The sequence below is a fragment of the Danio rerio genome, chromosome 3 (genome assembly GCF_049306965.1).
Source record: "Danio rerio strain Tuebingen ecotype United States chromosome 3, GRCz12tu, whole genome shotgun sequence".
NCBI classification, from domain to species: domain Eukaryota; kingdom Metazoa; phylum Chordata; class Actinopteri; order Cypriniformes; family Danionidae; genus Danio; species Danio rerio.
The window spans coordinates 26,316,307-26,438,202 of NC_133178.1; the positions used below are offsets into that span (position 1 = coordinate 26,316,307).

General features: G+C 34.3%; 5 protein-coding genes across 19 annotated transcripts; 3 read left to right on the forward strand and 2 right to left on the reverse strand.

The window, feature by feature from the left end:
- Positions 1-20,243: 20,243 nt before the first annotated feature.
- hapstr1a (HUWE1 associated protein modifying stress responses a) lies at positions 20,244-27,011 on the reverse strand. The gene is made up of 4 exons (NM_001328166.1): positions 26,525-27,011; positions 25,208-25,288; positions 24,837-25,112; positions 20,244-21,824 (listed from the first exon to the last, which is right to left on the reverse strand). The coding sequence occupies exons 1-4, from the start codon at positions 26,718-26,720 to the stop codon at positions 21,580-21,582; spliced, it is 798 nt and encodes a 265-aa protein (NP_001315095.1). The 5' UTR covers positions 26,721-27,011; the 3' UTR covers positions 20,244-21,579.
- Positions 27,012-31,916: 4,905 nt separating this feature from the next.
- On the forward strand, positions 31,917-66,036 carry usp7 (ubiquitin specific peptidase 7 (herpes virus-associated)). 8 transcript variants are annotated; one of them, XM_005163957.4, is made up of 31 exons: positions 31,917-32,812; positions 36,045-36,149; positions 36,240-36,438; positions 36,639-36,777; positions 36,864-36,952; positions 37,040-37,148; positions 39,337-39,467; positions 41,240-41,294; positions 41,412-41,492; positions 41,577-41,667; positions 41,903-41,985; positions 45,349-45,458; positions 45,882-46,059; positions 50,358-50,502; positions 50,693-50,823; positions 51,386-51,520; positions 53,811-53,912; positions 54,015-54,120; positions 54,255-54,347; positions 54,430-54,497; positions 56,070-56,170; positions 56,250-56,403; positions 57,542-57,609; positions 57,705-57,813; positions 57,923-58,000; positions 58,126-58,226; positions 61,345-61,444; positions 61,601-61,720; positions 61,855-61,926; positions 64,370-64,460; positions 64,547-66,036. In XM_005163957.4, the coding sequence occupies exons 1-31, from the start codon at positions 32,731-32,733 to the stop codon at positions 64,651-64,653; spliced, it is 3,333 nt and encodes a 1,110-aa protein (XP_005164014.1). In that variant the 5' UTR covers positions 31,917-32,730; the 3' UTR covers positions 64,654-66,036. The 8 variants fall into 8 exon arrangements, with proteins under 8 accessions (XP_005164014.1, XP_691215.4, XP_021329546.1 ...); XM_686123.10 differs by having other exon boundaries at positions 45,882-46,038; XM_021473871.3 differs by lacking the exon at positions 31,917-32,812 and adding an exon at positions 32,933-33,376.
- Positions 66,037-67,285: 1,249 nt separating this feature from the next.
- On the forward strand, positions 67,286-88,368 carry ptx4 (pentraxin 4, long). 4 transcript variants are annotated; one of them, XM_068218996.1, is made up of 6 exons: positions 67,286-67,341; positions 70,648-70,816; positions 78,804-78,929; positions 82,811-82,989; positions 83,999-84,728; positions 87,530-88,368. In XM_068218996.1, the coding sequence occupies exons 4-6, from the start codon at positions 82,852-82,854 to the stop codon at positions 88,168-88,170; spliced, it is 1,509 nt and encodes a 502-aa protein (XP_068075097.1). In that variant the 5' UTR covers positions 67,286-67,341; positions 70,648-70,816; positions 78,804-78,929; positions 82,811-82,851; the 3' UTR covers positions 88,171-88,368. The 4 variants fall into 4 exon arrangements, with proteins under 4 accessions (XP_068075097.1, XP_068075096.1, XP_068075099.1 ...); XM_068218995.1 differs by having other exon boundaries at positions 82,825-82,989; XM_068218998.1 differs by having other exon boundaries at positions 82,838-82,989.
- Positions 67,594-73,058, reverse strand: si:ch211-157c3.4. Of its 4 annotated transcripts, none has more exons than NM_001164368.1 (5): positions 73,012-73,058; positions 70,949-71,017; positions 70,682-70,792; positions 69,351-69,525; positions 67,594-68,972 (listed from the first exon to the last, which is right to left on the reverse strand). In NM_001164368.1, the coding sequence occupies exons 2-5, from the start codon at positions 70,992-70,994 to the stop codon at positions 68,855-68,857; spliced, it is 450 nt and encodes a 149-aa protein (NP_001157840.1). In that variant the 5' UTR covers positions 70,995-71,017; positions 73,012-73,058; the 3' UTR covers positions 67,594-68,854. The 4 variants fall into 4 exon arrangements, with proteins under 4 accessions (NP_001157840.1, XP_005164005.1, XP_073798344.1 ...); XM_005163948.5 differs by having other exon boundaries at positions 67,599-68,972; positions 70,949-71,020; positions 73,012-73,051; XM_073942243.1 differs by lacking the exon at positions 73,012-73,058 and adding an exon at positions 71,258-71,305 and having other exon boundaries at positions 67,599-68,972.
- Positions 88,369-90,378: 2,010 nt separating the features above from the next.
- clcn7 (chloride channel 7) lies at positions 90,379-121,412 on the forward strand. Of its 2 annotated transcripts, NM_001077537.1 has the most exon segments (25): positions 90,379-90,570; positions 92,464-92,538; positions 93,034-93,099; positions 93,303-93,368; positions 95,418-95,550; positions 96,286-96,395; positions 97,672-97,752; positions 98,537-98,599; positions 98,678-98,761; positions 98,845-98,938; positions 102,724-102,788; positions 102,884-103,000; positions 103,191-103,245; positions 103,335-103,395; positions 105,057-105,198; positions 107,507-107,600; positions 111,544-111,716; positions 111,826-111,877; positions 112,053-112,180; positions 112,335-112,420; positions 114,871-115,003; positions 115,091-115,150; positions 115,242-115,418; positions 117,622-117,702; positions 119,836-121,412. In NM_001077537.1, coding segments are annotated over 25 exon segments (2,388 nt in total). In that variant the 5' UTR covers positions 90,379-90,465; the 3' UTR covers positions 119,923-121,412.
- The last annotated feature ends 484 nt before the right edge of the window (positions 121,413-121,896 follow it).

Here is a 121,896-nt window from a genome sequence, read left to right on the forward strand (position 1 = left end):
ACTCACTGAGAAATTAATACAAATATTCATTCTCAAAATGCGGTGTACTCGATTATGCTGAGCACTGTATATTATTATTGTTGTTGACATTTAATACACTCATATTTGTGTGTTAAATATGATCGCCATGAAAGCTTTTTAAATAAAAAATTGTAAATTAAATTAAATGTAATTTAAATAAATTAAACGTAATACAAACATGTCACCACCTGTTGGCTCATTTAGAAGCAAAACACAAAATATATTATATTCATATCATATTATAACATATTTTCATTAAATTAAATAAAAAATTAAAATAAAGACTTTGATTTGATTTTGACAGCAGAGCTCCAGCACCACTCCACTTGCTATCATTTAGTTATGGCTCCATTAAATACCAGAAAAACATTTATTACAATTTAATCATTACATATTCTAATTACTTATAAAAAACTATATTTTTTTGTTTTTTTGTTAACTGTTTGAGCTGTTTCACTGCCAGTCATTTTGCTTGGCTAATTTTAAGAAACAGTATGTCAGTTAAAGCCTTGACCATATGTATACAAGTAAAATAACTATATATATAGTTATATAAAATAACTATAAAATAACTTTATAAAGATATAAAACCTCTCAATGCACAGAGAATCGACCTGGTCACCATCAAAGGATCAACCGGGGACAGTGTCAAAAAGTTAGCTTATTACCCAAATTCATTTTCTCAAATGGCTTATTCTCTTTTTAATAACATTTTCCCCAATAAATGTCCATCGTGTCGTTACAAACAAGCCATTGGTGTTTATCTGACCTCCAAAAAAAAAAAAAAAACTAGCCTCATCTTTGACAGTAGCAGCTCTCTGTTAACAATAATCAGCTTCTTGGGGGACAATTTCTGTGCTTTCATTTTACACAGACGGACCCTCTAGTATTGTAATCACACATAATGATACGAGAAACGCTGAGACAGGGGAAGTGCAGTGTATGAAAATTTCTACTAGCACCCTATGAGAACAAATATATTTACGCTTTCCTGCTCTCAGGGGAAATAAGAGGGCTTTAATGTATCCTATAATGTGTGATGTGGGATGGATGCGTGCTGCTAATAAAGCCTTAATCCTTAGGAAGTGCTAAGCCTTTTCTTATAAACTTGTAGAGCGATGTGTTTTATCGTGTTATCTGTTGCGATGCTCTTGTAAGGAATCACTGATGTTGATGAAACGTTGGGTTTATCAATGACTACTAAATATGAGCTCAACAAGGCTCAACAAAGGCTTGACAAAAATTGGCACTAATTAATAAATAATCTTTTAGGAGTACACACTTACAGTAGCTGATGATTGGTAATAAGCTTGTTTGGTATGCTGAGCTCATAAGATCCTCGAGCCCTGGGCTCCCTGCCATTAGCAGTGCGAGAGGGGAGGTTGAGCTCAGGTAGATCTCGATGAACTCCCTCAGCTTATTTCTGACTAATGACAGATGGCTAAGGAGAGATATGTGGCTAGCTAAGAGCTTAACTATGATGTCAATTTTGTATGTTCAACTTTTTGGACTGTGGGAGGAAACCGGAGAACCTGGGGAAAACCGACACAAGCACGGGGAGAACGAGCAAACTCTGCACAGAAATGTCGACTGGTTTACTAGGGATTTTAACCAGAGACATTCTTGATGTGAGGCAACAATGAAAATCACAAGGCCGCTGTGTTGCCCATCTAAAAGGAAGGAGAGTAGAGGTGGGTGGGGTGGTCTTCAAGACGAAGATACTGAGATAACTCTGGTTATTTATAGTGAGTTAGGAATCATTTGATTGTTGAATCAGTTGTTGGCTAATGCAGGACCAGACCAAGTGTGCCACATGCCTGCTTTTGAGTGACGCTACTGGCCGTTAGAGCATAAACCCCACCTGCTCGGTGTTAATGAATGAGAATTGAGCCTGAATAAAAACATAATAATAATAAATTACACTTGCAATAAATGTTTTGGTCAATAGAGGCACTACTGATATAGATTCAGATCTTTGTTCTTGTAAACAGTATGTTTTTAGCCAGTAATTTAATGCTATAAAAACAGGGCGTGTCATCGAGATTGACAGTTGTGATTGACAGCTTCAGCAGCCAGTCAGAGCTTCGGGTGGAGATTGAAGTATCAATGTTCATTTTCAGTTTGATCAGCAGTAAACTACTTTCTGACCTACGGGATCTGACGGATCTTTGTTTATTCAGTAAAGTGAGGGCTTTATTGGGCTTTATCTTAGTTTGCTGATACACACCTAGCCATGACGGGGAAAATACATGCGATTGTTATGTAGCAGTAATTCTCTTTATGGGTCTGAAATAATAATCAGGAAGACAAAACTCTACATCCATCTCCTGGAACGTTATTTAAACTTGATTTACAGGACGTCTCTGACATTTTGAGTTTGGCATGTCGAGTTAATCTACTGAATTTGCAGTTCTAAAATATTAATGTTCCAGACAAAGAATCTTATATAACAAATAGACCTGTATTACTTATTACATGTTTTTAAATGTAAGTGCTTATATTTCTAATAGCGAGCCTTTGTTATAGTGCAGTTACGGCTGGTCAAATGAGATGTTCAGAGGGCGTGGTTGATTTGATGTACAAGCGTTTGGTTGAAAGCTTGATTTCGCTGCTCCGCCTCTGGCTCCATCAGGTAGTCATTCTGCGCAAGCCCAGGTTCCAATTTTAGCAGTTTTTTTTTTTTTTTTCGCGCCAGTTTGTGCCCGTCATGAAGCATTTTGCATTCAAAATGTTCAATGGGAAAAGGAGCTGTCACCTTGACCATATTTTTACAGTCATTGGACCAGACGTGTACAATCATAAGCATGTGATCCTCTCGAAATTAGTTTATAAATAAACTTCACAGTTTTGCTGGTTTGCATAGTAATAAAGCAACACAAATGTTTGGTTTTGACATTATAGTTTCCACTTACAGCAAAAACAGAGTGGCTTGATGGTTAGAAGATTGTAAAGGATCGGATGAAATGTTTTGTTTACTGGACAGCCATTTTAGCATCGTAGATGCATGTCACCCACAGTTCTCTCCATTAGTCTTTGGAATGTGGCTGGTGCTCCTGTGATTATTTGCTCAAATTGATAGATCCCAAGAGGGCAGATTAAAGCAGTCTTTTCTTTATCTCCCTCGGTCATTGCAATCTTATAGTCTCCACTTCTAAAGTCCAACACTGAAAACCACTTGCTTCCACAAGGACAGTACAAGGCATCATCAGTTCTTGGTGTATAGTGCATTGGTCAGGAATGGTTTGCTGGTTCAGTGTCACAAACCATCAGGACAAAAAAAAGTGCAATTGGCTAATTACTAAAGTAGAGGAGGAGCCAGATGGCATGTCACACCCACACATCCTGTTTTAGTAAAAATAATGTCATGCATTGAATAAAACTGCATTCCAAGGCAATCCAGTGGAACATTACATTTAAATATTTTATTATATTTCATCAAATATTTCAACTTTGCACATATTTACTGTATTTCATTCTAGATGGTGCATGTACTTCATACAGTGTTCAGCATAATTAAGTACATCCCATTTTGAAAATGAATATTTGTATCCATTTATCAGTGAATATAGGCAATGTCTTTTGGTGCATTTAAACAAAACAGATTTATTAAACAGATATATTTATTAAAATAATATTTTAGTCACCAAATTTTTAAATAGAAAGATAAAACAATTAAATTAAAGCCAAATATTGCAAAAAAAAAAAAAAAAATTAGAACCTACAAAATTTCCACTAAATTTTTTACATTTTTTTGCTTCTCTTGATTTTTCCTTTTTTTAATTTGTATTTAAAAAAGTTTTTAACATATAACATATACATTTGGGTGTACTAGTTTTTTGACCATTATTATAAGTTATTTTGTTAGATAAGCTCCATATTTGGCTTCAGTACTGACTAATCTAATGTATAAACACACATAAAATATTGTCTAGCTTATATATGCTGAGCACTGTATTTTCGAACAGTCTAAACTACTTCTACTCCATAGTCACTTTCTTATCTATATTTCATATTTGTGTTTTTTTGTTTTTGTTTTTGTTTTTTGTGTGCGGTTTGTTTACACCAGACTCCAAGATGTATTTCTAGTACTGTGAACGTGTTTTTTCCAATTTTTGCTGCACCTTGAATTTGATTTAGTATTTTCTTTTATTCTGACAAGTGACCGTGTTTAGTGTATTTTTGTTCCGAATAGGACTGCACAATATTGGAAAAAACTGACATTGCGATATTTTGTTTTTCTGCAATATACAGTTGAAATCAGAATTATTAAACCCCCTTTGACCCCTTTTTTTTCCTTTTGTAAATATGTCTTAAATGATGTTTAACAGAGCAAGGAAATAATCAAATTATTATGTTTAGAAATGTGTTAAGAAAATCTTCTCTCTTTTAAACAAGTTAAAGAAAAAAATTAACAGAGGGGATATTAATTCAGAGAGGTTAATTATTCTGAGTTCAACTGTATATTGCATTATGAATGCAATTTCACAATATGACTTTTAACTCTATTTGAAAAGATTTCATAAGTTTAAATTGATGGTTTTGATTTTGTAGGTTTTTAAATCTGCATAACATATTTTAAACTTATTACAAGCTTAAATGAATAAAATAGAACAAATATATAAGTTAAATAAACAGTTTGGACGATTCAAAAGGCCCATTGATTTAGGGGGTGCCCCAGAGACATTATCAAAGTCCCCCACTCCCAATAACTAAATAAATATATACAAATAATACCTGACACCTAAATGTACACTGTTAGAAAGCAAGCAATTAAACAGTGTTTCTGAGGCAGAAACCAAATGCCTATGCCTGTGCCCGTCCTTGGTGATGAGCCGCATTTGACCTCAGGGGAGCAGGTATTGAATACAAACTCAAGGTCAAAACTTTGCGCTTTTATATTTTGCATCAAAGTATGGCTCAAGAAGAATTATAGCTTCTTTGACCCACTTTGCTTTTGTTTAAAACACATTTCATTAATACTGGAATCACCGAGGGAAAACATTGCCCCACTCTGAAAGTGCACTCAAGACACGATTCTTGCATCTTAATAACCCCCTCCTTTAATCTGGGACCTTGTTATCCAACCCAAAATACAGTTGTGAATATAAAAATGACTCAGCGTGGCGATGTCTCTCTCGCTGTGCAGTTATCAGAGCACTCTTTTGAGTCTTTATGCTCTGCTGGCCTAGCTGCGAGTGATGGCCTCTAGTCCATTAATTACCTCCCCAAATAATTGGTGTTTCCAACACTCTTGCTGGCATGCAAAAATGTTGTCTCGCTTGGGTAATTTCTGCTGACTAATGGATACATGCATTATTAAGTATTCACTCGGACTGACCGATGCAGTGCTCTCTGCTTGGCCCATGAGATGGACTCACTTTAGATATCATTCATTTTAAATGAACGCAACTCTGCCCAATTAAGAAGATGTGTCGTTAAGTTTAAGCCACCCAATGGAATCAAGGGGTCTGACGCTATAATGGCATGAAAACTTCAGCAAGATTTCCAAGCAGCACAATGGTCATCCTTTTGAAAAGTAAACAAAGTTTCAACTTGCTGAAATAAAGGAATATTTTTTTAAAAAGTTGTCATATGTTATTTTTTTAATATGTTTTTGTATATGCAGGGGCGTAGCACCAAATTCTGCGCCCTGTACCCTCTCAATGTCAGTGGGCCCCCTACACAATTTTTTTAATTATTTGAATATAAACATGCACAAATAGTGTTTTAATCTATAATCAAATCAGATTATAATAATGACTGGTTCTTTCATTCACCACCATTGAGTGCTGCTTCTGCTGGTGTGTCGGAACCGCTGGTTGTTTCTGAAACTGGTTAATGTTGGCAACCTGACGTTAGCTGGCCTGGCCCATAATTTACTTACAGCAACAAGCAGCCTGGTTGACAAACTAAGCTAAAGATTTAACATTAGCATACATACATTACAGGGCTCGAAATTAACTTTTTTTACTTGGTAGCACTGGTGCTCCCAACTTCAAAAAGTTAGGAGCATCCCAAAAAATTTAGGAGCACCCATTTTCTTTTTAGTTATGCGCCGATCATGATTCTTAATGGCCGATTTTGATTAGCACACGTACATCTCGGAGATGTCTATTTGACGTCTGCATTCACATCTGCAAGACATCTACAAGACGTTACCTATCAGATGTGAAATAGACTTCTATTAGACATCTTTAAGATGTTTGCGATTCAGAATGTGTGTAAAACTGACATCATACAGACGTCTGCCAGACGTTTGTATACAGCAGGTGCTTTCCAGATCAAGAGATCTTTAACAAACATGTTGCAGACGTATACAGACACAAAATATCTAATACAATGGCATTTCAACATTTATACCATTAAAAGGGATAAATCAAGTATATAATTTCTTATATTAGTATTACTTAATTGTTTAGATTTTTAAACGGCACATTAACTTCTTTCACATTTACACATGGATCGATAATTGCAATAATTTGACCATAAACAGCTAAAAAAATTATTGGAAATAAAAATTCATTCTCTGTCACAAGGGGGCGCTTTAGGAGCGCTGAAATATTATGGTTTCCCTAGTAATGACTGTACACAAATCAGCATTATACTGTATGCGACCCAAATGGTCGCAATTTCGAGCCCTGCATTAGCATTAGCTGTTTGGAGTTGACTATGTTAACTTTAATTAGATGTAGTTTCATGACAAGCAAACTCAGTTCACCTTTTGAAAAGAAAGCAGTCATCTGCTGCTTTCCCTCATTCTGCCTCCTTTCTTTTTCCTTCCTGTCTTTCTTTTTTTTGAAAGCCCGATTTGGGCTTTTTGCGCAGCATGATCAGGCTCTAGACTCACTGTGTTACTTGTTTGCCGCCGGCTGCAGTCTATGGGTGGACTAAACCATTTCGGGGGGTGGGGGTTGGGGGGGTGTTATCAATATATTTTCAAATAAATAATGACATTGACATCAATTGGAGAAGCCAATTAATTCGAAGTAGGCTACAAAAAAAAAAAAAAAAAAAAAAATTGGTGGGATTTCAAAGGGCCCTCTCTCTAGACGGGGCCCTGGGTAGTCAGGTCCACTTTTCCCCCCACTACCACGCCCTTGTGTATATGTAAAACATCTGCAAGATTAGGATGATCAAAACAAAATTTCTACCTAAAAGAAAAGGCCATGTTAAAAACATAGAAAAGGACAAAACCAAAACAATAAAATTCTCAATGTGTTGTATACCTGTCAGGCAGTTTTATCGCTTTGCCAGATTCAGGGTTTCACCAGTTCCAACAATCCGCCAGTTCCATCGTTCCGCCAGTTCCATCGTTCCGCTAATTCCATTGTTCCACCAGTTCCATTGTTTCACCAGTTATATTTTTTTTTTGCCATTTCCATTTCACCAGTTCTATTGTTTTTCCAGTTTCATTGTTTTGCCAGTACCATCGTTTAGCCAGTTTCAGCTTTTCACCAGTTCTAGCATTCTGCCATTTCCATCGTTCCACCAGTTCCATCGTTCTGCCAGTTCCATAATTTCACCAGTTTCAGCATTTCACCAGTTCCAGCGTTTCGCCAGTTCCATTGTTTTGCCAGTTCCATAGTTTCGCCAGTTTCAGCATTTCGCCAGTTACAGCGTTCTGTCAGTTCCATCGTTCTGCCAGTTACATTGTTCCACCTGTTCCATTGTTTCACCAGTTCCAGCGTTTCGGCAGTTTCAGCTTTTCACTACATCAAGCATTTTGCCAGATCCAGTGTTTCACTAGTTCCATTGTTTTGCCAATTTCAGTATTTCACCAGTTCCAGCATGTCGCCAGTACCATCGTTTCAACAGTTCTGTCGTTCTGCCAGTTCCAGCATTTGGCAAGTTCTAGGGTTTGACAAGTTCCAGCGTTCTTCCAAGTCCAGCGTTTGGCCAGTTTCATCATTCCACTAGTTCCAGCATTTTGCCAGTTCTAGCGTTTCGACACTTTCAGCGTTTCACCACTTTCCAGCGTTTTGCCACTTTCTAGCATTTTGCTGGTTCCAGCATTTATTCTGCTCCAGTGTCTCTGTGTTTTCTCTTGGTGTGTGTCGTGTGTCTACACCAGATTTCCCCATCTTTTTCGCAAACTCTCATTCAACCGTTAAGACTTTCAATACGTAGTTGTTTTCAATAAACTGCTCTGATTTCTACACTTCTCGTGTCAACTCCTCAGTGTGTTTTGACAATACTAAAATCATAACTGACTTTATTTCTTCCTTCAAACAGTATATATGTACTTTTGTATTTTTATTATATATTTATTTTATTATATATATATATATATATATATATATATATATATATATATATATTTATTTATGATGCTCAGTTGGTACAAAGGGGCTCAAAGGGAAAATCATTACACCACCATCAGCCTGAACAGTTGATACAAGTCAAGACTGGTCCATGCTTTTGTGTTGTTTACACCAAACTCTGACCATATTTTCTAAAATGTTGCAACAGAAATTTTTGTCCAGTTTTAAATGTCCAGTTTTAGTAACTGGTAACTTCACACTTTCTTAGTCTGAAAATACAGCACATCCCCAAATGTCGACTAGAAAAGAAAAAAAATTGCTATGCTATACATAATTCACATCCAGCATGTGCTTCCAGCTACAGCTAATAATAAAGCCCCCAAATACCAAAGGAAACTAATAATCCCGCAATTCCTCTTCAGTAAAAGCTTCTTAATAATAGAATTTCAATTTGATCTAAATTCCCTATGATGGGGATAATCCATTCTTTTAATTTTTAAAACCATTAGATGAGCCGCAACCCAATGAATCAATAATTTAAGCATTTGACATTGCAAGCATCCACTCTTATTAGTTGAGACAAGCCTTAACAAAGGGTTTTCCATTAGAGAGGTCAGACTCTCTAGTGCTTTGTCCTATACTGAATATAAGAAACAACAATCTCTTATATTATATTATATTATATTATATTATATTATATTATATTATATTATATTATATTATATTATATTATATTATATTATATTATATAAAAAAATACCAGGGCATGAAAACTAACCATAAAACATTTCATGGCATGAAACACCAAAACTTGTAAGGAAATAAGAATCCAAAATACAATCAATCTGTTGGACTGAACGAGGTGTCAAGAAACATAATCCATCAGAAATGTTCCATTTCAACCTGATGCAGACCTGCAACTTCACTTCAGCTTCTCTAAGAGAAGAGCAGCAGCACAGAGCCACAAAGGTAAAAAAAAAAAAAAGTTCTTGTATGTTTTCAACACTGCATCACTTTGTGCTCATAGATCAGCTCTGAGGCCAGCATCCATAATTTAAGGTCTGCAGACGAGCAAGTTCAGGATGGGAAAGTGGTGTTGCATTTTTCATTAAATTCAGAGAGACAGTTAAAGAAAATAGAAGACTTGTCAAAGCCTGGTGTCTGGAAATGGGGACTAATGCGGAAAAGTGTGTGCTCTGGGTTACTTCAGGCCTCTACCTTCTTTTGTTGAGCAAAGCCTACAATGAATGAGGCAGATCAAGGATGCCATTTTACACAGAATTAAACAGTTCAATTGGTGCTTTTATTATTAAACAATTAATCGATTACCTTAATAATGTAAGATGTGTCTATCTGCTTGAATGGAACATTGTCATTTGTGCATCCTGTTGTCAAGATGACACTCAAGGCAAACATCTTACGCCAAAGGTTATAAAAACTAATCAATCAAGTGTTACCAACACTTTTAAATGAAAAATAGCTAAGCTCTGCTCAAAAGATGCTAAAGGTGTGGACGTTTGCTTATTACTGACATCATTATGTTCTATTTGTATCTAATTGCATTATATGTGTTTAACAAAAGGGGGTATTGATATTTACACCACATAGTTTATGGTGGCTCAGTGGTTAGCACTGTTTCCTCACAGCAAGAAGGTTGTTTGGTTTGAGTCTAGGCTGGACCAGTTGTCATTTATGTGTGGAGCTTCCAAGTTCCCCCCGTGTTTGAGTGTGTGTGTGTGTGTGTGTGTGTGTGTGTGTGCGTGCGTGCGTGCGTGCGTGCGTGTGTGTGTGTGTGTTTTCCAATACTGAGTTGCAGCTGGAAGGGCATCCGCTACATAAAACATATGCCGGAGTTGGTGGTTCATCCCACTGTGGTGACCCCTGATAAATAAAAGGACTAAGCCAAAGAAAAATTAATTATTGAATGAATGAATGCATATACGTTTTGTATATCTATGTCAGTTGTTTGAATTAAGTAATGTGGAACAATGTAGATGCAGTGCAGTGTGTTCACAGTGTAGTCTCTCAGACGTAATAAACAACCTCAGACAAGTTTACAAACACGTATGTCACTAAAGCTTTGTTATTGTGAGTTCACAATATGCCTTTGGATAATGATCGTCTGATCGTGTGCTCTTCAAAAGTAATTCACAACGGTGGCGAATCTCCTCCAGAAATGACAGAGACTCTTTGTTTACAGGTTTGTGATGAGTGTTGAGTAGTTGCTGTCATGTGATGTGCATTTGACAGGACGGACTGTACCTCGCGTTTGTTTCATGCAGATTACAAAACCAAAAAAAAATTTGTTTTCAAGTGCACTCGGTTCATTTAAAAGTACAGATTTCAAGCTGTATCTAGAAATATTTCTTATGTCTGTGAAGCAAGTATTCGCTGATTTGATTGTTGACTACCAAACTGTCGTAAAAGCAGATGTCTGGTCTGAGCTTCTCTGTCAGTCTATTAATGATTGACTCCTGTACTAGTAGGCGGGACTATTATTTGCCATATTGACAGTTACACTCTCCCCCATTCAAAACTATACAAGTGACATGTCTTGTGTATTCTATGGTCTTTGGCTGCATGCAATATCTCTGAGATATGTAGTTTCAGCTTTCAAATTCAAGTCTGCATCTGGATACTATTGTTTTTTTTTTGTTTGTTTGTTTTTTTTTTTTTTTTGAGTGGACTTTGTGCACATTGTGCTTTTGATCTGTATATGACAAGTCTCATCTTCTCGTGAATGTGTACAAGAAAGACGTGTATCTGAAACGGACAACAAAACGTACCCTTCGTAACATATTTCAGATTTGCAAAATTGTAGACAGCACCCTCTAGATTATTTGTCATCTGAAACTGAGATAAAACAACCCAGCAGCACATTTTTTATTTTGCAAATAAAAATAGGCTGAAGCAGGTTTTTTCAATGAGCCTGGATTAAATAATCAAAACGTCGACTTCAATGTCTCCGCAAATACATACAAATAGCCTCTCATATATACTATTAATAATTATTGCAAATTAATAGTATCATTTATACTAATATTACATATTAATGAAAATCTGGAGAAAATGTATAATTTATTAGTCCACTTCATCAGTCTTTATCTCAATATTTTATAAGACGTCATGTGATGTTCATGTGCTAAATGATTCAGTTGAGTTAGATGAAATGATTGATGCTTTGATTTCAGATAATTAAGGATCTGATCATGCTTTTCACAATAGATGCTGCTCAACACAAAGCAAGCAACCCAAATTAGCAATTCATCTACTCCAGGCCTAATGTCAGCTCTGAGTCAGACTGTGTTTGTTTTTTCTTTTCCGTTGTTGCATTGACTTGCAGAGGCGTCACATTAAATCCTTTATAAGCCTCCTGCTTTGTTTTCATATGCCTTTATTTAGAGGTCGAGCTGCTGGAGATCTATTGCTTTTGGTAGGAGACTGTACTTATTTGATTTTTTTATTCTGCTTATTTGCTTGAGCAGCTTTAACTTGACCCCTGCATGCAGAAATAGAAATAAATTGCCATGGAGATTCTTTAGTAGTAGTAGCATTAAATAGAAACCCGCTTCAAAAAATGTCAGATAAGGATTTATTATGCATTTCAAAACATATATTATGACAGAAAATATGAAACCAACTTTTACATGAATTTTTTGTCATATTTAATGATGTCTGTTGTTTTGAGAAATATATTTATTGAGATATTTCTTTTATTTGTGGGGAAAAAAGCAGAACAAATATATTATTTTGTATTTTTATTATTTATTTATTTATTTATTTTATTGTTGTTTAGATTACTAGTAGTATCATTATTATTATTATTATTATTATTAATAATATTATTATTATGATTGATATATTAGTATTACAGTATGTATATATATATATATATATATATATATATATATATATATATATATATATATATATATATATATATATATATACTGTGTGTGTGTGTTTGTGTGTCTTTATTTACATTACAATACAATACAATACACACACACAAGCAATATAATACGAATAGCAGTGCAATACAGTTGTATATTGGCACTGGTGGAAGGCGTGAACAGGCCAAGTGCCTTAGTAAATACAGACATATTGCACTGCTACGAGAAAGAAAATCAAAAATGGAGAGTCTAAAAATCCCATTATATGAGGAACTACTTTCTTCCACCATTCATTCATATCTGCAGCTAACATCAGAACAGCAGAAGCCAATACTAATTCACCAATGTCACTTTAAAGCTAGTATTTAAATGATTCTCTAGCGTAATGTCTAAAGTGATGAAAAAACATGTGATTTTGCTCACATTATCAGATTATAAGGCTAAACAGCATGAAATGCCATCTGTCTACAGAGATTTCCCAGTATTTCTCTGTTGCAATCGGGATATCATAATAATTAACCCTGAAAAAAACAAAGCAAAGCAAACACTAGCAGATTACTGTTGTGTTGGTGATAAAGAAAAACACTAAACACATGCAAGCATTTCTTCTTTCTTTTCACTGAATTAGTCTGCATTAACGAAAACAGGAGACTCATTAGAAACAAACAGATGGCCAACCAAAAAGTAACTCAGGGTTATACAAAGAGTGCCCAACAAAAAATATATACATTCCTGATATGTGAGTCCCATCTCACTCTCAATAGACTACAATTACTGTGCTACAAATACATCACTACAACATACAAACGAGAGAGATCGACTTAGAATGCCACTCACCACTTTAATAAGGATTTGATTAGCTGTAGTTAGAAATTACGCTGGGTTTTTCTCCTCTAAGGGCTAATTTTGCTGTCTCTGTCACTATCTTGTTGACAGACAACATCAACCGTCTTTTCCCTGCTAAGTATGAGCTGATGAATGTTGACACACTGTATCTCAGAAATTATAAATATTTAAATAGACACTATCCTTATAAATAAACAGCATAGATGCAATCTAAACAACTACATTTTTGCCTTAAAAAAGCAGCAAAAGTACATTATGTTGTCCAACAGCTGCAATATTTGTCAAACTGTCCTGAGTTTATTGTTTCGCTGTCATTTTTATTATGTAACTTAATATGGTTATCTATTTTTCTTTGAAAAGTTAAACCAATTATATTAGTTTTCTCTAATTTAGCAAATAAAATTTTACAGAGAAAATTATTTTTGATATTGGTTTGCATTTGCCTTCTTGAAATGTTTTTTTATTTAGTTTTGTCATTTATTTAATTTAAATAAACTTTTAAATAATTTAAATGAAAAACTAATTTGTCAATTGACAAGTGTGATTTTAGGGCTCTGGTTTGCTAAATAGATGTAATGATTAATTTTTGAATGTACTTGAATACCTCATACACACTACATAAATACAGTGGTGATCATGGTAATAATAGTAAAAGTTGCTAAACCATTCGTTCATCCACATACACATAACATGGCAAACACACAGTATCATAAACCTCTCATAAATGTCACATGCACAGGATTTGATATATCAGTCCTCATTAAACGACTGCAGGTCATTGTCCCAGTCTGGATCAATAGCAGCTGTGGAGTGAGAAAGTTAAATGTGGTTTGTTGGCTGATATTACTTTCTTGTCAGGGTCAGTTTATGGGCTTCATAAATGGTTGATGGTCAGTTCCTGGTACATTCAGAAGTCTCTCCTATATAGAACAGGAGAAAGGTGCTGTAATTCAGAGTACACTGTGATATTTCATTGACAATCACTCAGATGGAGAGGAGAAACTGCGGGTTTGCCAAAGAGCTTCTGCTATAAAGCAAAGGTTCATCATAGTGGACAAAGCAATAAATAAAAGGTCATAAAGGCAACCAGGTGTTTTCAAGTGCAATTTAAAAGATAAAGAAGGCCTGGTAAAAAAAGATTGTATTGTATTGTATTGTATTGTATTGTATTGTATTGTATTGTATTGTAAATAAAGGAAGTTCTGAAAACAGCCTGCAGGGGTCAGATTTCTCAGGTGGTTTAGTAAAGGTACAGTTTTGCTTGTAAGTTTACATTCCCTGTCAGACTTTTAAGCAACAATTAAAATAGTAACTCATGGTGGCTCAGGGGTTAGCACTGTTGCCACACAGCAAGAAGGTCACTGGTTTGAGTCCCGGCTGGGCCAGTTGGCATTTCTGTGTGTAGTTTGCATGTTCTCCCTGTATTTTAGGTATTCATCTGGCCTCTCCGATTTTCTCCAGTCCAAAGACATGCACTATAGGTGAATAGAATGAATTAAATTGGCTGTAGTGTATGAGTGTGTGTGAATGAGTGTGTATGGGTGTTTCCGAGTACTGGGTTGCAGCTGGAGGGGCATCTGCATCGTAAAACATATGCTGGAATAGTTGGTGGTTTATTCTGCTGTAGTAAGCCCTGAAATATAGACTAAGCCGAAGGAAAATTAATAAATGAATAAGTGAATGAATTGAAATAGCCAAAATGACGTATATTTCACAAGAAAATGTATTAATCCTATTTATTCAGATTATGTCGATAAAAGTCTACATAAAATAATCCAAATAAATATCAGATGTTGCGCCTCAAGGTGGCTTATTTAATTTAATTTAATTTAATTTAATTTAATTTAATTTAATTTAATTTAATTTAATTTAATTTAATTAAACAAGCCTGGTCTGAAAAACATGTTTTAAATGGTTAAAATGCTCTTAAATTGTATACATTAAACTATTTTAAGCAATCTAAAGACACAATCCTGAATGTTTCTAAATAATTTATGCTATATATATTTGTATTAGGCCTATATATTTTGAATATTTTTAAATTTTGCAAATAATAACTGCAAAAGTAAAATATATTAAAAATTTTACAGTTAGTTATCCTAAATAAAGCTTTTATTTATTCTAATGTTTACTTCAGTCAAACAATAAATAAGATTTTGGAGGATATTTTTTTGTAAAAACTAAACCTTGTTGTTGTAAGGTTATCAAAAATTGCTATAAAAAACAAATGAGCCAATATCCAGTTGCCTAAACAAGGTTGTTTGGGGTTTAAGTCATTCAACAAAGGAATTTTGTTGTGCCCCGAGGGCGACCCTGGTAGGGGACAAAGTAACAGTCACTATTGTTCTCATGTTCAAATGTATTTAACCTCAAGTGAGGGCTGGACAGAATATAAGACAATTGATAAAAAAAAATCTGCTAAGTGTCAATTAGCATCTGCAAACTTCTGCCTTTTGTCCGCAAATTAAGCTGCTTATTGAATCTGATACACCATTGGCATGCAGTCATAATGGTGCTTAATAACTAGCGTCCTTCTAGTGTCAATATTGATGGAATTGTTTTGTTTTCAGAAGCATTTGTAATAAGTTGTATAGCCTACGTGATAAATACAATGAGATCTCTGATCCATGTGGTTTAATTTTTAGTTTCATGTCTGTCGTATATTTCGCGATATGTATTATGTTTTACTAATTATGCTTATGTTACGCTTCTATTTGTTAGTGTTACCTCAGTGACTATTTCAATATGTTTATCATGAATAGCCTACTACTAGTTATACGCCACATGCACTTCCTTTACTACTGCAAGATGTTTTTAGTTTTGGGAAAGTCTGCAGGCTGCTGAATAACATTGGACAGGCTTGAATGATCTTGATGATTATATTTCATCATTTTCCTTCCTATGCCAGTAGTCACATTGCTGTGGTAGCAGCGCCACCCAGTGCTGAGCTAGTGCAGCCATCACTTTTTATTCACATTCACATTACAATCATTAACCAAGGCACTAATCACATTTTTAAATATATTTGTAAAACAGTGTGTGTATTTGTACAACAAATCTATAAGAAATAAACAAAAAACGAGTCATACAAATAACTTAAACACTTCGTATAAAGACACGAGTTTGCTTTATGTAAACCAAAATGTTATTTAAAAAATGTTTAAATTCTACCATTAGCTCATTTATAAATATAATATTATTTATATTATATTATTATAAGCCCATTTATAAATATAATATTATTTATATAATATTATTAATATCCCATTTATAAATATATTATTATTTGTTTTATATTAATATTATTATCTTATAAATATAATATTCCATGTATTACATTATTATTATTATCCCATTTATAAATACAATATTATTTTATATTATTATTATCCCATTTATAAATATATTGTTATTTAATATTATAATGCCATGAATATAATATTCTTTATATTACATTGTTATTATCCCATTTATAAATATATTGTTTTTTATTTTAGATTATTATTATTATGCCATAAATATAATATTCCTTATATTATATTATGATTATCCCATTTGTAAATATAATTTTATTTATTTATTATTATTATTACCCCATTTATAAATATAATATTATTTTAAAGAAGTAGTTTATAGAGATAGTTTGAAAATAATAATAAAAAACTGTTGCTGACAAATGGGAAAGTCGAATTTAAAGCAATTTATATGACAGTGGCAATAAATACAGTCTTAAACAGGCATAACTGCTTTTCCTGTTTGATCCACACATTTGGGATTTCTCCATAATCGAACAAAAACTGCCATCAAATTGCATATTTGGTTTTTGATTTAACAATAATAATAATAATAATAATAATAATAATAATAATGCTATTTTTAAAATCTCAGAAATATAAATTTCATAACCTAAAATTGTATAGAACAAAATTTTCCAAGTTGATGGAAAACATTCAGCTGTTTGATTTTTTTATCTCCTTTAAACAAATGGTACAACTCTTTTTATAAAAGTGTTATTTTAATAATGAAGAATTAAAAAAAATGTTTTCTTGCTTTATTAATAAAATAATATTTTTCTGGCAATGCTATACACCATAATGTTTTAAATTACACTGAATTATATTCCTTTTATATATTTTTATAATGATATTAACTTGAAATACTTTTTTTGCATACTTTTACTGGCAAAAAAAAGTATGCTTCATCAGTCTTCTCATTCACATCAAGCATTAACTCACTGCAGTCATCAGTCTCAAATCTTATCATGGGACACACACACAGACACATACTGTATATATGACAATGAGCACTCACACATACACACATTCATACTGCTGAGGTACAGTAAGAAAAAAAGAGCTGCTCTCGGTGTCCTGTAATTCACCCCAAAGCACCTGAGGACAGTTCATTGTAAATGTATGGGGTCACTTGAAAATCAAAGGAAGAAAATGTGCTGTGCTGTGCGGTGTCATTTAATGGGCAGAATATTACAATTTTATTACATTCCAGAAATAATGACCCTTTACTTTCATGTGAATTATTAAAACATTTCAATGTTCAATGACTTCTGAGATAGAGGTCACCATGAACATTGTCAAACAATGATCCTGTAATCCTGATCCTGTCAAACAGGACCAACAATAATGGTATATTTAAGCATTTATGAAGTTGTTGCTTCCATTTGCATGACGGTTGTCACAATGTCGCTTCTCTCCAGATTATGATTATAAGTTTTTTTTTCTGTTTTACTCTTCTGGAGTCTATTTCTATTTGTTTCCCACATTATTATGTTGTCATGAACACTGTTTGAAAGATCTATGCATTTTTAGTAAATAAAAAGTCTTAATTATTACATGATTAAATTAAATCATGAAACTTGCACAATTTAACATTTAAAAATACAAATATGTACAATAACTTACAACATATGTATAAGGTTTACAATTACATTTTCAGAAACACAATGTTTTATTCTGAAACTCCCTTTTGTTCTTGTTAAAATAGTCCTTAAAAATATGTTTTCATTAATTATTGTTTTTTTTTTACAGAAATTATGTATGTGTGGGCAAGGGGGCTTCGAAAGATCCACCCCTCACTGACAAAGTTCTAGATTTTCCCCCATACATAAGCTCATTTGTCCTATTCAGACTGCTATGCCATCATAAAGTGAAAATAACCCATTGTAAAAAGCTTTAAGACCAATCTGAATTCTCCGTTGGATGTTGCTTCAGTGTGACTTCAGCTAATCAGTTTTGGCCAGTGCACAATTATTTTTCATGAGTCCAATATCCAGCTGTGCAAGAAATCATAGTCTGACATAAGAGAAGTCATCTTTCACTACTGTATTGTTTTTGAATAGAGAATACATTTTACAACTAACTTTTATTCTAAATCTCTTATTCTTTAAACAAATAATGTCAGATTAAAAAGCAGTCCATATTACAATGAAATTGAATACTAATTTGGCTTTTGTTTTTATCCATGGGGTTTCAAATGAAGAGAGGATGGGAAAATTGTGAAGCTGTTTTATTATTATTATTATTATTATTATTATGTTTAAAAACTTTTCTTCAAATACGCAAATTCTGACTAAGGAAAATTGAATGTGCTGGCCAGTTTGTTATTTGCCTAATAAATGACAATAGGTTACAGTTTTTAATTTAAAACAATTAAGCTTTCATTCATATTTAAGTAGTATAGGAAATATTTTGGTACATTAAATAGTGTGGTTATGATAACCATCCGACAAGCTAATCCAGCTAAAAATAGAACTTAAAATGCCATTACCCAAGTATTTAGTATTCAGTCTCATAATTAAATAGAAAATAGGATGAATAACTGCAAAAAGGTCCACATTTTGAGAAAAAAAAATATCACACCTTTCACCAAGCTGGCTACGGGCCTGGTGTAAATACCCTTTATTTTGTCAGCCTTCATCTGAATTAATGTATTTGTGTCTGTTTGTGTCTTTGCCTCACGATGAACTAAACAACATTTTCCACAAAAAGGGCACAGTGTAAGAAGCGAAACGCTGTGCCCTTTTTGTGGAAAATTTTGTTTTGTTCATCTTGAAGTTTTAAAAGACACAATAATATGGACTGCTATATATACTGTTTTTTTGTTCGTTTTATTTATTTTACTGTACTATTTTGAGACTTGGGTTTCTTTGCAATCTTATTTTTAAAAATATGTAATTACATTTTTATTATTATTTTTCTGCAAAATGCAAAGGTTCAGTGTCATGTTCATGTTTTAACATACTGAGTGTTGGGTAATTAACTTGTAGGAATCGTGTAGCTGTACTTAAAATTATTTAATTTTTGCTAAAAAGATGAAATTAGACTTGAAACATTTAGCTAAAAACATCAGATTTTGCCTATATATATATATATATATATATATATATATATATATATATATATATATATATATATAATGTATTTATGATTTGTGTTTATTTTCATTTTGCTTAAATATTAGATATTATTGTTTTTTTATTGGCTCGTGTTTTATATATGAATTACCACAAGAGGGCAGCTGAGAGTCACTGAAGAACTTTACAATAAAAAAAAAACTTCATGCTAGTGACTAACGCTTATCAATCAGTGTTTTAAATATGTAGCATCTATAATATAATATATATATTCTATTAAAAATATGCATACACATACTGAAAGTGTGAACTATTAGAAAGATTTTGCTATCACTCTAATAGGCATGGGACAATAAACGTTTTCAAGATATACCCAGGTTTGGAAATGTCAAGGTTTTGGAATTGTCAAAATTTTCTGTAATACCGTTCCTAACATATGTGTACGATTTTTTATTTCCATTTTTTTTGGAAAACAGTATCTCCAGCAAAAAAAGATATCCAAATGTTTTAAACTTTTCAGAAATTAGTGTTTTTGAAACAAATGAAGACAGCAGTGTTTTTTTAAACAAATGAAGATAGCAGAAGTCAATGATTCATTTAAGTTTACTGTTCCAAAATATGGAATAATGTTTCTCAAAATAAAATATGTTGTGTTCAAAGGGGAAAAAAGTGTTTGCTTTTTACCCAGGCTTTTAAAAAGAACTTATTTTGGAGCAGTAATCACAATACCATGAAACCGTGATTTTTTTCCAAGATTATCATACCTTCAGAATCTTATACTGGCCCATGCCTACACTTTAATCTACATCTGTACCTCTTGACCGGACGTGACAAATGCAAACAAAACACACGTTTAATGTGAACATACAAATGTAACTTTAATAATAACTTAGCCTATAACTTATACAAGTTTTTTCAAAAATGGCAACTGTGGTTTCATTATGATGCTCCGAATAATCTATTTTACTTTCCAGAAAAGAGGTTAGCTTTACACTTCCTAACCTTTAAATGAACAGAATGCATCACATGTCAGTTCAATCGATAATAATCACTTCCTTTTCATATCAATCAATATTAGAAGCACGTTGTGAAATTAATCTCGAAATTAATAGCCAATATTCACCTTACAGAAACAGATACATCTCTGAAACATGTGTAACTAAATAGACTTGACTGGGATTTGACAGAACGACCTCATGATTCCCCACCGCTCACCTCATAAACACTACAAATATCAATGTGAGGATCACTAATTGCAACAAATAATGACAAGGGCAAAGTGAAAACCCATGTTAGATTCAAAGTGATCCATGAGAGTATTATCTCCAAAAAAAGGACAAGTTTTTTTAATTTCCCAGGAGCTCAAATTGACATATATTTCTAGTTGGAAGCGGGTCAGAGTCCAGCTTGACTTCTATACACCATCAGTACATGTGCAGCTCTCCAAATCCTCTGGCCTGGATTTGGAAAGCACTTAAAAGGACACTTCAATTTCAAGACGACACAGTTTTGCCTTTCACTTCGGGTCCTCTCCTGAGAGAACGCCATTCTTACAGCACAAAGACTCACTAACCCCCTTAACCCAATCACAACAGCCTTGAAATGGAAAATGTCAACAATTGCACCATTGTGTTAAGCCTCAAAAAAAAAAAAAAAAACTGAATGCATTAGTGCATAATCATTATTGCAACCATCTCAAGTTCACACAAACATTAAGATCAGCAGCAGTTTCAAGTATGACCAAAATAATGTTGCACATTTCTGAAACGATCACAACAGAACTGCCATTCAGCGAGCGCCTCGGAAAACTAAAAAGTATGAACTGATGCGGACACCTTTATCTGAAAACATTGTGTTATTAGCTTGGCAATGCTAGGAAGCTCAACTAGGAGATATTGTAAACTGAAGAAAAAAAAAAATCGCATGTTGTAATCTAGTAGTTAATAATTCAAACAAAGAATTCGGCCACTTGACTGATGGGATTGATTTTATGGTTTGCGCAAAAAGAAACTAGTGGACATGCATGGAGCGGTGTGTGTGTGTGTTAGCTTCCACCATATGGCATACTGTATTCGATACACAAGTGTACTGCCATACCCGTTTCCTTCTCAGGGAACGCAAGTGTTGAGGATTAAGTGGCTTTTTTTTTATTTGAAGCAGCACAAAGCATACAGAACAACAGCTGAATTCAGAGCATTCTGTTGCGTTTATGGGTTGGCGAGTCTGTGATGACGTCTGCGCACTGGACCGAGCTCCGCTTCCTGGTGCCTGCGCTGCCAAGGTGGAGAGCCATTTCCTCGGATATGAAAGTGTTCAAGTCCACGTCGTGCAGTCCGTTGCGCCTGCGGCCTGCGTTCGAGCTGCCGCTGACGTGAGTAGGGGAGCCGGGAGTGCTTGAGCGGACGCTGATACTGGCCATTGCTCCACTTAGACCTGGAGAGACAAATAAATATATACATCTCATTATTGCATGTACTTTAAAAACAACTGTCAATATCTGGTATCTATGAATAATGCATTTTAACAAGGCTGTTCACTCAAACGGTACATCATTAACAAAACAAAAACACACTACAGGCTGAAACACTTTTACTTTTGTTTAAGCTTTGCATAAAGATGTTTGTTTGTTGCTACATCTGCAACTTATGTCTATTTCATGGCAAGATCATTATAGATTAAAACATATGACATGATAACTTCATAATTGAAAAACATTCACAAAAAAATAACATCGCTAGATAAAATTGACAGACATGATTTTTTAGTTTAATATATGACAAACATGTTTCCCAGAGATGAGTTGCAGCTGGAAGGACATCTGCTGTGTAAAACAGATGCTGGATAAGTTGGCGGTTCATTCTGCAGTGGCGACCCCAGATTAAAAAGGGACTACGCCCGAAAAGAAAATGAATGAATGAATATGACAAATAACTTAAAATTCTTCCAGGGGATACGATTGAATAAACATCCATCCAAGTGCTCAGTATAAACAACTTGTAAAATGTTATGTTTTAATAAAGTATGTTTCATGGTGAGACAGGCATAAAGATGACAGTTGACAGAAACTTTTTTTGTGAATAGAACTGAAGATGCTGCATTACGCATGCCAGGTTAATAGTTGGCAATATTACTTTATGAATAAAGCCTGGGGCACACAAAATGTCAGACGTCAAATTACTAGCAGCGGTGAAAACAGGTTGTCGCCTTGTGCTGGCTGCATCTGGAACACGCCAATAGGATGACAGCCAACTGAAATAAGAACAGAAGCGTTCTGAGCATGCATGAGTGGATGCATTTTTTCATATCTGCAGGTGGCAGTATTGTCATTCCTCAAAGGAAAACCAGAACTAGTGCTGCACACATACAAGCTGCATGCAAAGCAGCATTTAAGCTCCATCTTCACAGTAGGCATGGTACGATAACCGTTTTCAAGGTATACCACGGTTTGGAAAAGTCATAACGTTATGTGTAAGGATTTTTTTATTAACGTTTTTTTTGTTTTTAACAGTATGTCTAGCAGAAAATATATCCAAAGATGCTGTTTTAAATTGTAAAGAAATCAGTGTTTTTGAAACTAATGAAGACAGCAGAGGTTAATAGTTCATTTGAATTATTTAGCGTGACATTTACTGTTCCAAATTATTTTAAATGTTTCTCAAAATAAAATATATTGTGTTCAATGGGGGAAAATGTTTTTGTTTTTATCCAGACATTTCAAAAGTCCATATTTCAGAGCAGTAATCACAATACCATTACACCATGATATTCTTTTCCATGGTTATCATACTGTCAGATTATTATACCGTCTTATGCCTGTTTCACTGTATTTTGTCTCTCACCATAGAAGGATTTGGTCATGCAAATATGTCTAATAATCCATATTTTTTGCAGGCATATAAGAAATCAAATGAAATGAAAGAAGGCTTCTTTGTGTTCCCTCTTTATCAGCGTCATTTGCTTAATTTAGTCAATTCAGTTTTCGTGCACTAATTTGTAGCTGAACAGCCAATCAGAGCACTCTATTTCTATTAGGCATATTTGGAAGTATCAAATGCGAATTTATACCAATTTGCGTAGACCATGAAAATTCTTCAAAAATAAATGCTATTGTTGCAACTCTTGATAAAAATGATCAGCATTTGTCCAGGCTGAACGCACTCCTGCATTCCATCCTTGTTGTTGTGGTTGCCGAACACCTAATATATGTATTTGCATGAAATTATTATTTTCACAAAACAACATTATTGCAGTTTACACTGTGACTATAAGTGTCCTGGCCTGGAGACATCTAGATAGCAATATTCAACTATGCCTTGTTTCCACTGAGTGGTACAGTTCACTACAGTACAGGTCATCCTGATCAGACGTGGGTTTCCACTAGTGAATGCATGTGGTGTATGCCAAATAAATGTAATTGATGTTATTCTCGCTGGAAGACAGCAGTTCACACACCACGTCTTTTGCACACTCAAGTTCGTTATTTTAAATGTAGTCATGCGGTAAGTGCATGCAGAAGCAGCACATTTCAAGTTTAACACACTTTTAGACACACGTGAACAGCCCAGCAGACAACAATAGCATATTCTGGTCTTGCTTCTTGACATGTAGCTGTTAGTAACAAGAACAGATGATGAAAGAATTGAGCATGTTTCTTTGCTGATGCTTTGTCATTGTACTATTATGGCTGTGTATTTAAAAAAAAAAAAAAAAAAAGCTTTCTGTATTTTCGTTCCCATGTCTTGTTGTACGCACTGGTGACGATTCTCTATCAACCAACAGCGTTCAGCATTAAGTCTAGCTCCAACCTTTTATATTGTCCTTTTTGTGCTAGGTACTAGAGAATACAAAGTTCTACTGTTTGTAGATGTTTCAATCTATATAGGACTACCAATGTTTTACTTTACATCATTTCTGAATTATAAAACCTCACTTAAAACTATGGGGTTTTTTTGTGTTTTTGACCAAGTGCGACTTATTTTCTGAGAACATAAGCTATTATGCATATTAGAAATATCCACTGTATAAAAAGCTAGTAATAAACATTTATATAACACTACCATATGTAAACTACACTTAAATTATTTCTGCTGCTTCTTTAAAATGCTACTTCTTTAAAATGAGTTGAAACAATACCGTTAAGGTTTTTTTAGGGACAACTTAATGTTTTATGTTCAGTCAACTTAAGATTGTAAAAACCATAGGTTAACTTAATTGATTTGCATTGAGACAAGATGAAAGGATTGTGTGGAACCCAGCATTTTTACAGTGTATGAACCACAGCCACTAAAGGCCGAGACATTTATATATATATATATATATATATATATATATATATATATATATATATATATATATATATATATATATATATATATGTACCATGATGACACATGCAGTAATGTTTAGTCTTCTGTACCCTAACTCTGAGATTGCAGTAATATTTACCATGTAGTGCTATGGCCTCACAGAAGGGCTGTAAATCAGTCTCTACAGATGACACTGTGTCCGATGAAGGTGCCCGGATAGGAGACATGACAGTCATTTTAGGGGCAGCTCTAGAAGTCCTTGGAGGTGGTGCTTTACCACATAGGAAACTTATCAAATCTTCCCTTCGTATAGTTCTCCTTCGCTTTTTCACCCAGGCCAAAACATCTTTATTTCGACGCTGATGGCCGATCTGAATTCCTAAATCAAAGCTCCTCTTGTGTGCATCAACACTTTCTGTTGAGGAGAACAGATCATGTTCAAGATTAATTTTCTACGCAATTCATACATGATTGTGGACAGCGATACATGTAAACACAAAAGTTTAATACCTTTGTAAAGATTAGTTACTGCTGTTGCAGAATTTTGAAACGGAGACCACAGTGACGGTCCTTGCTGATGACAGACTCGATCTGCAAGATAGAAATAGAATCAGGGGTGCTTGCATGGCAAAGGCAAGTCAGATTTAAATAAATTAAGAGCCAGAAAAGCATTGAGATTGGGTCTATAAAGATCATGTAAAAATTAGAAAATAGTCAAAATATACACTTTTTAAATATTTGTTCAGTACATTAACATGCCAATATTTCATAGCATGTCAACACTTAAAGTAAAAGATGCAATTAAATTTAGACTGAGAAATGTTTTAAGAATATTCTCAACGACAGGCATTAGTTAAATATTAAAATATCTTAACATTAAAAGACTGATATTCTTTTCCATATTCACTTCAACTGTATTGACAAGTGCTCTTTTTATCAACTTAACTCTCACTATGGAAAATGCTTAAGTAATAAAGTAATTATTTCAGGTGTTCTGCTATGTCCGTTACAAATATTTATAGAAATATTCCCCTAAAGCCATACAAAATCCTATTACTGAAAATTATGAAGGTAATTAAAGAATGTTAGGGAATAACATACTGCTACTATTCACACTCATTGCATTCCTTCCATAAAATGTCAGACCCTAACCCTTCTATTCGAGTTCTAACATATCAGGTGTGGAGCAGATAGCATATAACATCATAGTATTTAACTTGAATTAACCATCCCTTTAAATAGCACTCCTTGTTTTTACCAGGCAAGTCGTAGAAAGCACATACCTGGAAGGCATATTGCAACATATGTGCGTTCAAAGTGCCTGTTACACAAAGGGAGGTTACGTTAGTGAAGTGCCCTAACGTTAGGTTTTAAAACACAGCCACAATGGGGAACAAGCTAGCTCACTAACCGGCAAGTTGTTAAAATCTGCTTTTTCTTAAAGAATACACAACGTGAGTGTGATCTGCTTAAATACATGTTGTCCTCTACATATAGTTAAACCGAAAAAAAAAAAATGTGTCAACGGGCTAACTAGCCGACATTCAGGCTAGCCGGTTAGCAAGGCCAACAACAACAACGAACAAACTGTCAAACACAGCCAGACCGGCTAAAGCTAATCATTAGCCACACGATCAGAACAACCCTAAATCTTTTTTTATCACTTTAATGGTCAAACCATATAATAGGCTTTTCACTTCGAAAAAAATGTGGGTCAGTCGAGAAACACCGGGTTTACGCAATTTGTTTCTAGAAACGCACGGTTCTTTAGCCAAGCTGCTGGAAGTCGGAGGGCCGCTAAAGGGGTCTCTTTCTCCGGTCACAGACCTTTATAAAGTTGCGCTACCGCCGTAGCGGAATTCTGAAAGAGGTGCCACATTTTCTCCTGGTCCTGGTCCACCTCCTCCTCGCTCGGTTCTTCCCTCTCGGCCTCAGCGAGGCACTGGCGCTCCCATTTGGAGAACCAGTGTTCGGGTCCGTGTTCGTGTATCTCCGCTTCGCTCTCCTCCTTCTTCTCCTCCATGATGAATACCGAGAAACTTCGTTGAACTTCTGATGGCGTTCTGAGTGATTTCTTGTTCTTTGGGTTTAGTTAGCGTTCTTGAAACCACACACCGCCTGCCCGGTGTCCGTTAATATCCTTATATCTGGATTCACAGTTCTGATTTAAAACGAAATGAACTGAAACGCTTTGTCTTTTGTGACGCCGAAATCTAATTACCCAAGGCTGTATCCGTCTACCCCGGTTAGAGGGTCGCTTTTGCCCTGCGCAGTTTCAGGCATTCCCTCATGGGGGCGGGTCCTGTTTAAAACACGCCCATGTTAACTGCGCATGCCCACATATCCGCTGTTGCTTTGATCTTAGGATAAAAAGTATCAAAAACAAAATCGTGTTCTTTTATGCTAACATTCTATTCTAACCCTTTGGCTGCAACGCTACCTAACGGTTGACCATGTTTTTACTGTTTTAAATAATGATAAATAATGGATTACACACACAGCATTGTTGGTTTAAAAATAAATAAATAAAATATAATCCTGGTGCACTACTACACTTGATTTTGATTTTATTGTGAAAAAAGAAAAAGAAAAAAAGTAGAAAGCATGTTAAATGAGAATCTGAAATATTTTATGGCATACTTTAAAAAGGTGATTTAGTAGTCACAATTTCATATATTTCATAGTTTATGAAGAGGCTGATATTTTAGAAATTATGGGATATGTTGAAAAAAATGCATAGAGTGTGTTAACTAGACATTAGAAGCTGAGAAATGTAATCCAACCACTTTTTTTCTTAGTGGGGCAGATAAAGAATTAAAGACAAAAACACGATTAATTACATTTAATTACAATTTTGCACAATTTATTTTGATCGATATAGGCTACTATAGCCCTTGTCTTGCGTATTTTAAACACAAATAAAGAAACTTTGATTTTTTAGATAAATATGAAAGATAGTAAGAGCAGAACTGTGGTGTTGATGTACACAAAAAAGAGGCAATACAGGTAGAAAAAATAACTAGGCCTATAATTTACATTTTGTTTACTGAAATAAATATTCATTGGATTTGCAATTTTTTTTCTTAAAGTTACTGGGTCCAAACTATTTATATAGGCTGAATTTAAACAAACACATTAAATTGAGCAAAGTTCAGCTCAATTTGATTTTATTTAAATTCAGTCCTAATTGTAAAAAAAAAAAAAAAAAAAAAAAAAAAAAAAAAGTTACCTTAAAAAAATTAGTAAATACAATGAATTATTTTTTTCAGTGTATCTATCTCATACACAACTCTACACTACTGGTCAAAAGTTTGGGGTCAGTGTTTGTTTTTTAAGAAAAATATTCTGTTCATCTAGGCAGCATTTATTAAATGTAAAAAAAAAAAAAAAGTTAAAATATTTATTAAAATTTTAAATAACTGCTTTCTTATTGTATGTAGTTTCAAATGAAATTATTACTCCAGTCATTATTGCTTTTATTACTGTTATTATTAATAATTGAGAATAATAATAAATATTAGAGTGATTTCTGAAGGATCATGTGACTCTGAAGACTTCAGTGATGACGCTAAAATTAATCTTTATTATTCAAATTATTAAATTAAATTATAAACTACTTTTGAACAGTTATTTTATAGTGCAATAACATTTTACAATTTTACAATTTGTACTGTATTTTTCATGAAATAAATCCAGCCTTGGTGAGCAGGAGAAGTTTTATTTTTAAACATTTTAAAATCCTACTTACACCAAACCTTTGACCTGCAGAAATTATCTGTTCTTTTTTTTATTGATGCATTAAAAGAAATTAAAAATAATTTAAATCTGACAGCATCATATTTGCATAGATATCATTGACCTACATACACATTCATAAAAATAAAAAGTTTACTGCTTGAAACACTAATAACTGGAAAATCTGTGTCGATACATTTACCAAGTGTAGCCTATGTTTTGCTTAAACATTAAAAATTATTTTTCTGAGCAAGTAATGTGGATGTTTTTGTGAGTAAACCACTTCAGATCTGTGGGCAGCATTTTTGAAGAACTTTAAGTTTGATTTACTTGTGGTAAAAAGTAGCCTACTGCAACCTGTAAGCCATGGTTTAAAAAATGTAATTGAAAATCCATTAAACATGCTACTTATTTTCAGCACTAGCCATTTTAAGGCAAACGGTTTAATTCCAATAAAACACATATAATTATAAATTTCGCCACTTGATGCGGTGCTCATTGCTTTAGATAAAAGTATGCAAACAATTTAAATAAAGTCTGTCAGAACTCTTGTTTCATTGTTTATAAAAGATTGATAGCTGATATGCATTATGGGGATGAAAATTGAAGTAAATATTACACTATAAGTCACTTATACATTCCCAGAAATGGGTTGCGGCTGAAAGTGCTTGCACTACGTAAACATGTGCTGGCTAAGTTGGCGGTACATTCCGCTGTGGCGACCCCCGGATTAATAAAGGGACTAAGCCGAAAAGAAAATGAATGAATGAATGAATGAAGTAACTCATACAGGAAATGTCATCATATTTAGCATTTAAGTTCTGAAAACATTTTGTAGAAATTTCTATTAAACAGATGCACAGCTAGAGTTTTAAAGCCAACGAAAGCTTAGTGTCGCTACTTTTAATTACACAATGTTGTTTTTACAGCATCGATGTTGTAATGTAATTACAATACGTTCAGTTAAATAGAGTTAAGCATTTAGTTGTTCAAGCGTAAAATAAGATGAAAGACTGTTGTAACCACTAGCGCCGTCAGTAGCAACAAGCTAGTGCAGAAATTCAATTGAAAATACTGGGGTGATATAAATGTCTATTTAAAAACATGGCAGGGGGAAATGGAATTTAATGCCGTGCTTCTTGTCCGTTCTGACACCCATTTCATACTGTATATCTAACAGGCATTAAAATTGTATTTTTTAAGAAATCAGATCTTAAACGTGACAATTTTGTAATGGAAAAACAGTTCACCGGAAGCTGTTAAGCTGCCTGGCTGAATATCAATATCACAATGTGCAAATATTACAATGGGATATTTTAAATTATGCAAAGTGAAGACAGCTGTCAGGTACAATTTAGTTACTTCACTTATAAACTCTTGTTTTCTCAAGGTTACAGATGTTTTAAACAGGTGAATGTGATACGCTTTATCACATTTGTAGGTGTAACATCTGTTAATTCTGTAATCATTATGCATTAATGTGGAAAGCAGATTATGTAAAGCCACTGATAACATAAGGGCTCCTGGTGTGAAACAGTTTACAAGCTTTGATTATGAAATCAACTAACTTTATTATTAATTGTTCAATATCACAGTGTGCAAATATGATGCTCTTCAGTAAGAAATTTTAAATTATGCCAAGTGACAACAACTGTCATGTACAATTAAGCTTTACTCCTCATAGATACTCTTTTGTTTGCTCAAGGTTATATGTTTTTTTTTATATAAAAATACCTATTTATATATACAGATGTCAGTAGATGTAATATCTGTTAATTCTGTAATCATTTTGCATCAATGTGGAAAGCAGAATATATATGCGAACACTGATCACATTAGAGCTCCATGGTGTGAAACAGATTACAAGCTTTGATTATGAAAATTTAATATGAAATTTTGCACCTAGGTGGCGCACAATCGCCTTACGGCAAGACAGTTGCTGGTTCCAGCCCCAGCTGGGTCAGTTGGTGTTTCTATGTGGAGTTTGCATGTTCTCCCTGTATTTGCATGGATTTCCTCCGGGTGCTCTGGTTTCCCCCACAGTCCAAAGACATGCACTATTGGGTAAGCTAAAATTGGTCGTAGCGTATGTGAGTGTGTGCAAGAGTGTGTGGAGTGTTTCCCAATGTTGGGTTGCGGCTGGAAGGGCATCCGCTACATAAAAAACTTGCTGGATAAGTGGTTGGTTCATTCCGCTGTGGCTACCCCTGACTAATAAAGTGACTAAGTCGAAAAGAAAATGAATGAATGAATGTATGAATATAGCATTTTCTATATGACCTGCACTGTGCATAAATAAGTCTAAGAATTGTGCTGAGATTGTGCACTTAATGCGGTTTTGGCTTATAATAAATTAAAGGTTCTGGCTATTTTATTGACCATATCAATGTCATAATGAACCACACTGTTTTTTAAATGAATGTTACAGTATTCAACAAAATAGCAGAGAACATTAATTCTGTTTTTAAAGCTTGAATGATAATATGTAGACAGGACCCAGCTGTTGGCCTTCCTTGCTAATATTTTTGACTGATTAGTTCCACCTCCCAAACCCCCTCACACACACCTCCCATGACTTGACATTGTTGTAGACCTGTCAGTCTCAGTGTAGCACAAAAGACATAACTGGACATACTGTCAACATAATGGTGCTAACAAATAAAATTATATTAAAAAAATAAAATATATAGGCAATTAGAGCCATAAGAATGATGAACGAATTGATGCGGTTTCCAAATTATTGTAAGCTTTATCTAATGGTGAAAAATCAATTCATCTTGTGATGGTGATGCATTTTGCATAATAATACACACACAGCTGTAAGCCATTGTGTTAAAATTATTATTTTTTACAATTATGTTACATGCAAAAAACAAAAATTGTTAATTAATTTTGGCCTTTAAAAACAGATAAAAATGTTTTCTAAATGACCTATTGGTCTTTTGATAAAAGTAGCTGTATCCTGTATCAGGTTTAAATACATGTTTTATTTTATTTTAATAAATACTTTTTTCCTTTGAAATTTAGATATTCGTTCCTTTTACGTTTAATACAGGTCCATATGTTCTATTATTTATCCTAAAACTCTGTAGAAATAAATTCAATACTAGTAATTCACATCAAGATTGAATTCAATTTATAATTATTGTTAATATATTACTCATTTGAATTAAAATTATGGGATATGCACAGTTCTTATCTCAAGGCCATTTATTAAACGATTGTTTCTAAATAATTGCAAAAATAATATATTTATAAAAACAAATTTCAACCCACGTGCTACATAATCTGTAGAGATGCTGCTAAGCTGGCAGCAAAACAAAAAAAATAACAACAACAACAATAAAAAAAAAGATTAAAACCGCTAAGTTTCAATAAAGTCTAGTGTGAGGAAGAATTTGTGTTTATGGCGCTGGCGGTGTGCGCCACTGTTTGGATCTCCATGCGGATGTGACATTTCAGAGAAGAGCGCGACCGCCATTTTGAGTTTTACCTCAAACTGAACATCATAAACCACGGGAGCGGGTGAGAGAGGCTCTGGCCGTGACCGGGCAAAATTATCTTTTCTGCGTTCAACAGCCGTTTGGGATGCAGGTTAAGGGTGCAATTAAGCGTTAGGTGTTCAGGCTAGTTTCTCTTGTGACAACGGCGAGGCGAAACGCGGGCATCTTTGTGAGTTTGAACTTCTAAATTAGTGCGATTTCACATTAGAGTCTGGTTTGAATGGATAGGCTTTTTCTCCGCTCCCCCCCAGAAGAGGGACAATCGGAGGAGCAAACGGACTGGAAATATTGCATGGGAAGTTGTATTTAATATAATCTCTCGGGGGCGCGTGAGTCGCGCTGTTTGTCGTTTCATCACTTTTGCTAGCTCCAGCTGGGCTATCAGTGTTTTCCCCGGCTGCAGGTTGTTGTGAGTTGTATTCGCCCCGCACTAGTAAGTACTGGGGAAAGCCGGGGTTTCATTCATCGGGCCTTCGCGAAGCAGAAGCCCGAGACCACCGACTACCCTTAACGTTAGCATCCCTTCACCCAGGCGCCGAGATTGGGCGAATAGCGAGCAAATACGTCCGCGTTTCTCTGCCTGCTCCCCCACCGGCCTCCCTTCCTCCATCCCCGGCGCTGACAGCAGACAAGGCCGAGGTCGTCTTAGTGCAGGCCCAGCCGCAAAGGCTCGACCTGTTTACCCCACCTCCGCGTCCTCTGACTCCCAACCAGCCTCTGCCCGCGGAACCGCCACCAGACCGGCCCGAGGGAGACAAAGAGCCCAGGCATCATCTCATCCTTTCAGCCGCCACCATGAACCACCATCACACCCAGCAGCAGCAGCAGAAAGCCGGCGAGCAGCAGCTCAGCGAGCCCGAGGACATGGAGATGGAGGGTACGTCAAGGCCTCGTGCCATAACAAAAGCTCACACGCTTGCATTTAACACCACAGCCAACATTATCACAACAAAGCCAGATTTTTACTGGAGTTAACTGTTTATTACCAAGCCTCTCTGTCGCATGTTTTGACCCCGATAGCTTGTTAGCCAGCAGCTAATCGTTGCCTCGCTGCATGAGTTTAGCCAGTCAGCAAAAAGTCCATCGTTTTCTTTATTTACATTCTCGTTTATATAATTCTAATACAGTCCTGCGTTGTCATTAAAATCCCATAGTGGGCGGGTTTCTAAAATAATATCTGCATATGTGTCTGTTACTAGAATAGGGGTTTGTTTTATTAGCGTTTGGCTAAACGCTGCATGCATTTAACGTGGCGCAGCCCCATCTTTAAGCTCTTGCCTCCCAAACTGTGTCAGGTTTTCATCTGATTATGTAAGGAGCCCCTCGGCTACACCTGTAGATCCCGTGGGCAACTTTTTGAAAAGCATCAAGGGGTAAAACGCTCACAAATGCGCTGGCTATTTATCTGGACGAAACCCCGTTTCATGCAGAATGGATAAACGTAAGTCTGCGATTATGCGTGTGCCGTAACGTCAAGTCGTGAAACGTTTGTTGTCTGACTGCAGAAGAATTAGAGCAGGTTATCATCCAGCAACTATTTCAGGATTAATCGCATTTTTTTCCAGAGCATTGTTTTATTTTAAAGATTTTCCAAACAAATGGCAGCTTCATTCAGTGGCTTTCCTCTGTAGTCAGCAAATCCTAATGTCATGCCACTCTGTTTTTTTGCTGCCGAGTTCTAGCGGAGAGAGATAAACAGCATCAGAGGATGATTGCTGGACAACAGCACCATTTTGATCTATAATACTCTCCTGAACTACATGCACGAGGGGGACGGGCTTTCTGTGCGACTTCTAATCGGTTAGGTTGCATTCAACAGTGTCTTATTAAGATGTTTATATTATTATTGGCTTTTGGATGTGATCCGCATAGGAAGTTGTGCAGCTCGATTAGGGGGAGTGGATGGCAGTTTTATTCCAAGATGGAGGACTGTATTTTGCACCGCTCAGTATCTGCGAGGCCTGCTTGCGTATGTGTTTGTTTATATCTGGCAGACGACGCGGCCCGCGGTGCATGATGGCTCACCAAAGGATCCGAGATCCAAGTAATTTATTTACTCATTAGATCGTGTCGGATGACAAGGTTTGCCAGAAATAAGAGCTCGGTTTGCGGATGGGAACGTTAGCAGCGAGGCTAAATGTGTATGGAGGGGGAGGGGGTAAACGATCGGATCAACTCAGAAACGAGTCATTAATGTAGCCTTATTCTCAGCGACACCCTTGTTGTTGATGATAATATGAGTGTTGTATTTGCACTGCAAGCTTTAAATATAGATTTGATGTGATTTCGACAGTGTAATGACTGCGCCAGGCGGGCGCGTAGGGATCCGGCGAGAGCGCGCGGGGATTTTCTGCTTCTTCATTGTATAACGAGTCATGCTGTGGTACCGCTCGCCATTTTTAATGATTACGGCTTGCGTGTCTGTTTTTTTGGCAAAGCCCACCAGCGATCTCTGTGGTAGCATTTAAAAGACAACTGAACATAGCTGTATTTTTTTTACACACTGCATTTCGGACGTTGTTTTTTTTGCCCTGCGTTTCATCAAAGTTCTGCAGTGCACGTGTGGGGGCGTTTCTGATGCCGCTGTCCTGAGACCCCCGCACTGAGCCGTTTCAATACATGCACATATCACACCATACGCCATCCAAGGCCTACAAATGCGCAAAAGAAAGACAGATTATCAGTATGGAGCATGCGGGTTGGCCTGTTTTTAGTGTCACAAGTTCAGGCTTTTTCTCTAATCAGCAAAATGTTTGGTGTACATCTCATCTTGTAGTCAAGAACCACAAGATATTTTCTTAACCTAAAATTATACAAACATTGAATGACATTTAGGGACCTTTCTGGGATCTTGAAAGGACGCCATATGGGTCATAATACACTCATACACTTTTAAAGTGAAGGGATATTTCATTAGAAAATGAACTTGCTATTTACTCACCCTATTTTTTTCTGTTAAACAAAAGAAGGTATTTTGAAATATGTTAAAAACCCGTAATGACTGACTTCAAGAGTAGGATAACAAATATTATGGGAGTCAGTGGTTACAGGTTTTCAGCTTTCTTCAGAATATCTTTTGTGTAGCTTTTAAGGAACTCGTGCTGAATTTGGTTGATAATGTATTTGCTTTTGTATTTTGGGGGTTATGTAAGATGTGTACCCTCCAGGAAAAACATTAATCTGCATCCCTCACTGGAATTTATGCTGACTTCTAATGCAATAAAATTTCTCACTTTTGAAGTTATTTTGTTTGTCACATTCAGCTACTTTATCAGTTTGGCTTTGAATCAGGGAGAACATAAAATCATTTCTTGTGCATTTTCTGAGAAATTTCTATGAAATCAAATTTGTTTTGAACTCGATGTCCGATGGAGTTTGAATATAACGAGCCTTATCTTTTCTTTGACGGCCTTATAGGCAACAGCATTCATTTAAAACAGTCATTCATTGATTCTACAATTTTGTTGTAATTTATAATATTTTTGCTGTATAAAATGCATGTCATAAAGTTTCTGATTTAGGAAGTTGAATGGACAAATTTAGATGCATTATAACTTTGCTCTGAACAAGATGGCAACAAGCTTTTTCTTTAAAGACACAACTATTTAAAAGTACTACAAATGGATGTGTGATGTTTTTATGAGGGCTCTTAACTCCGCTACTATGGTTGAAATTGAAATCTTGTTATTTTGAACATCCAGCTTAGATAACGTTTTATAAAAAGACATTTTATTCGATGAACTTTGCGATAAATGCAGACATTGTATTTGTTTTTACTTCACATTTTATGCACAGTCTTTACATATTTGTTTTTTTACTTCCTTGGATTGAAAACAATTTAAAAAATGAAAGGGGCCTCAGGCTATGCTGCGGAATCATTCATGGCTACAATGCAAATTTTGCCAGTAATTGATACTTGTGGTTTGTCATGTTTTTATAAAATTAAAATGCTGTTGCCATATGTGGAGCCATGTGTCTTACTTTCTGAATGTTATACTCTCACAATAAAATTTTCCACAATGAATTGAGGGAGTTTTCACAATCATATGTGCTAGAGCATTACAATACAAGTGACGAGGAAATTTAAATGCTTGTCTTTTTTTTTTCAGCTGGGGACCCAGATGATCCTCCAAGAATCCCACAGAATCCAGTTATCAATGGGAACGTGGCTATGGCGGACGGACACAACAACACAGAGGAGGACATGGAGGATGGTAAGGAGCATAATGAAGCACAGAGCATTGCATATTGTTAATCTTAAAATAATTATTTACAAAATGTACTATTTTTCAACTTCATAACAGACACAAGCTGGCGTTCTGAAGCCACTTTCCCCTTTGTGGTGGAGCGCTTTAGCAGGCTGAGTGAGTCTGTGCTCAGCCCACCCTGTTTCGTGAGAAATCTGCCCTGGAAGATCATGGTGATGCCCAGGTTTTATCCAGACAGACCTCACCAGAAGAGCGTCGGATTCTTCCTTCAGTGCAATGCTGAGTCAGACTCCACGTAAGCAGTTACTGCCATTACTTTATCTAAAGTAGGGATTTCACTGATGACCTTGAATGAATGGACTTATTGAATCTCCTTCAGTTTCCTTGTCCAAAGTTAAAATGCTTTTCCTGATATTTATCTTGGAATATGTCTACCATAAATGTTTTGCTTTAAGCTTTACTAGTTTATCTAATCCAATTCTTTCTTGATTGTAGGTCCTGGTCATGTCATGCTCAAGCCATGCTTAAAATAATCAACTACAAAGACGATGAGAAGTCCTTCAGTCGCCGAATAAGTCACCTATTCTTCCACAAGGAAAATGACTGGGGCTTTTCCAACTTCATGTCATGGAGTGTAAGTTAGCATGGTTTTGTTTAGCGCCTTTTCTAAGCTGGTGTTAAGATAGCTGATGTTGATATGATGTGTTTGTTGGGCTTCAGGATGTGACTGATCCGGAACGGGGCTTTGTAGAGGATGATAAGGTCACTTTTGAGGTCTATGTTCAAGCCGATGCACCTCATGGTGTGGCGTAAGTCTTTTTTTATTATTTGTATGTGATGTTTTCATTGATAACAGGCTGTTGCAACTCTTTCTGATGAGATCATTTTACTTTCAGCTGGGATTCAAAGAAACACACTGGTTATGTGGGGTTGAAGAATCAAGGAGCCACATGTTACATGAACAGCTTACTGCAGACTCTCTTCTTTACAAACCAGCTTCGGCGGGTAAGAGATCTGCTTTTCATTATCAAAATCAGAAGATTTTATTTTATTGTATTTTATTTCTACAGAAGGTACTATATGGGAGATAAGTAAATGATATTAGCTTTCATATGTGCTTGAGTAAATGATTCCAAAAAAACAGTATTCCTACTTTGCAAATTGATTTTTCCTTCACCTGCTCTGAGCGCCAATGAAAAATAGCTGAAATGAAGTGGATGCATTGTTGAGATGATGAGAAATGATTTAGTGTGCTTTCAGGTGCAGCCAAGTGTGGCAATATTTTGAGTCTTATTGGTGATATTGGTTCTTATTAGAGTCATGCATCTCACAAGATGGGCATCTACTTTACAGAGGAAAGTATTGTGAAGCAACAAAATTTCGCTTATCAGCTTGTCTCAGTGTTCTGGCAGGGCACATTTTCTTCACAGAAAATCCTGTTATTAATAGGCCAAATCTTTTACTACTTGTTTGTCTAAAAAAAGATCTTTTATGGAATTCTATTCAGGCTGCTTTTATCTGATCTAGAATACAGTAAAAATAATAAAAATTCATGTTTTTGCGTGAATATACTTAAAAATGAAAAAATGTATTCTGGTGATGCTGTTTAGGAAAAGCTGAATATTTATCAGTCAAGTACATAGATATTTATGCCACATAATGCCACATTTGACTGCTTTAGACTGTCAGCTTGTCTGACATCTTGGAATGGTTAATGCCTGTCATCTGTCATAGTTAAAATCATTGGGTTTGAACACCGTCTGGTTATGAAATCCACTAAAATTTAATGGGGGTGGATGGTTCGATGAACTGTTTAATTCTCTTGTCATATTTCGGGTTGCATGCCTGTTATTCAGGTCAAGCAGCCAAGCTTGGCATCTTGTTTTTTAATTGTTTAGTATGGAAGTGAGTTTATTGGTTTCTGACGGGGAATGTGTCCTATTATCCAATCAGACTTGATGCACCTCTTCTATACCTGTACATTCTGTGGGTCCATAAGCAGAGGACACAGCTGATGATGAAACAATGTTGAAGTTCAAATTAGAAGTCTTTAACTGTTCAACTTTTCAAATCAGAGTGAGAAAGACAAGAAAGAGGATACAAGGAAGACTAAAAGAACGTCTTTTCTGAAATTATCAAGACAGTGCTATGACTTTTCCACAGTATCGATACCTGCCAGCTGCTAAACTCTCTATGCCACTCATTTAGAAAAAGCATATTCAGGCCACTTGTAGCAGTTTGTAACCGAACAACTCTGTACATTCTGTCCCATCCTAGTTTAACTTTGTTCATTTGTCTAGAGTTTATTTCACAGTTAATGCAGCAATTTTTATGCTTCAGGTTTTACCAGTTTAAAGACTCCAGTGCAAGACACAGCTGAAACTCAATACTCACATTTGTGCACATTACTCTCTCAGCACCCAACTGCTGAGAGAGTTTTGATTTATCGTTTTTTTTTTTTTTTTTTTTTTTTTTTTACAGAAGTGAAAGTGAAAACAGTTGTGGAAGATTTTTTTTTTTTTTAAGTAGCCTAAATTAACATGCATCATTACCATAAATGAACAAAACAAAAGGAAAAAGAATGTTAAGTATTGTGAGATTTGTCATGGTCTGTTTTTATAGTGAAGGATGTGTGTGATTATCCTTTTATATCTGACAATCAGTGTTTTTAATAGCTACTATTTAAGGCTAATTTCCCAATAATGTGTTTATTACAAAGATCAAACTGCTTTCTTTGTGTTTTTATTAAATGTCATTGAAAACTTTTGGATTGAAATATTGAATACTGATAAAGAATGGATTGAAATATCAAATAATGGTAAAGCTCTGTTTTTAATGCTGATGTATGTTATTTCTAAATAGTATTTTGAGTTACAATATTGTGTGTGTGTGTGTGTGTGTGTGTGTGTGTGTGTGTATATTATTTTGGTGAATCATTCCACTCTTTCAATTATGAAGTACCCAAATCATGGTTTAGAAGTGTTTGTTTTTGTTAATGGACTGAATTTGGCCATTTCAGAAGGTCAGACAGCTTGTCCATACAGACAGCTGCTGAAGCGCATTTATGTAATGCTCTGGGTCAATCCAAATATTACATTTTAATTTATTTATTTGTGTTTGTGTGGCACTCATTTTTTCAAAAGAACAGGATGCTGGTACACCTGTCAAAGAATATGTCTTGTTTGCTTTCTAGGCGGTTTATATGATGCCCACTGAGGGAGATGATTCCTCTAAAAGTGTCCCCCTCGCCCTGCAGAGGGTGTTCTATGAGCTCCAGCACAGTGATAAGCCTGTTGGGACAAAGAAGCTGACCAAGTCTTTTGGGTAGGCTTTGTTTTAAATGTTCAGTTTGGTAGAGCGGTGAATCAGAAGCTAACACATGACACATCTGCCTGTTGACATTCTGGAGCAAAATGATGTGAAGTGGGAATTTCTTGTTTTCTGTCATCTTCCTTTGCATTGGGCTGCATGGGATACTGGTGCCTATATTGTAGTGTTAATCCAACATTTATAACAATTGCTGAGAGATTGCCTCCCACGTTGTTCAAATCACATGTATGAAATAATTTTGACTTTCCATTAAAATATATAGATGGAAAAAGTTGTGGTGGGACCTAAATGCTTTCTTAGGCTATTAATTAAAGGTGTTTTCTGTCACTGAATGCATTAATGCAGGCTAAACAAACGGTGTAAAGCTGCACAATAAACATTAAAAGATTGTGATCTCAATTCAAACCTGCACAACAAATGATAGTGATTTGCATGCATTTATTAATCCTGTGAAGCACTGCATTCAAATCTGCGTTTGATCAAGAAAGATTCAGTTTTTACACTTTTTCAGACAGTTGCAAATAATTAAATAACACAGAAGTACTGGGAAAACAGTTTAGAGTTCAGATGTAAAGACTGATGTTTATGGTAAAGATTTAATTCACTGTTTAATGGAACTTGATGTTGTTGAATGTTGTAGCAATTACATTATATAACCAATAAGTGGCGACAAACAACCATCAAAATTGTCACTGCATAGGTTTAAAAAATGATCCACCTATAATGTAACATGAAGTTTTATGTGGGAATTGTTGAATCATTACTTGAAAATAAATATATGTTGTACAAGATATTAGGTTTCTATATTTAGCATTATCAGCAACCGTAGCAAAGATCATTTTTCGTATTGAATATTTTTCATTTTCAGCAAAATTACAGGTTTCAAGTTCTGTTTGTTAAAACCAGTGGTTTGTGCAGTAATATTTTTGTATAAATGGTAAGCAAATAACATTTGTCGTGTTTCTTTTTTGCTGATCCGAAAAATGGTCCGATCCTGTAGTGTGATCCCAACCGCGAGATTTGATTTGTTACACCACTAGCCAAAAAAACTGACGAGACTGTTGTATCAACCGTAAAGTAGTTGAACTTGAACATTCACTTGATCACTTTGTTCATTGTTTATTTGATCTCTTCAAATAATTGCGTTGTAAATGCAATACCTTGTCTGAAATGCATTAAATTATTAAAGTACATTAAAATGATGCTTTAGAAGAAGATTCTGTGCCAGTTTTCCAGTTTTAGGTTGAATTGTTTACATCGATTTCCTGGATAAGTAAAAGTCTTTCAATTTCATAGATAAAGTAGTTAGAGGATTTCTCATCTGTCTCCTTTACATGTTCATTTATGAAAGTTTTGTTCATTTGAAATTATAGATAAGCAGTGTTTAAAAGTGTCTCCTCGCTACCAGTATGACACTAAGATATTTATGGAAACATGGCCACCCTTGAATTCAGTTATTGTAGTTTTTCTAAATGTGAAACATTTTTTTTATTCAAGATTTTGTTGTCCATTGAGCGTATTTAATCGTTGATGACATACAAAAATACTTGATTACAGTCGAATCATTTGGTAAGATGTGTTGTGATTTGTTCTCTTGACCCACTAAAATAATTGAATAAAGTTTTAGTTGACCTTATTGTGTGCTAGCAGATTTAGACTTCATTAATCATTTATGAATGCCAGAGCCACACATTCTATCCAAAGCCGTGTGATGTTTTATCTAAATGCCCTTTGTTTATATAAATTTTTTGCATTTTTTTCTTCAGATGGGAAACTTTAGACAGTTTCATGCAGCATGATGTACAGGAACTATGCAGAGTGGTGAGTAGCCTGATCTCCCTGGATCCCTTTGAATCCTCTAATTTGTTGATCTTTTGAGAGGCTAGTGATGTCAAGATAATTTGAAACCAACCATTGTGTGCTTTTTGTCAATTTAAGCTGTTGGACAATGTGGAGAACAAGATGAAAGGAACTTGCGTGGAGGGCACAATCCCAAAGCTTTTCCGAGGGAAGATGGTGGTAAGTCACCCAGACTCTCCCTGTGGTTTTGCTCTCATTCATTGATTTCAGCCTCACCACATTTGGGTGTTTTCTCCGTTTCAGTCTTACATTCAGTGTAAGCATGTGGACTATCGGTCAGAAAGAATAGAGGATTACTACGACATCCAGCTCAGCATAAAAGGAAAGAAAAACAGTAAGTGTGGCTTTCTCTGATATTCGGTCTTGCTGTCCTCCCTTTGCTTGCAGGAGGGTTATTATTGTAATGTGGTCTGCAAATGCATGATTTTTTTTTTCCCGACATCTTGAAGCCGAGTTCCAGGATATATATTTGATCTGACAGAATTCAGTTCAGGCTTTTTCTGATGCCATTTCAAGAACACTGTGCTTGTGTGGAGGTGTGATATTAATGCTGCTTCTCTGCCCTACAGTCTTTGAGTCATTCAAGGATTATGTGGCTGTGGAACAGCTGGATGGGGACAACAAATATGATGCCGGGGAGCATGGTCTGCAGGTGAGGGCTTTACACGTTTATTTGCTCACACACTCCAAGCAAGCAGAAAGATGCTGAATTAAAGACCTGAATTTGGTGTTTTTAAGATGATGTTTGTGAATGTGCAAGATTTTCCATTAGTTTGTTGTTACTGAATAATTATAATAATGATAACAGTGTGGTAAATGCAATGAGTCACACAATATCTCTGGTTTAAATTTTTACTATTGCTGCAAATTCTGTTAAACACATTCCTATTGAATGCCCTATTTTTTTGTATTGTTATCAGACATGATTTCTATCCAGAGAGACTTTAAACGAAATGTTTTTAAATGTGAATCCTTTTAAAATTGTAAAAAAAAAAAAAAAAAAAATATATATATATATATATATATATATATATATATATATATATATATATATATATATATATATATATATATATATATATATATATATATATACAGGGCTCAAAATTAACTTTTTTACTTGGTAGCACCGGTGCACCCAACTTCAAATATTTAGGAGCACCAAAATTTTTTTAGGAGCACCAGAAAAAATTTAGGAGCACCCACCAAAAATAAATGAACACAGCTGCAAATTGTTTTTTAAAGGATTTATTGTATTTTAAAACAACATTAATAGGACTGACAAAAACCAGAAACAACTATCTAACTAAAGCTACAAAAACATTGATATTTGTGAGCAATAATTCCAAAAGGAATGTCTAAAAAATTAGGCTATAGAATATTAATGATGATAAAAAATGACAATAATAGTAACAATGAATTACATTTCTCATTATGATACTGCCTTGAATGTGCATGAATGTAGGTTATCTGCTATAAAAAGTTACTTTATGAAAAATAATTGTATAGTTTGCATCAAACAAAAATAAAGCATTGCAGTAGGAAATATTTATTTGGTACTGCTGTTTTTATATGCATGTCAATTTAATAAATAATATTTATGCTAAAAACAAACAAAAGATTATAATAAATAATTAAATTCAATGCTGAAAGCTGCAAAGCAGTCATCAGTAAATAAATAAAAAATAATATACACCACAAAAAAGAATAGATAAAAGAAAGTAAGTAAAGTCTCCATTCTGTCACTCTTTAAAAGTTTTGGTATCAGTTAGTGTCAATTTAAAGGTTCAGTCTGAGCTGATCTTCATTTTTCTGTGTTAGTGGAAAGCTGGCGAGTCAGCCGACCCAATTTATGAGCAGGCAGCGCAAGATTCTTGCGCTAACCATCGGCGCAATACCGGTCTTTGTTATGAGCCGCAGTTTCAGTGTAAACTTAGTAAAGACGAGCTTCTTTGGCGATAATATGTACAGTATTAGATTTGACTTTTAGCGGACATTTGCGCTGAACACGCAGTGAATGCACCGCATGGAGATTCGGGCGCCTTCTCCAAGAAGCGCGTACTCGATTGATCTCAGCTGGCGGATCATTATTCACCACGTGACGTGTCATGATCGCTTTCATCTGCGCCTCAACTTTAGGTGGGGTTTGCAAACCTGTGTGCTTTAAGTTTTTACTCTTCAGCCGTTTGCATTTCCCGTGGTCATAAAAGCTCCAACTCCCTGTCATCTGACAGCGGAATACCTTGAGTGATTGACAGCTAATATGAACCAATATAGCCGCAGGGAAGAGCGATTCAGCACGTTTTTAGAAAAAACCAAAACAGGTCGCACTACAACCATTATCTGCAGTCGCACTAATGCTCCCAGATATATTATGAGGTCGCATAGATTAATTTTCGGGCGCATATGCGACCAAAATGGTCGCAATTTCGAGCCCTGTATGTATATGTATATATATATATATATATATATATATATATATATATATATATATATATATATATATATATATATATATATATATGTATATATGTATATATATGTATATATATATATATATATATATATATCTCAAAAGTAAACTTTAAACTGTTTAAGATTTTTTTTTTCTTGTATATTATTATTATTGCTATTATTATTAAATATTATTATTTGTATGTTATCCTATATGTTATTTATTTATGTTGTTATATTATATTTGTTATATATTTCTTATAGTTATAAAAAAAAGAGATATTTACAGGATATTGAAAACTTGTTCTTTTGTGCCAGGCAGAATCTGCAAAAATTATACTATTTCTGCGCAGAATATTGTAAAAGAAAAGTTACAATGCAAGTCCATTTAGATCCATTTATTTGATAAACAAAGCAAGTCTCTCATATAATACATCTACCATATATCTACTAAAAGACAGAAAATATTACTTTACAAACTGTATTGTAAGTAAATCTTGTTAACATGTTTATATTTGTCAGTAATATTACTGAAATTAATGTGAAAAGTAAATGTAAATTTACACTCAACTAAATAAAAGACTCAATGATGGGCTGAAAATCTGTGTAAATCTGCAGATTTCAGGTTTCTTGTGGGCCTAGCCATGACACAACCAGAGAAGCTGATAGCAATAAACTGAAAACACTGCCTCTCTTTCTGCAAATTCAGTTTTATTTTAGTTCATTGTTTTCATGAAATAGATGGATAAATCACATTGACATGAATTAGTCTAAGGGTGTTTAAAAACAAAAAGAAATCATTTCTATATTAACATGTTTTTGATCCTTTAACAACTTTTTTTTTTTTTAATAAAACATTTTATTCCTGAAGTGAAAATGATAGTTGAATAAAAATGGTGTAGAAGCCCCTAATCTTTATTGTATTGTTGTGTGTAACTTCAGATCCAATTGGCTGATTAGAACTAAACAACCAGGAACAACAGTTGTTTTTGACTAAATCACGTTCACCCATCATGTGCGTTTCAGTCCGTGCCTTGTAAATATTACTGTGCCACTTTTTTAGTTTTACACGAGTATCGAATTTTTATTTATTTATTTTTTGTTATGCAGCTTAATATTTAATGTATTCTTTAGTTGTACAGCTCTATGTATTGTTTATTCACCCAAAGTATCCCAATTCTGTTTCTTTGATAAAATTTTGTTTGCACTACAGAATTTATACAAGTAAACCCTAAACAGTTGGGAATATACAGATTTGTATCTTGTATATTATCGTTATTATTATTATTTTTTTTATCGTGTGTATTTATTGCTGTTGATGACTTTTAATGAATAGAATATTTTTCTGATTATAGAACAGTGATATTTATAAAATGTGGTAAACTTTATCTTTTTTTTTTGCCATGACATAACCAGAGAAGCTAATATGGCAATAAATTCAAAATTCTCAATCACTACAGAATTTAAACGACCAATTAGTCTATAAATTGTGAAACTACTACTACTTTATTTTCATGTTCCCCTGGAATATTGACTATTTTGTGTGTTGGTTGTTTTCCAGGAAGCAGAGAAGGGTGTGAAGTTCTTGACCTTCCCTCCCATCTTGCACCTGCAGCTTATGAGGTTCATGTATGATCCTCAGACTGACCAAAACATTAAGATAAACGACAGGTAACAACTTTCTTTTTCTATTGCAGTGTAGAAGGTGACAGGTGTAAAAATGTTTTATGACTCTAGGCTGTTTTGACAAATGTGAGGTTGTAAATAATGAGCTGGTTATGAAGTAACACTGATTTCTCATCACGTATTTGAAATGCTTTCCGTGATGCAAGGATGAATTAAGCATGATGATTTATGGGTGGTCAGAATAAATGCAAGTCCTGCGGAGTCTTAAGATTACACTCTTAAAATATCCCTGTGAGTGTGACTCATCTAAATGATGGTTCTGTCGACTGAGCACTAACTTTGGAAATGGACTGGAGGGTGCTCTATAAGATGCATTCTCTAATAATCTCTCTGCCATAATCTCTTGCTCGTTCTCTCTCCTATGATGCTAAAGTAATGGAGGCTGATGCTTGATGTTTTGCCCTGCAGGTTTGAGTTCCCAGAGCAGTTACCTCTGGATGAGTTTCTGCAGAAACCTGACGTGAAAGACCCAGCCAACTACATTCTCCACGCTGTGTTGGTACACAGCGGAGACAACCACGGGGGCCACTACGTCGTCTACCTTAATCCTAAAGGAGACGGCAAAGTGAGTGTCACTGCACCAATAGTGAGAACCTTTCATTTCAGGGGTCCCTAAAATTTTTGTTGGTTGTAAACGGGGGGTGGTTTGTGGTTGCATGAGTGTTTATTTTATAGTAAAATTTGTGAACAATGGAGGGCTCCAGACTCTTGACTATATCTTATTTTGAATTACTTATTCAGAGAGATCAGGGTCAGCTACTATTTTTATAAGAAATTAATGTTTTCATGAAGAATCGAATCACTGTAGTGTATGTGCACATTTGAGCTCCAGGCAGTAAGCAGGTGCTTTGAGCACAGAACCCCATGTGAGAGCTGTGCACATTTCAGACGGTTCATCAAGAATCTACTTGAATCTATTACTTGTTCTCAGGTAACATGTTTTGGCTGAGCGCAATGATAAGTTAATATATTAATTAATGTAATCACATACACTAATTCTGCACATTTGATTGATTGCCTGCATTTATTCCTATATATGTATTAACTTATTGTTTGTTACACTTTTATAATGGCAATTACAGGTTATTAAAACTGATATTAAGCAAAAGAGAGGGTATGTTTCGTATTTTTCACTGAAAATGAAAGGAGGTCATTATGTTATAGGCTACGTTGTGTTACAAGTATGCATACAGTGAAGATGATGGTCATATAAATATGTCGCTACATGATGCCTTAACATTTTTGATGTCTGTAATGTTGTTAATATCAAAATGAAAATTGACAGTTCCTTATATCATGTTGTCATTTTATTAAGATAGTGAAAAACCAGAGTCAGTGTGATGCGAATGAGGTTATGAAGTACGTTGTTCCCTTTGAAGATTTACCCGATCCTCAGAAGTTTGTTTTCCATATCAAACTTGCGAAGTCTGAAGTTACAAGGAAAGAATGCAAGACTGCACTGTCTGTAGGCTACTTAATATTGAGGAAAAAGCCCCAATCAAAGGTCTGGAGCTATGCCTACGCTGTTCTCGGTCCGCCTACGACACGGAGCAGCAGCGTTTTAAAATGAAAACAGCCTCTTTAGCATTTTCAAAACACTCCGTTTTCGGCGGTAACCATAGCAAAACGTATGTGCTTAACGAAACCGTATTATTGTAAACATGGCCTGAGACCTGCTTGAAGAGGTGGTCTTGGTACGCTTTCAAGTGAACATTGCAGGAGTTTGTTTGTGGTGTGAACATGATCTGAACTCAAACAGACCCAACTGAAAAAAATACTGCGTTTTGGACTAAACCAGCTGCTGTAGTTAACTGTGGTCTGTTTTATAGGATGAGGGCAAGTGTTTGTTCACAGTGCTTTAACAACAGCTTACAAGCAAAATTCTGAAGGGATTTGTGATGTGCGTTTACATTGCAATAAAGCATGAATGCAACTTAATGTTTATTCTTGAAATATGTAAGTTGTCTGAAGTGATGCATACAAACTATAATATATGATTACCAGGGATACAGTCCGTCTGCCCAATCATCTCACCATACCAAAAAGCCTTGTGTTGTGAAAGCTTTTCATCTTTTTTGTTTACTTTAGGAAGCTTGATAGGGATATTTGCTCATGTTAATTTTGAGCAAATGAAAAGCAATTTAGGAAATGAGTTTAATTTCCATCGACAACACTTATTAACCAGATATGTGTCACAAAAATGCCGTTATTTATCATGTGTTGCAACACAAGTGCAAAACTGCTGCCATCTGCTAGTATTAAACCAAACTTTCTGCAGTCTTTCTGCTAGAGTACATGGGGCCTGAGTTACAAACACACACACACACACATATATTGAGTGAAGAAGCATACACTGAACATGGCACAGTGGGAAGCTATTGCTTCCAGTGGAGAGAAATTAGGGGTTGGATACCTTAGTCAAGGGCACCTCAGCTGGTTCTCTGATGATGAAAAAGAAAGTTTCAACACTTCATTTCTGGATGCACTGTCCCTTTAAAACTAATCCTGAGTTTAAGCCATCATCATGGTACAGGCACCTGAGGTGGTTAAATCGTATACAGAAAACAAACAAACTGCTGAAAATGACAGCAAATGCTGAGACGGCAAAATGCTAAGTCTCCAATAGGCCTACAGAGCGGCATTATTGCATCCTGAAGTAAAGTGAAACGGCTATGAACTCCAGCTAGATAAAGTCATTTTATGCAGAACCATAGACCTTTACCCATAAAGTATATATATAACTGTGTTCATCTTAACTGAAAACTACGTCATGTTTGCTTGCCTCATTTATCACGCACCTGTCAGTCAGTCAGCATGTCACCTTAAAGGGTTAAACAAATAATGCACAGCACTACTACGATTACAAAAAAGTTTGCTCCATTATAATTCACTTACCTTTTAATACATTTTGGTGTGATTTATAACCCACTATTAAAAAACAACAACTACTGAATGTTTTGAATGAGAAGCTATGTGTAATGTAGCCGTGGCCTGTGGTGGGATGAATTTTGGTGTGGCGCTCCGACATGGAAGAATAAATGTAGCGAAGACCATGAAGTAATTTAAAAGGGTTTTTTGTTAAATGACAATTTTTGCATTTATACAACTGTATGGCGGTATGGTAATACTTCACGTTTGAGTTTGTGGAAATTATAGAGAATGGTTTTACTCCTTCCTTCGCTTGAAATAAAAAAAAAACTTGTGCATAGAGTGAAAAATAGAAAGTTGACTCATAATTTGTTTTCTGATAAGTGAACTCGGTTGTTTGCTGGGTGCTGGATCACACTGATTCGTATACTTCTAAACTTGAGTTTGAGGGTAAAATCATAAACATTTTTAACAAAAAAAACAAGCCAACATTTTGCAATTGCAGTAATATTGCTAATTTTACTTTGTTAAATCAGTGCAGTGTAGGTCAGCAAACAAAACAGGGATGAAAACTTTTAAATGGTAGTGTATCAAATATGGTGTGTCCGCCGTGCGACCTGCTGTACACTAGATCAAAAGGCTTTTGTCTTGATTACTAACAGTTGTAGGCTGTGAAATGACTCAAATAATGTGGCATAGTGATATGGAACTGGAAATCCGTCCTTACAATGTTGTCTGTCACAAAGTAACGTGAACAGATGGATGGCAGCGACGGTGTGCATACTCTCATAACATTTTTTTTACTATTCTGAAAGGCATGGTGCAGAGTAGGGCTGTGCGATTTGGGGGAAAATATCTAATTGCAAATTATCATTATTGTTTTATTTATTTGTTTTTGACCGTTATTACATTTACTTTTAGTAATTTCAGCAATTATTTTCAGACAGTTTTTAGATCGCAATTTGAAACGCTGCGATTAGTTAATAGCAAAAGGCCGGAAAGTAAATATACATATGTAAACAAAGATATTAAATTAAAAAAAATGTTTATGATTTAATTTAAGATTCAAGCTGATTTTAATTGAAGCTTCAGCTTAATCTGTAAGTCATGGCAACAATTCTGTGACAGCTCTTTGTTCAGTGTCTGTGACTTTGAAATCAAAATATTCACATTACAACCGCTGTTTTTCTTTGGTATTTATTAGTCTATTCACCCTAATCCCACTTGTCAGTCTTTTTTACTTTTTCTTTTTCTTTTCTTTTTTTAAATTGTGGGCGCAATTTAGTTTGTTTAGCAGAATGATAGTGTGCTCACTCAATTGCCTAGTAATAAAGCCCCAGTTAAATCACACGATTTCCTTGACATAAGGTGTCGCAGGGAGTCATAAAGGACAAATGGACGTTGTGACGCAATATTCAATCATTTCTTGTGTAATGTGGCATTGTTCATATCATTTGGCATCACAGAAAGCCTAGCATGTTTAATTTTCTGAAGCGCAGCGGACTAGTTTTAAAGCACTTCACTCTATGTTATTCATTATCTTTGTTTACATATGTATATTTCTTTTCCAGCCTCATGCGTTTAACTAATCGCAACGTTTCAATTTGCTATTCGATTTCAATTATTCGCAGAGCATCACGTTCTATGTGATCTAAAAAAATTACAATTTTTCTGAAAATAATTGTGAAATTACTAAAAGTAAATGTTCACCAGCCAAATAGAATCAAGCATTCAACAGACGTTTAGTAAATGTTTTTAAAAAGTTTGACTTTAGGCTATGGACTGGACTTTTATTGCCTTATTAAAAGTAACAAAAAAAATAAAAAAATAAAAACGAATACAATCAAACCTAAATGCGTCATTGTCATCATTTTGACACACGTTTGGAGCCTTCCATTGTATTTTTTTTTAAATCCTAGTTCTGTTAAGTCTGGTGGAAACTTGTTTGAATGATTGAATGAAATTGTTACACATGCTTTGATTCTTTCCAGAATGTAATGTTTGTTTGTGTTGCAGTGGTGTAAATTTGACGATGATGTCGTTTCACGGTGCACTAAAGAAGAGGCCACTGAACACAATTACGGTGGTCACGATGACGACTTGTCAGTGCGTCACTGCACCAACGCTTACATGTTGGTGTATATCCGAGAGTCCAAGCTCAGTGAGTGCCATTAGCATCTATATGTATCATTTATCATTTTAACATCAGGTAATTTCACTTCACCTGTGACCGTATGAGTGGGAGGCACCTATAAATGAAAACTCAATCCAGCCTTTATTAAAAGCGCCCTGTGTTTGGTTGTTATGCAAGCTTATCCATCTGTGCTCATGAGTGCTGTGGTCACGTCCAGGTGAGGTCCTGCAGCCGGTCACAGACATGGACATCCCGCAGCAGCTAGTGGAGAGGCTGCAGGAGGAGAAGAGGGTGGAGGCTCAGAAGAGGAAAGAGAGGCAGGAGGCTCACCTTTACATGCAAGTACAGGTATGAGTACGTCTACATGCACGCCAATACTACTCACAGAAGGCAGCTTCTTGAAATAACCTGCTGTCCTAGTTTACATGTAAGCCAATAACCCAGCAATGCACTTAAACCATGTTCGCAAGGCATGCTTCCTAATAGTGATGTCAGAATGTACCAATGTGCATATCAATACATAAATACATAAGCTTACATACATAAGCTTACAGCAGGTGTTTTCAGTGACCTTCAAAATGTCTTCAAAGTAGATGTTTTTAAGGACAATGGAAGATTCAAGATCATTTAAAAGTCTCTGAATTTGTCAGATGTTGTGTTAAATAATTCATTAAAAGATTTGCAGCTTGTTTGTATGAACTATAAGGCTTTTACAGTCTTATTATGGGCAATTTTACATATTATTCTGCAGCATTTTGATTGTCACTTCTGCTTAAACTATATGAGACGAGAACATTTTAATTATCTGCATCTTTGAGTTTGCAGTATATTTCTTTCTTGAATCTAAAAACACAAAGTAGCATTAAAGCTCATTCAGACTCTCTGTATTGTTTACATGCATTTCCTGTAGATGGTGACAGAAGACCAGTTCTGTGGACATCAGGGCAATGACATGTATGATGAGGAAAAAGTCAAATACACAGTGTTCAAGGTTCTAAAGAGCTCCACGCTGGCTGAGTTTGTCCAGAACCTCTCGCAGACCATGGTGAGACTTAATTTATACTTTTTACTAGCATTCATTTTGGTTTTTGGTTTTTACATTCCACTAGAGAAATGTAGTTAAGTACAAATATCAAATCAAAACTGTGCATTACAATTGACCTTGTTCAGCAACTCTTCCCGAACAACTCCTATTTGTTTTATCCAGTCCCAAATGATCCCACCCAAATACAGTTTTTGGGATCATTTTCAGAAATGATTTAAAAAGCTTGTGATGGAATTGCTTTTGTAGTGTAAATGTTCTAATGCGTGTGAATGGCTACAAAACCCCAGTTACTTTGACTTGTTGTGAGAAGTTGTTCCATAATTAGATATTCACACTTTCCTGCATTGTTACAAAATGCAGATAAAATGAATTCAATTGTAGTTTCCCAGGGTGTCCACGGGATCTTAAAATGTCTTGCATCCTGTTGCACAGACGAGGCTTAAGGCTAGTCCTAGATTAAATTGCATGTTTAAGTTAAAACTTAACTCTTAAGTCTTAACTGAAAATAACTTGCAGTTAGATACCTTAAAATACCTTAGTGGCATTGTTTTGTTCAACATTTACACCAACTATGTTTTTTCTTTTCTTTTTTTTTTTACAGCATTTTTATTATAGTGGCTTAAATGTTAATTTAACTAAGGTCTAGTCCTGACTTAAGCTACGCCTTGTTTGTAAAACTGGACCTTAATGTCTTAAATTTCAAAAACAAAACTTTAGGCCTTAAAGTCTTAAGTTCACATAAATATTGTTCTGTAGGTTTTAAATCATTTTAAACTGGTCTTATATTTAAAAGACCCATCCAGTCACCAACAATCCATCTAAACAATTTTTTAATACATATGTAAGTTTTTTTATCTTTAATTATCTTATTAAATTTCTTAATTAGAAAAGTAGAAACTAGAAAAGAAAACTAAGAGCAATTACACAATTCAATAAAAACCAGCAATATATTTAATTACATGATCTTCCATTGACACAAAACGTATTTGCAGAACTAAAGGTGATTGGACATAATGTTTATAAATGGGCATGAAACAAGGTTTTATAACAGCAATGCATTAGATTTGAATAGGAATTTCACTCAATTTATTTGGACAAAAAAAAAAAATCAAATATAAATATATTTATTTGTTTATTTGTTTGTTTGTTTGTAATTTTCTTCATGATATGCTTTTGACAAGTGTATACAGCTAAATACATTAACATATGTGGTTAAAAAATTACTACTTTGTTTTTTTTTTCCCTAATTCTTTTGGCCCAACCGGGCTATTACAAAAAATCATTAGTTTTTAGCCCTGTACAAGTCTAAAATTTCATTTATAATGGTCTTAAAAAGGTCTTAAGTCATAAATTTGACTTGATGAAATTGCAGAAACCCTGTTTTCATATGCATCATTTTCTTTTGCTTGCTTTTATGCTTTCTTTTTAACATGGGTTTGTTCATTCAGTAGTATTGTCCATCACTGCTGGCATTTTTCTATCACATCTCTAAAAATTACGCAACTTTTATTTCTTTAATTATGCTTAAATTAGAGGTGAAATCGCCGTGCCCAACCGACTCTGGTTTCTCTCAGTTTTTTTCCTTCACTTTCATTAATTGGTGAATTTTGTTCCTCGCCACTGGCTTGTTTGGTTTGGCACTTGAGCTGTGCATTGATAGGTTTGCTCTTCAGTGTTTGGACTTCCAGCAGTGAAAATCACACTGTACTGAGCTAAACTGAAATTGAACTCTGAAAACTGGAATGACACAGTTTCAATTTACTAGAACTTCTCTTTTAAGCTGCTATGACACAATCTCTATTGTAATAGCTCTATAGAAATAAACATGAATTGAAATTAAATAATATCTAGTTAAGCAAGCACAGAAAACGTACATTTTAAGCTAGTTTTGTTTTACTGCATTTAAATATAGTTATGGTGGAGTTTTCAAGAGAAACATGTTACAAACACCTCAACATCTATTGTTGAAACCTGAATCGTGCTGACAATCAACAAACAGTGTAAAGATAAGCTCTTAACATTTACCACACAGCAAATAACTGGCAACAGTCAGCAAAGAGAGAATCCTGCTACAGTAACCACATCTTTTATTAATGCTGCAATGCATTTTGGGAGCATTCAAAGCCTTAAAACAGCAACGTTGTCATTTTTGCTAATGGTTAGGCTAGTTGGGACAATATTTTTAAGTATGTGGTATGCACAATCTTATTCACCGTTACTTAATGTCTGAAATGAGTTACTGTTTTTGTGATTCCATGAAGATGGTCTAAGAATTTTTCTCCTCTTTCAGGGTTTCCCACAGGACCAGATGAGACTCTGGCCAATGCAGGCCAGAAGCAATGGCACTAAACGGCCGGCCATGTTGGATTATGAAGCCGATTGCAACAAGTCTGTAAGTCTGTGCATTTTTTTTTATTTTTTTAATACACTCATACTGTTTAATATAATTTTGTATGTTGGATGGGAGAATAACTCGTTTTAATGCCACAAACAGATGATCGACTTGAGTGATAACGAGAACCCATGGACAATATTTCTGGAAACTGTAGATCCAGAAATGGCCGCCAGTGGTGCAACGTTACCCAAATTTGACAAAGACCGTGAGTTTCAACTTGTATAATTTGAATATACTCGATTGTTTCAGGCTGTGTATATTTGACTCTTTTGGCGACGCTCCAAAAAAGCTACAAGTTTCCAAATGTTTTAGGATTAACTTTCTAATCTTGTTTTTCAGATGACGTTATGTTGTTCTTGAAAATGTATGATCCAAAAACCAGAAGCTTAAATTATTGTGGACATATCTACACACCTATATCCTGTAAAATACGTAAGTAGTCAAAGCTGCTGTCTGTTATAAGATTGTACATTAAGTTTATTTATTTATATCTGTTCTTATTCTACCTAAACAGGAGACTTGCTGCCCGTTATGTGTGAAAGAGCAGGGTTTCAGCAGGGAACTAGCCTTATCCTCTATGAGGTAAGCCTGTTTACACTATTGCTGACATTTATATTTATTTCTCCATGTGTAATAATTATGGATGGGAGCCATTAAATGACTAAATTTGAAGGGAATTTAAACCCTGTTTTAGCAGCTGTTAATTAGATTAATTCGAACAGTGTCTTCAGATTGTTTTATTCAATTTCATTGAGTTAAATGCATCTCATGAATGCAAACTACTATTCACAATTGCTCTGAACAGAATGATCATGTATTCTAGATGGTTTTGAAACCCCATTTATTTTACACAACCCCCCCCCCCCCCCTCCCACTATAAATACGTTGTGCTATATATTAATTCACTGCAGTGTAGTAAGAGAACTAAATCTCCTCTGAACGGCAGAAATTCCAAATGCCCGCAAAGAAAATGCTTAATAAGAAAGATTTAACTCCTTTCATCATCACAAGTTTACAGAATCTTCCCACAGAAGGATTTATTACATATGCTCAACTGAAGTTATGAAGTGAGTTTGGAGTAAAATATGTCAATAAATATGGTATGCTCATGTAGATGTGACATTTTGGGGGGAAATGCAAAATTATTTTTTTATCAGAGAAAAGCCTAAAACCTCTTGGTTATAATTTTTGTCAATATGTATATGTACTTTACATAGAAAATGTGTATGACCAATGCGAGATCATTTGTGGGGCGGTTTCAGAAAAAGCTCCAACTCATTTTCCCCTACAATTGAAATGTACAGATGTTATGATATGCAACGCAAGCACCTGTTAAAGTCATACATATTGCAGTTTTAGCACATTCGGAAGTAATAAATCCCTTTAAAATATAAATCAAATTTCGACATCAAAACATAGTGTACTTAAATGGATCATTTTATTCATTTAGTTTTATCTTTATTGATTTTATCTGGTGGTGGATAAGGAGATTCCCCCCTAAAATGTATAAAGCACTTTGGGTGTTCAGAAAAGTGCTATATAAATGTAAGGAATTATTATTTGGGGATGCATGATGTATCGGCGGCCATATCAATGTCAGCCAATAAATACTATTTTGAATGTTATCGTTATCAGAGACTTGTCCAGTGCACTATCATGGAGTGCTCCCATTCCTCACTTTCCTCACGTTGTTTATTATTTACTTATTAATAAATATTAATATATTTATTTCACTTGTTTGTTACTTAAATCCCACTTTGTTATTTAACCTATTGTTTTATGCAACAGTCAAGTTGCTTGTTAATTTGCTATGCAAAGAAAAGGAAATAATTTATTTTTGTTATGCTGATTTATGTGAAATCTTGAATATAGGTCTATGTTTATATTTATCGGCTAATATATCATCCAAATCTGGATGAAAGTTATCGATATCGGCCAAAAAATTTATATTGGTGCATCCATGTTATCATTATTTTTATCATTATTATTATTACTGTTGTTGTTGTTGTTATCTACCGTTTGAATTAACTGTTTACAAACACACACACAATGTTATATTTAAATGCTTTAGTTAGATGATCTTAAGACACAAAAACAGTTAATTGACCGTAAATAGTGGCATACTGCTAAAACATGATGTGTGTTGTGTTTTAGGAAGTTAAACCGAATTTAACAGAGAGAATACAAGACTATGATGTCTCCCTGGACAAAGCTCTGGACGAGCTGATGGATGGAGACATAATTGTGTTCCAGAAGTAAGCTTTCTCCATCTTCTTCTCTTGGTTATTTTTGCACCGGGTATTAGATCTTGAAACTGATTGTTGTCTCTGCCAGGGATGATCCTGAAAATGACACCAGTGAGCTGCCTACTGCGAAAGACTACTTCAGAGACCTGTACCACCGTGTGGATGTCATCTTCTGTGACAAGACCATTCACAACGACCCGGGATTTGTTGTCACGCTGTCAAACCGAATGAACTACTTTCAGGTTGGTGCAAAATCTGATAATGAAGATCTGAATCAGAAGTGAAGTTAGACTTTTTGCCTTGTCCGGCAATTTTTTGTAGACAGGGATGTAGGAATGAAGTCATAATCTGTTACCTGTCAGTTTATTATTGTTTTATGACCACAGAGAATTTTTTTGTTTTTATTAACAATTTTCTTTGTCGATAAACACCACTTTTATCCATCAGTAACTTATTAGGAATATTATATTGTTAAATTGATATTAGTTGAAATTTGTTCATGAGCAATAAAATAAAAACCTTTGTGTGCAGATGCAACATGCAGCATATTGAACAATATCTTAGTCTACAGCTTTTCTGTGAACAAAGAAAACAAGTATTGTTGTTTACAAATTATTTGTATAAAATGAACTGTTCGCTTCTTCATTTAACACATTAACAAAACTGAAGAATTAAGTTTAGTATCAGCAAGTATAGTAACATTTTTATGGCACACCACATATTTGCCTAGATTTAGACGGGGCAGCCTGAATAATTTCCTTATTGCATACGATGTTAGGAATAGACTGAAAATATAAGTGAACACGACACCACTTTAAATAATTACTTGCTCACATTTTGTTAAATATGATTATTTTTGTGTTATTTAGACAATGATGACCATGTTATTTTACATTTGATTGTTCAATTTCTGTAATTGCATAATGTTAGACTCCCCAGTAAACCATAAAGCATTATTTGGTTACAGGGTGTCCATAGACTCTTACAGTCCTATTGGCTTAAATTTAAAATTAAGTAGTTCAAATTAAGTATATTAAATTAGAAGTTCACTGAAATATTGTTTTGTAGGACTGATTTTAAACAGGTCTTAATTTTGCTTTATGTAAAGCTGTCCTGCTGACTTCAGGAAGTTTCTAGTATACCTAGTAAGAGCTTGATTAGCTTGTTCAGGTGTGTTTGATTTAGGTTAGATCACTTTCCAGGACACTGGCCCTCCAGAACTGAGTGTGGACACCCCTGCCTTAGTGTAATCTGTCAAAATGATAAACGGACGTCTTGCAGTTTTTATATTGTTCAATATTTATTCTGTGTCAATTTTCGGGTAACTGAAAATCCTAATGCACAAGGAAAACCCTCACATTGCATTTCATTTTTTTTCAGGTGGCAAAGACTGTTGCACAGAGGTTAAATACTGACCCAATGCTCCTACAGTTCTTCAAGTCACAGGGGTACGCCTTCAGATTTCCAGTTTAATGACTCCTCTGGCCGTCTTTGTTGTCAGACATGAATAATAGGAATGCTTTTTTATTCTCTGTCCTCTCAGGTACAGAGACGGCCCAGGCAACCCTCTCAGGCACAACTATGAAGGCACTCTCAGAGACCTGCTGCAGTTTTTCAAGCCCCGGCAGCCTAAGAAGCTGTACTACCAGCAGGTGAGAGAGGTCTTATCTTCAGCTCGGCACTCCTCTAAGGGAATTTGAGATCTTCTAAGCCGTTACGTTCAGGGCATCTGATTTATTCATGCTCTTTGCCTGCCCACAGCTCAAGATGAAGATCACAGACTTTGAGAACAGGAGGAGTTTCAAAGCCATATGGCTCAACAGTATGTTTCGAGAGGAGGTAAGAACGTGCTGGGAGGATTCTATATCTAATACACCAGCCATTGTCATGCATTTGCATAATGAGTTCTTTCACCATGTTCTGCGGACTAATGTGAATTTTTTTTTCTCTCTCCCTCGCGTTAGGAGATCACACTATATCCTGACAAGCATGGCTGTGTTCGGGACCTACTGGAGGAATGTAAAAAAGCAGTGGAGCTCTCTGACAAAGGCTCGGAGAAGCTAAGGTCTGTGTAGAAAGCACTGAATAATGGAAAGGGCAAAGACTGTTAATTTATATCTGCACTAAGGCAGCTCTTAGCTCTTTCATGAGCTGAAAAAGTGGCATTTTTCTCTTTAACAAAGTGTCAGCTGGTATTTATTATAGACCATTTTGTGTTCTGTTTTTGTTATGTTATTGAAATCTTTGGTTTGCCTTTTTTATTATTATTATTATTATTATAATAATAAAAATAATAATATTATATATATTTAGATTGTTGGTTCTGACACATTTGTTCCTTAAACAGGTCGATGATAAAATGAAATGCCCATACCTTTGCAAATGAAGTTAGATATTCCCATCCATTTATTTTCCATTTTGTCAAAAGTAACAAAGTAAACATCAAAATAAACCTAAACCCATTCTCACGTCCATCACTTCATCGCTAGAGCATAAATACATTATACATCCTCTAGTAGTGTGAAAACAAAATTACAACTAAAACAATGGCTCCTATAAATATTATTATTATCTGATGCTCATTCTACTTCAAAAACATGGGGTCAGTAAGATTTTTTTTTGTTTTTGAAGTTTAATGAGTCTATACAATAAACAGCCAAACTGTAAAATAATTGCAACAGTTAAACATTTTCAAAATGTTTAAAAATATTTACTTTGTCATAGCTGATTTTTAGCATTCATTATAAACATATGCTGCTCAAGAAACATTTACTTATTATCTGTGTTAAAATGCTTGTGCTGCTTTACATTATTGCTTAATACCATGTTATTAGAGATTCTCAAATAAAATGATCTTCATTTGAACAGCACTTTTTTTTTTTTTTTGGAATTTTTGGCCATTTTCGTTGTCTTTCATCTTTTGTACAGATGTATCTTTGTTTAGTCAAGCATTTCTTTAATATAAAGCATTTCCAAAATAAACCACTTAAAACATTGGATTATGCAACTAATGTAAAACACTCGGTGCCTTCACACTGTTAATGAAAAAAAAAATGGTTTGTTTAATCAGTGTTTCTTTCTATAGCCAATTTCTGTTTGATACTCTGCCGATCAAAAGTTTGTTGCCTTTTTTTTTTGTAAAAAAAAAGAGAAATTGAAAGAATTGTTAAATGTTTATTAATTTTAAATAACGAGCTGCTTGTATGTAGTTTCAAATGAAATAATTACTCCAGTCATTATTGCTTTTATTACTATTACCATTAATAATTAACATATTAATACACATATTAATTATGTGACTCTAAAGACTGAAGTTATAAAGCTGAAAATTTATCTTTAAAACCACAGGAATAAATTATTAAATTAAATTATAAGCTACTTTTTATAGTGCAACAACATTTCACAATTTTACAATTTGTATTGTATTTTTGATTAAATAAATGCAGCTTTGTTGAGCAGGATAAGCTTATTTTAAAACATTTAAAATCATACTGACCCCAATCTTTTGACCGGTAGTGTATAATGTACAAAAATGAGCTGATTAATATTAGTGGCTGATACATTTGTGTGTCTGCTTAAAACGTGTTTCCTCCAAACAAACCACTTTTTTTCCTTCCCGTCTTATAGACAAACTTGATTCATTGAGTTTGTCAATTGCTACTGTCTGACCTAATTACTGCATTTAGCTCAGCTTGCCTTGCTCTGCTTGAAATTCTATTTTTATTTTAGATTGAGTCATTACGATCAAATTAATTACTTGCTTCATAAATATTAAATACCAGTACCATGAGCCTATCGTGTTAGCATTGCCGCAAACATATTTGAACAGCCCGATTGTAAGTATTGTTAACCCATTTTTTTAGCTCATACAGTGCTCAGCCTATGTCAGTACACCCTTCACAAATCTTTCTTTTAAATACATATTTTTAATAATATGCTATACAGTATTATATTTGTGGATATACAATAGATTAGTTAGTACTAAAGCCAAATCTGGAGCTTATTTTAAAAAAACTTACAATAACGGTCCAAAAACTAGTACAACCAAATTTGTTATAGAAAAATATTAAATACAATTTTTAAAAAGAGGAAAAATCAAGAGAAGCAAAAAAATAAAAAAAATTTGACGACATTTTGTAGGTTGTAATTTTTTTTTTGCAATATTTTACTTGGATTTAATTGTATTATCTTTCAATTTCTAAACATGTTTGGTGGCTAAACTGTTTTTTCAATAAATATATCAGTTTAATAAATCTGTTTTGTTTAAATCAGAGATGCCTAAACTAGGGCTCATGGGTCAAAGTTGGCCCTTGGTAACCTTTGATTTGGCCCACCGTCCCATCTAAGAATGGTTGAGATTGTAATTCAATCAAATTTAATGTAACCTTTTATTTGTTTATTTTATTGTTAAGCTTCAAAAAATGAGTCAAGGCAAAGGCAGATTTTTCCATGGCTAGTGTATTCAGCATTGAACTCTGCTATGTTATAAATGTAATTTATGTTTTGTAGTTGAGCTTGGTATGTGTTTTTTTGGCCCAAGACTCTGTGATATTTTGTTTTTGGCCCTTCAAACGAAATAGTTTGGGCACCCCTGGTTTAAATGCACCATAATACATTGCCTATATTCACTGAGAAATGGATAAAAATCTTCATTTTCAAAAAAGGCTGTACTCAATTGTGCTGAGCACTGCTTTTCTCCTTTTTGTTTAGCCTATGTAATGGATTACAATCTTATATCAAGACTATCTAACGTGAATCAAATTAATTACTAGCTCTTTAATTTGAAATCTCTTCCGCTAGCTTAGTATTGTCGCCACTTGTGTACTTGGTTTGGGACTTGTGGAGTTGCTCTTAAGTGTTTCAGCAGTGACATTTACTGAACTAAATTGAACTTTAGCTGTGAAAACTGGACTGGAGCAGGTTCAGTTTAATAAAACTTCATCTATGTTAGGTTGCGTTGACAATCTACATAATAAAAACAGTTATAGTTTTTTATTGCAATAAAGATAAATTGATAGGGAAAAATGGTTTAGAAAAAAGGTTAATCCAACACTTCTAATAGATAGTTCTCACATACTGAGAGAGCTGAAATCATGCTGAGTCACTCTGATCATAATTCAGATTCTTCCCTGCTCAATGCTGATATCACTCTTTTTTTCTTTTTATTGCCCTCTTTTTTTTAGGCTGTTAGAAATTGTCAGCTACAAAATTATTGGGGTTCACCAGGAAGACGAATTGCTAGAATGTTTATCTCCAGCAGCCAGTCGAACATTCAGAATAGAGGTAAGAAATAGCTGATGCATGTCAGCCCTTAAAGCTCATCATTCACCGATGCACAACAAAAGATCTGTTCCCCAGTAAAGCCTCTCAAAATGATTTGGCATCGGAGAGGACAGGATGCTGTTCCCTTGAAATGAGTTCAATTTCTTTCCTTTACAGGAAATTCCTCTGGACCAGGTAGATCTGGACAAGGAGAACGAAATGCTGATTCCAGTTGCACATTTCCATAAGGAAGTCTTCGGGACATTCGGAATTCCTTTTTTGCTTAAGATTCGTCAGGTGTGTGTGTGTGTGTTTGAGTGCATGTGTAGGTGGACAGGTGCCATTGGTTTGTGTAGGAGGACATGGCCATTGTGCGTTCGGGATGTGTTTGCAGTGTACTTTTTTTTGAATATCCGCATTTATTTTGGCAGGGGGAACCCTTCAGAGAAGTGATGAAGAGAATTCAGAGCATGCTTGACATTCAGGAGAAAGAATTTGAGAAGGTAAGGCAAACCTGTAACTCTTGAATTTTAAAACATGCTAAATCTTCAAATGAATGGTTTAAGAAAAACATGAATATTCTGTCATTGTTTGCTTTCTCTCCACTTGTTCTGAACCTGTTTGAGTTTCTTGCTTTTGGTGAACACAATAGAAGCTATTTCGAAGAATGTTGGAATGCTGTAGCCATTGAATTCCATAGTAATTTTTTTTGTTTTGTTTTGTTTCTACTATGGATGAGATTGACTGATGGTTTCCAGCGTTCTTCAGAATATCTTGTTTTGTGGTCAACAGAAGAAAGAAGTTAATAAAAGTTTAGATTCACTTGAGTAAAAATGCTATGAATTTTCATTTTTGGGCGAATTTTTTTTTTGGTTCAACAACATTGAATGCAATTGGCATAATGCTAGGGCCAGACAAAATCTACAGACATTTTGCCATTTCGCCAGAGAATTTTGTATAAAATTTGTGGATTTATGCAGAATGATTTTGGGAGTATCATAACTAAAAACTTAATGTATGAAATAAAAAAAATAGCCTTTTTAACTTTTATTTAATGTTTACAATGTAAATTCATCTAGCTCCACTTATTTGTTAAACAAAGCATGTCTCTCATAATATATCTACTAAAAGACATATTACGAACTGTATTGTAAATAAATCAAATGAGCATTTTCATATTAGTTAACATTACTGAAATTAATTTAAAACTGAAATAATTTAAATTTACACACATTCACACAAGTAAATAAATAGACTTAACAATAGGCTAAAATCTGCAGAAATCTTCTGCGTGAGCCTACCTATTGCTCAACCAGCAATGTCTTAAATACAATGGGGAAAAATACTTAATCATTTACTAGCATCACTTGGGGGATATAATAACAAAACTGTCAACAGAACAAAATCCATGTATTTTATTAGAGAAATTAAAATGTTGTTTTTTTGTTTTGTTTTAATAGTGTTGTTTTTATATTGCCAATGAAACAGCCACAGTTTTATCTTCTAAAAGGAACTTCTATTAAATATTGTACTTTTTTTTTGTAGTTACTCGTGGTTTGAAATTTTTTCACAAACATGTTTGCATAAAGCGATTTGATTGGAGGATGCTGCATTGACACTAGGGCTGCACGATTCTGGCAAAAATTTAAAAGTTATTATGAGTAGGCTAATATTATTGCTATTTCTCAAACATATGGGAAAAAATAAATAATATTAGGACATTATTTAGAAATTGATTACCTTTTATTCCCAGCTTTTGCAGGTTTTGTTCACTAAAGTAGTGTGTCCGCTCTTTAACAAACAGTACATCACCTCACGTGTAATTTCGTGGCAAATGACACTTGAGTGAATTTTACCTAATAAATACAGCATGCTGACCATTTGGAGGTGTCCATGTTGCTGAGCAACATATTTAAAACAATGTTAAGACTTGTGCCACCGTCTTTATGCTTTTTTCATGATCTTGAAAATAAAATTGGCCAAGTTATAGAGAAACTTTATTAGGATCATGTGGGGGGTGAAATCGAGATCATCTTTTTTTTCTATTAATTGTGCAGCCCTATTTGACACTTTTACAAAGAACAGAGGCAACACAACTTAATGGACCCACAATTCAATTCCCCAATGTTTGACGTCACTGCATTTAAAGTCAATGAGTAGTGTTAACGCTGCTGCCATGTATGAATGGGGTGTTATAATGTGCTTTCAGTTTATCTTGTTTCTGCGGTGCCAGTAATTCAAATAAATATGATGCGATTTCATCTGTAAAATGTAGCTTTTTATCATCAGGTATCTGAAAACAGATTTGGTCAGTCTGGTGTACAGTAATCCTCCTTAACTGAGTGCAAACTGCCATTTTTATCTTCCTCCAAAACTCATCTATCAATGGTCCAATCGGTTCTCAAAGGATAAAGTCATGAACTGTCCAACTTATTTTTTCTTTCCTTCATTTCATTTCAATTTGATGTGCAATCTCTTTATTATTTTCATGCTGATTTTAAGAACCACTTTTCCTAGTTCACAGTCGGTGCTATGGGTGTCAAAAGACAAAGAACCAATTTTTAACTTGGCTCTAAACCATCTTTCGAGCTGTCTTGGTGGAAAAGGGGATATATGGTCTTTTGTGGCTGTTAGGCACTTATTCGTTCACATGACCATATACACTATGAAAGCAAATGGATCAGTGGTTTTCTTCTACCTCTGGATGTGGTCGACAATGGACAAGCTTGAACATTTCAGGCCCTCTATAAACTCCTATTTTGCCTCTTCCACTTGTGATTGAATTAAATTCATAATGGTCTTAAAAAGCTCTTATATTTGAATTGTAGAAACCTGTAGAAGCCCTGGATTGACAAAAATGCACCCACTTCCACATAGATTATCAAATAAATGCAATTGACAACTGACAACCAAATGTTTAAGCCATTTGTTTTTATTTTCCATCAGTTCAAGTTTGCAATAGTGATGATGGGCCGGCATCAGTATATCAATGAGGAAGATTACGAGGTGAATCTGAAAGACTTTGAGCCACAGCCAGGTATGTTACACACTCTTTCTCTCTTTTGTTGAATGGCTATTTACGTTTGTGTTATAACCTTACCCTCCTGTGCTCTTCTTCTTCAGGGAACATGTCGCACCCGAGGCCTTGGTTAGGGCTCGACCACTTCAACAAAGCTCCAAAGAGAGGTCGCTACACGTATCTGGAAAAAGCGATCAAGATTCACAACTGACAAGCCCCTCACTCTAACCGACCATACTAAAGACTTTAACCAAACCTCTTGTGTGCACCACTTTTAACACCTGCTGTCTGGGTACACAGGTACCATGTATGAAGTCTTCAGCGAATGGAGTGACTGCTGATGCTCCTGTTTTCCTTTTGAGGCTGTTCGATTTGGCTTCTCTAACTATTGACTGCCTATTTGTCTGGAAGAATGAATTGGATTTTAACAAGAAAAGGGGGAACAGTATGTCCTAGACTTTTTTTGGTTTTGATTTTTTTTTCTTTTCTTTTTTTTCCTTTTAAGTTGGTTTTTAAAAGATTTGTTACGGCAAGAAAGCTGCTGCATTGTGAGGTGGAGGCGATGGAAAGAGGAGTTTTTGTCTTTTGCAGAAGATTTAAAAAGGAAACATTCATACTTCAAGAAGAAAAAACAAACAAAGTAATCACCACAAAATGGCTAAGGCTTTTTTTTTTTTTTTGCTAGTTGCCCTGATGACATTGTTGTCTCATTTTTCTGGTCCCTTAGTGCAACTAGACAATTTTCATGTTTACACAATTCTTCTTTTTCACTTAGTTTGGTTGGAGAAATTCAGTTTGTCTTCTCTGGAGATCCTGTATAATAAAGTAAAGAGCCACCGCATCCGTTTTAAAAATAAATAAAAATAAAATGAATTGTCTGTACTTCATCTTGCACGTTGGCACTTAATATCCAAGGTTTTACATTTCTCAGCACTGTTAAATGTAATCTTTGGTTGGAGTTTGATTTGCATATTCCTTTGGTTTCTCCTTTTTGTTCTTTCCCTCCATGAAGTGTTTCTTTTCCCCTTTCGTTAGTCACCGGTTGTGGGATTATTCAGATGGGTGGGAAGAGAGTATATTTGCTCACGGCTCCAGATTCGCTGTTTTGTTTGTTGGCACGAGGCTGCAGTCGTGTAGTAGACTGGTTCGGGACGTAGAGAAACCAGCATTAATGAACCAATACTTTTTTTTCATTCATTTTGTTTTTTTCAGCACGGAAGGAATGCTCCCTAGTGCATAGTTGGCTTTGTAAAAACAATTAAAATTGTATATTTAAAGAATGAACATGTACAATTAAAAACACCGATTTGTTGGGTACAGATCAATTCAGATGTTCATATTCATTGTGTGTAGTTTTATTTTGGATTCTGGCAGTTTTCATTTGGTCTTTTTTTTTTTTTTTCCTTAACTAATTGCAACAGTTTGTCTCGTTTAAGTGCAGTACAAAGATGACCTGCAGATCACATCTTTTTTGGTTTATTTTTTTTTCTCTCCATTCTAATTCCTCCGTGTAGCAGCAGTGTACGACAACTCTTCCTGTATATTGCCTTTTTGCTGGAAAATGTATGTTGAATAAAATTTTCTATAAAAGCTACAGCCGTGGTCCATGGAGAGTTGACTTGAGCGTGTGTTCAGGTTGTTGGTGCTATAAAATGAATGATTTCTGTATGTAGAGAAACAATGCTGTCTCTTCATAGGTAGGTACCTTTATTTTCTTTCCCAAAACTTTTATGTGTGTGTGTGTGTGTATATATATATATATATATATATATATATATTCCCGTGATAGTCTCTTCACAGACTGATTTGTCAGGAGTTAAATTAATACTCTAATAAGAGTATTTTCTGCAGGTCTGTAATACACACACACACACACACACACACAGAGTTGAAGATAGAATTATTAGCCCCCCTTTAATTTCTTTCTTTTTTAAATGTTTGCCAAATGGTGTTAAACCGCAAGGACATTTTCACAGTGTGTCTGATAATATTTTTCTTCTGTAGAAAGTCTTTTTTGTTTTAATTCAGCTGGCATAAAAGCAGTTTTTAATTAAAAAAAAAAACATTTTAAGGTCAAAATTATTAGCCCCATTAAGCTTTTTTTTTTTTTATAATCTACAGAACCTATTGTATAACATCGTTATACAATAACTTGCCTAATTACCCTAACATGCTCAGTTAACCTAATTAACCTAGTTAAGCCTTTAAATATCACTTTAAGCTATATAATATTAGTGTCTTGGAAAACATCTTGTAAAATATTATTTACTGTCCTCATGGCAAAGATAAACCAGTGATTATAAATGAGTTAAATGTAAAATGGGAAAATTTAATTGTTTTCAATTTTTAAAACAAAAAGGCCTCTCAAATGATTGAATTATGTAGATTGTTCTACATAAATTGATATTTGTATTCATTTTAATCACAAATACGATGTGATTCGCCCTCCCAGGTTAAACGTATCTTGATTTAGGAATCTTTAGACATTGATCCTGTGAAAACAAGACACTTGTTTTTGTAAAACGTTATAATAAAAACATTATGCGCAGAGTTCTGGCTATTTTTCAAGTATTGGCGATCAGTACGCAGGTGACAGTCAAACTTCCAAATTTGTAATACAATTTGCTGTGTGCTTCTTATAAATTTAAATGTCGATATTGTGCTACGTTCTAAATATTTTGGATTTAGCTCGGTACAGAAAGGTGTTAACGTATGCTGAAATCTCGGGATGATAAAATGTTCCAATCGTTGCATTTATTCCTACCTGCCAGTCAAACTAGCCAATAGCGAGAGTCGGAGGCGGGACTGCTGTCACAAGATAACCCAGAGGATGTTTAGTTGTTGAGGAGAAAGAAACGTGGATTACCTGTTGCAGACGTGCGAGCTCCAGAATACAAAGGTAAAACAATCTGGCGTTAAACACCGGCGGTGTAAATGTGTGGGCCACTATCGATACCACAAACTCACAGGTTTTCTTCTCGAAAGGTTTGAAAGCACCAAGTCATATAGTATGGTCTTCATTTGTATTGAACTGAAGCATATATTTTTGATATGTTGGCGTTTGGAAGCGTAAACGCAAGTGTTTTTTTTTATTATTCCTGGAAAACATGCTGTATTTTGTAGGATTGTTTTGTGCAGAAACTACATATACTCCAGTTTTAAGGTATTGCACAGACATATTTCAGTTTTATTGTAACAACGGCTCCATTTAGATTCACACATGGTATTTTAGACATTATTGTAGAGTTCTACAGAGACTTTTTTTACAGAGGTAAAAATGTGCTTAAAAGAAACATATGAGCTTTGTCAGTATGGTCATTTAAAATGTAAACATTGAAGTTAATCTTTTTGATTTCTCAACCATTTCAAAGGCCCCTATTGCTTTTCAGTGACTTGTTTGTAATATGTAATGGACAATGACTTTTACATTTAATTTAGATTATAAAACATGCATTCTTAAATTGCCCATGGAGTTCATGTAATATTCATGACTCTTCCAGATCTATATAACACTTTTAAACAAAGCCACCTCATATTCCGAGGGGTTTTTAAGAAAATGGAAATTCTATTTCTTAAAACAGTGAGAAAAAGGAACTAAATCAAAAAAAAAAAAAATCTAGGTTTCGTTAGTTAACGGTAATGTATTTACTAACATGAACAAGACTAGTACATAATTTATTAATTAATCATAGTACAGCATTTACCAATGCATCATTAAAATCTTAATTCACATAAGTTAGATTTTAAGTGAACCCTTTAACATGCATCATAATCACTTCGGTGACCTTTTATCCATAGGTAATCAATATTATTTTAATTGCTTATTGCTATAAATGAGAGTTGTGTCAGTATATTATTCAATACAAGATGTGAGCCAAAAACTTTATTTTCAAGCAGTGCATCTTAAAGGGTTAACACAAACTAACAACGAATTACTATTTTCTAACATTACAAATATGAGAAAAATACTGATACAAGTGTATTATTTATTGTTTGTTCATGTTAGTAAACACAAACTATAATACACAATTGTAAAGTATGACCGGCTAACTTAATGCTTGATTTGTTTATATGATTTTAGGACTTGGATAAAAACAACTGTATTAAATGGTGCAATTATTAAACAAATTAATTATATTTACATAACATCATGTTATGCATGATGTGTGCACATTTTTGGTTTCATAAAAATCTTGACCCTCTGAACCCCTAACCCTGAGTCCGTTATAGGCATAAAACCAGATGAACACCAAAAGCTTCATAGTTGCAGAGCATTAGTTTATACAAGTATGATTGTACTAGATGACATCTGTGTTGGTCTGAAAGTCCAGTCCTTCATATAGTTGAGTAAGGTGCCACACAAATGTGAGAAGTGTTTAAACTGAGCAGCATCCACTGATGTTTGTTATAGATCAGTGGCAGCATCGCTTTTTTTCGACATGCAAGATCTTATTGCATCTTGGGCACGAGTGATAGGCGTCTTTGAAAAACTTCATAAAAAACGGGATCAGACAGCAGCCCAAAACAAACCTGAAAATAAGGAAGAGGTTCAGAATCTGGCATTGACGATGCACACAAGATTCAAATGGTATTATTAGTATGGCCTAACAGAATCTGCATAGTTTCTTTTTTTTGCTGCTTCTTAAGTTTTGCTGACAACTCAGATAAAATTTAAAATCTGAAATTTTAATTTTGTTTTCTTAAAGGTTTACAATGCACATCTAATTAGGAAAACTTGTTTGGCAAACAAAGCTACAGTTGTTCTCTTATATAATTCATCCACTAAAAGATTCACTAATTTATCCACTAATATTACTTAAGTTATCTTGTACAAAAATCATCTAAACTTCTGGGTAATATTTACTAATCATACTGAAATTAAAACTTAAAACAATGATAGGTTCTTACCCACAAAAGAATATGAGTATGCACATCAACCAGGCATAAACTCCCACTTTGTAGGTGACATTGGTTAAGACCTGCTGTTGACAGGACGTGCAGGTGGCCATTGCTGGTTTGCGACCCAGTTCATATGACTCGTAGCTGACATACTTGTTTCTGGCTTCAGTTGACTGAGACTGAACTAGAAGAAGAAAGAAAGTTTTAGTTTGTGAAAGTGTTTTAGTTTGTGTTTAGTAAAACTCTTTTTTTTTAAATTTATCTAGATTGCATTTGCTATTAAGCAACAACACATAGTAGCCTGCTTTTTAAATATTTATATACAGTTGAACTCAGAATTATTAGTACCCTTTGATTTTTTTTCTTTTTATAATATTTTCCTAATAATGTTTAACAGAGCAAGGACATTTTCACAGTATTTTTATTCTAGACAGTCTTATTTGTTTTATTTCAGCTAGAATATAAACTGTTGTTAATAAAAAAAAAAACATTAAGGTCAAAATTATTAGCCCCATTAAGCTATATATTTTTTTTCGATAGTTTACAGAACAAACCATTATTATACAATAACTTGCCTAATTACCCTAACCTGCCTAGTTAACCTAATTAACCTAGTTAAGCCTTTAAATGTCACTTTAAGCTGTATAGAAATGTCTAGTGGCATTATGGCAAAGATAAAATTAATCAGTTATTAGAAATGAGTTATTAAAACTTGTTTAAAATGTGTAGAAAAAAAATCTTCTCTCCGTTAAACAGAAATCGAGGACAAAACTAAACAGGGGGCTAATAATTCAGGGGGGCTAATAATTCTGACTTATACTGTATATATTAAAATATTAATTAATTTTTTAATAATAATAATTATTATTATGCTTTTTTATTCCCTTGTCAAAAGTTTACATTTCTGCATCAGAATAAAAAAAATTTTACTAATATATTTATTAATTCAGATTTTTTTCTTTTAAATGTTTCTTTCTAAAGGATGTGTTGCCATATAGATACATAAATTATTTATTTATTATATATAGGGGCAGATTATTATAAATTGTCATTAAAAACCATTATTATATCATAAAAAATATTTTAAATAATTACATACAGAATATACACATACATAAACACTCAATATTGTGTTTTGAATGTGCAGTTTTGTATTTGCAATTGTACATTTTATGTACGCATATATCTTAGGTGTAAATATATAGATTTAATTTCATTCCATAGCAGAAACAGGCTTTTATAAATCGTGCAGTCCTGATTTTCAAACACAAACAACACATACAAAATTTTCTCTATGCCATTTCAGTTTTGCACAGATGTTTGACAGGAACCAGACTCACCAGGTCTGGATGACGCCACCTGGGCATGAGAAGCTCCATAAGTGGAGCTCTGTGGGGTGAACGGAGTGTGCACATGGTAAACCTTCACATTGGAGCCCTTTCCATCCTCTACTGTTGAACAAAAAGAAGATCGAGGTAAGACATTACCAACTGCTTTCACATGTATTTCAGGATTTCACATTTGCATACATACACACGGAATTGTTTTTAGCCTTAATTCATAATTGTGAGTCGTTGAATATAAACAGTTATGACTCATTTAGTTACCTGGTATAGTATACGGAGGGGGAGTCCCAGTTCCGTCAGCACTCATACTGTCTTTGGCTTGGCTTTAAACTGCTGAATCAAAATAAAGTATGTGAATTAGACAATAGTCAAATTTTATATGCTAAAGAGGTGGGTAAAACCTAATGCATTCTGGTGACTGAAAGGGTAAATTTCAAAAGCAAATCATAAGGTACTGTTAAAACATTCTATAAGTTAGAATGCATGTTAATTTTTTATGATGGCTTGTTGTTTACAAATTTGCCTAAGAGAACAGAAGTCCTCAACCCTGTGGCTGGATATCTGCCCTACCGCAGAGTTCAACTCCAATCCTGATCAAACGCAATTGAACCAAACAATAAAGATCTGAAGGAGCTCATGATAATTACACACAGGTGTGTTTGATCATGGTTGAAACTGAACTCTGCAGGAGGTAGATCTCCAGAAAAAGGGCTTGAACCCATGCCTTATAATTCACTTGAGCTGTCTGCTGTTTTTGTCAGTAAAACAAAGTAAAATGCAGAGTTAAATGCAGAATTCAGCAGATCACCTTGCCTTGATGCCTTGATAAAGGAGACTGTTTACTTCTACATGAAATCTCTTTTTTTCCTCCTAGATAATCATCAATCTATCTGTCAAGTCATGCCACTTTTTTTGTTTTCAACAATGCAATCCTGTTGCCCAGACTTGTTTGATCAAAATGCAAAATAATTACAAGTCGTGGCATTTATTTTCATGATGGTATGGTTTGGTAAACGCCTATGTTAACAAAAAGACAACAGTGTCACAAGCCCAGGCATTGATTGATACGAGCGTCCACCCAAAGACAGAAGAGGAATGTTGCTCGGCCGCATGTCTGACTACAGTACTAATACTTCACATGGAAGACAACAGCCATGACTTTTCAAACAATATATTGTTTTACAGACAGATCAAGAATCACACGAGCGCACATGTATATTAGACAAGTACTATAGTTTATCCCAAAGATTTCGAGATTTTTCGAATGGGACTTTAGCATACACGGGTTTCTGTAGTTTCTGTAAACAAAGATACTACATGAACACACCCATCTATACCAAAACATAAAATATCCCAGCTGATTTATTGTAAGATATGTTTAGGGTGTGTGTATCAGTAGGAGGTGAAACCTCAAGCAGCTGAAATGCGTCAATTATTACAGTAAAAGAACACAAAGCACTATTCATCACACAGGTCAGCTTTGATCAAGGCTTTTGCTATGCTGTCCAATTTATAAAATGGCACATTTCTGCTATTTAGCCATTACAGAGCTTAGCATTCAGCTAATACAAAAGACACGCAATCTTTTATTTTTCTTCAGATATTTGATTGTATAAAGAGTAAGAATTCTAATAAAGTCTTAATTTGTCTGAAAAGCATATGAAAAGCATACTTCATATGGAAGTATATAAAGTAAAACTGAAGTTTTTTTGCAGATCTTAAAGCAAATCAGCCTTAAAAACCTAATAAATATACATAACCATACAAACGACAAGTATATTCAAAGTTAATTTATATTGTGAGTTTTATTAGGAATAAGATTCAAGTATATTTTTTGGGTATAATTAATATAGCACCGTAAATGTTGTAAATATCCGAATTTAACATACTGGTGTATGTGTACTATATGAAAATGACTTGAGACTAAAAAGGTTTCACATTTTAGTTTATTAAAGTTTAATTTAAACATGTTAAATGAACATCACCCAATTTTAAGTGGTTAAGTCAAGTATTATTTTAAGAATATTTCTAAAAAAAAAAGAACATAAAATGTAGTCTTAAGTCAACTTGCATTCAGTTTAAAAGTATACTACTAGTACTCTTTTTATAAGACTAACCAACAGCTTTTACCATTATGAGTTGTAACTAAATTAACCAAAAAAAAAATCTGAATAAAATCCTAAAAATTATATATGCAGCCATATCAAACTATTTAATTGGTTTGCTAGATCCTTTTTTACAATTTAAACCTAATCCTATAAAAGGTCTTAAATCCAAAATCATTTCTAAATCAGGTAAAGTTCCTTGTCATAGAGCTTTCTTACCTGTCCCGTTGAGACTGTTGCTGATGGCTAGTCTGAAACCAGTTTCTATAGCGTTTAACAAGCTTTTCATAGTCACTCAGCTGCTCCACCCCTACCTGTTTGGAATACATTACCATATTCTGTAATCTTTTATGAATGTTCTTGTGACATAAACAGGAAATGGTTTGTATTTCTACATCTGTCACTGAAAACGCCTCTGAATAACCAGTTTTGGCGAACATAGTCAATGGCGGCGCATGAATGTAAACACACTACACTCCAAAAATGATCTTTGCTGTTTGCTTAAATTGCTTATTTAAAAAGAGCTGAAACACAGTACTTGAGGCACAACTTAATTGTTTTATGTTTAATTCATATAAATTTGTAAAAACTAATAAATTGACTTAATGCATTCATGTCCCACCACAAAGGGATTGTGTGAAACCCACGTTTTGTACCGTGTACTTCTGAATTGAAAATCACTCAGAAATCAGCCAAGTGTGTAGTGCAAGCATGTGTCTTTTTTGTTTTTGTTTTCATGTTTTGTATACTATAATGTAAAGCTGGCCAGAAAATTATTCATTCATTTTCTTTTCGACTTTGTCCCTTTATCAATCCGGGGTTGCCATAGCGAAATGAACTGCCAACTCATCTAGCACACGTTTCACGCAGCGGATGCCCTTTCAGCCACAACCCATCTCTGGGAAACATTCATACACACTCATTCACACTCATACACTATGGACAATTTAGCCCACCCAATTCACCTGTACCGCATGTCTTTGGACTGTGGGGGAAACCGGAGCACCCGGAGTAAACCCACGCAAACACAGGGAGAACGCACAAACTCCACACAGAAACGCCAACTGACCCACCCGAGGCTTGAACCAGCCACCTTCTTGCTGTAAGGTGACAACACTACCTACTGCATTGCCCCTCCAGAACATTCTCTTTTGCTATATCCTATTTTCAAGAGTTCTTAAGATATTGCTCGATAATATTAGCAGGTTTGGCATGCTGTACCAGTAGAGAACCCTGAGCTTGGAGATAATGAAATCCAAGGCTCCTGCCTGGTCAATGAGCATAAGATCAGGTAGCCCTCGAGAGCTCTCCCTGGTAAAGTAGGAAAGGGGTGGATGAAGGGAATTTTTACTAATACTAGTCTGAGTATTAATAGATAGTTTGGAATGATCCGATTGGCTTAATGATTACCGATGAGAGACCAGCCGCGATCAATCACTCCTCTCGAAATTCGTTTTCTTTACTGAAGCAGTGATGCTTTTACTTCGAGTGTTGTGTTGTTGCTAAATATATTTACTCTTTTTGAACATTTATTTTTTCAATCCAATTTTATTTAGTTGTGTTATTTTTATCTGTTGGTAAAAACTGAACTCAGTATTGATTTAACAGGAAAAAGGCGATGTATTTTGAAAATCAAAGAATCGATTACTTGAATGCCTTTTCTCCACAACTTTACTTTTAACTTAAATTGACTTAAATCTTGCTGTTTCTCATGTGATTTTTGTAAGAAATATATTTACATTAATAACATTGGTATTGTAACATTAGCGTCAACGTGACCCCACAAAAGTTCAAAAATTAAAATGCACTCAAGCTGCTACATTTAAACACAAAATTTTAAGATTAGTTAATGATTAATTGCAATGTATAAAATTAAAACTGAAGTCTTTGAAACGGCAAACACACATACAGTAGTTTACTTTGGTTACAGTTTACTAGATGTTTTACAATATTTTAAAGCATTTAAAATTAAGTCAGTTACAATACGATTATTAGCTTTTATGGCAACAAAGTGAAGTATCACATCCGTATTCATTAATAAACCAACTGGATTAATACAAACTCGCTGTAAATAGCCCCTGTAGAATTCCCCCCCCCCACCCCTCCTTCACCAGGGTGAGTTCTCGAGAACTACCTGATCTCGTATCCCCTGACTTTCTCATTGACCAGGCGGGAGCCCTGAGCTCAGGGTTCTCTCCTGGGACAGCATGCCAAACCTGCTAATATTATCAAGCAATATCTAAGAGTGAACTCTTGAGTTTACTTACATTATTCAGTAAATTAACAAATTGCTTTTTACTGTGAATATGCTCCAAAAAATGCTAACTGTATTTCTTAGCATAGTTTCAAGTTCCAATGGGTGAACTCATTTCAAGTCTTTGGGGAAATGGGTTTGCTTACTTTAAGTAACTCAACTTATTGCTGCTTACAGTGAATCTGCTTGGAAACATCTGCTTATTTTGCAGCTTAATATTACAAACTGTATTTCTTACTGTATTATTTCAATTCATTGTCTTGATTATAAACGTACTGCTCATGGCACAGTTTTAGTGTTTACAGTACTTTGATATAATGGATTCACAGAAGAATATTCCCAGAAATCTGCTCACACATCAAACATGGCATTTTTAAAAACAGTATTGAGTCTTAATCTGCAAATCAATTTTTATTAGCCTTTAAAACAGAAAGGAATACATTTAAGCAGTGGATGCTCAACAAATTTTCTTGTACAGCTTAAATGAACAATAACCAGCAGTATAACATAAACATTTAAATAGCTTAATAAATGCTACAGTAGTGAGTAATGAGTTCACTATTCTCATTCCATTAATGTTAATAATTTGTAAGCCGTTTCAACCGAGGACATATAATCAGTTTCATTAAGGTTTATTCTTCTATAGCTTAAAAAAACAGATTATTTTAATCAAAATGTCCTCATCCCCAAGGGTTTTCAAACTTTCTTTATTTGGTTTAACACAAAAGAAGATATTTTGAAGAAAGCTGAACACCTGTAACCATCGTCTTCCATAGTAGAATACTGTGGAAGTCAATGGATACCAGTTTTCAACTTTTTAAAAAATATATCGTCTCTTGTGTTTCATGTTTGGGAGAACAATTTCATTAAAATGAGTGTCTATAGTATCAGTGAAAGTCTCAACATATCACTATAAACTTCAATGTGAAGTATGTTTAAAAAAGGTGTCAAAAATGGCTTTGAGGTGTCAGACTACAAGTATTAAATTGCAAAAATGTTTTCTGTTTTAGACTTTAAAAGCTCCCTGTCTAATCTGAGGTCAGATCTTTGCAGCATGTTACACGCCATCATCACAGTAGTCCTAAAACCTTCATGGATAGATTTACTATGGTGATAATGTTCTGCGCGAGGGCTAAGGGTGAAGAAGGGTTTGAGATGAATGGGTGAGGGACTGGATGATCTGTGCAGGCGTGGCAGGGAGTGGAGGACTCGGTGTTGCTGATATCATGAGAGTGGCTTGGTCTTTGTGCGACACTCCTTTTACTGTGGCTCAGCTCGTCCGTCTGCATTCCCTTACCGTCACATTCCTTTCTAGAGGTTGTAAAGTTTTCGTCAGTGGTTTACAGAAATAACGATTAGAGTACAGAATGTCATTTTTATTTGGTTTGGTCTGGGTTTGCTTATTAATTTAGGGAGTCCTCTGGAAGAGTGTGATGCTGAATTGGTTGTATTTGCGAGTGTTTAGATTTACGTTTGCACATTTTGCAGATGCATTTATCCACAGCAACTTACAGTAAATTGCATTGAAGGTGCACTTTTTACTTTCTTAGTGCAATATTTGAGCTACTGAAAAGCATTATGCATGATGCACTTGTGTTCATTTATGTGCAGCACATACATTGCTGTTGATATTGCAAGGATGCATCGAATTAATCAGTCAATATATTATCAATAGTAAATATATCTACAGAATTATGATGATATATATATATTCAGCTGTGCAAATGTCTTCAGCAATAATAATAATAATAATATGTTATTAGAAAGATTTCAGAATATGCACTCTTCAGAAAAATGCTGGGTTGTTGTAGGACAATATTGGGTGAAATATGAATAAAGCAAAAAACAGAAATGTGCGTACATCTAGAAAATCTTGAAGGCAAGTGCTCGATCAAAAACAAACAAATTTGAATAAACCCAACATTGTGCATTTTTTTCAGTTAAGTTTAAATGACACTTTTTAACCCAACTGTTGGATTTGTTCATTTGACTCAACGTTGGGCTAAGGAAACCCAACTGTTTTAGTTGTGGAGTGTGACTGGATTTATCATCTCATTACAGGAATAAATTACCTAAACAAAAACAGAAGAAAAAAATGTATATTTACAAAGTAATTGAGTTCTCATAAATATAAATGGGGCGACATGGTGGCTCAGTGGTTGCCTCACAGCTAAAAGGTTGCTGGTTCGAGTTCTAGCTGGGTGAGTTGGCATTTCTGGGTGGAGTTTGCATGTACCCCTCGTATTGGCGTGGGTTTCCCACATGTGCTCCGGTGTTCCACCACAGTCCAAAGACATGTGCTATAGGTGAAGTGAATAAACTGAATTGGCCATTGTGTAAGAGTAAGTGTGTGTGAATGAGTCTATGGGTGTTTCCAAGTACTGGATTGTGGCTGGAAGGGCATCCGCTGTGTAAAACGTATGCTGGATAAGTTGGCAGTTCATACCGCTGTGGTGACCCCTGATAAAAAAGGGACTACGCTGAAGGAGAATAAATAAATAATTTCAGAATAATCACTCTAAAACATGCTGGTTTGTAGTAGCCCAATTTTGGGTCAAATATGAATAAACCCAACATTGTTTTTAAGTTAAATTTAAATGACACTTTAAAGATTTATTTTTGGCCTTTATTGGGAGAATAGGACAGTATTTTAGACAGGCAACGAAGTGGAAAAGAAAGAGAGGGAGTAGGGACAGGAAATGTCCTCGAACTGGGATTCGAACTCAAGACACCTTGAAGTGCTTCTGCACCATATGTCAGCACGCTAACCACGAGGCTATTGCAGCAACTAAAGATGACAATTTTTAACCGAACAGTTTGGTTTATTAATTTGACCCAATGTAGGGATAAAACAGTCCATTTTTTAGTGATCGTGTGACTGAAATGATTAAGATTTGTAAATAAAAACCCTTAAATAGCCTAAAAGACAAAACAAAAACTATGACTATAAATGTGCTTGAAAAACATTACACCTTTTTGCTATATAAATGACAATATAGTTTTGTGTTTTGAGTAAAAGATCTTCTTTGTTGTATTCTGTAAGCTACAGATTGCATTTCTTATCTATATATGTATGTATATATAAACACACACACACACACACACAACAAAATTGTAATGTTTTAACTCCAGAAGTAAATAAAAATGGTCACAATTTTTGTAATCAAGAAATCTTTTTTACAATGTTTCTTTTCTGACCAATTGCTCAAAATTACCATATATTTTATTATTTTTTTTATGAAGGAATGTTATCAGACCTTTATATCTTTTATAAACAATGACTAGTATATTTAGAAAAACATCATTTTCAGTGTCTTTATAATGTATCACAGTATTAAAGTTTATAAAATACAGTGTATAAACAAACATCATTTAGAAAAAAAAAAAAAACATTCAACATGCCACAAAAGGGTTATTGGCATCATTTGAGATGCTTTTAGCAAAATTTTTCACTTCAAGCCCTAACGTCATTGAATGTAATTTCCGAACATACTAGTGTACTTGATGCAGCGTCATGCTCACGCAATAAAGTGTGATTGGGTGAGCTGTTCCAAACTGACTGATGAAAAAACTACTTGGAACATGCATTCTATAATAATACTGCCAGTTTATGTGTTGCTTAGCAACTATTATACAGCTTCTAGTAAAAATAATAAGCCACTTATCTTGAATATAAATTGAAAATGTTCCTCTATTGCTGTGCTGCAGATTTATAAAGAAAATAAATAATTAGCGTTTCTTGCTTATGATTCTGCAGCAACACAAGTGCAGACAACATGCAGAAGCCCACCAAACTGGATTTTCAAGACTGTGTTCAAGGTTGATGGAAGGCAGAAAATCACCTAAAATGTTGGCAGCAGAGGGTTCATTTTGCCTTTTAAAGGTAATTTCCTTTATGAAACAGATCCCTAGGTGACATTTCAATGCACTTGTGCTGGAACTTTTGAGAGCGTCATCAGGCATCTCGATGTGGTCCTGCAGGGTGTGGTTGAATACTAGAAGAAACTATGCTAGAAGAAAGAGCCAACATGAAGAAGAGATTAGTGTGTACAGTTCTCATAAAGCTCAGAATGACAGGAAGAGAAACAATGTTTACAAGTGATTTTACAACTTCCAAACTTGCAACCAGGGGTGTTAAAAGATACTCAAGTGAAAGTATGTGAACATTTTACACAAAAGAACAAGTATCTGGATATACTCTAGTAAAAAGTACGGCTTAAAGTAGTTTTCTTTTTAATTGAGCAAAGATCAAAACACAAGAAGAACTTTTTAAATCAATTCAATTCAACTTTATTTGTATAGCGCATTTACAATGTAGATTGTGTCAAAGCAGATTCACATAGAAAATTATGGTAAATTGAAACAGTGTAGTTCAGTTTTTAGTCTTTAAGTTCAGTTCAGTTTAGCTCAGTTCAGTGTGGTTAATAATCACTACTGAGAGTCCAAATCCATCGATGCGCAGCCCTATAGATCTCGAAACATGCAAGCGAGTGGCGACATCGGCGAGGAAAAAACTTCACCAATTGGCGAAAGTGAAGAATTAAAAAACCTCAAGAGAAACCAGGCTCAGTTGGGCACGACCATTTCTCCACTGGCCAAGTGTCTTGTGCGGAGCTGCAGTCTAGGCGCCGGAGACTGGAGAATGCTGGACCTCATCGAAGACTCGTCTGTCCCTGGAGCATCACAGGAATTAGTCTCATGCTCTCCACTTCTCCATGACCACTACAGCATCTGATCAGGATACGGCCTGGTCCAGGATTATGGAAACGTTGGGATCATCTCATCACTAGTCTTAGATCCAATCAGTTTATTGAATTATTCTCCAATGCAAAGTCAATAAATAGCATAAAGTCATTGATCAGACAGACAAAGTTTTGGTTAAAACAGGGAAACAAAAAATCTAATGGCAAAGGCCAAAAACATTTATCTCTTGTCTTATTTTATTTTTTATTTTATTTTTATTTTATTTTATTAAAGCAAATATAATAGTCAGTACTCAGTAATAATAATTCAGAATACTCGTCATCAATAATAATTCATAATATTCCATTTGATTGGAATAATTGTGCCTTAAATGACCTGAGCAGTTGAGTCGAATCTATTCAAATAATAATAATAATAATACCCTCTATAATACTAGCTCATCATATTGACCAATTGGGACTTATCATAGCATACATATTTAGCTTTTTTATAGACTTGATTTGCTCCTCATTTGTATGTTACATTAGATAAAAAGTCTACTAAAAAACAGAATTCACTCCTAGTACTATTATTCAGCATAACATAATGTTGCTTTTGAATTTTCCTAACATTAAAACATTGTCTAAAATGTAAATTGTAAATGTAAATATCTGAAAATGTGGCAAATAGAATACTTTTACAGTTTTTTTTTTAATTGGGAGGAAATTAGTTTACAGAATTAAACATATCGATCTACCCAAACACACATAAAAAATGTGTAAATACAGAAAATGGCTTAAAAACTGCTGTTTAAGAACACATTACGTTTACATGCACCGCTTACCATAGAAAACAAGTAATGGACAGTGTGCTTTTATGTGTATAATGATAAATGTAATGTGTTCTAGAAATCATTTAGACATCGCAGAGCAGCAGAATCGTAAAGAAGTTGTTTAATTGTGATTCTAAACCTGCAAGAAAATGTACATAGAACAATCAGCATACTACAAACAGATGCATGTATTGTGCTCATATCAACACTGACCCAGTTCTAATGTCGTTTCTTTGAAATCTCTGTCTTTTCTTTTTCTATCTTTAACACAAACATCCACCAACAATACAACCAATGGCTAATACCATTCACAAAAGAGAGGACATCTTACCTAAACCACACTTTAAATAGACAACACTAGGCTATACATTTGTTTCAAGCAAATTTATGACCCTGGACCACTAAATGTTAAGTTTCATGGCTATATTTTTGGAAATTGTATGGGTCGAAATGATCGATTTTTCTTTCATGCTAAAATTCTTAGAATATTAAGTATTAAATTTATATTGTAGATAAATATAGCAAAACTCAATTTTTGATCATTAAAATGCATTGCTAAACACTTTATTTGCAGGCGAATTTTCTTAATACAGTTTTTTTTTTTAACTCAAATATTTGAGATATTTAAAATAGTTGCATCTACAATATTTTCCAGTCCTAACAAAAAACACCTTGATGGAAAACATATTTATTCAGCTTTTAAATAATGTATAAATCTTAATATAAAAACGCAAATAAAGTATGTTTGTGATCAGGGGAGGATTTAGTAATTTTGGGGTGCTAAGCAATTCCAGCCATAGGGCCAAACTCCTGAAATCCACCCATTTTACTTTTTAATTTTTTTTTATTTGTCTTGCTGTTTTTTCCTATCTCTCATCCTTTCCGACATTTGAAATGAATGCAATCTCTACATTTTAAGTGATTTGTTTTCTTAAAATGAATATTTTTTTATAAATTTAACTGCTGGATTGCTCCAAAATGGATATTTTATTTAGTGATATTATTATTATTATTATTATTATTACATAACATTACATTATATTACATCACAATAATATTATATTTGATTATATACTAAATAATATTTAATTTTGTTAAAATTGTATTTGTTTTACTCTCATCGTAAAAAATATGATAGAGAACAATGTTAAAGTTAATAGATATATTTATACTTCTAGACTTCCTGGGACCCTGTAAGCGGCTGCTGACAGTACCTCGGTTAGTGGTTAAATCCGCCCCTGCTTGTGATTGGTTTTGTAGTCCAGGTCACAAATATTCTGAGTTTGCATGTTGCACGATTACTAGGCCTTCCACACAGTATTGCATGTATAACAACTCAAACAAGCCAGTTATTTATTTGATCGTCTGAAAATGAAAGGACCCATGCATATCCTGTTGGTGAATTATGATCAACTGTAAATTTATTGTCAACGCAAGATCCAGTTGGTTAGGTAATTTTCCCAGTCTTGGTATTTCACAAAGAGTGCATTATCAAAATCTGAAACATGATCTTTGGCTGGCTGCATTTCCTAGAGCATGAATTATTGAATAAGTTTTGCTATAACTAGGCAACTGTACCACTTATTAACTGTAGGGGGAGCTGAACCTGTATGTTTGGCTAAAACATGATTGCTTTCATCATTTACATTTTATGAGCTCTTGACCAAAATTCAATTTAGCAGATGACTATAAACAATCTTATTTCCAATATTGTCCAAAAAATAAATAACAAAAAAATCTACAATAATATGACAAGATTATATAAAAGTTAAATCTACAATCATATTAATACTTTCAAATCTGTTTTATTGTTGTATATTAGGAGATATTTATATTTATCAATGATATTTATCATGCTTTAAGACGATGCACTTAAGAAGTGACAAATTTAAAGTCTGATCTATTTTGCATTATAAAATGTATCTATTATCTTTATCTTTCTGTAGGATAATGATATCTTTATTATATTTATCCTGTCTCCTTTCAGTGTTACTAGTTGGATTCATATTAATACACTTTCTATTCATAATGTGGGTTGCACAAGTATTTATGATGACTCTTTAGCCATGTTTTTGCAAATGTGTGTTTTTTTTTTTGCTTGGAGATTTGTTGGGGTCTGTGAAATCCATTTAGACCTGTTTTAGTTTTTCTGTTGCAAAAAAAAAAAAGGGGAAATCATTTGCAGGATGTTCAGGGGTAGGAGGGTGTACGCTTGCACAAACTGTTTTAGGATTGAATTTTCATCTCAGATTAAGTTTTTCAGACTCTGTTCAAAGGAGGTAAAGTGACCATGACCAGACAGGTTGGAGGAAGTGTTTTTTTGCTGATCACAGTCTTCTTGTTGATGCCTATGAGCTGGACAAGGAGAGGAGTACCGGCTGACACATTTAAAGCCTTGAACAACAGACTGAGGACGCTGAATCAGCAGGTTTGTTTTTTAACATAGTGTCTTTAAATATAATGTTCAAGCCATGGTCATGGCAAAATGGGTGTCTGTGACAACATTATGGCACAAAATGAGATTGATGTGTATTAAACATGTTTCTCTTTAGTCTGAATGTGAAATGTTCAGTGAGTGGCTCTAAAAATGTGATCAATTTCCATAGAAGCTGGTAAACGGTGTAGTTTTTGACATTTTAGAAATCAGAGTAGCACTAAATTCTGCATTTTCAGATTAAAACCATATTTAATGTTCAGCTGAAGAAAAACAAATCACCTTAACCCTTTACTGGGGGTTTATTTATTTTTTTAAAGTCTGTAAACCCCATAAAGCCTAATTAATCACACATAAACACTCCAATTTTTTAGTCAGTATTTCAGTAAGTAAATTAATAGCAAAAATCATCACTAAAATAACATACAATCAATAAACTTTATCTGACCAACCACTGATAGAAAAAGTGTCAAACAATGTCCTTTACCTTGTTTTTGCATGATTTTGAGCTCTTTTTGTTTAACTGGTTTAGTATCATTACAATTCTACTTTGTTTACTATGTTAGAAAAGCCTTAGAATGTATTAATTTAGAAATGAAGTACTAGTAAAAGTGTTTTGAGGTATTAAATCATGTGATTCAAGTCTTATTCATAAGTCTGTATTCTGCAAGTAAATGTGGTGCCACCCAAAACACTCACAATATTTACTTTAGGTTGGAATTTTGGTGGAATAATTATCTAAAATGACCTGAGCAGCTGAATCATAGTCATTCAAAAAAAAGAAAAAGAAAAAAAAAACAGTATTACTCTTTTTTTAGATTTGATTTGTAAGTTTCAATGGAGTTAAAATGTCTACTAAGTAAGTAAATATACATGTTAATTTAATAATGAATGCGAATTATTGTTTTATATGTTCATCAATATTGTGTAAAGGTGCATTTGTTTAGGATCTTGGGCAAATCACGTTGCGTTTATTTATAACATTTGACTCCTTCAATCCTAGTTCAAGAGATTTCAACAGATGACCTCGACTCATCTTCAGAGAATTGGCAAAAACCACAACGTTACAAACAACGTAGATTTTAAATTTTTGAGTCAGCAGTTTGAGAGGATCTCCAGGGAGCTCCGTTCATTTAGAGAAATGACAGAACACAGTCTGAATTCCCTCAAATCTTGGACGAAGAGTCTACAGAAAAAGACCAACAGGCTTCACTCCAGTCTGTCCAACATGACGAGAGCACTGTGGCAGAACAACCATCACAACCTCAGAGAAATACACAAGCAGAGAGCAGCGTTGACTGATCTGTCCCATAAGATCCAGAAACAGCAAAGCCAAATCGACTCATTGGAGTCCTTAAAAGATCAGGTTCAGGATGGGATGCAGGATCTTCAGACGTCTCTCAAAAAACACCAGACACGGATAATGAAGTTGGAAAGTCAGATTCAAGAACTGTTAAAGATCATTTCAACTTCCAAGGCTGAAGATCCTTTTAATTCTATTAGGAAGCAACATGGAGTGCTCATGAGGCATGTTCAGACTCAACCAAAGTCCAGAGAGCACAGAATAAGAGAGAGGTTGTTGTTGAGGTCAACGAAACAACCACAGACCACAATAAGGGAAAGACAATGGCAGAGCACCACACAACCAACAGTTCAGGCTCACGAGGAACTTTTTCAACTTCCACTTCGACACAAAATCCCACATGTTCAAAGTCCAAAGGAAGAAGCCAAAAGTAAGTATTTATTAAACTCCAGTGGTTTTGTGCCTAAAAGTTAAATTGAAATGAAATTGTAAATTTATCCACATACAAAAGTATGTCAGTTTAAAAACTTAACAACAGTTTAACTGTCTACTATTTTAATACTAGAATCTTGCCATTTATACAACAATCATTTAAAAAAAGATTATATATTAAAATATGTCTAAACTAAACTATAACCTTTGAGAGGCACATCTTTTGAATGATTTTCTAACGGCCGCAAGGGTTTTGCACTCTGCTTATGCGCCCTGTGTGCCTTTCGTTTTAACCACCTGCTGCACCTCGTGTTTTTGTCGTTGCGCTCTTTGCTCTTAGTTGAAAAAGTCAACTTTGATCGGAAAAAGCATGTCACCTCAGTTGCTTCTTTTTCATTGTCCAATCAAATGAAAAGCAAAGGCGGAGTTTTCATTGAGGCGACAGCAGTGTTTGGTTGTCTAGGTGTTTACAGAGACTTTAGAAGATGGAGGAGAGACTAGTGGTTGCTGTATTGAGCTTTCAGGTGCTGTATGACTTCACAAATCTTGACTATCACAATATTATTAAATGTAAAAATTATACCTTTATCAACAGCAACACTTGCGCACAATACACAGCTGATTCAGTTGTTGCCTAGTGACATAAAAAGTGCAGAGCACTCATTTTTTTCTTGTCAACAAAAAGGCAGTGGGGTCCAATTCACAATTTTGGAACGTAAAAGCACGTTCGGTGTGATCAGCCCTTACGTTACTTGGGATAAAAGCAACTGGCAAACACGAACTTTAAAAATATTAGTTGCTGTCTTATATGATTAAGTTGAGCCATATTAACTTTAGAAGTAATTTCAACTTAAATTTCTTTCAAATGACTTTTAAAATCAAGTTGAGTGTGCCGATAACCTAGTGGTCAGTGCACCGACATACAGTATAGCTTAACTGCACTGTGGGCATCCCGAGTTCAAGTCCTGACTCTTGGATTGCATTCGAGTTCAACTTTTCACACCTGCTAACTTCCCTCCGTCTCATTCCCTCGGATGTACGTCATTGATTACGTTACACAAGTGTCTACTACTGACTTTAAAATCAAGTTGAGTAGCGCCAAAAGCCTAGTGGTCAGTTCAATGACATATCACTCAACTTCCTTCATCCCGTTCCATTGGATTACGTTACTCAATTATTTACATTAAGATTACTTTATACAAGTATTTACGTTCATATTACGTTACACAAGTATCCATTACTGGATGTCTGCATGGGTTTAATTGAATGCCCTGAACCATAGGGGTCAACCTAAGTTCCTGGAGGGCTACAGCTCTGCACACTTACTTGTAGGTTTTAAGCAAGCCTGAACGATTTCATTAGTTTGATCAGTTGTGGAACTAAACTGTGGAACTAAACTGTGCAGAGCTGCGGCCCTCCAAGGACTGAGTTTGACTCCTGTGCACTAAACTCTTGAGCACTTGAGAGCTACATGGTTGTAGTGTCACAATCGCATGGAATTCTAAGACATATAGGTGCTGGAGTGGGCATATGAAGCAACTCGCTAAATTTATATTTATGTCCATGTAAGCTTCCCTCATTCACTTGATGAAGTGGAACACCCTTTATAATTGGGAGTGGGGATTTTCCAAAGGGAACTAGGGAAGGGAAGTTTGCGAGTACATGTTTAAAAGTAGAGTAGAACACAACCATGGACCTTTCCCTATCTGTCCCCCTCTCTACCACTTCCTGTCAATATACTGTCTTTTCATTAAAAAAAACAAAAATAAAGATACTTTTTTATTAATTTGAAAAAACTTGAGTTTTGTATAACTTGAAAAACGCAACATGTTTTTAATTTAACCACTTTTATAAGTGGCATAAAAATAAATGTGGTCATGACTAGGCATGGGCCAGAATAAAATTCTGACTGTATGATAACCTTGGATATAAATATTACGGTATGGACAAAACTGCTATCAAATATGTTCTTTTTAAATGTCTGGATAAAAACAAAAATGTTGTCCTTTGTACACAATATATTTTAATTTGAGAAACATTTAAAATATTTTGGAGCAGTAAACATGTTTATGGCTAAATAATTTAAATGAATTATGGACTTCTGCTGTCTTCATCAGTTTCAAAAACACAGATTTTTTTTTACAACTTAAAACGGCAACTTTGGAGATCTTTTCTGCTGGAGATACCAATGTCTTAAAAAAATACAAATTTAAATAAAAAATTTGACTCGTACCTTAGGAACAGTACAGCAGAAATCTTTGATGATTTTAAACCTTTTCCAAACCGCAGTATACCGGGAACACGGTTATCGTCCAATGTCTAATCATGACATATTAATCTTATATTTTTTTTTACATTGCATACATAAACTGTAAAACACAAAAAGTTAAGGTAACTTAAACAATTTGAGGAAACCGATTGCAGCAAACCGTTTAAGTTCAAAAACTAATCCTAATGAGTACTGTGAACTTAATTTATTTGTTTTGAAGTAATGAGTAAATCATTACCTTCAACACTGAGTTCAAAACTTTTTTTAAATAAGTAGAATTAACTTTCAGTACATTTTGAGTTAACTACACTCAATTCGTTTCATAAAGTCGACTGTTGGGTTTTACAGTGTATAAACGTAAAATTCAATTAATTAACTTTATTTAGAAAATTAATTAAAGTCTGAGAAAAAAACTATTTGACACTTTTAAAGACAAAGGTCAGATTGATTTATTTTTATTTTTGGCCAAATGTAAAATGTTGAATACGTTCTTATTTTTTTTCTCATTCTTTTTTTTTCTCATTTCAAAGTTTGCAATGTGGGTTCAATGCTTCTGTTTCCATCTACCTCCACTGAAAATTATGCCATCTTCCAGAAGACATTCCAAACTGGAATACATGAGCTCTCTATTTGCACTTGGCTCAAAGTAGACGCCAAGTATGTTGGAACAATTTTTTCTTACGCCACGGAAAACAACGACAATATGCTTGTTCTCTATGGTCATAATTCTGGAAAACTGGGCCTTATGGATTTTGTGATTGGAGATCCAACTTATCGTGAATTACCTTCACAAAATATCCTGGATGGCGAGTGGCACCATTTATGCATCATCTGGTCTTCTATCGAAGGCAGGTTTTGGTATTATTTGGACCGTCATCTTATATCTAATGGATCCAAGTTCCAAAAGGGCTATGAGATCCCTCCTGGAGGCTTTGTGGTTCTGGGGCAGGAGCAGGATTCACTTGGTGGGGATTTCGATGTAGCAGAAGCATTTGTGGGCAGATTGGCTGGTTTTGCATTGTGGACTAGGACTCTGAGCCCTGTTGAGGTGTCTGGACTGGCTGATGGAAAAGGAGTCCCACAAGGAGCAGTGCTCAGCCTGGATGATGTAGATCAGATGTCTGGTTCTGTTCAGCACATCACCTGTGAGTGTCTGGAACACTGCGTGTAAATGCACAACATAATCTGTCAGAAAGCACCTTTGAATTACGCATTGTTTTTGTAGTTACATTTATTTTGATAAAACAATGTTTATATAGTCATTAATCAATCATCATTTACATATTTGGTCTTAACTTTTAACTTGTTTAACTTTTAACTGATTTCAGTTATAACGTTTGATTTAAATAAACAGAACAGTTAATGTAAATGTACAGTCTACTTTCATTTAGCATTGTCATGGTTTAGCTACACAATTTTTGTTCAGATGATGTGCAAGGTTTGCTGTGTCCCTGTAGAATTTTAATGTTGTACAGTTCTACAGTATATTTTAAAGTTGCTTTGTGAAAAATACTGTACATTTTATAGGATCGATATACAATATTCAATTAAATTCAGTTCAAGTTTATTGATATACTATAGGTGCTTAACACTGAAATCTGGACTTTATTATTACTTCTTAGTTCAGTTTCCACCTGCGTGGGGCACACTCATCCAATGTATCGTTATGCAATGCATTGTGTGTATGCTTTACTAAAAAGATAGGTCATTAATCTACTTTTTAACTGAGTGTGTGTCTGAGCCTCAGACATTATCTGGAAGGCTATAGAGTTTAGGAGCCATAAAGAAAAGGCTCGACCTCCTTTACTCGACTTTGCTATTCTTGGTACTACTAGAAGCCCTGAGTTTTAAGATCTTAAAAGAGCGGGTTGGATTGTAGCGAGACAGAAGGTTTGTTAGATAAACTGGAGCTAGATTATTTAAAGCTTTATGGGTAAGAAGAAATCTTTTATAATCAATACGGAACTTAACAGGCAGCCAGTGTAAGGAGGATAAAATTGGGGTGATATGATCATTTTTTTTTTTTTGGCCTGGTAAGAACTCTGGCAGCTGCATTTTGTACTAGCTGAAGTTTAATAATAGTGGATGCTGGGCAGCCAGCAAACAGAGAATTACAGTAATTGTAAATGTAGATTGTGTCAAAGCAGCTTCACATAGAAGATCATAGTAAATTAAAAATAGTGTAATTCAGTTATCAGTGTTTAAGTTCAGTTCGGTTTAGCTCAGTTCAGTGTGGTTAATAATCACTACTGAGAGTCCAAATTCATCGATGCGCAGCTCTACAGATCTCGAACCATGCTAGTGGTGACAGCGGCGAGGAAAAAACTTCACCAATTGGTGAAAGTGAAGAATTAAAAAACCTAAAGAGAAACCAGGCTCAGTTGGGCACGACCATTTCTCCACTGGCCAAACGTCTTGTGCAGAGCTGCAGTCTAGGCACCGGAGGCTGGAGAATGCTGGTGGACCTCAGCGAAGACTCGTCTGTCCCTGGAGTGTTACAGCAATCAGCCTCATGCTCTCCACTCCTCCATGACCACCACAGCATCTGCTCAGGATACGGCCTGAATAATAAATACATAAATTTAAATCACTGAATCATTTATTACACAAACTAACCAAAACAGTTGACCACCCTATTCATCAATGTGTAATTCATGTATCTTCAATTAAACTAGACAATCAGTGATTTTTTTATTTTATTTTTTTAGTGAATTCGCATTATATTCCTCACAGTTGAATCCACTGAACATCACAAGGGAATTGATTAAAATTAACAGATTAACTTTCAGCAGACTACGAAACCTCAAAATATCCCTTTCTGCAGCAATAGGCATCTTAAACATTTAATTCATGCACAGTAGGGAATAGCTACACAGAGAAAATTAGCTGGACAAACAAACCTTAGTGAACTAAAAACAAACAAATTAAACTGAGTCTCAGATTTGCTAATTCTGACATCACATTAAAATACAAAGCATCTCTTCATGATGGATTAAAATAAAGCACAAAGACAAACTTTCACCATGTATGTTGATTATTTCTACCACAAACTTTTTATTTACAATTATTTGTTATGAATGGAAGTTCCCAAAAACGGAAGTGCAACCCACAACTTGCAGTGTAGTAACGTTAGTAACGTTAGTCACGTTCGGGAAAAGTTGAATAGTAAGAACATGCTAGGACACATTAGTTGTTTTGCTGTTATGACGGCTGCAATGACAGTGAAATGTGCTTTTAACAGCGCAAATATAATACATAAGATATGAGCAAAATCCCATCTGGACAATCGCACGCGACACAACCCAAAGTGAACTGCATTTCCCAGACTTCCGTTTTCTGTTTTGGACTTTCAAGCTTTCCGTACTCTGGTCACGGGATTGCTTATGATTGTTAGTCATGGGGAAGAACTGTACGCAGTAGTTCTCTGCTTAGCAGGTTTGATGTATCTTTATTTACGAAAGTAAATATGGCCAACATCACGAAGAAAGTGTCCTGGTCGAGCCGAGGCGATGACCGCGGAGAGAGAACACCGCTGCTGAACGGAGCCGAGGATAGCAAACTCAACAGACAGGTACCAGACAGGCCAGGCATACCACAAACATAACAGAGCTAACCTTATCTGGAATGTGTTGACTTCTGCTCATATGAAAGATCTGCACTGCTTGTTAAACAAAGCATGATTGCTAAGCATGAGAAACTAGCGTGTTGACGCAGAAAGCATGATGGTCACTTGCATTAGCCTGTCATGCAGTTAGGCATGGGCCGGTTTAACTTTCTGACTGTATGATAACCTTGTATAAAAATACTACGGTGTCACGGTATTGTGATGACTGCTCAAAAATGTCTGGGTAAAATAAACCCAAAACTTTTTCTCTCATTTAACACAATATATACATATCCCATACATTTATAATATTTATAACATTTATAATATACCATACATTTATAATATTTTGGAACAGTTAAAATGGCAGGCTAAATTAATAGAGGTAAGTTAAAGTTAGTTTTATGTTCGCACATTCATACTTTCCCCTTAATAATGCTATTTCATAAAAGTATTATTTGCAAACTCTAAATAGCGAAATCATATTAGCAGCCAATGACTATCAAAGTACAACATTGTTTACTGTCAAATAAACAGTGTTATTGTTGTTTTCAAGTCACACTTGCATGCTAATTCCGATCGAATATTCAAAGTAACATGGTAAACAATACAGAGACTTCTAAATCAACGAATGTGTGAATATAAAACTAACTTTACCTCTATGCTAAATTATTCTAATAAGTCATTGATTTCTGCTGTCTATATTTTAAAAAACACTGATTTCTTTACAACACATAAAAAACCCCTTACATATACCTTTTTAACAGTATAACAGAAAATATTAGCGGTTTTAAAACTTTTCCAAACCGCAGTAAACCTAGAAACTGGTAATTGTCCCATTTCTAATTAATAAAAGAAAAGCGAAACAAAACTGGTTCTTAAACCGGTTATTAGGATGGTAAACCCTTGTTTTAACCCTGTGTTTGTGTCTGGTGATAACTTGAGGAATGTTTTGCAACTCTGGATATTTGGATTTTTAAACTTCCCATTTCTGTTAACCCTCTTATTCTGCTAAGAAACGGCAAACAACCTTTGACCTACAATACATTCAGTGTGAATGTCTGATTGAATCAATGGCATATTTAGAAATGATTACACCCATTGCTGTATCGGCTTAAGGTGCCTTGCTTTGTGGTAGAGTACTTCATTTAGAAAAAGCACAAAACTGAAATTATAACAATATCTTAAAGCAAATATATTTTATACCAAATGACAATGTCATAAGATAATGTTGCACATTAAAGATTAAATGGATTTTCAGGGTTTAAAAGCATAAATGTAGCCATACATTACAGTATATATGTTTTGATGTTGTTTTTGTTGTTTGCTTCAAAACAAAAAAGAAGAAATTAATTCGTTTTACTAAAAATTTGCCATGATTTTCAGAATTTCTCTACTAAATTGGCATTTAGTGTTGCAGTAAAAATCTCGTCTGGTATATTTCCGTTTGTTGAATTTTAGTTACATTGCATCTACATGTCAACTAATTCTCATTAGATTACAAGTAGACTGTTAGGTTGGGTTTAGTGTAAGTTGGCATGCACTTGCAAATGTTCTTATAGGCAGTTAAATGTCTGTTGAAGGAGCAGTATCAGCAGATATTAAGCAGACAGACTACTAATACTCAACAAGACCATCAAAAAAAAAGTGTTCCCAAATCATCTGTTGACATTTTTAAAAGACTATTTAAGGATCACATTCCAGCACCAAAACAATCATTAACTGTAGATTTAAATATTTACAAAAAAGACCAATATATTCATCAATATACTGTTGTGTACAAGATAAATCTGCAACATAAATGACTCTAAATGTAGAGTAAATTAGACTTGTGATAAGTGTAATGTGTTTGGTTCATAGTTATCCGGGGGAGGTATATTTCATATAGGCAGGCTGAGCACTGTGGACCTTGAGGAGGAAATCACACCAGAAGAGGTAAAAAAACAGTTTAACACCAATATAAATATATAAATGTCAAACGACAAGACTTGATGGGCAACATATTAGCTTTTAGTCCAGTCCAGGCCAAAAAGGTGGCTTCAGTTTTTTTTTTTTAGAGCTGCTGTTTCAGTACTTGCTTTGAGCTATTTGTAGTTTTTATGATTTGCATATTGTATTAACACACAAGTCTGATCTAAATCTCCTCTAAAATGGGCCATTCTTGGCAAGAGACTCAGGAAAATGGCTGACTCTTTAGTTACGTCAGCATGCATTTTGGAGAAAAAGAACTGTATTGGAAATTGCATGCAATGAATGTACTGCATTATTTGTGAGAATATGTTTCCGATTTGCTGGCCTGAGGTCACGTTTGCTCAATGCTGCAGAGAGATGCTGTAGCTAAATAAAGTGCTGTGCTATTTTGACTATGTGAGCACTGAATGACTGTATGTTGCTGTTCATTCTCAGTTTGTCTTTTCCTAAATCGCACAGGACATTATAAGAAGTCGACCGAAGGAAATCCCTCACAACGAAAAGCTGCTGTCTCTGAAATATGAGGTAATTGAATCTACTCCTGACATTCAGTCACCCTCTTTTCATTCAATTGAGTCTCTGTTAGGGATGCCTTGGAAAAAAATGGTTGGTTATTTTGTAAATTAACTTAAAAACCACAGTGGAAATGATACTTGTGTGCTTTAATACATATAAGTATCTTTGAGGAGCTGTGTTGAATCTCACACCTTGTGCTTTCTGTGTTTCAGAGTCTTGACTATGATAACAGTGAGAATCAGTTGTTTCTGGAGGAGGAGAGACGGATGAGTCAAATGGTCAGTAAAGCTCATTAAAGAGACACTCATGTAGAGGTTTGAGATGTTCAACTGTGTTTGGAACAAGCTTAACGGTTAACTTGGATCATGTGCAGATCATAATCTGTGAAAAGTGCGTTCTGAGTTTACAGCCATAACGGTTGACAGAGGCCTACAGAATGAGTGTGTGGTTCATGCTTTATGCTTACCCTCCCAAAGCTGAGGCAGACTTATGGGCATTTCATTTTTATTGTGCTTTTTTTTTAAGTTAGTGTAAAAAAAAAAAAAAAAAGTGTACTAAAATGTACTGGTCATGCATGTTTTGATGTATGATAATTTTAATAATAATATAATATATAACAATATTATAGACATTTATTTATAACAATATTATGATTGTTGTTATTAATTAAAGCTTAATTTAAATGATAAAATAAATGAATTGCTCAATATCACTGTGAAATTACTGAACAGTAAAGTAGTTCACAGCAAAAATGAAGAGTTTAATAATATATACAGTTGAAGTCAGAATTATTAGCCCCCCTGAATTATTAACACGTTTATTTTTGTCCCCAATTTATGTTAAATGAAGAGAAGATTTTTTTCAACACATTACTAAACACAATAGTTTTAATAACTGATTTATTTGATCTTTGCCATGATGACAATAAATAATATTCGACTAGATATATTTTGAAACACTATACCGTCTAAAATGACATTTAAAGGGTTTACTTGGTTAATTAGGTTAACTGGGCTGGTTAGGTTATTTAGGCAAGTTCTAGAGACTATTAAAAAGTATAGTTTAAAGGGGCTAATAATATTGACCTTAAATTATTCTTAAAAAATTTAAAACTGCTTTTATTCTAGCTGAAATAAAACAAATAAGACTTTCTGCAGAAGGAAAAATATTATAAGACATACTGTGAAAATTTTCTTTGTTCTGTTAAAACATCATTAGAAAAATTTAATAGACTTCAACTGTATTTTTAATATGTAATATAAAAATATTTTGTATTTATTTTTAAATAAATGTTTTATGTATTTATTTATCAAATATAAAAATAATGATTACTGAAAATATGGTTATCTTGAGCTGCTCATATCAAAGATTTCATTACAAATGTATCAAATTACAATACGGTGTCTGTGTTTGGATAATTGAATTTTTAGCCTTTGTTAAAATTCATTAAAAAAAGCAATAAATAAAAACAGCAAACTGTCTAAATTAGGTTTTAGGCCTTGGCATACACATACAGTATCTGCTCAATCCTTGAAATCACTTTATTTTCTTTAGAATTAATAACCAAACATTACTGTAATGAACTGATAGCACAGCTTATCATTTGTATTTTTATCATGATATCTAAATATAGCAGAGTTCAAAATGAAAGTTTCATGACAAAATGTTTTTTTTTTCTCCAGTTTATACATGTTAACAATAACAGTTAATTTTGGTCACACCAAAAAAATCACACCATCTTGGCATTTCCATCAACTGTTTTTTTTTTATGCACATATACAAAATGTGCATAAAAATAGGTGGATGGAAACGTAGCTATTGAAATGAATGGATTTCATAGCGCAGCTCTTTCCGTGTCTAGTGTTAAAACCAGATAGTGAAACAATCGCGTTGTACACTGCTGAGCTGTGCTTTTCTGTTTCTCCAAAAACCAAAAATGCTATTTAATAATTTAAACCTCTTTTTTAGAGAGTCTACAGGAAGATAAATGCTTGGACTTTTTCTGATCTTTTGATTTGTCAAAGTGCAATAAATATGCTCAATTTACATATCAATGTGTTCAAAGGCAACAGAAAATTATTCAAGGAGCAGCAGCTTTCATTTTAGCTCTGAGAGTCACAAAACTATGCCGAACATTGTTGTGTCAGAATTAGTATTGACTTGATTCGACATCTATATGTTAAGGCTTATCAGAACTGTAGTCACTGATAAGCTGTTTCCATGTAAAGACAATTTATTCAGCATACTCGCAGAACAGGGTCTGTTTTTCTTGTTATGCTTTAGTAATTTGTGGATTAACATTTAATGCTTCTCGATCTTAACCACAGGGCTTTAGATGCCTGGAGATCACACGATGGGTGATCTGCGGTTTGATTGGTTTACTCACCGGTCTCATCGCATGCTTGATAGACATTGCTGTGGAGAACCTTGCAGGACTTAAGTACTTTGCAGTCAAACTGAGTATCCTTCCCTGTACAATCCACTGAAATAATCATTTACTCGCATGAGGGAGTCATAGAGGTGCATTTGCTCTTAATTTAATTCAATTGAGCCAATACTCTGCTGTTCTAAAACTGGTTCACACTGTAATTTCATGCATTCCGTTTACATTTTGTTATATGGACTTTTGTCTAATCAGTTATCATTGAGGCTACATGAATAATTTGGCCATAAATCAGATTGCGGACGGATCGGAAACGTTTAATCTAATTGACGTTTTATTTAATGTCATCTGTCCAATTAGTTTGTTTCAATTTGCACTCAACTAAACTAAAATGTTAGTATTACCTCTTCTTTAGAGCAGCTACAGTTATTAAAATCAGGAGCTAATTTTATGAAGCCATAAATCATATTCATGATATAATGAAAAAATATAGCTCAGTCATAATAATTGAATACTAGTTTAAAAGTAGATTGCCTTTACTAGATAAGCTTAGTGATCCATTTTCCACTTTATTTATTTAATTAATTAATTAATTAATTAATTAATTAATTTATTTATTTATTTATTTATATTACTTTTTATTTTATTTTATTTGTATTTTTTTTTGTATTTTTTTTATTTCTTACCAAAGGTACTAAAGTAACTTGCTAATTTATTTTCTTTTCACAGCAAGAAAAAACAAGAACATTTATTTAAATTTTATTGTATGGAGTTTTAATCAATTGTGCAAGTTTCTTTAATCACATGTCCAGATATTGAGAAATTCACAGAGCTCGGTGGCCTGTCCCTCTCTCTCATACTGTGGGCAGTGCTGAACTCTGCTTTCGTGATGGTTGGTGCAATCATTGTTGCTTTTTTTGAGGTGAGTGTTTTCTGTCTGCCTGTCTGAGCCTTGAGTGGCTTCTGCTTTCCTTCTCTTCTTTTTATTTATAGTGTTGTCAAAGCAGAAACTGATTGTGTTTGTCTTAGCATGCTAGCATACCACTCTTACTGTTTTATTTGACTATTATCTGCTGGATGCTGTATCCCAAAATCCAGCACGTTGACGGATTTATTGGGTTTCTTTTGACATGGAAGAAAAATGAATATACTGTAAGAATAATCGGCAACACTTTAAAATAATGGTTCATTAGTTGATGTTGATGCATTTACTAACATAAACAAACAATGAACATTGCATTATTGCAGTATTTGTTTGAGCTTTGGTAACATCAGTTAATGGAAATATAGCTGTTTATGTTAGCATGAACTAATATTAACAAGCACAACTTTGGATTATAATAATGCATTAGTACATAAAAAATCTATATTTTTAAATTTAGTTTTTAAAATATTTGCCAGCTGCAACTTTTTGAAATGTAAGAAATTTAAATAAATACCACACACTTCCAAAGTTTGTGATTTAGTAATTGATTATTATTATTTATTTCTATTAAAAACCTAATACCTTACTCGGCTACAGTGCATTAAATTGATCAAAACGTTCAGTAATGACTTTCTAATGTTATGAATTTATTTAGTTTCTTTAAAACTTTCTGTGTCAAAAAGTAGTGAAAAAAATTGCATTGACAGTACAAAACATTTTGAGCTCATAATCAGATTATTAGGATGAATAAAGGATCATGCCACATTGAAAATGAATAATTGAGTTTCCATCAAAGGAAAAAGTAAGTTTTAAAGTGTCTCTAGCTCTTTCTTCCTCTTTTAACTTCAATTACAAATCAAACTTGCTTTATTGACATGTCAAATGTTACACATGTATTGCCAAAGCATTTGTGATGTTTACATGAAAACAAATTACATAGTAGTATTGATATAAAACCAAAAACAATATTTAATATCATATTAAATGATTAACATTTTAGTATTAAATGATAATTAATAACAATAAACAGTATATAAAAAAATCAACATTTTAGGATTTATTTATAACAATTTAGAATTTAGTGTGTGTATCTGTGTCTTTCTCTCTATATAAATAATGTTCAGCAATATTGATAGTTTTAGTGAATTTTTGTCCTAAATAAATGGCAGGCAAAAGAAACCTCTTTCAAAAACCTTACTGTCTAATAAGTATGTTTTTTTTTTGTAAATAATGTGGTATTTTTCTTTGAAGATGATTATTTATTTTTTCACAGCCCATTGCTGCAGGAAGTGGAATCCCTCAAATAAAATGCTATCTGAATGGAGTAAAGGTTCCTCGTGTTGTTCGGCTTAAGGTGATGTCTTTTGGTTCATATATGATGTGTGATGGTGATGTATTTTATATACAGTTAGTCAGAATTATTAGCCCTCCTGAATTATCAGCCCCTCTGTATATCATTTCCCCAATTTTTGTTTAAAGGAGAGAAGATTGTTTCAACATGTTTTTAAGCATTATAGTTTTACTAACTCATTTCTAATAACTGATTTATTTTATCTTAGCCATGATGACAGTAAATAATTTTTTACTAGACACTTCTATATAATTTCCTAGAGATGGGTTGTGGCTGGAAGGGCATCCGCTGCGTAAAAACTTGCTGGATAAGTTGGCGGTTCATTCCGCTGTGGCGACCCCAGATTAAAAAAGGGACTAAGCCGACAAGAAAATGAATGAATGACTTCTATACAACTTAAAGTTAAATTTAAAGGCTTAACTAGATAAAGTAGGGTAATTAGACAATTCATTGTATAACGATGGTTTCTTCTATAGACTACTGAAAAAATATAGCTTAAGTGAGGGTAATAATATTGACCTTTAAATGTAAAAAATTCAAAACTGATCTTATTCAAGCCAAAATAAAACAAAAAGACTTTGTCCAGAAAAAAAATATTATAGGAAATACTGTGAAAATTTTCTTGCACTGTTAAACATTATTTGGGAAATATTTGAAAAAGATTCACAGAAGGGCTAATAATTTTGACTTCAACTGTATGTTCTTTTCCTCTATCGAAAAGCAAAATAACGTGAATTTCAATCGTAAAAAAAGAGACCTCCAATAATTTTCTTGCTGACATCCACAGACTCTGGTGGTAAAGGTCTTTGGAGTGATCTGCTCAGTGGCTGGAGGTCTTGCTGTTGGAAAGGTATAATAACATCAGCCAGAGAGAGTTAATGGGACTTTAAGCTGACATTTGGACACATCATCTGCTCTCTTTTCATAGGAAGGGCCTATGATTCACTCAGGAGCAGTGGTGGCTGCGGGAGTTTCTCAAGGCAGGAGCACGTCACTGAAAAAAGATTTTAAGGTCAGATGTTTGCACTGTAGTTTAGAGTCTGCTTGAATCTTTCAGTGAACATGGAGCCTGACTGTAAATCTCTGTTTCTGCAGATGTTCGAGTATTTCCGCAGGGACACGGAGAAGAGAGACTTTGTGTCGGCAGGAGCAGCGGCTGGAGTCTCTGCTGCCTTTGGGGCTCCTGTTGGTGAGATGATGAGACAAACATTTAATAAAATCTCTGTTTTTACATAGGATAGATAGATAGAAGTTATGAGTCTGTTGTTGTTATTATGAAGTGATATTATATGTACTGTTTTATAAAACGCATATTGTTTTAAAGCTAGTTCACGGAAATAAGAAAATAATAGTGCAGCTCAGGAAAAAAATAAGAAGACCAGTTTAAAGTTATCATCCAGTTCATTCATTAATTTATTCATTCATCCTTTCAACCATTCATAAACATACACAGACACATACACATATATATATATATATATATATATATATATATATATATATATATATATATATATATATATATATATATATATATATATATATATATATATATATATATATATATATACAGTTGAAGTCAGAATAATTAGCCTCCCTGTTTTTTTTTTCTCTCAATTTCTGTTGAACAGAGAGATTTTTTTTCAACGCATTTCTAAACAAAATAGTTTTAATAACTCATTTCTAATCACTAATTTATTTTATCTTTGCCATGATGACAGTAAGTAATATTTTACTACATATTTTTCAACACACTTAAGTACAGCTTAAAGTGACATTTAAAGGCTTAACTAGATTAATTAGGTTAGCTAGGCAGGTTAGGGTAATTAGGCAAGTTATTGTATAATGATAGTTAATTCTGGATACTATCAAAAACAAAAAAAAGACTAAAGGGGTTAATAAATTTGCCCCCAAAATGTTTTTAAAAAAGAAGAAAAAACATTATCAGACATACTATGAAAATTTCCTTGCTCTGTTAAACATCATTTGGGAAATATAAAAAAAGTAATAAAAATTCAAAAGGGGCTAATAATTCTGACTTCAACTGTACGTATTACATTTTTGTTGTTTTACACTATGCAAGATCTGAAAATATGGTATATTTTATATTGACCTATATTTAATTTCTGAAAAATGTATGATTTGAAGTTTTACAAACTAGTTTTCATTAATTAATGAATTCATTCATTCATTCATTCATTCATTCATTCATTCATTCATTCATCCATCCATTCATTCATTCATTCATCCATTCATTCATCCATTCATTCACCCCATTCATTCACTCATTCATTGATTCATTCATTCATTTAACTGTGGCTTAGTCCCTTTATTCATCAGGTCTAGTCACAGCAGAATGAACCGTCAACTTATCCAGCATATGTTTTACAGCAGATGCCCTTCAAGCTGCAACCCATTACTGGGAAACACCCATACACACTGATTCACAAACATATACTACGGCCAATTTAAATAATTCGGTTCAACTAAAGCGCATTTCTTTGGACTCTGGAGGAAACCGGAGCATGCGGAGGAAACCCACGCGAGCACAGGGAGAACATGCAACTCCTCACAGAAATGTCAACTGACCAGATCGGGACTCGAACCAGCGACCCTCTTGCTATGAGGCAATAGTGCTAACCACTGAACCATCGTGTCGCCCTAACGAGTTTTCAGTTTATATAAAATATCACACAAACTAACATTTTACTCAAAAAAAATAGCAAAAATGGCTAATTCAAAGAACCAATAATAAATCTAAAGTGGTCTCTTCATTTTTTTTCCCAGAGCTGTGTTAATGTTTCAGAGTTGTTCAGAGAGGAAACAAGATTATAATGTATATTCTATGTTCCACTTAATTGAGCTGATTGTTAATTCAGTTTATTTCAATAATGATGCAAATGTGGCGGAATGATCAATAACTCTAAACTGAACTCACTTCAGCTATAATGCTGCTCGGCGTGCGTTTTTATTATTCATCTTAATTTAAATCAGTGTTCAGTCATTCATTCATTTTCTTTTCGGCTTTGTCCCTTTATTAATCTGGGCCACAGTGGAATCAAAAGTCAACTTATTCAGCATATGTTTTACGCAGCGATGCCCTTCCAGCCGCAACACATCACTTAGAAACCCACAGACACTCATTCGCACGCATACATACACTATGGACAATTTAGCCTGCCCAATTCACCTGTACCACATGTCTTTGAACTGTGGGGGGACCCCATGCAAACTCGGGCAGAACATGCAAACTCCACACAGAAATGCCAACTGACCCAGCCGAGGCTCAAACCAGCGACCTTTTTGCTGTAAGGTGACAGCACAACCTACTGCGCCACTGCGTCACACTAAATCAGTGTTAGTTCAGTTTAATTTTAAAATGTACACAATGTCACACAGTTCCTTCATGTTGTCCCAACACAAATCGATTTAGTTAATTTGATCGTTTTACTAATTTAAGTAGATTGAACATAAAAAGAATAAGCTGTCAATTGAAAAAACTTAAGTAAGTTTGAACAAGCAGCAAAAATCGTTTTTTGAGTGTAGTTTAATACTGGCAAGTTTATCAAATTATGAAACCTGCTTAATTTAGCTATTAGCAACTCTACAGAAGGAAATAGTGCCATTATTCAACTGAAGTCAGCTCAGTTTTGTAGTCTAGTGTTGATATTCTAGAGTTGATTTACAAAATTTGATTCACCTGTTTATCAACTCTTCAAAAATGATTGAAAAGAATAGTTTGCACAAAAATGTAAAGCTTACTCTCCCTCAAGTGGTTCAAAACCTTTTAGAGTTTCTTTTGTTTTCTGTTGAACACTAGAAGATATTTTGAAGAATGTTAGAAACCTGTAATCATTGAATTCCATAGTAGGAAAACCAAGTGTCGCTAGTTAACTCTCTCTATGCATTTTTTTCAACACCAATTTCTAAAATATCAACCTCTTCCATATGGTTGATATGTCGGTTTATAGTAAAAGTACCAGGCTTAATACATATACTATGAAAAATCGAGAATATGAAGTGTAAGATCAATTTATTTAAAAACATGATCAAAACAAAACATTTTTGAATGCTAAATTATCTTCATTTTTTTAAGATTTGCCATTAAATAATTCAAATTGTCAATTAACATGTTTTCTTGTTTTTTTTTACAATAAAACCAAATCAAGTGTAGTAGTGCACCAGGATTTTGTTTGTTTGATTTATTTTTAAACCAACAATGCTGTGTGTAAACCATTATTTAAAACAGTCATACTTTAAATGACTTTAACAGTTATTATTTAAAACAGTCAAAATGTGGCCAACCATTTGGTAGAGCAAACAGTTAAAGGGTTAATGGATGCAGATATCCATTTTTTATATCTTTTTTTGTGTGTGTGTTCAACAGAAAAACATTAAATCAAACAGGTTTGTAACAAGTAAAAGGTTACCAATGATGATAGAATTTCCTTTTTTGTCAAACTATTTCTTTAAATGAATAGTGCAACAAGTAAGGTTTGCAGTGGTCAGTTGTGTGCCACAAATATTAGTTTGTTCCTTATTTGTTCTTGACACTGTTTATTCTGTGACAGTCATTGAAAAAGGAAGAATGCAGAAATAGGACCTCTGAAGGCTGAACATATCGATTACCAAGCCTCATCTTGTTTAATTTGTGCTGCTCTTAGTAGATTGTGTTGGTAATTATGGAAATGATCTGCTGCGTTTGTGTTCTTTAATTTGAGCTTCGTCAGTAGATCACCTACAGAACTTTCCACTTCCATCAGTGCTGTTAATGGTCTTACGCTAATTTTGTTTAGTAATTCTGGCCCTAGCCTCTTTTAAATCACAATAAAGCATATTAAAGTGCCTAATACATAGTTGTAGCTTTAAGTCCATGAAAATCTGTATTTTGTTATACTGAATAAAAGTTCCAAGACTGTTAATCTGCCCTGGAAGGATTCATCTTTGATTGTTTTTTTTTTTTTTTTGGCACAGGTGGGGTTTTGTTCAGTTTAGAGGAAGGAGCATCTTTCTGGAACCAGTTGTTGACATGGAGAATTGTGAGTGATTTAGAGCTTGGCTTGATTTTTCATTCAGTTATAGAAGGGCCACCATTTGGGAAAAAAAACACCATTTTGGTTTGTTTTTGATTTAGTTTTTCGCTTCAATGGTCTCTTCCTTCACTCTGAACTTTTTCCTGAGCATTTACCATCAGAAGCCTGGAGAACTGTCCAGTCCTGGTCTCATTAACTTTGGCCGCTTTGACAGTGATGTAAGTTCTTTCTCCATCTCTTTCAGTTACTCTGACAAGGTTTCTTTCCCATTTTGCTGACGCAAACTTTTTACACTGCAAGGAAAATCATTTTTTTTACCCTTGAAGCTTTCAAACATGTCACTAGAAATTATTAAAAATCTCATGAGTCATGAAATTTTACTGTGTGCTTTTTCTGTCCCTTTTTTAGAGTGTGCAGTATAATTTATATGAAATTCCTCTCTTCATCATCATGGGAGCTTTAGGTCAGAGGAACATCACTTTATCCTTGCATAAAATGTAATAAATATAAGATGGAAATAACTTTTAAAATGTTTTCATTTTTATTTTCCAGGAGGGATGCTTGGAGCATTATTTAATGTCCTCAATTATTGGCTAACGATTTTCAGAATAAGGTATGATCACCAGCTATTGTTCATAATAATTTATGGGTATTATTTTTGCCATTCTTAGAGAGCACAAATGTTGTTTTATGTAAAGCTGGGCTTGCTGCATCCACACAGCACCGCTTCCACTATTTTTTTTAGCCTTTTTATGGAAGTAAAAACACTTACAGAGGATCTATTTATAAAACAAATTTGACTTTTAAGTCCATAAAAGTGAAGACAAATCATTTTTATAAATTTTATCGATAAGCCCCGCCCTCTTCTTGTTAAAGAAGTGGCTTGAGTGGTTGAGAAGTGTCCGCTTATTTAAATGTGATTTTAACAGTTCAAGCATTGTTAGTTCCTCACTGATGAGAATAAATTACTCATGGTTTCTGCCTATTGGTTATACTGGTGATGTTACAAGTGTATATAGCTGTATATTAAATGTTTGGCATGTTTGTCACTAATTTGGTGTAATACTAAGCAGAAGCAGTTGGGATGTTTCGGATAACTTTCACTCATCGATCACTTGTCATGTGTCACATTTCTGGGTTACACCCTCATGACAAATTGAAGCCTACAAGTGCATAAAGACACATGCTTGTTAGCATTTGTTCATCCCTCACTTTTTCCAAACCTGTTTGAGGTTTTGTTCTGTTCATCACAAAAGAAGGTATTTTAAAGAATTTTGGAAACGAAGCCGTTGACTTTTTCAGTCAATTGACTTCGCTATCCTTTTAAAAGGTTGGTTCAGTTGGATCATTGGCTGATTTATGTTTTATTTATACTTTTATTCAGCAGGAACTTCTGCAGTTTTCAACAAAGACTCAAAGCATGTAAAACTGGTATTATTAAAAAGGAGCTATATGTACATTTCAGACTCTTTTAAAGCATTAAAATAATGATATGTTTGCAGATAATCTGAAGTGCTGTGGTTACTTCTCCTTTTGAAATTCTTTTTTTTGGACTGTGGTCGAAGTTACACAGAACAAAACAGTTTACCCAATTATATTTCAGCAGCCTGGGTTGCCTTGGTAGAAGCACTGCATATTTCATTTCAGTCTTGAAGGCTGTCTAAATGTATGCAGCCGTGGCCAAAAATGCAACCTTGAGAGGACAGTAGCAGCCTCTCAAATGAGTTGCAGGTTCAAAGTTATTTTAAATTTTCAAACAATAAATTTATTACAAACATAAACATAAGCTACAGTGTTTAAGGCTTGACTGTCAGGCGTGTTTGCTCCTATTGGTGTCTTCAATCCGGCAACCTGCGTATTTACCTAGTTTGGACCCCAAATTAACATTGGCCCTTTCAGATATTGAAGTCTGCGTGAATTGAAAATTGCTGAGACGTTTATTCCAGTGTGTTGATGTACTTCCACCTGAAACTGAATATTGAATAGAGGGCGGGGCTTCTTTTTTGCGAATCATTCTTACATAGCAAACTAACAGTAAGATGAGTGTGATTAAGAAAATTGCTATGGAGGCCATAAAGTTTACGTCAACAGAGAATGACTGCCACTGCAAACATGGAAACAATTGATAAGACTCTGATTGAAGCAAACCTTTTTTTGGATCATTAACTACAGTAGCTCAGCATTCACCTTAAGAATAACAATGTGAGCTAGCAAAACAATCTTAAATTTTGATTTCACAAGGACAGCCTTTTAACAGCATGCATAATGTCTCAGGTACATCCACCGACCGTGCCTGCAGGTGATGGAGGCGATGCTGGTTGCTGCTGTCACTGCTACGGTTTCCTTTGCTATGATCTATTTCTCCACCGAATGCCAGCCTTTGGGACCGGACCACACTGAAGAATATCCTCTACAGGTTCTCTTTATATTCATACTTTAGATTTTTAACTTGTATTCAGACCTCTCTGAAATGACCATACTAGGGCTGGGTGATTAATCAAAAATAAATGGCCAATTTACGATTGTCATTCACATCTTGTCTGGGAAGCATAGTTGTGTGGCCTCAAAGCCCAAAGGGCACTCTCATTATAAACAGAAGATTTAAATGCTTTAAATGATTCAGCAAGACTAATAATCAAACGACTACAGAATCAACTTACAGAAGGATTTACATGGGGTGAAAACTTTAGCTACTTTGGGCCGGTACACCCCAAGCTGACTCCAAACAACTAGTGCTAATGAAATCTGACTGTGTTCCCCGCCGTTTGACTTAGAGCTCTGTGTTTTATTCATACATGCATACCAACACACTTTATGAAAATCATATTCTTTGTTGTTAGTTTCTTATGTATTGGGCAGGAATACAAGCAAATCAAAGGTCAGCGCTTATGTATTAGCATCTGCATTTTAACATAATTAAACACTGTTTATTCAGAAGCCCAACATGTTATCATTTATCACAATAATTATAATATTAATGTGTTAAAGTTGTCTCAGAAGAAAACAAAATGTAGAAAATGGTAGGTTCATTACATAAGAATGTATAGTCTTCTGACAAAACACACATACAGTATCCATACATTATATGTTATGGTTTTATAAGAGGGAATTATAATTTTGTCACCCTTTTTTATACCCCTGGTGAGTTTGCATCTCTAGTTTTATTTCAAAGACTACTGAAGTTGTAAAGTGCATTTGGAGTAAAAACGTTATAAAATGTGCTATTTTTACTATAAATCAATGGTCTCAAACTCAATTCTTGCACGGCCACAGCTCTGCATAGTTTAACTCCAACCACCTCCGACTCACACCTACTTAAGAGTCTCTAGTTGTCTTGAGCACCTTGATTAGTTGGACTGATTCTGTGATTGCTGAATTGAACAAAAAATGAACCAAATGGTGCAAAATTAAGAGCAGCTTGCGATTTTAATTAATTTACTTTCTTTGTTAACAAGGGCAATGCACGTCAATCAACATTACTGTAAAATGTGCCAGAATTAGCTAGTAATGGCTATTTTTCATCTGTAGACCCTTGATATTTCTCTTTTTTTATCTCCAATTATTTTGGTAATAAGATTTTAACATTTTTTTTTTTATTTTGACTATTTTCAGTCCATGTATGAAATATGATGGAGTAAGAGGTAAACAGTTTCTCCAAGTGATTTTTTTTAATATCAATTACAGAGTAATGATGAATTAAGGTGTACATTTGTGTATATTTTGACAGCAAGAAATGTCCTAAATATTGCTGTTAATTTTGAGAGAATTAGCTGCCAAATCAGGCATTTTAGGCTCTAATAGTCTGAATTTTTCTGAAGATACTTGACATTCCATGACTTTGACAAAAAAAAAGAAGAGTTCAGATGCAAAAGCCTCTAAATGCCGACTGAAAATTTCTTCTAAAATTAGTATTTTGTTCTGTATCTCATGTGTAGGTTCAGTATTTTCACTTTTATGTTGCAAAATATGTTCTTTTCAAACCCTTTAAATTGAAATAACTCAATGCAAACATAGGATGTTGGGAAAAATGCACATTTTAGAAGAACATTTCAGACGGTGCTTAGAGGTTTCTGCATCTGATCTCTTCAAATATAAAATCCCCTGACTTTTAATGTCTGGAATACACTGCAAAAGAAAAGCTTTTCTTACTTTTATCTTGTTTCTAGTCCAAATATCTAAAAATTCTTAAATCAAGCATTCAAGCAAAACATATGCTCTTGTATTAAGAAATAAAATTAAGTGAGTTCTTACTTAAAACAAGCTAAATAATCAGCCAATGGGGTAAGCAAAATAATCTTATGTCGAAAGGGAAAACAAGATAATTTTGTTAAGCCAATCGGCAGATTATTTTGCTTGTCTTAAGGAAAAACACTTAATTTTGGCATATTATTTCTTAAAAAAAAAGACAATATGTTTTGTTTGTTTAGAAAATGCTTCTTGATTTAAGAATTTTTAGATATCTGCACTAGACACAAGATAAAAATGTAAGTAAAAAAAGCTTTTTTTTGCAGTGAAGCCCTTTGAAAATTCAATGGGATTCTAAAAACTTTATGAGCCATGGGAACCCTTGTCTGAAAGCACGTGCTGGAGGTTTACTAGAACTGGCTTTACTGACAAAACGCACATGAGAATCTTCTTCCAATATCGCCCAGCCCTAGAGCAAAGATCAATATCTCCTGAAATACCAACGTGAAACGTGACTGGTCAAACTGTTCAATCTGCAGCTCTTCTGCGCTGATGGTGAATATAACGCCATGGCCACGGCTTTCTTCAACACACCCGAGCGGAGCGTCAGGAGCCTCTTCCACAACCCTCCAGGTGTGTCTCTGTGTGGGTGTGTTTGGTTGGGTGTGGATGGTTCGGGGAATGCGTGTGGACTGGACACCTTATCAGACGTGCATTCAGAAACATCATGCCTGACGGCCGTTGCAACACTTCTCAAATTGTTGTACGGTGTGTCTGCATGCTTGTAGTGTGTGTTTGCATGCGTCTGCCAAGGATTTAAGCTGATTTAGAGTTACAAGCTGGATGCCAGCCAGCTAACAGGCAGCAAAAGTCTTCCTACGCTCTGGAGAAAAGCCATCTTTGATTGCTTTCCCAGAGTTCTGGGACACAGACACTGAACACTTGTATTTCGTTCAGTCCATTTTTTTTATTATTGCAATTTTAAAAGACAGAACATACAAGGGCAATAACATAACTAAATTTCCATCAAAATAAATAGATAAATACAATATTAAAAGAAAACGAAAAAAAAGACAATTATTCAAAGAGAATATTTAAGGCTTTAAGATAATTTACTGTTCTTTTTGCTTTCTGTCCGTTCTGTTTCTTTTATCGTACATATGTAATGACCTATTTCTATTTTAAAGTGAGTAAAATTATTTTTTTTTCACTGGCTATTTACATTTTTGAATAAAAAAATATCCATATATGATGAACAGATTAACAATATACCAAATTTTGAAGTCAACTGTATTCTCATAAAAAATAACATCTTTTTCTTTGAATTCCAATGCAATATTTGAACTCTGCTTAACAAAAAAGAAAAGATCACACCAAAATAATTGTGTATTAACACTATCAGACTATTGAAGTCAGAATTATTAACCCCCCTAAATTATTAGACCCCTGTTTATTTTTCCCCCATTTTCTGTTTAACGGAGAGAAGATTTTTTCAACGCTTTTTTAAACATAATAGTTTTAATAACTCATTTCTAATAACTGATTTATTTTATCTTTGCCATGATGACAGTAAATAATTTTTGACTAGATGTTTTTCAAGACACTTAAGTACAGCTTAAAGTGACATTTAAAGGCTTAACTAGATTAATTAGGTTAACCAGGCAGGTTATTGCATAACGATGGTTTGTTCTGTAGACGAACCAAAAACTATAGAGCTTAAAGAGGCAAATATTTTTTACCTTAAAATATTTTTTATATTATAAAATATTATTATTTGTTTTATAGCCAAAATAAAACAAATAAGACTTTCTCCAAAAGAAAAAATATTATCAGACATACTGTGAAAATTTCCTTGCTGTTTTTAATAATGATTCACTCTACAAAGCATTGCTGGTTTACAAAAAAATTAAACAAACAAAATCTTGTTGCACTAATTCACTTGATTTTGATTTTAATGTGAAAAAAAAAACAAGAAAATGTGTATATTACTGTGTTAAATGAGAATCTGCAATATTGTATAGCTTATGTCTATGATTTAGAATTCAAAAATGTTTAGATTAATCTAGATAAAAAAAATTATTAATCTATACCCACCTATAATATTTATTAATTCCAGTACTTTTACCATAAACCGATATATCAACCGTTTGGTTAAGGCTAATATTTTAGAAATTGTGGGATAAAAAAAAGCATTGATTGTGTTAACTAGCGACATTAGGAGTTAAGAAATGCAATTCGAAAATGTTTCTATTGCTTTTTTTCTTGGTGTGGCAGTTAAATGGATAACATCATTTGGGAAATGTTTTAAAAAATAAATAAAAGGGGGTTTAATAATTGTCATTTTAATTGTAGAATAAATGATCAATACTCTCTTGTTTATCATGACAGAAAACACATTTTTAAATCATCATCTTTACAAGAAGATTTTGTTCTTCTTTTTCTTGCATGTTTTTAAAGTTGTTTTAGTTCAATGTTTAGTTGTTTCTGTCTTGAAATGTTGCGGTTTTGTTGTTCTGTTAAATCTTTTTAGTCCCGCGTTGTTTAGTGCCATTAAATACTACATACAGTGCTCAGCATAATTGATTGAATATAGGCAGTGTATTTTGGTTAATTTAAACAAAACAGATTAATTAAACAGATAAATGTATTAAAATAATATGTTAATCATCAAACATATTTAGAAATTGAAAGATAATACAATTAAATTCAAGCAAAATTTCGCAAAAACATTTTGCTTCTCTTGATTTTTCCTATTTTTAAAATTTGTATGTAATATTTTTCTTTAACATATAAGTTTGGTTGTACTAGTTTTTGGACAGTTATCGTAGGTTATTTTGTTTGATAAGCTCCAGATTTGGCTTCAGTACTGAGTAATCTAATGTATATGCACAAATATAATATTGTATAGCTTCCTATTAAAAATATGAATTAAAACATAGATTTATGAGGGGTGTACTTAAATATGCTGAGCACTGTACTTGCATTTAAATGTATAATTTAGCACAATGCACTTATGAACATAGATGATTTTAATTCTATTTAAATATAAATATATATGCATATTTCTAAAACATATTTTAAAAATATGTTTGTTTTTGCTTAAGGTATCTTTGTGTGTGTGTTTTTTTGTTGTTGTTAATTTCTAGTATTTTAAAGTTTATTTTTTGTTGATGTTTTTTTTTTGTCTAATATTTTGAGTTGTTATATTTGTCTTGTTTGTGTGCCAATGGTGCATTTTACCGTTCCTTTTTAGATCTCTAAATAAACTAATTTATAGTCATTGTAAGTAAAACAGTGATGTTTGTTTAGTAGTTCTTAGACCAGCAGGATTAAAAAAATATAAGAATAAACAACTAATATAAATAAAGGCTATATGCACAGCTAGATTTTTTTAGATGAACTGTAAAAAATATAATTTAATGCAGTGCTTCTTGTTGTCTTGTGGTCTGATATCCACTTTATACCATATCTCTGCCAGGCAGTGAAGACCGTTTTTTTTTTTTTTTTTAAATAAATCAGATGTTAAACGCAGCGATTTTGTATGGGGTGACAATTCACCAGAAGCTCTGGGCCCGGCTGACTGAAATTAAAATTCTGTGTGCATATACCTCATTGCAGTACAATATAAACATCAATTTATACTAAAGGACAGTGCAATTGGATTGCGCAAAAAATGCAGTTCAAACAGATATTGCACAAACTTTTGCATAAATTAAAATAATAATACAGTTCTGGTCTGGATGTAATGTCTTCAGTGCATTTACAGAAATTTGGGGAAGACAGGAAAAAGTCTAGACAAACCAAAAGGACCAGTTGGTAATGCCTCAAAATAGTATTCTATTAACCGGATTAATGAAACGGGGTTATATCATTTGCTGACATCATCACTATGTTTTATATAGGGTTAAACTTACTTTCAATGTGAACTAAAATGACTTGCAGTAATGTTACTGATATTCCTTTTGTGCCATTGGGCTTGTGCTGCCCTCTACAGTCGGAGTGCTTGATTTTAACAGAGCGCTCATTCAGAGTAATGAGCCAAGAGTGTTTTAGCATCTCAAATCAGACCATTGTGATTGACCATTGCTTGTGCAAGCACTTCTTTCATTCTTAGTCAGATTTTTGTTGTTGTTTGTTTAGATTTTTCTTTAGTTGTTTATTTTTTTCTTTAATTGTTTGTGTGTTTGTTTGTTTGTTTGTTTTTACAACGTTTTATTGTCGTTTTTGTTCTTTTTTATGTTTAGTTATTCTGTTTAGATTAACTCAAGTATTTTAATAATTTTGTTTTGCAAACTAGTTTTTCTGTTTGTAAATTTATTTTATTTTTGTTTGTGCTGTTTTTTTGTTTAGCTTTGTTTAAGTGTTTTGTATTTAGTTTTATTTTTGTTTTTGTTTAGTCATTGTTTGTGTCCTTCGGGATGTTGTTTTAGTTGTTCTTTTGTTGCTGCATTTGTTTGTGTCTTATTTGTTGAGTTTCTGAATTGTCTGTTTGCTTTTTTCTTTTGTTTGTGTGTTTTTGCTAGTTTTGATCTAAAACAAAAACATTGTAAATTTACTGGGACCTTTTTTTGCTTAGGAACGTACAACCCAATGACTTTGGGTGTCTTTACCCTGGCGTATTTCCTCCTGGCGGTCTGGACGTATGGTTTGACCGTGTCCGCAGGAGTCTTCATCCCATCTCTGCTTATCGGTGCAGCCTGGGGTCGACTCTTTGGGATACTTTTGTCATTCATCACTACCAGTAAATCAGTAAGTACAGCATTTTGTTTGCGTCATTCCTACTATATTTTTATAACCTTAAATAAGCTAAATAAAGAAATAAAATGAGCTGGAATATTCTGTTTTTCCAAACTCACAGATTTGGGCAGACCCTGGGAAATATGCTTTGATCGGGGCTGCAGCCCAACTTGGTGAGTTGTGAGTTACAGCAGTTTTCTAGCATCATGTTAATGTCAATAAGATATTCTTTAAAGGAAGTGCAGCAAGAATGTTGTCCTGTGGTTTATTATAGCTCTTTGAAATCCGTGAAGGAAGTAACAAAGTCGACAAATAACAAAGACTGTTTTTTTTGTATTATTCTGACAGGTGGCATTGTCCGAATGACCCTCAGTCTCACAGTTATTCTGGTAGAAGCCACTGGGAATGTGACCTATGGCTTTCCCATCATGCTTGTGCTAATGACTGCCAAGATTGTTGGGGATTATTTTGTAGAGGTGAGAAACAAAATATCTGGAATGGATGTTTTTGTAACCCTTTGAATTTCCAGTAGTTTTTGGTGTGTGTGTGTTTTTTTAAGGGAATCAAGATAAAAAGCATTAGTCATGTATGGATGTTTGTTTTTGTTCGACTGGTTTTTGTTGTTCACAGGGCCTGTATGACATCCATATTAAGCTGCAGAGTGTTCCTTTCCTCCACTGGGAGGCTCCTCCTACGTCTCATTGGCTGACGGCCAGGTAACCACACCCATGTCATATGACTGGACTCTATATTGACTGGGGTTTTACATGATTCATGAAATCATGCAACGTAATACTTATTAATAACTCAGAGAAAGGAATTTTAACGTCATAATGTGTTGTTTAACTTGTTAAATGTATTAATCGATTTAGTCACCTGAAGGTTTTTAAGCATGGCGTTGCTGTTGATTGATATGAATTTTTCTCATGATAAATCTTGATTTTAGTCCCCTGTAATATTTATTTTATTTGAATATTTTATTTAGAAAGCAAGACAATGCCATTAATTATGAATACAAAATTATGTTCATAAAAAGTCACTACTTATAGTAATATTTATAGTAGGTAACATTTATTAATTAAACAAACAAAAAAAATGAATATCATCTCATTGCGACAGTTTAAATCTTAATTTGTGGATGTTTGTCAAAGTCTTGGCTTTAATTGTTTAATATCTGAAGAATACAATGTGTTTCCTAATGCAGATAAATATGGAAAATACATCTATGAATGATATTTAATTTAAGCTTTTTTTTTATAGCTTTTAAACAAATGAGCTCAGCTCAATTCAGATATTAAATAAACTACCAAAAGTTAGCTGATGATATATTGTCTCTTGCAATACATTAATCACTCACTGCAGCGTTGTTATGGATTGTGGAATGAACTGCCAACTTATCCAGCATATGTTTGTTCTGGGAAACTTGCATCCACACTCATACACTACGGCAAATTTAGCTTACCCAATTCAGCTATAGCGCATGTCTTTGGACTGTGAGGGAAACCGCAGCATTCAGAGGAAATCTACATGAACACAGGGAGAACATGCAAAGTCCACACAGAAATGCCAACTGACCCAGCCGAGGCTCGAAACAGCGTTCTTCTTGCTGTGAGGCAACAGTGCTAACCCCTGAGCCACTGTGACGTCCAAAAGATATATTACATAAAAGGATTAAAACTAATTAAAGCGGAATTAAATTAGAAGTTAGCTAACTGAAATACAGTCATTTAAAATTGGATCAGTTGGCATTTCCGTGTGGAGTTTACATGTTTTCCCCGTGTTTGTGTCACTTTCTGGTTTCCCCCACTTTCTAAAGACATGCGCTATATGTAAATTGAACAAGCTAAATTGGCCGCAATGTATGAGTGTGTATGGATGTTTCCAGTGATGGATTGGAGCTGAAAGGGCATCCGCTGCGTAAAACATAAGCTGGATAAGTTGGCAGTTCATTCAGCTGTGGCGACTCCAGATTAATAAAGGGACTAAGCTGAAATGAAAATGAATGAATGAAATTGGCTGTACAGTAGGTTATGTGTGACAAAAAGTGTGTATGGGAATATAAGCTAAAAAGAAAATTAATGAATGAATGATAAAAACACATACTGATAAAAGTGTGTATGAAAAGGCAGTGTTTGAAAAGTCCTCACAGCCAACAACAGGGAACGAATCAAAACACACACAAAGACACTGAGCAAGCTAATTCATTTATTCATTCATTCATTCATTCATTTTCTTTTCAGCTTAGTCCCTTTATTAATCAGGGGTCGCCACAGCGGAATGAGCCACCAACTTATCCAGCATATGTTTTACACAGCATCCATCCATACACACTTATTCACACACAAATTAGCTTACCCAATTCACCTATACCGCATGTCTGGACTGTGGGGGAAACCTGAGCATTCGGAGGAAACCCATATGAACATGGGGAGAACATGCAAACTCCACACAGAAATGCTAACTGACCCAGCCGAGACTCGAACCAGCGACCTCCTTGCTGTGAGATGACAGTGCTAACCACTGCGCCATCGCACACCAATTATTAAACAGTAGGCTAAAAAGCATGCTAACTGTTGCAAAATATAATAAATAAAATCTAATTAAACTTACTGTATTTATAAACAAAATGGCATTTTATTAATTATTAAAATTGTTTACTTATTAACTATCAGTGCCACTTTGACTTTATCAATCAAATAGTTGTCTAAATTATAGTTCTCTTTTTTTTGGTCTCTCACTTTCCCTCTGGTTATGTTTGCTAACCGTTGTAAAAGTGAAATAATTAAGTTTTCTCCATTCAGTTATTGAAAATAATGGTGCACATCTGTAATAACATGCACATGAGGTGATGCATTTAAATTCAGTGGCTCAATGCCAGCTATTCCTTACATAACTAGTACTAAAATAACAATGGTTGAGTGTGTCATGTTGTGAATGTTTCTCAACCATGTTCCTGGAGGACCACCATCACTGCATTTTTTGGATGTCTCCTTTATCTGTTCCACCCTTTCAGCTCTTTCAGTCTCTGCTAATGATCTGATGATCTGAATCAGGTGTGTTTGGATAAGGAGACATGGAAAATGTGCAGATCTGGTGGTCCTCCAGGAACGTGGTTGAAAAACACTGATGTAGTGAATGTGATTTGTGTATTGCTGTGCTCTTACAGAGAGGTCATGAGTTCTCAAGTCACCTGCTTCAACAGAATAGAGAAGGTCGGAACCATTGTAGATGTCCTCAGCAACACTTCCACCAATCACAATGGCTTCCCAGTGGTCACCCATGTTACTGAGATTGACGAGGTGACATGATCATGAAAATATGACATCACATCCTGTCATTCCTTATGATTTCAGTAATGATTAAACTCGACCATTGTCTTTTCACAGCCAAGCAAACTCTGTGGGCTTGTTCTCCGCTCTCAGCTCATTGTCCTTCTCAAACATAAGGTGAGAAACAGTGAATCTTTACAACATTTTTGGCATTCAATCTCATTTTATAGAATAATCTTAATAATTGAGGCCTCTGTCTCGACGTCAGGTGTTTGTGGAGAGAGCATCTTCACGTTTCAGCCAAAGGAAGCTACAGCTGAAGGACTTCAGAGACGCGTATCCACGTTTCCCTCCTATTCAGTCCATCCACGTCTCTCAGGATGAGAGGGAGTGTATGATGGACCTGACCGAGTTCATGAACCCAACGCCATACACTGTTCCTCAGGTTAGTTAAAGTTGATTTTTCAGATACCACTTTTCATGAAACATGTTGTTTAATACGGAACCAGGCATGACACAGCGTTTTGCTATTTTCAGTCCAGTGCAGGTATCATTTTCATGTCTTGCTTCACGTTGTTTATATCAGGGTATCCGTAGGGTCTTTAAAAGTCTTAAAATGTCTTAAATCTAAAAACCTTCTCTATTTATTTACTGCTAAGGATACTGACCTGACCTATTTTTTTATTATTAAATAATTTTTATTGTAAACTGAAGTAATTGACAGCTATGTTTTGGTATATCCTTGGTAAGGGTTAAAAGATTTGTAAATAGATATATTTATGAAATGAATACAAAATTTTTTAATGTATTAAATGTACTAAATTTTTATAATTTTTGATTGGACAAGTGAAAATCTTTTCTAACTGGGATATTCGAAAAAGAAAGTATTATCATTTAGCCCTGTATAAGTCTAACATTTCAGTCGTAATGGTCCTAAAAAGGTCTTAAAAAGTCTTAAATTTAATTTAGTGAAACCTGCAGAAAACATGCATATGCAAGTGCATTTGTGCAGCCATCGACATGCTGATCTGAAAAGGAGGTGCTTTTTTTTTGCTGTTGTTTTTATGGGCATGGCAGTGATATGCACCTATAGGCAGATCCAAAATGCGCATACACTTTGCTTATTGCACTCATGGGGATGCTTAGCTGCACACAGATATCTTTAAATAGGGCTGGCCGATTAATCGAATTGAAATCACAAATGCAATTGAGCAAAGCTGCAATTGTCATGCACATTTTCTTAAGGCACAGTGTGATTTGTAGTAAATTTAGTCCAAAGGCTTTTGCGCAAACTCAAGAACCTGTTTGGGACTTGTATAGCTGTGCATGGATGGATTTGCTCTTCAATGTTTGGCAATTTAAACCACACTAAACTGAACTTCAACTCTGAAATCTGGACTGACACATATTCAATTTACTAAAACTTCTATGATAAGCTGCTTTGACACAATCTCCATTGTAAAAGCGCTATAGAAATAAACATCTTGAACTGAATTGAATTGAACTGTCCAAAAACACATGAAGAAACCCAGGGAAAGGGTGGGGTTAAAGGATAAAGGATACAGCTGTGGCCAAAAGATAACAAGAATTATTTCTATTATTACAACAATACAATTACTGAACGTCAATAATTACTGGTTTACATTACTGTGAGTGGTAGCTTTAGCTGGGGGTAGATTTTAATAAAATATAATCAATGGGTAATTTGATAAACTGTGTAAATAATTCTCATTATTGTTACTGTTTAACATTACTTTAAGGAGTATGTTTAGGCTAGGTATGGGGGTAGATGTTAATAAAAGACAATTTAATGGGTAATTTAATAGAGAATATTAATAATTCTCTTTCAATTCTGGCTGCAGCTGTATCCCTTTTAGCAACAACCAAATAGCTGTTGCTGAATAAACAGAAGGTTTAACTACTTTTATTGATTTGGTGTGACTAATAAGCACACAACTACAAATCTTCTCACAGATATCACACTTTCAAACACTCTACTGTAGTTTTGAGATGGGTTTGGAGTAAAAACATGTTATTATGTGATGTAAATTCAAGTCCAGGTTTTACTATAGCCACAGTTCATTAAGCGAAGCAAGCAGCTGTCATTATTGCAGAACGATTATCTCAATGTCATTATCGACTGATTAAACCCAGTTTAAACTGTTTTTCTGTGTAGTAAACTCTTCTTCATCTAAAAGCAAGGTTGGCTATAACTGGTTTTACGGACAAAATGTGCATGAAAAATACAAATATGAAAAGTTAAGCAATTAAAGTAGGTCCATTACCACCCCAGAGATACCAGCTGAATGATATGTGCAGCAACCAATCATAGCTTTTGTTGTTGCATTCCATTTAGAGCAGGTTTATCTATTTTTAGTAACTAAAATTAAATTGAGGTTGAGACTGGAACAGCTCCAGTTTTCAGCTTATCCAGGTATGAAATTACTGTATGTTGTGTCGAGCAATAACCAGAACTCCACTACCACACCCTACTGAAAACAGTTCCTTATCGACAATTACAAGATGGATTTCTGTTTTTTTTTTAATTACCTTCAGGAAAGAGTCACCAGGAAGTGTATTTTAGTTTTCTTGACTGTGTGATTTACGCATGTGCAGTATGAACTGTTGTCTTTCATATTTGCTTTCAGGAGACTTCCCTCCCCCGTGTGTTTAAATTGTTTCGGGCTCTAGGACTCCGACATCTGGTGGTGGTTGATAATGAGAACAGGGTGAGTTTCTCTTCTCTCTCTAGAGTTTCCTCTGTCTCTCTTACAACTGCTTCATTGCTGTTCAGTTAAATGCTGTTTTTATAAGGGGGCCAATTTTTATAAAGGTGTTTTAAAATATTAATGTCTAAAGCAATTAAATGAGTAAAGAATTCATTCACTGGATTTAAGGAAAAATACAAGTAGATTTTTTTTTCTTTTTCATAATCATCTTCTTTCTTTTTTATGCTTTGTTTTTATTGTTTTTTAGGAACATATAACCAGTAAGAACAAAACAAATAAATAATAATAATAATTAATGATAATTAAATAAACCTCATCAAAATAATAAATTAACAAATAGAATTAGTATAAAATAAAATAAAAGGTTGCCAAACATTCTTTCAATGATGCATAACCTCAATGATGAATTATGTAAATGTTTAATTATAGGTAATTATATTTTCGCAGTGGAGAAAGCCTGCCATTTACTCCATTTCATTTCAAAGACATTTTTTTTGTAATCGAAGTGCATGTGTCAATTCCATTTTTTCCATTTCCTCAACTTCTGCTATTATTTTGAATCATTCATAGTTCCTTCTCCAACAAGGGTGAGGAGTCCCCGATTGTCTTTTGTAATCAGTTGCAACTATTTTAAACTAATATTTATACTTTAAATTACAAATAAGAGTGTTTGTGTATGAATGTAATGTTAAAAATCACATTGTTTCACTCGTCACGCTCAGATATGAATTACATTAACCACATAAATGATTTATTCCACTTTTTAAATGCAAAAAGCAAAGTTTGCCAAAATAATCAAGTGTTTTGTGTGATGCCATATAATCATTTGTCGTTGTGCATTTATAGGCCTGGGTGATATGTATAAAAAAAAAGTAATATCCTGATAACAATATAAATCACCATATAGTATCATTTCTGTAAATTCAAGCAGGTAATAGTATATATATTGACCACATGTAAAGGACTATTTCTTTTATTACATTTAAAAATATATAAAATATGAAATAAATATAAAACATATAAAAAAAAATGATTGATTACAGATCCAACATAAAAAAAACATAACAAATGTAAACATTGTACTTTCAAGATTGCAACTTTCTCAATATGCTGTTATTTGTGTTTTTGTCATATATATGTTTTTGATTATATATGTTTATACAACAGTTCTGTCTAGTTCTTGAATCTGATTGGCTGATAGCTGTGATATATTTAAGTAATATCAGCACACGTAAAGCCTCTTTACTCTGTGTATTACTCCGCCCACATACAACCAGCAAAAAGCAAACACTACAGATCTAAAGTTTAAAAGATGCTTGCTCAGCTGTTTAACTGTCAGCTTATGATTTGAATCCAAGGCAGAAGAAAGTAGTTCCTCATACAAAAGGGTTTTTAAGACTCTCCATGTTTGATTTTGTTTTTATATACACAATTATGCCGTCAAACTGTTGTAAAAATGCAATATCACACTGGGGGCACCAACGCATGCCTCCCACCAGTGCCGATATACAGCCATATCGCACTTGCTCATATACATATATATATATATATATGTATGTATGTATGTGTATATATATACATACATATATAGTCAAATTTCAAAGTCCTATACATCTCTATAGTAAAATAGTATCAATAGCATATATTACATTATTAGCTTTCTACATCTTTTTACAGTTTAAAAACTGAACCATCATGCTGAACCGAACCATCCATAGTTTATTTAAAACCTTTATTGTTATTATTATTAAATAAACTATTTAAAACCTGTTTGAATTGTTATTTTTTATAATAACTCAATTAAATTAATTGTAATGTCATTAAATGAATGTGTATATTTAATCCATTTGTTTTAACTTTAAATTAGAGGGTTAGTTCACCCAAAAAATTAGGTTTACTTTCTCTCAAGTGGTTCCAAGCATTATTATTTATGAGTTTCTTAATTCTATTGAAAACGAAAAAAGATCTTTTGAGAAAAGCTGACAACTATATTAAAATAGTTTCAGTTTTTTTTTTTCAAATATTTTTTGTCATCAGTCCTTTTAATGTATTTAATTGTTATATCACTTCAAAAAGCTTGCTTTTACCCGAAGAGTGAACTGATTTCTAATCCTCACTGCTTTGGATGTTAAGGTTGTGGGTCTAGTAACCAGGAAGGACCTTGCACGATACCACCTGGGTAAAGACGGCCTGGAGGAGCTTCAGCTGGCACAGACATGATCAGTCTTCATGTTCACCTTCACCAGCCTTCAGAGCACCAGCTTTACACCGTAAGAACTCAGGGCTGGTTAGAGTCAAAGATGCCAAACACAAACCTGCAACATGCACAAGTGTTCCAACATTCAGTATTAAGGGCTCGATTATTTAAAAAACACACACACACACACATTTATCACAATCTAAGTCTTTATGCATTCATTTTTGCTTGTAGAAATACAGCAGAGTGAGCACATTATGCTAGTATGAGATGTTAGTTTTGCACTATGTGACTGTTTATTTATTACATTTCAGATATTTTAGTGTCGATGATCTTTTTGGGAGCCCTCTGTTTTCATGCCTATCCAAAAAGCATTATGTCTTTGGTTTATTACATGGCTAGCAAGGCTAGTTACCACTAGTTTTCATGCCTATTGCAAAGTATATTGACATAAAAATGTGTCGGTATGCATTGCATTTTCCACATTGTTTGGTATATTTTTGTGTTTACAACATTTCCTGCACAATTTTAATGATCGACACTTGTGTTGAATTGTGGTGTTTAAAAATATTCATCATCAGTGTGCAGTTTGCTGATATGGAATACAATGCAATCTACATTCGTAGCGTCAAAGCATGGGTTTCAAACTGAATTTCTGGAGTGACGCAGCTCTGCAGTTTTGCTCCAATCCTAATAAAACACAATCAAGGTGTTCGAGACTCTTTTAAACAACTTGATCATTTTGATTAGCTGTGTTTGATTAGGGTTGGAGCAAAACCTTGCAGAGCTGTGGCCCTCCAGGAATTGAGTTTGAGATCCATGCATTAAAGGGACAATTCACCCCCAAAAATTCAAAGAAAAAAAAAAGGGTGCACTGTCCCTTTAAGAAGCCTATTGGTGATACCTTTATGTGCACTTAAAACAGACTACTACATATTATATTGTTACAAACATGCAAAAATGGTTCCTTTTTTTGTTTATCTAGTGTTGTTTAGGATTTTTTAAATGTTTGTGTCTAGATTTATCAATTTAATTGCTATCAAAAATAATTGAGGGTAGATCAGGCCCTAAAACGAAAGGCATCAATTCTATTTGTCTCATGCTTCTTGGCATTTGCAAGGTTTTTGGTACGAGTTTGGAAAAAAGCCAGCGGTTTTATGTAGAGTTTGTCTCTACAGAATGTGAATTTTTGCCATGAGCTGCATTTGTTTTCTGTGAAAATCTGTACTTTAAAATGAAAAAAAAATCACAGTATTAAAAAAATGAAGTATGATTATGCTTAAACGATTGCCAAGCACTGATCAAATGAAACATCTTTAAATGAAGCGTGTAAACATTGTCCGGTTTAGTCTGCTAAGAAGTCTTGTATAAAGCCAATTTGTTGTTTTTATTGATCAATGGTCTTTCTCTCTGCTGATCTCTGCTTTTTATATGGCTGCTGATTTGAAGTTAAAAAATGATTTTATAACAATTTAAACAAGTTTGTGAACTAATAAAGCTATGAATGAATAAATGACTGTCAAACCTTGTCAATATAGCTCTATCAGATAGTGATGGCTGCAGAGTCATTCATTCATTCGGCTTAGTCCCTTATTTATTAGGGGCTGCCACTGTGGAATGAACAGCCAACTTATCCAGCATATGTTTTACGCAGCGGATGCCTTTTCCAGCCGCAACACAGTACTGGGAAACACCCATACACTCTCGCATTCACACACACTCATACACAATGTTCAATGTTGCTTACCCAATTCACTTAAAGTGCATGTCTTTGGACTGTGAGGGAAACCTAAGCACCCGAAGGAAACCCACGCAAACAAGGGGAGAACATGCAAACTTGCCAACTGGCCTAGCCAGGACTTGAACCGGCGACCTTCTTGCTGTAAAGCGACAGTGTTAACCACTGAGTCACTGTGCCGCATTAATCTGCAGAGATTAAAATGGTATATTTTTGGCACCTGTGTTTCTGTTAATGCTCAGCTTTTAAGAGTCCGCTG

Coding starts and splice junctions, on each gene's coding strand:
- ptx4 (XM_068218995.1), top strand. CDS start 78,870: ATGGAAGGCAGAAAATCACCTAAAATGTTGGCAGCAGAGGGTTCATTT. Junction 78,930..82,824: donor GTTCATTTTGCCTTTTAAAG/GTAATTTCCTTT, acceptor TAAGTTTTTCAG/ACTCTGTTCAAAGGAGGTAA. Junction 82,990..83,998: donor TGAGGACGCTGAATCAGCAG/GTTTGTTTTTTA, acceptor CTTCAATCCTAG/TTCAAGAGATTTCAACAGAT.
- usp7 (XM_009299464.5), top strand. CDS start 33,838: ATGGCAGTTTTATTCCAAGATGGAGGACTGTATTTTGCACCGCTCAGT. Junction 57,610..57,704: donor CAGTTCTTCAAGTCACAGGG/GTACGCCTTCAG, acceptor CTGTCCTCTCAG/GTACAGAGACGGCCCAGGCA. Junction 57,814..57,922: donor AGAAGCTGTACTACCAGCAG/GTGAGAGAGGTC, acceptor GCCTGCCCACAG/CTCAAGATGAAGATCACAGA.
- si:ch211-157c3.4 (NM_001164368.1), bottom strand. CDS start 70,994: ATGAGTGCTGACGGAACTGGGACTCCCCCTCCGTATACTATACCAG. Junction 70,793..70,948: donor CCCTCCGTATACTATACCAG/GTAACTAAATGA, acceptor TTTGTTCAACAG/TAGAGGATGGAAAGGGCTCC. Junction 68,973..69,350: donor ATACTCATATTCTTTTGTGG/GTAAGAACCTAT, acceptor CCTTATTTTCAG/GTTTGTTTTGGGCTGCTGTC.
- hapstr1a (NM_001328166.1), bottom strand. CDS start 26,720: ATGGAGGAGAAGAAGGAGGAGAGCGAAGCGGAGATACACGAACACGGA. Junction 25,289..26,524: donor GGTAGCGCAACTTTATAAAG/GTCTGTGACCGG, acceptor TCTATCTTGCAG/ATCGAGTCTGTCATCAGCAA. Junction 21,825..24,836: donor TGAGGCCATAGCACTACATG/GTAAATATTACT, acceptor TTGTCTCTCCAG/GTCTAAGTGGAGCAATGGCC.
- clcn7 (XM_005163946.5), top strand. CDS start 90,466: ATGGCCAACATCACGAAGAAAGTGTCCTGGTCGAGCCGAGGCGATGAC. Junction 103,001..103,190: donor TTGGCCGCTTTGACAGTGAT/GTAAGTTCTTTC, acceptor TCCCTTTTTTAG/AGTGTGCAGTATAATTTATA. Junction 111,717..111,825: donor TCATCACTACCAGTAAATCA/GTAAGTACAGCA, acceptor CCAAACTCACAG/ATTTGGGCAGACCCTGGGAA.